Source organism: Notamacropus eugenii, chromosome 1 (genome assembly GCF_028372415.1).
Source record: "Notamacropus eugenii isolate mMacEug1 chromosome 1, mMacEug1.pri_v2, whole genome shotgun sequence".
Taxonomy (NCBI): Eukaryota; Metazoa; Chordata; class Mammalia; order Diprotodontia; family Macropodidae; genus Notamacropus; species Notamacropus eugenii.
The window spans coordinates 172,998,517-173,112,205 of record NC_092872.1 but is presented as its reverse complement, the minus strand read 5'-3'; the positions used below and the strand labels follow the sequence as shown (position 1 = coordinate 173,112,205).

At 37.3% G+C, this 113,689-nt stretch overlaps 1 protein-coding gene across 2 annotated transcripts; it reads right to left on the bottom strand.

Annotated features, from left to right (window-relative positions):
• Positions 1 to 24,787: 24,787 nt before the first annotated feature.
• On the bottom strand, positions 24,788 to 95,343 carry ABHD17C (abhydrolase domain containing 17C, depalmitoylase). Of its 2 annotated transcripts, XM_072619202.1 has the most exons (4): positions 94,647 to 95,343; positions 45,796 to 45,954; positions 31,167 to 31,346; positions 24,788 to 26,327 (listed from the first exon to the last, which is right to left on the bottom strand). In XM_072619202.1, the coding sequence occupies exons 1-4, from the start codon at positions 95,213 to 95,215 to the stop codon at positions 26,108 to 26,110; spliced, it is 1,128 nt and encodes a 375-aa protein (XP_072475303.1). In that variant the 5' UTR covers positions 95,216 to 95,343; the 3' UTR covers positions 24,788 to 26,107. The 2 variants fall into 2 exon arrangements, with proteins under 2 accessions (XP_072475303.1, XP_072475312.1); XM_072619211.1 differs by lacking the exon at positions 45,796 to 45,954 and having other exon boundaries at positions 94,647 to 95,338.
• Positions 95,344 to 113,689: the final 18,346 nt, after the last annotated feature.

Here is a 113,689-nt window from a genome sequence, read left to right as displayed (position 1 = left end):
AGGTGCTTAATAAATGTTAACTGATTGACTGATTCATGGATAAGATGGAGTAATGTGATGACAGTATACCGAGGTAGATTAAGTAGCAGAATGAACTCAAAGAGTAGTCATTATTATAGGTATCAACTTGGATTTCCCTTTAATAAAAACAACTTACATGTACATAGCGCTATAAGATTTTCTCATCAGAGCTGATTCTCTGATTCTAAAGGAATGAGGCTTAGTTCTTGGAGGCTTGGGGGTAATTGGTGCTAGCACTAGGCAGAGATAAGAATTTTTGCCTGTGTAGCTGACCACAACATGCAATCCAGCATCCTGGTCCTAATCTCTACAGAGTAGTACTACTATTCTAAGGATCATGATAATAAATTCCAACAGATGCTATATCAGATTATCAGACTCAAACCCTCAATAGTGTCCACATGGAAAAAGAGATCTATGGAGAGACCAACAAGTCCTAGGCTCTGGATGTAACTGTAATTAGTGGAAAGTGGTAAAGTGTTTTTGAGTGTATGGAATGGATCTGTGTTCCATGGATTCACTTATATATGGAAAGATTTCCTATAAGTTATTGTATATTTTCTTCATTATTTTTCTAATTAAATGAGAATCTTTATTGTACCATTGAAAATATTTTTGATATAGGAAAACAATATGCATTTTGGTGCAAACTAACTTTGTATTTTGCTTTTTTGAATCAACTTTAAATTGGGAGTGTATACATTTTTGATATTACAAGATAATTTGGGGCAGTTAGGTGGTGCAGTGGATAGAGCACCAGTGCAGAAGTCAGGAGGACCTGAGTTCAAATCTCACCTCAGACATTTGACACTCACTAGCTGTGACATTGGGCAAATCACTTAACCCCAATTGCCTCATCGTGGGTCATCTCCAGTCATCCTAATGAATATCTGGTCACTGGATTCAGATGGTTCTGGAGGAGACATGAGGCTGGTGACCTGCACAGCCCTGCCTCACTCAAAACAAAGTCAAATGCAAGTCATGGCATTATTTCTCTGATGGCATGGGCTTCTTTGGCAATGAAGGACGAACACACACAAGATAATTTAGGGTCTACTGAGTACCTGAATAGGTCAAGGCCTCCCAGTGCATCCTGAGCCTTTTTCAGTTATCCTGATGAATATCTGGTCACTGGAACCGCTGGGAGGTGAGGCTGGTGACCTGCACAGCCCTCCCTCATTCAAAACAAAGGTGAGGCTGGTGACCTGCACAGCCCTCCCTCATTCAAAACAAAGTCAAGCGCAAGCCATGTCATCATTCTCTGATGTTATGGTCTTCTTCAAAAATGAAGGATGAACACAGACTAATCCAGCATTTTATTTTTTTTAATTATTTTATTTATTTTTTTAATGTTCTACAATCACTACCATAAAACTTAGATTTTTACCTCACCACCCCTACCCCCCACCACCCCCCTCCCTCCCCAAGATGGCATACAATTCTGTATAGGATCTACATATACTTTCCTATTGAATACATTTTCACTATAGTCATGCTATGTAAACGAACTAAAATAAATGGAAGAAATCATAACAAATCAAAACATCTCACACACACACACACACACACACACACACACATACACAAGCACAAACATGATCTGCTACATTCTGCGAATGAATTCCATAGTTCTTTCTCTGAGTGTGGAAGGCATTTTGCCTTAGAAGACCATTGGGAATTTTTTTTTTTTTTAAGTTCTTGCATAGTTACGAAGTTCCAAGTCTACCAGAAAAAACTCTCACACACTGTGGTCGTTGCTGTGCGCAAAGTTCTCCTGGTTCTGCTCCTTTCACTCAGCATCAGATCATTTAAGTCTTTCCAAGCCTCTCTGAAGTCTTCCTGTTCATCATTTCTTATGGAGCCATAGTACTCCATTACATTCATATACCATAATTTATTCAGCCATTCCCCAATTGATGGGCATCCCCTTGATTTCCAGTTTTTGGCCATGACAAAAAGAGCTGCTATAAATATTTTTGTACATGTGGGACCCTTTCCCATTTTTATGATCTCTTGGGGATAAAGTCCTAGTAGTGATATTGCTGGGTCAAAGGGTATGTACATTTTTGTAGCTCTTTGGGCATAGTTCCAAACCGCTCTCCAGTATGGCTGGATGAGCTCACACCTCCACTAACAATGAATTAGTGTTCCAACCCTCCCACATCCTCTCCAACATTTATCATTTTCCTGTTCTGTCATGTCTGTCAATCTTGGTGTGATGTGGTACCTCAGAGTTGTTTTGATTTACATCTCTCTAATCAAAAGTGATTTAGAGTATTTTTTCATATGATTATAGATATCTTTAATTTCTTCCTCTGAAAATTGCCTGTTCATATCCTTTGACCATTTATCAATTGGGGAACTGACCCAGCATTTTATAGAATTTTGAAGTTGGGAGACGCCATCTAGTTGAATTCCCTCTATAACATACCTAACACATATGATTGGAGATCAATCAATCTCTCCAGTAATAGTCACGGTGTAGGATGGGGTGATGGTGGGAAGTCATTCACATAAATTACCTACCGTTTTGAGTAGCATTTCTAGACAAGAGGTACATGGAGATAGAGAGGGTTCAGCTATTAGAATCAGCTCTAATTTGGAAAAAGATTCGCAATGGAATTCCCAGGAAGCAATAGCATAACATCTGCTAATGATATCAGCTGTAATGTACATATACCTTATGATTCCAATGGCAATATATTAAGTATAATTTAAAATACCATTACCTCTTCACATTTCCTTGGTTTTCTTTTTAAAGGAAACTAGGTGGCACAGTATGTAAAATCTTGGACCTGGAATTAGGAAGATCTATATTTGAATCTTGTCCTAGATCCTTAATAGCTGTGTGAATCTCATTGAGTCACTTAACTTTCTGTATCTTCTTAGTTTCTTCATCTATAAAATGTAAAACCTATCCTCCAGGGTTGTTATGAAGACCAAATGAATTAACATATGTAAGTGCTTTGTAAACCTTAGAGCAATACATAAAGCTAAGTTATTATAATTTTAATAGTAATTGTTATTACTCAAGACTACCAGCATGGCAGAATGGAAAGAGCCCTGTAGTTAGAGCCAAAAGACTTGGGTTCTAGTTACCAGTGACCTATAAGACCTTCTTCACTTCTGCTGGGGATATTTTTTTTTCAACTCTGAAATGTACAAGATAGTTTAGAGATGATCTCTATGATCCCTTTCAACTTTAAAATTACAATTCCATAAAATTAAAATAATTTCAATTACTGAATTTTACAAAAGAGTAGAATCCATTCTTTAAATAGTTTGTTACTACTGCAACGTGAGGGCCAAGGGTAGTATATCTATCGCTTTAGGCCTGCTTTTAGCCTAACATTCAACAACACTTTGCATTCATAACCAATATTCCCATACACGATTTATACATTATAGGACATAATATTTAAAAACAGATTAATTTGTCTACTAAAAGGATAATTAACTTTTCCAACTCTTTTAAATGAAATTGCTGTAATGACTTGCACTCTTCAGAGTCCGATTTAATCCAACAAACATTTAAGTACCTATAATATTCTAGACAGTGGAGGTTCAAAAAAAAAAAAACCAAATAGTCTTTGTCTCCAAGGATTTTCCAGGATTATAACATATAAATGGATAAACATATACATGGATAAAATTAATATAAGTTAATAATAGCTGCAGGGTTTAAGGAAGGCTTCTTGGAAGAATTTGAACCTGAGTTCAGCCTTGAAAGAAAATTCTGAAAGCAGGGTTAAGGAAGGTATGTATTCTAGGGGTGACAGCCTATGCAAAGGCATGCAGGTAAGACACAATTTGTTGAATTTAGGAAAAAGCATTAGTTGAATGAGCACAACTACATGAATTCAAAATAAATTCTTTGGATTTCTGAGATTTTTAGGTAATAACAGTGAAAACATATTTTGTCAGTAATTATACTACAAAAATAACTTGTACTAAAAATCAAATATATTATTATGTAAAAAACACTTTTATAAATGTATATAATTAGAATCTTTTAAGATTGTGTCAGTTTGAAATCTCAAGAAATAGCTATCATCACACCTCTTCTAATCTATGGGTCTATTAATAGTATCCAAACCACTGGTGGTGCATGCACACACAGGCACACAAACGATATATAAGAATACATGTAATTTTCTTCACTGCTGACGATGGGCCACAATCTTATTCTGCTACCAAAAAATGAAGCTGCACTCCCAGAAGTCAGCTCTGCCCAGAACTTCAGGCTGGTTAAGGATGGGCTGAGGGGATGGCTAGCACTGTTTGGGGGACAAAGGGAAATGAATCCTTTTACAAAAATGCCAATCTATGAGACCTTTGAAAATCTCAGAGACCTTTGAAAACACTAATTATTAGCAGCCTTGATAAAGGGGCAGCTAGGTGTCATAATGAGTAGAGTGCCAGGCCTGGATTCAGAAAGACTCAACTTCCTGAGTTCAAATCTGACCTCAGTCACTCACTAGCTATGTGACACTGGGCAAGTCACTTAACCCTATTTGCCTCAGTTTCCTCATCTATAAAACAAGCTGAAGAAGGAAATGGCAAAGAACTCCAGTACCTGCCAAGAAAACCCCAAAAGGGGGTCACAAAGAGTTTGAATGAAAATAAAGATTTCTTTTGGTTTGGGAAGCAACAGGACTGGGTTCATCAGTCATTCCAGATCTTTCTGTTCACATGATCCTTAGTCTAACTAGTCTGCATCAAAGTCTTTATTCATAGACTTGTTTTTACTAATATTTTTATGAGAAGTATTTTGCTATTTGGAAATGCATTGGCCTAAGAGTCAGTCAATCCAAATTCTTTTTCAATCTCTGCCAATTACCAGTCAAGTGACCTTTGGGTTAGTTATCTAATCTCTCATTTTCATCAGCACCTTACGTGTGAGAATCTCTGTAAAGGACATCATGGAAGCCATTCATGACCAGAAAAAGGAATGCGGACCAGTCATGGAACAAAAGTAAGCAATAAGAAATGGACAGACCAGGTTAATATCCATAAAATATTGAAAGAACTAGAGAAATATCTACATCATTGCATAGATGATTCTCTATTTAAGAAGTTTGGATGGATTTGGAAAAGAATAACAAAGCCAACACAGTGTGGATGTGTGGTGATCTACTCCAGTGAAGAGATCATAGAAGCAACAGAATTAGAACTGGAAAGGATCCTAGCCTTCAGATGGCCCATTATACAGATGAGGAAACTGATGCCCAGAGATGTTAAGTGATTCATCCAAAGATCACACAGGTAATATGTGGCAGTCAGAATTTGAACTCAGATCCTGTACTCCAAGTTGTTCATCGTTCTTTCTTCTGCATCATGCTGAATCTCATATAGGAGTACTCATACCAAGAAATATAGTGGCCTGCCATACAGAGCTATGATAAGAATCAAGTGAGGTCATCTATGTGAAAGTGCTACAGAAGCATCAGATCATTTCAGAGGGAATCATCTGGGTTAGCACCCTCCATTTTGCAAATAGGGTGGCCCACAAAGGGAAATGGTTTTGTTCAATGTCATATTTGTTAGAGGCAAAAAAAAAGGATTAGAACCCAGGTGACCTGAAAGTTTTCCACTACTCCACACTTTCTTTCTTAAATTATCAATGATACATGTCTTGTGGAGGGAAAAAAATTTTAAAAGTTTAGAACTACAGAAAGAAGTGGGGCATCTAGGTGCACCATGGATAGAATGCCAGGTATGGAGTCAGGAAGACTCATTGGTCTGAGTCTTCTAGCTGTGTGACCCTGAGCAAATCATTTCACCCTGTTTGCCTCTATTTCCTCATCTAGAAAATGAACAGAAGGAAATGGAAAAGCACTCTGGAATTTCTGCCAAGAAAACCCCAAACTGGACCACAAAGAGTTGAAGAACTGAAAAAACTCAAAACTTAAAAAACTATCATAGTAGATAACTTTGTAAATAGATCTTTGAAAATCATTTTATTGACTTTTATTTTTACACCATATTTCATTCTTGCTACATTTGTCTCTCCCTTACCATTTCCCTCCTTTCCCACATCCCACCTCCTATAAACTCTCCTGTGTAACAAAGAGAAATGATTAAGCAAAATTAATTCAACCTTTGTGAGTGCAACCTTGGGTACCCATAGTCATCTAATTCTTCACTGATCTTGGTCATTATACATTATATAATCTGAGTTCACCTGCCTCTCAGTGTCTTTTTATCCACATTACTATGCTATTTCCTTCCTAGTTCTATTCCCCTTGCTCTGTTTCACTTCATACAAATCTTCCCATGCTTCTCTGAATTCTTTATTCATTTTTTCCTAAAGCATAACATTATCTTACATTCAAATATCATAATTTGTTCAGTCATTACCTAATTAAAGGCACTCATTTGCTTCTAGGCTTTTACTAAGAGAAATTGTCAATATTAATATTTTGGTAGCTATGAGACTTTTCCTTTCTCTCTCTGTTCTTTTTGAATCTCCTTTCTACTTAGATCATCAAGTAGGCCCCTTCAGGCTCCCTCTCCATAGAGCAGACATAACTTGGATGAGCCAAAAAGCATTAATTATAATCCTTACCATTTGCCTAGCCACTGCATCCAAATGTCTTCTGGGCATTACTATTTTATACCCTCCAGATCCCTAGGCCCTATTTGCTGAACTGCTGGTGCAACCTAAGGACCCCTGCACCTAACCATCTGCACTACTGCTGAGCCCTTAGACTTTCAGGTATTTTCATTCAACCTCCAGTTGACCTCTCTTATGTATCTATCCCAATTAGAGTGTTATTTCCTTGAAAACAGGTACTGTCTTAATTTTTTAATTTGTAGCTCTTGTGCTTACCAAAGTGCTTGGCACATAGTAAGCGCTTAATACATATTTTTTCATTCATTCATTCATTCATTCATTCATTCATTCATTCATTCATTCATTCATTCATTCATTCTTGAGGTACGCAACCAAAGGATATGAATAGTTTGGTAACTTTTCTTGAATAATTCCAAATTGTTTTCCTAGCGAGACCAATTCACAGCTCAATCAACAGAGTATTGGTGTGCCTGTCTTTTCAGAGTCCCTCATCATGGACTAATATCTTTTATCATATTTGCCTATTTGAGTGGTAGGAAGTGAAACCCAAAACATGTTCAAATTTATATTTTTCTTATTGTTAGCAATTTGAAGCATTGCTTTGTATGGTTATGGATGATTTATAACACTTGAACATTATTGATTTGTATCTTTTGAATACTTATTTCCTGAGGAACTATACTTAGCTTTGTATATTTATATTAACTCCTCATATATATTGGATATCAGACTTTTAAACTTTAATTTCTTTCTCTTACATTGTTGCTATGGTTAGCATTTCTAATGCTATGCCATAGAATAGTAGAGAAATGGGACACCCTTACTTTTCTACTTACTGCGAAAGCTTCCTGTGTTTCTTCATTGTAAATAATGCTAGCTTTTTATTTTTGATATATACTTTAGATCATATTAAAGAATGACTCACGAATATATCTAAACAAAAATGAGCACTGTTTTTTCCAAAGGATTTTTTTTGGTACATATTGATATAATCATATCAGTTTTGTGAGGGTTTTTATTTACTTTATTTTATCACACACAGAGAAAGGAAAGTGGACACTTATGGGAAATGACCAGCAGTTCAGTTTAGCTAGAGTAAGCCACAGCAGAGATAAAGCTGGAAAGATAGAGTAGAGCCAGATTGTGGAGAGCCTTGTTTGCCAAGGAATACACGTGTTTGAGTGTTACTCAGTACACATTTAAGCAACACTGAAAGGTTCTGAACAGTGGAGTGACATAAGCAGATCAGTAATATATGTTCATAAATATATTTCGTAGACAGGTACAGCAGGCATTTTTGAAGCTTGATTTTTGTAGACCATACTAATCTGCCATTCTCATTTCCCACTTCAATTCTGTACACATCCTCCCCAGTTCAGTACAGAGATATTGTATAGATTGAGATCAAGGATGATTATTCAGTCACTAAGTATTTATGAAGGGCCTACTATGTGCCAGGCATTATCCTAAGCACTGACAATGATAAATTTGAATGAAGAGTTCAAGTATGAAAATGGTACTGTCTATAAACAATTTAGTTTAAAAATTTAGAACCTGGAGTGGAGCCAAGATGGCAGAGTAGAAAGATGCACATACACTAGCTCTTCCCCCACAGCCCATAAAATACCTGTAAAGAAAGACTCTCAACAAATTCTAGAGCAGCAGAAGCCACAGAACAACGGAGTGGAAGAGATTTCTAGCCCAGGGTGACCTGAAAGGTCGACAGGAAAGGTCTGTAGCACAGGATGCAGAGCAGAGCCCAGCCCGGCCTTGGCCACATGGCACCAGGAAGAACAAGACCAAACAGGCTTCAGGGATAGAATCTCCAGCAGCAGCGCAGATCCCTCAATCCACAGGCACTAAAGGTCAGTGAGAGGGTTTTTTCAGCTGGCCAAGAAAAGAGCAGGGTGTCCCCATAGCTCTGGCCTCCTCAGGCTGCAGCAGCAGAGGCAGCAGTGGGCTGGGGCTCCCAAGGCAGGCAGCAGCCTGCATCCACTGTTGAAGGCCTCATGGTAAAGCCCCTGGTGGAATTGAGCCCTGTGTGGTAGCCTTGGCCCCACCTGAGCAGCTGATATTAATCTCACACTGAATGGCTGCCCTGCCCCTGCCTAAAGCCTCTGGGGGAATTGAGCAGCTCATCTCAATCTCAGCCCCCAGTGGTGGCTTGGTGGAACTGGAGACAAGGTGGTTGTGGAGAGGAAACTCTACTAGTCCCAGATTCTGGGCACAAAAGTTTCTGGCTGCTCCCAGACAAGTGTACAGGCTTGATTGTGCCACCTTGGAGGAATTGAGATCTTACAGATCCCCAGAGTATACCCTACTTTTGACAAAGGACCCAAAAGTCAAGTAATTGGTTAGGAAAATGCCCAAAAAAGGGAAAAAAGTAAGACTATAGAAGGTTACTTTCTTGGTGAAAAGATATCTTCTCCTATCCTTTCAGATGAGGAAGAACAATGCTCACCATCAGGGAAAGACATAAAAGTCAAGGCCTCTGTATCCCAGACATCTAAAATAAATATTCAATGGTCTCAGGCCATGGAAGAACGCAAAAAGGACTTTGAAAATCAAGTAAGAGAGGTGGAGGAAAAATTGGGAAGAGAAATGAGAATGATGCAAGAAAATCATGAAAAGTGAGTCAACAGCTTGTTAAAGGAGACCCAAAAAAATGCTGAAGAAAATAACACCTTTAAAAATAGGCTAACTCAATTGGCAAGAGAGGTTCAAAAAGCCAATGAGGAGAAGAATGCTTAGAAAGCAGAATTAGCCAAATGGAAAAGGAGGTTCAAAAGCTCACTGAAGAAAATAGGTCTTTAAAACTTAGAATGGAACAGATGGAGGCTAATGACTTTATGAGAAACCAAGAAATCACAAAGCAAAACCAAAAGAATGAAAAAATGAAAGATAATGTGAAATATCTCATTGGAAAAACAACTGACCTGGAAAATAGATCCAGGAGAGACAATTTAAAAATTATGGGACTACCTGAAAGCTATGATCAAAAAAAGAACCTAGACATCATTTTTCATGAAATTATCAAGGAAAACTGCCTTGATATTCTAGAACCAGAGGGAAAAATAAACACTGATCACCTCCTGAAATAGATCCAAAAAAAAGAAACTCCTAGGAATATTTTAGCCAAATTCCAGAGTTCCCAGGTCAAGGAGAAAACAGCTAGAAAGAAACAATTTCAGTATTGTGGAAATACAATCAGGATAACACAAGATCTAGCAGCATCTACATTAAGGGATCAAAGGACTTGGAATATGATATTTCAGAAGTCAAAGGAACGAGAATTAAAACCAAGAATCACCTACCTAGCAAAACTAAATATAATACATTCAATGAAATAGAGGACTTTCAAGCATTCTTGATGAAAAGACCAGAGCTGAAAAGAAATTTTGACTTTCAAACACAAGAATCAAGAGAAGCGTGAAAAGGTAAACAGGAAAGAGAAATCACAAGGCATTTACTAAAGTTGACCTGTTTACATTCCTACATGGAAAGATAATATTTGTAACTCTTGAAACTTTTCTCAGTATCTGGGTAGTTGGTGGGATTATATACACACACACACACACAAATACACACACACACACAGAGCACAGGGTGAGTTGAATAGGAAGGGATCATATCTAAAAAAATAAAATTAAGGAGTAAGAGGAATATATTGGGAGGAGAAAGGGAGAAATGGAATGGGACAGGTCATCTCTCATAAAAGGGGCAAGAAAAAGACTTTTCAATGGAGGGGAAAAGGGGGAGGTGAAAGGGAAAATATGAAGCCTACTCTCACCACATTTGGCTCAAGGAAGGAATAAAATGCACACTCATTTTGTATCTTGCAATACAGGAAAGTGGGGGAGAGGGGGATAAGCAGGATGGGGGAGATGATGGAAGGGAAGGAAATGGGAGGAGGGAGCAATTAGAAGTCAACACTCTTGGGGAGGGACAAGGTCAAAAGAGAGAATAGAAGTAATGGGGGGCAGAATAGGATGGAGGGAAATACAGTCCGTATTGGCTGTATTATGGCTGTTATGGAAGTCATTTGCAAAACTACACATATATAGCCTATATTGAATTGCTTGCCTTCTCAATGGGGATGGGTGGGGAGGGAGGAAGGAAGAGAAGTTGAAACTCAAAGTTTTAGGAACAATTGTTGAGTATTGTTCTTGCATACCACTGGGAAATAAGAAATACAGGTAATGGGGTATAGAAATTTATCTTGCCCTACAGGACAAAATAGAAGATGGGGATAAGGGAAGGGAGGGATGTTAGAAGGGAGGGTAGATTGGTGGTAGGGGTAGTTAGAATGCTTGGCATTTGGGGGTGGGGGAGGGGAGAAATGGGGAGAAAATTTTGTGGAAATGAATGTTGAAAACTTAAATAAATTTAAAATTTGAAAAAAAGAAGAATATGAGCTCCTTGAGGGCAAAAAAAAAATTAGAACCTTCATTCAAAATTCAGAACTGCTCAATTTATTGCAAGAGAATGAACTGAATGCATGTCTTTCTAATGAGATGATATTTGTTGGGTGTCTTGAGATGTAGCATCTAGGGCCAATTACCTCATCTCTTTATATTCCTGGTATTAAGCACAGCATCAGGCACACAGTAAGCACTTAACAAAAGCTTGTTGACTGCTTCTAAGATCAAATACATGGATCTGAACCTTGTGTGGTCTAGTTACCTTTGTGTAATGGTTAAAGTTACCAACAAGTTCAAAGAGAAACCGTTTGGGGTCTTCAACTTCTATCTCAGTTGCTCATAGATTCTACCAAATTATCTGATGGATCTGAATTGGTCTCTTGTGGCCCATACTGCCATTGGAGATGTCTTGGAGTTCAGAGACATTGCTTTTTGTTACTTCAGCACACATACCTCCCTAGCCATATGCTTTACCTGCTAGTTTGATTATATTAGTTCTGAATAGCCAGGAGGCTGCTCCTTGTGCTCAGAATTTCACCAGTACATTAAAAGGATGTCCTGGACAATATCCCTGGACAATAGAGCCAACTTAGTGTGGTCCACACGCTGAATAGGTAGCATATCCCAAAACACTGCTCTTTGTAGCATCTTCTCCAATCTCAGCACAAAAGCTTCTTTTCTTCCTGTTGGGAGGTACTTCACCTATGTGTCCTCAGCACTCTCTGTACTAGGAAATTGGCTCTCAGGTATCTGCAGATACTCTTGTACTATATCCTCTGCACATTACATTTTTAATAGACATGCCATTTAAAAGCAGACTCCCTAAAGAAAAATAATACCCTTTTTCTCCATATCTGTTCCATGCTTTTTCATAACTGTGGAATAAAGGTGACTCATCTGGTGGGTTTCAGGGACCACTTGAAAAGGACCATAATTTCCCATAATGAGTCTGGCAGGCAAATAGTAAGCACTCTGGTCCTATCTACCTTTAATACATTCTCCAACAGCCCAGTCATCACAGGGTCTTCAGTCTATCTTTCTCTCACCAGGATTATTGTATTTTAGCCCTTATAATATCTCTTCATAGTTAATTAAATAGTTTCTACACAGCTTTACTGCTGTTTCAGATTTTCAGACAGTCCTTGCTTTTTCTTCTTCCTTGTATACCTTAGCCTGAAATCTACATTCCCCAAAGAATTAATATAATGGTATAGTATAGCCTTTACAATAACACCATCTCTAATGTCCATCAGTATTCCTTAAACCAACAATCCTTGGTGAGAATCCAATCCCAATGAGCACCAGTTCTCTAATAACTAAGGAGGCAGGTATACTCAAATAATTCAACAAGGTCACTCAGTAATAAACAATTCATTGACATAATTATTTAAATACCATTCTCTATCAACAACTGCCTGCTCCCTTATTCCCATCACCTTCAATCCACCCCAATGTCCCACTCTAAAGCAAATTACCCGTTTTACTGTGCTCTCTAGAATACATGCTCAGGAGGAAATAAATTTGCTTCCATCTAAAATTCTTTCCTTTTTCAGTCCTTTCATAATCTCTGAGACCTGGCATCCTGATGACACAGTCTCCATGGCCACCATTTCCAGTATTGATTGAATTTTTGTACATTCTGCCAAATCACTGGTCAAGGTGGGACAGTTGGAATATTCCTTGCTCTCCATTTGCACTTCCAGGTCCTTCCTCAACCTACATCACTCAGTAGCCTCTCTTCCTCTGAGGTTCACTCAATCCATATCTCCCACCCAATTAAAATTCTAATAGGTGTTGTCTATCAAATGCCAGGACACCTCCCTTTTATCATTAATGAATTCAGTGCTTGGCTCATAGTATTTCTCTCCTCTCCAATTCCTGCCCTGAAAGTAGGGGACTTCAATATACATATTGATACTCCCTCAAACATATCAATACTCCCTTACCTCCAAGTTCCTAAACTTGCTCATTTCCCATAAACTACCCACCTGACCTCAGCTATACAGAGATGTTCATACCTTTGATCCTGCCATCACCCACAAAAGCTCCATTTCCATGCTGAAGAACTCCCTATCTGATCACAATCTGTTGTCCTTCCAACTATTCCTCTAACTTGCAACTCCAAACCCTGTTCTTCATTCTCATTGCAACTTCCAATATCTCCACTCCTTAATTCTTTCAGAGGACATACCTCTGCACTGGCTACATTCTCCCTTTCCCCATATTAACACTTCAGTGAACTAGTTTAACTGTACAGCATCCTCTCAGATTTGTCCAGCCCTAATCTTTCTCCTGTCCTCCAGTCTCACATCTCCAACTACCTACTGGACATCTTGGACTGTATGTCCTAAAGACATCTTAAACCAACATGTCCAAAACTGAACTCATTTTTCTTTCCCTCTACTTCTTAACTTCTCTGTCACTGTCAAGAATACCACCATCTTCCCAGGCACCTAGGCTCACAACCTAAGTTTCATCTTCAATGCCTCATTCTCTTCCCTATCTAATCTGTTACCAAGACTTGTGGATCTTACATTTATAACATCTCTTTTATATGCCCCCCTCTCATCTCTAACCTGCCACTACACTGGTACAGACCCTCAACACCTCATGCCTGAACAATTTCAATAACCTGCTGGTTGGCACAAGTCTCTCCATTCTAGGCCATCCCCACTCAACTGCCAAAGCAGCTAACTTTATTTAATTTTCCTGAAGCACAGATCTGCTCACATGACTGTTCCTACTCAATAACATCCAGTGGCCCCCTATCACATTCAGGATCAAACACAGAACACTGGAATTCAAAGTCTTCATAATCTTTCTCTCCTACCTTGCCAGTCTTCTTGTACTTCTCACTCCGTCACTTTCTCTGGAATATAGTAACACTGGCCTCCACGCTTTACTCCTTCAAGACAATCCATCTCCAGACTGGGCATTTTCATTGGCTATTTCATGTCTGGAATTCTCTCTTAACCTCTGCCTCCTGGCTTCCCTGACTTCCTTCAAATCTCAATTAAAATCCCACTTTCCACAAAAAGCCTTTCCTAATCTCCTTAATGTTACCATCTTCTTTCTTTGTTGTATATAGTTTGTACATGGTTGTCTGCATGTTGTTTCTTCCATAAGACTGTGAGCTTCTTGAGAGTAGGGACTGTCTTTTGCCTTTGTATCTTCACAGTGCCTTGTCTGCCTGATCTTACACACAATAATCAGTTATCATAGCAAAAAAAAAAAAAAGTGGTGTAGTCAAGAATAGTTCCAATGGGGAAAAGATCTTTACAGCATCCATTAAAGCAAAGAGAATATATAAGAAAAAAATTTTAGATGATCTTTGCTTTGACAGAAGAAAACAGGTTCAACTTGAATGCCCCAAATGGCCTTTAAAACATGAAAAAAAATGTAGAACAATAATTTTTTTAAATCGCAGGGTAAGATCCCACAGGTAACATACCTAAATGTGACATATAGGTTACTAGCATCTGTTCTTCGATCCCTAATTTTATTAAGTCCCTATTTCCCCACTGAATCTCACTAGAGTTATGCATATAAAAGGTGAACATGATACAAAAAAAGGAGAGTGCAATTTATTTAAAATAGAAATGCAAGTTAATTAACAGATAAGCAACATAAATAGCAAAAACTTTGAAACCACAAAACCCCTTCCTTCAGCCTCCAGGTTGTAGACTTCTTTCCCCAACCCCCTTCCCTCTCCTTGTACTTACAGCACAATGAAGGAGCAGCATTGGCAGCTCTACTACTCCCTAGATGAACCCTTTAGTCTCCCTAACACATGAAAGAGAAAACAATCATTGGTGGGTGGTGGTGGGACATCTCAGGGCTCTCCTGCCTGGGTTTTTTTGCACAAACTAGACATCATGAGGATTTTGGCTGCTCTCTCTTACTGGCTCCACATATCTGAGCTGCTCCCCAGTCTTTTCGGGGGGGAGGGGCTAGGGGGAGAACAGTCTTACTCTTCTATCACTTTTACTCAAAGTGCCAACACTATAACTAGCTGCCTCTCTAGGTTAATATGATGAGGGCTAGAAAGGGGGTATAAGACCCCCACAAAGACTGGGGTACCAGGGACAGGTCATCTGGAGAAGAATTCAAGAACTTAAGCATTGTTGAGGTCAAGATAAAGATTACTCTTTTCAGCTGGCAAGAGTTCTTCGGGAACCTGCAACCTTAAAGGGGTACAGGGAAAGTTTATATTGGATATTCTATAGTATCACTTGGACCAAATATGCTAACTAGGCGGTTTGGATTGGGATTAGGGAGTGGTTAAGGAGTGGTCATTTCTTAAAAGAACTTGTACTTTTGGTATCTACTGCATAGGTATTTTACCCAGAATTCATCAGGAAATAGTGCAAGGTGGGGCTGCCTGGAGATGAGGTTTTAGACCTGAACTGTCTAGGCCTGAACCCAACGGTCAGGGCTGATGAGGAAAAACCAGGCTTCTCTCGTTAGTTTCTCATTAGATAAGATTAATGTAAGGAAGTATAGGTATGTTTAAGTCTAGGATGCGTATAATTGGTCAGTGAGTAGTATACGTCATTATGACCCAGTACACAGCCAGTTCAGTACACAGCTGGTTCAAACTAATGAGTTCTAAAGGTGTAGCTGGCACCTATAGCAGGAAGGGAGATAAAGGTTGTTGCTAGGGCAGACTGTCCTTGGGGGAGAAACTGCCTGAGACAGTATTTTGAGGCTAGGAAGAAATGGGATTTTAGAATTGGGGCCCAAGTACATGCACCAAAGCACCCCATCAAATATACACTCTCATGACCTACCCACTTCAGTGAGGGGGGAAATCCCTTAGCTATGGGGGTATTTCTTTCCCTCTCCATGATGCTGGTTCCTTTTTCCTTCTCCTCTCCCCTGGCTACTCTGCCCTTCAATCTTCCAGCTTCTTTTCAGCTTGCTTCCTGTCTGACTTCCTAGAAGACTTTATCAATAGCAACACCAGAAACTTTTACAGAATTCAGGACATGCTAATTTTCAAAGAGCCCATTCTATCGTTCCCATTTGGGGACACAGATAGCTCTCACATTGGCTCTCTGCTCCATAGCTACAAGTACTCTCCTTCACACACTAACTGACAGTTTTGCAAGGGTAGGACACCGGTCACAAGGCTGACTGGACAAGAGAACATAGATGTATATTCAACAGTCCTGGAAAAGCAATTCGAAGTACATGACCTACTGGTACTTATAGTGCGTTAATCTTTAAATAAGAGGCACAGCCTCATAGTGCAAAGAATATTACAAGACAATCTGAATTCTAATTCAAGCTTTGTCATTAAACTCTGCAGCTCCTATTTTAAATGCATACTCCATATGTAGGTATCCCAGACTTTAAATCCTGGCCTACTTACTAGGGCCCTGTCTCTAAGGACATACAAACAAGGGTAAAGGGGTTGGTTACATGCCCTAAGAACCATGTGCTAGAGCTTGGGTACATCCAAAGCTAGCATCAGGCTAACAGGTACTATTAGCAAGCTTCCTGGCCACTTCCAGTATATGGAGGAAAGAGTTTGATTAGAATAGTCATATACAAGTGTTTGACAGCTTTCTATAAAGAGCATTCCTCTTGACAGCCCTGTGAGGTACACTGTGCCAATATTATTATTCTCATTTTACAGATGAGCAAATCATGATGTGAAAAAGTTAAGACCTCAGGGACTATCCAAGAGATGAGGAAAGCAAGACCTAGGTAAGGTAAATGACTTCCCCAAGATCACACAGGTTGTTTCAGAGGTAGGCTTGGAACCTAAGTTATCTGATTCCAAGTCTAGTGATTTTTTCACTCTAACACATGAATAAATGAAGTATGACACACCAACTGAGGACTGATTTAGCAGCCGAGTAAATATAGTCATGGTTCCTGGGGGATCATAGGATTTGGAAGCAAAGGTGACTTCAGAGATTATCTAGGGCAACCTCCTTATGTTACAACTGAAACTGAAACCCACAAGGATTAAGTGACTTGTCTAAGGTCACACAGGAGGAAACTGAATAATGGGAATGAAGGAAAAAGCATTTATTGAGCATTTACAAATGTGCTAAGCTTTCAGGATACAAATAAAACAGAGACACAGTTCTTGTTCTCAAGGAACTTCTACAAGGAAAGCTAACATATATAGGGGAGTGGTAGTCAGAGAAGAGAATTTTAGCCTAAAGAGTCACAAGGAAGGGGAATTGAGATACAAGAAAAGCAACTGACACGAAAGCAGCTAGATGGTGAAGTAGATAGAGAGCCAGTCTAGGAGATAGGAAGACATCTTCCTGAGATGAAATCTGGCCTCAGACACTTCCTAGACTCTGGGCAAGTCACTTAACCTTTGTGCCTCAGTTTCTTCTTCTATAAAATGAGCTGGAGAAGGAAAAGGCAAACCACTCCAGGTTCTCTGCCAAGAAAAACTCAAATGGACTCATGACTGAAAAAAGAGTGAACAAGAAAAATTGATAAGACCTTTCCAGAAATAATGGTAAAACTGATTTGATTACTGAAGCCAGAGCAAGAGGTAGAGGCAAGGGTACATACACATGGACAGGGAAGGCAGATGGTAAGCTGGCCAGGATGATGGGAAGATAAAGTATAGTCTGAAGCCAAGGAGAGATGAACTCCGTGAGCAGTTTTTCACTTAGTTACCAGAGGAAGACAGTGACCTAAAACCTAACTATAATTGGAAGGACTTAGGGGAACCTAAAAAACCAGGTAGCTACTTTGCTTTATTGTCTCCTACCAAGGGCACATTCTAACATCCAACATTCTGTAAACTCTTAGGATTCACTACAGTCAGACAGAATGGCTAATAGCGATATGAATATTATATCAGAGAGCTTGGTTCAAATGCTAACTCTTCCTACTTGGCTGATCACCTGGACTTCACCCATGTCTCTAAAAACATATCTTCCTGCAAGATCAAATCAGCTCAGAAACTCACACCTGCTCAGGATCCCTTTGGGCCTCTCCCTCTCTGATGGAGAGGGGCCCAGAGAAGACACCAAATCATTTGGCACCTGGCTGCCGTGCTCCCCAGGCTGGGTGAGGAAATTCTCTACCAATGACGGTCAGCATTTTCTTGACAACTTAACAGTCTTGACAGAGTTGCCATTTAACTCCATTGTGAGAAAATGTGCTGTAGCTGAATGTGTTGGGAGAAAAACCACCATACAAATAACAGGAAGATGAGGCATGGTCACTGGTCCTTAGGAGGGTTTAAGTGCCAGTAAATAGGTCTGAGGTTTACTAGTTATTTCCAGCCCTCTCCCCTTATTCCACACTCAGACACATCAGTGTACAGTAGTGGGGAGAAATCAAATGTTACTGACCAATACCAAGTGGTGTCCTTACTGCATACTACTATTATAAGATGGGAGGGAGAGATGTATTGGTCTCAGGCAGGTGTGTTCAAGTGGCCTTTTGACTTATTAAACAATGATTTCGGAGCTAACCTCAGACATGTGTACCTTCTCCACTCACTGAATGGTGAGCTCACCTGAACTTGAATAGCTTATGTTTCTAGTCAAAAATCATTCTTATTTATTTACTTGGGTTGTGGGTATCTACAAGTATAAGGCTATTACACAGAGATAATTCCCAGTTTTTTGGCTAGGAGCTTGATGAGGTCAGAACTCCTCAGAGGATAATGATGGCCCCTTGAAGGGACAGTCACCTCATTCTCTTCTTTTGATACTAAAAGCCTTTTTATTTTTTGATAGATAAGCATTGCATTCACTTTTACTTCTGAATGAATTTCACAGTTCTCCCTTAAATTTATGAACAAGAAAAGGAAAAAAAGTATGGTACACTGGAAAACACATTGGATCTAAAAGTTCAAATGATTCATAATCTGAATCACCACCCCTTGTTCGTCACCTACCTTTTGGGGGGGCCTGTTTCCTCATCTGTAAAATGCAGCTGCACTAAACTCTACCTCTAAATCTTAACCTTGTACTAAAGAATTTAAAATATCATTCAGGCATAACCCATCCAGAAAAGGGCTAAGTTCTAAAAGCCAATTTATAGGCCTTGGAACTTTATTTTCCCATTAAAATCATCTTATTATGGTTAGACTCCCATGCTAGTCCTCCAAAATCAGTTTAAATCATAACATTGCTGAATAATCATGAACTGGACAAGTCACATCTTTCTGAACCTGTTTGTTCATGTGAAAATGAGGGGATCGCAATGGACGGTCTCTTTGGTCCTGTGCAGCTGTAATAATCTATTATTCTATAAGATTAATAATAGTAACCTGAGTTCTAGATTTTAGGAAATTTGGGGACTACTGTACATGGTAAAGTAGGAAATAATTTCATTCCTTTTCATGGGCAGATGGCCAGTCCTAGACAATATCTTTAAATATTAAGATGTGTTTTTGGTACCTTTTTCCCTCCTAGTGATTTCCAATACCCTCCTGTGTTCCTAATACCCCATTATAGCAATTTGTCCAATTATTTATTTCCTTTAATACTCTCTCACCTTCCAACTTTCACTCCTTCAGTGACACAGATGTTGGATGGGAATTAGGGGAAGACAAATCTGAGTAGAGTACGATAACATGTAAACGACTTCATACAACCAGAACTTGAAGGTCTTTCTATTCTTAAAGGGAGATACATTCTCTGGGTACATATTACATACCTATCTATCCATCCTCTGAACATATATATGCACCGCCCCCCATTACAATATAAGTTCCTTGAGGGCATGAATTATTTCACTTTTCACTTTGTATCCTCTGTACTTAGCACAGCACCTGGCACACAATAGGAAATTAGTTTAATAGAGACTAATGCACACGTGTGTATATATGTATATATGCATACAGAGAGACAGACAGAGAGAGCAAGAGTGCAAGAGTGCTAGGTGATACAGTGAATAGTGTGCTGGGCCTGGAGTGAGGAAGACCCGAGTTTAACTCTGGTCTGAGACACTTCTTAGCTGTGACCCTGGGCAAATCGCTTAACCTTATTTGCCTCAGTTTCCTCATCTACAAAATGAGTTGGAGAAGAAAATGGCAAACCACGCCAGGATCCTTCCCAATGGGGTCACAAAGAGTTGGACACAACAGGAAATCAGTCAACAACCATATGTCTGTGTGTATACATACACACACACACACATAAAATCCACATATATGAACCCATTTATATATATAAAACACAAGGTAGTTTTTGGAAGGAGCATGATATTTATTGAGGGGATCAGGAAAAGCTTACTGTATAGAGGATAGCTGAATCTTGATAGAAACCATGGAAGTTAAAGGAAGAGATGATGAACACGCACACTGCAGGCACAGGGAACAGCCAGTGTAAAGGCAGTGAGACAGAATACAGAACTCATGTGAGGAACCAACAGGCCAGTGTGATTTGATCATAAAATGCAACAGAAGATTTGAAAAGTTAGGAAGGGTTAAGGCTAGGAAGGTCTTACATGCCAAAGGAATTTGTATTTGAGTTAACAGGAATCAAATGGAACTGATGGGGGGGAGGGGGCAGGGTTGGGAGGGTGATATGGTCAGATTCATGCTTTAGGAGAATCATGTTGGTAGTGTGGAGAAGTGTGAAGACGACCAGTTATGATGCTACTGCAAAAGTCTGGACAAAAGGTGATTAAAGCCAGAATCAGGGTAATGGCTATGTGAATGAAGAAAGGGGTGATAAGTTAGAGAGATGCTCTGGAGGTTAGAAATGACAAGATTTGACAAGTGAATGGATGTGTGGTATAACTGCAGGAAGTCAAGGATGACACCGAGGTTATGAACTTAAGTGAACAGAAGGATGGTGGTGCCCTCAACAGTAATAAGGAAGTTCAGAAGGGTGGGCTGTGAGGTGGGCTGTGAGGTGGGTGGAGATAATGAGTTTTGCCTTGGACACTCTGAGTGTGAGAGGTCTAAGGGTCAGCCAGTTTTCAATGACTAACTGGCAGTTCATGAAGCAGAACTAGAGCTCAGCGGACAGACATGGGCTAGACAAAGACAATTAACCAGAGCTAACAACTCCATAGCTGTTAGAATATTCTTGTTCCAGAATAAAATCTGGGAAAATGGAAATGCATTTAACTATAGTCTGTGACCTGAACTTCTCAACTCAAAAATGTTAGAAAAAAAAATGCTGCTATATCATATTTTACTTTGCTCATTTTTGGAAATTTATACATAGGGTCAGTAGATAGCTAAAAAAGGGAATTAACAGGGGCAGAGCCATAATGGCAGAGTAGAAAGACACACATACACTAGCTCTTCCCCCATAGTCCATAAAATGCCTATAAAGAAAGACTCTCAACAAATTCTAGAGCTGCAGAAGCCACAGAACAATGGAGTGGAGATTTCCAGCTCAGGGTGACCTGAAAGGCCGACAGGAAAGGTCTGTCCCACCAGACACGGAGATCCAGCCCAGCCTTGGCTGCGCACAGCACAACCCTGGGAGTAGGCCTTGAGCAGGCCTTGGGGGCTGAATCCCCAGTAGCAACAGCAGCAGTTCCCAGGACCCTCAATCCATAGTCGCCAAAGATCAGTGAGAGGGTTTTTTCAGTTGGCTGAGAAGGGACCATGGTCTCCCCATAGCTCCGGCCTCACATATCTGTTCTTGGTGAACAAACATCTTCTCCCATCCTTTCAGATGAGGAAGAACAATGCTTACCATCAGAGAAAGACACAAAAGTCAAGGCTTCTGTATCCCAAACATTCAAAATAAATATTCAATGGGCTCAGGCCATGGAAGAGCTCAAAAAGGATTTTGAGAATCAAGTAAGAGAGGTGGAGGAAAAACTGGAAAGAGAAATGAGAGAGATGCAAGAAAATCATGAAAAGTGAGTCAACAACTTGCTGAAGGAGACCCAAAAAAAATGCTAAAGAAAATAACACCTTTAAAAATAGGCTAACTCAATTGGCAAAAGAGGTTCAAAAAGCCAATGAGGAGAAGAATGCTTAGAAAGCAGAATTAGCCAAATGGAAAAGGAGGTTCAAAAGCTCACTGAAGAAAATAGGTCTTTAAAACTTAGAATGGAACAGATGGAGGCTAATGACTTTATGAGAAACCAAGAAATCACACAGCAAAACCAAAAGAATGAAAAAATGGAAGATAATGTGAAATATCTCATTGGAAAAACAACTGACCTGGAAAATAGATCCAGGAGACAATTTAAAAATTATGGGACTATCTGAAAGCCATGATCAAAAAAAGAGCCTAGACATCATCTTTCATGAAATTATCAAGGAAAACTGCCCTGACATTCTGGAACCAGAGGGCAAAATAAACATAGAAAGAATCCACTGATCACCTCCTAAAGATCCAAAAAGAAAAACTCCTAGGAATATTTTAGCCAAATTCCAGAGTTCCCAGATCAAGGAGAAAATACTGCAAGCAACTGCAATATTTTTGTATTGTGGAAATACAATCAGGATAACACAAGATCTAGCAGCATCTACATTAAGGGATCAAAGGGCATGGAATATATTCCAGAAGTCAAAGGAACTAGCATTAAAACCAAGAATCACCTACCCAGCAAAACTGAGTATAATACTACAGGGGAAAAATGGTCTTTCAATGAAATAGAGGACTTTCAAGCATTCTTGATGAAAAGACCAGAGCTGAAAAGAAAATCTGACTTTCAAACACAAGAATCAAGAGAAGCATGAAAAGGTAAACAGGAAAGAGAAATCATAAGGGACTTACTAAAGTTGAACTGTTTGCATTCCTATATGGAAAGATAATATTTGTAACTCTTGAAACTTTTTTCAGTATCTGGGTAGTTGGTGGGATTATATACACATACACATAACACAGACACATACACACACAGAAACAGAGAGCATAGGGTGAGTTGAATAGGAAGGGATCATATCTAAAAAAATAAAATTAAAGGATGAGAGAGGAATATATTGGGAGGAGAAAGGGAGAAATGGAATGGGGCAAATTATCTCTCATAAAAGAGGCAAGAAAAAGACTTCAATGGAGGGAAAAAGGGGGGAGGTAAGAGGGAAAACGTGAAGCTTACTCTCACCACATCTAGCTCAAGGAAGGAATAAAATGCACTCACTTTGGTATTAAAACCTATCTTATAATACAGGAAAGTGGGGGAGAAGGGGATAAGCAGGGTGGGGGGGATGATAGAAGGGAGGGCAATGGGAGGAGGGAGCAATTAGAAGTCAGCACTCTTGGGGAAGGACAAGGTCAAAAGAGAGAATAGAAGAAACGGGGAGCAGGATAGGATAGAGGGAAATATAGTCAGTTTTACACAACATGACTATTATGGAAGTCATTTGCAAAACTACACATATATAGCCTATATTGAATTGCTTGCCTTCCCAGTGGGGATGGGTGGGGAGGGAGGAAGAGAAGTTGGAACTCAAAAGTTTTAGGAACAACTTTTGAGTATTGTTCCTGCACACAACTAGGAAATAAGAAATACAAGTAATGGGGTATAGAAATTTATCTTGCCCTACAGGACAAAAGAGAAGATGGGGATAAGGGAAGGGAAGGATGTTAGAAGGGAGGGCAGATTGGTGGTAGGGGTAATTAGAATGCTCGGCGTTTTGGGGTGGGGGGAGGGGAGAGATGGGGACAAAATTTGGTACTCAAAATTTTGTGGTTTAAATGTTTAAAAATTAAATGTTTTTAATGTTTGAAACTTAAAATAAATAAATTTAAAAACAAAAAACTCCACAAATTAACATAAAAAAAGGGAATTAACAAGAGGGGTGGCATTTGTATTCATAATACAAATTACAGTAAAACAACAGCACTTCAATAAGAGTACCTTCAATTCTTTTTATCCTAAACTTTATTAAGTTTATTAATTCTTCATCCTCTGCCAGTATTTTAGAGATTTAGTGGCTCTGAATTTTTCTTTCACAAGCCAAAAAGTAGGTGAAATGTTTTGAAAAGTAAATATTTTAAATTTTTCTATTAGTTCAGACAAGAATCAGTAGGTTTACCAAAATTTAAAGTCTAACTTTTGGTTGGGTATTTAAAGAAATAAATAGGAATTCACCTTCTGTTCTTTCCTTTCTACTTGGAGATAAAAATGATTTTTTGAGATCTGGTTGTCTAATTATACTATCTATTACTTTCTTTAATTAGAAAGGACCGGCTTAAATTTCTCCCAGTAATTATAGCAGCTAATATGAATTGGTTTTAATTATAGTCCATACTTCTCAGTTTCTATGATCACAAAACACAGTCATGATAAAAACTGTCATTAATTATGGTAATAGTTTCATCAGATCTTGTAAAGAATGCCACCCTTAGTTCATTATTATTAAAGGCCTTTAATAATATGAAATCTCAACATCGTTGAGGACTATTAACCTAATATTTTAAGCTTTTTTTTCTAAACCAGGGGTGTTATAAACATGACCTTACAGGAACAAGAGTTTCCCTCTATTTCTCTTCTAACACAGTTCTCCTAAGAAAGTTAATTTCTACATGTTGAAAACTGACAGTCTAGGGCTGCCCCCAGATTATTACAGACAAGCCTAAGTCACAAAATTGAAGGGAAAAAAACCCAAGAATTGAAATTAACACTGAACTATCTGCTAGGTCCCTTGAGGCTGGCACTTCACTCTTTTTGGGTCAGAGGGCCAGCACAGCCTTATCTTAGATAGTGAAGTCTGAATGCTTCAAATACTTTCTTCAGAAGAAACAGCAAGAAAATAAAATTTGACATATTTTTTCAAGTCCAACAAAATGTGTTCTTACATTGTCCATTGTTTAACTTTTTAAGCAAAGATAAAGGAAAATCACACAAGTCAATATGCTCTGATCCATGCATCCTTTATTCCAGTACAACCACCGTGCTGCATTAAGCAACAGTACACGAAGTGGCAATCAACCCCAATCAATTTTACAACATTCTGAAGCTTGCTTACAGTAGATTTAAGGCCTTTAAATCTGGGGAAAAAAAACACATACAACAACAACAAAAAAAATCCCAACCCCCAACCTATGAGTAGTGTCACAATTTTAAACGTCTTGCATTTCTGATGCATATTCTGTGCCATTCCAGTGTCAAAAACCAAATGACTTCTAAACTAAGATTAGTTTAGTGAAACTTTTAATTACATAAATTCATCAAAACATAAATGTATAATTTATTTTTTGTCTTGGAAATATTATAAAAATTTTAATAGCAAAATAACAGGGATAAAAACATATTAACAAAATGTATTCAATCATTTATAAACAAGAATTTTGCAGTTTGTTGTGGTAACTAGAATTAAATGAAAATTACCAATTAAGAAACTATGCACAATGTAAATTCAAATATGTACAATCCTTTTAAAAAGTCTACAAGGAATGCTTTACAGAAGGAAAGTCTGCTATGGCTCTTTGTCAGACCAATCAGACAATCTGAATATTAAAACTGTTTGCTAGTAATAAATTTACACTTTAAAAAAAACATTTAGTTTCATTATTTTTTTCTTTAAGAATATTCCAGTTATATTTATATAGTTACAGTTGATAAAATATGTTGGTAATAACTCCATCATGTTATTTCTTATGTTTTAGGAAAAAAGGTAATCTTTTGAACTGTTTGCTTGGGGGAAAAGATCAGTACATTAACAGGAATTATTGAGAGAAAACTTCATCCTGATAAACTTTCCAGTTACAATACCACAGCTAAAAAATTCACAAATTAAACACTACTCCCTTAGATCAAAGCCAAGAATCCATTTAGTAAAAGCTGTAGTTAGACAAAAGCAGTATTCCAAATACTGAGAACATTGGATTAAAAAAAAGTCTTGCATGAAAGAATCATAAATCATCAGACATAAGAGAAAACTGACAGTGGGATATTTCATATAGCACTAGAAAAGTGTCCCCATGTTCAGCTACCATTTCACTTTTTCCAAGGTAATGAAGCTGAAAAGTTACAGCTGTTTGTCACATTATGTGCATTACAGACTGATTTCCATATACAAAAGACTGAAATTTCATCAGATATTTGATTAGAATACCCTAAAGATAGGGCATTTCTTCATAGTTATAAAGCCATTACAGCTATCCAGTTTAAAGCGTGTGCAAAAACAGATAATTCTTCCATTCACAGTAAATGAGGTAAAATCAAGTATCCTTCTTCAGGAATTGGGGAGTTCATGAGAGATGAACTGTTTTAGTCTTTCCAGATATTGTGCATAAAGCTCTATGTCATTATGCCCTGCCCCTTCTACCCAGAGGGGTTCTACTGCTCGTGGGCATCGCTCATACATTGCTAGACCATGAGAAAAATCTATTACCTCATCCTCTGTACCATGAATTACCAAAACAGGAGAGGTTACTTTAGATATCTTGTCAATGCTGTAAAAGAGAGGAAAAAAGAAATTAGTTATGCATATATAGAAAATATTTTGGTTTTTGTTGGCAAATTAACAAATACACAAAAGAAATTTCTTTTCTCCTTTGAAAGCTTCTAAAGGTGGTCTTTTCAGAAAAATAAAGTTGAAAAGTGACATCTTGGGTTTATTGACACCAGTATTTATGCAATGTGACTATAAAGTAGTAAGGCCTTTTATATAAACATACATATAACTTGTACATGATTTGCCTATTTTTCCTAATAGTTTATGCAGTATTGAAATTAAATGTTCTTTAAATGTTTGGTAGAATTCACTTGTAAATTCATCTGGGCCTGGAGATATTTTCTTACAGAGTTCACTGATGGCCTGTTCAATTTCTTCTTCTAAAATGGGGTTAAGTATTTTATTTCCTCTTCTATTAATCTGGACAATTCATATTTTGTAAATACTCATCCATTTTACTTAGACTGTCAGGTTTTTTGGCATATAGTTGGGCAACATAGCTCCTAATTGTGGCTTTAATATCCTTTTCACTGGTGATGAATTCACCCTTTTCATTTTTGATACTGAATTTGGCTTCCTTCTTTTTTTCAATCAAATTAACCAAAGATTTATGTATTTTATTGGTTTTCATAAAACCAGCTCTAAATTTTATTTATAAGATCAATGGTTTTCTTTCAATTTTATTAATCTCTCCTTTCATTTTCAGAATTTCTAATTTGGTGTTTAATTGGGGATTTTAAAATGTGTTCTTTACTTAGCTTTTTAAACTGCATGCCCAAATCAATTGATCTGCTTTTTCTCCTTTTTATTCATGTAAGCATTTAGAGATATTAAATTTCCCCTAAATATTGCTTTGGCATAAATTTTGGTATGTTGTCTCATTATTGTCATTCTCTTTGATGAAACTGACTGTTTCTGTGATTTGTTGGTTGACCCACTCATTTTTTTAGTTTCCAATTAATTTTTAATCTTTTTCCATGGCCCTTTATTACATGTAATTTTTATTGCATCATGAACTGAAAAGGATTCATTTAATATTTCTGCCTTTCTACATTTGAATGTGAGGGTTTTTATGCCCTAATATATGGTCAGTACTTGTGTAGGTGCCATGTACCACTGAGACAACGTTATGTTCCTTTTGGTCTCCATTCAGTTTTCTCTAGACATTTATCATATCTAAATTTTCTAAAATAATATTCACCTCCTTAACTTCTTTCTTGTTTATTTTGTGGTGAGATTTATCTAGTTCTGAGAGGAGGAGGTTGAGGTCCCCCATGAGTATAGTTTTGTTATTTCTTCCTGTAACTCACTTAACTGGTTCTCTTTTGGCCTGGAACTCTGAGAGTCTTCCTCTCTCATTCTGATGGGTTTTTTTATTAAAGGGTCCATCCTCTGAGTAACTACTTAAAGAGGCCTATTCACTGAATGGGCTTTATCTCACTCAAAGTAAGAACCTGAAAAGACCTTAGCCTAAATGGGCCAAGGTCTCCCAGTGCATCTTGGGCCATCTCCAGTAGTTCTGATGAATATCTGGACACTGGATCCAGATGGCTCTGGAGGAGAAAATGAGGCCGGTAATCTTGCACATCCCTCGCTCTCTCAAATTAAAGTCAATTGCAAGTCATGTTATCATCTCCCTGATGCCATGGTCCTCTTTGAGAAGGAAAGACAAACACAACATTCAAATGAATGTTGGACCCCTACAATTATTTCGACAATGCTGCCCCTAAAACCCACCAACAAACAAAGACAATTTTAGACTTCCATCTTTGGAACTGCTTTCAATACTAGTTTATAAACCATAGGAAAAAATCATTGCTGATTATAGTCAGGCCTCATTTCAGATCCCTGAGTGTATTAGCAATTCAATGTACCTGATTTATTAGACTTGGCTCCAAATGATTTTTTGGTTGTTTCCAAAAGTAAAAGCCAACTTCAAAAGGTGAAGATTTGCCTCTGCTGAGACAATTCAAAAGAATATGCCACAGGCATCAAAGGCATTTCCAAAAGACATGTTCCAGAAATGATGTGAGGAATGGTAGTGTCATTGAATTAAGTGTATATACCTTTCCAATGGAACGATTTTAATTCTTCTTCATTGGACATTACATTCTTTACAAAACTAGTCTCATTAACCAAATCACACTTTATATAAGTCAAGAACAGAGAATGACTCCCCAACAGGTCCTTCTCCTGCATCATGTGGAGAAAACAAACCTATTACAGTCTGCTGTTTTCCACCTTGGGCCTCTCCAAAGTCACCCAAAAGGGGGTTAAACGGAACCAGCTGTGTAGACAGTATTTACTATGAAAGTATATACTAGAAAGTGGTTGCAAGATGAGTTATATGTTCTAAACATCTACAAAAAACTACTAGGTATCCTTTAGTAACTACTCACCAAAAAAAAAAAAAAATGGTCATTTTTTTAATATAGTACTTTGAGAAATCATAAGAAATTGCCAAAGTTCACTAATCTCCATTAGTTATATTGTCATATAAAAACCAAACTTGCCCTACATTCATATACTACAATTTGGAAAAAGGTTTGCAAAATTTAATTTTATTTCTCGAATTCTCCATTTCTAGAACTGAAGTTCTAGAAATTTTAAGTATTAGAGATATCAATCTATTCATTTCAGAAAGTACTAATTGAGTTTATTCCATGTATCTATGATTGCTGAGTCATGTGGGGTAAGGAATAAACTGTTTAGAGGTCCTGATACAAACTGACATGAAATTGATTTAACTACACATGATTCTAAACCCAAGGAAAATATGAAAATCAATTTAAAAAATTAAAAATAAGTTCTAATTTTAATAAAAATAAATTTTAAATTATCTTTCTAAACAGACTTGAACATTCAGACACATAGATGTATGCACACAGAAAAATGACATAAGGAAAGAATTGGTAATTTAAACATGTTGTCAAGCAAGATTTTAAGTAAAATTTGAAAAGTCAATATGGAAAATAGCGAGATTAAATCTAACTTTAAAAGGTTTGAAGTCTTCCAGCTTTGAAAATTTATGACACTATTAATAAAAGAATTGGCCTATTTTTACTTAACACGGCTAAAAGAAGCAGAAGCTTCTAGTATGAACAGAGGAAAAACTCTTGAAAAACTCTTGAAAAAAGTTAACTGTTTAAATTTAAAGGAATAAGGTTCTTATGAGTCATTACAAAAACAAAACTACTTTTATTTATTACAGTGCCATTTTTAAATTAAATTTTTGAAGGCAGAAAAAAAATTGGTCACTTCATATTTAGGTAGCTAATGACATTTTTCACAAATACTGCATAAAATTTGTGGGTTTTTTTAAAGTAGCTTCTTATTGTGAACCTAACAGCATGTAAGACAATATATAACATCAGCCTCTTATGAGTATTCCCAGCCACATCATCCTGGAGTTAATCTACAGATAACACTGTCATTAAACTTTCATTCAATCCTACTGTAAACTATACAAACATACATACATAATTGAAACTATACATAAGTCAAATTCATCAAAGTTGAAATCCAGAGGTATTGCTATTATATGACTAAAGTAGTCTCAGGCCTATGTAGTCACATACCTAAATAAATGATCTTGCAATATTCTAGTAACTCCTCTCATAATAATAGCGATTAATAAATCAATTAAAAAAACATAAGCTATAGAGTACTGTAAGAGTCCATGGCGCTTTGTTTGTTTTTAAATATAGTACTCTGACATACCAGCTCAATTATTACATCATCTTGAAATAATGGTACTTTAACACTGAAAATTTCCAGAGAGAAAACTCTAGTTAAAAAATGTTAAAATACATCTCTTTATCTAGACAGAGATCATACCACAGTTTTGAATTACATGAAAAGTACTCAACAATTCAAGAAAACTGTTTGGCATCTTAAATTTTAAGATTAATTTATTCACTTCTTTTTCTTCCCATTTGTTGACAATAAGAAGACAGTAAGGTATTTATTTCCCTTGATACAAGATACAGGTTGGCAGCAGCCCTGTGGTTTTAGCTCTGTTCTATAGGGTGGGAAAATACAAACCGTGAGTGTCATGAGCTCTCTGAAATTTAACTTGGCCTGGGATCACCCTGACGTCCAGAGTATTTCTGGACAAACTCCTCACTGGGTCAAGGATTTTGGATGAAACGGTACCTGAAAAATCTACTAGTCAGCAATTCTGATAAAAAATCTAGGAAGAAGCTGAAACAGTTCAAAAGAGGCTTGCACAAATACTAATTATAACAATAGCAAATTTTGATTACATTGTATGCAGCTATTTATCAAGCATCCAATCCTGCAAGGTAAGCATTAGCAGGATTATTATGCCTATTTTACAGATGAGGAAACTGAGTCATAAAGAAGTAAAGTTGCTTGCTTCCAGTCAAATAGTTACGTGGCAAAAAGGGAATTCAAAATTAGGCCTTCTAACAATTATTCCTATCTTCTATTACCATTATTTTATTTAACATTTTGGCTATTCATTGGCATAAATAAGGATGATGCATTTCCTTTTGTATGTGTTGCACTGAATGTACAAACAAATTGGCACTTCACAATTACTGGTGCATATGTACTAAAATAGGTATGATGAATAGTGGGTTGAGTTTTAAAATCTGTACCACTCATTTGGCAAGTAATCATATACTAACACCTTGTCATATAATTTCTATTTATTTCTATTTGAGTTTCTGTCTTTCCAATTAAAATGAAAGATTCTTAGAGCAGAGGCAATATCTTCTACTTCTTTGTGTCCTGCGCAGTGCCTCATACATATCAGGTGCCAAATATTTGTGGGTTAGTATTATTAGTAAATGATTTAAGAATTCGTACCTACCTTGGAAAAGCATCAAAGCAGTATGTTTTCCTGGTGTCAGGAAAAGCCACTCGTAGACCAGACATCAAAGGGGAATGGAGGATTACAGCTGCACATTCATAGCGAGATGCCAGGTCTACTGTAGGGACAGTTCCAATACTTTGACCATACAGGATAATGTTCTCTGGACTTACACCATACCTGAAATTTTTTTTTAAAAGTTTAAGTTAACGTTAAGAAGAACAAAACACACTGTCCCCCTCCACCAAACTCAAAGACATAATCACTTATGCTCACAAACTGCATCACATTCACAAGGCTACATTACCTACTCTCTGGCCATCCGCTGGAGCTAACCCACCACTTTCCCAGTTCTGAAAGCTATTTTTAAATCAGCTTTGCCACTAGAATGGGAGAGCCAATCGACTTCCCTTATCACCTTTTCATCATTGCTATAACTTTCTGGACTAAAGTGTCTCTCTCTCTCTCTCTCTCTCTCTCTCTCTCTCTCTTTCTCTCTGGCCATCGTTACTGTGTGTTGTCTGCCTCTTGCCCTTTTCATTTCTATCTCCAGCAATTAACACAGTGCCTGATAAATACTTAATAAATTATTTGAAAATTCATTTTAATCAACAAGTTTGTAATGTACAGAAACATGGTAGAAACAGGCTTTTAGTTCTATTTCAACTAAAATGGACAGTATGAAACATACTACAAAAATCAGAGACACAATGTCTTTTTTAAGAACTTCTCAGTAAAAGAAATGCATTACCACATTCCACTCATCTCTCCTTTATGTTTTTCAAAATAGTAATAAACATCTCTAATACAAAATAAGGAAAACAGCAAGTCTAATATGCTGCTTTCCAAGGTGGATTTTTAATAAAACACTAATATAACAATCATTTGTTAAGTAAAAGTGAAGTAAAAGTGAAATAGACGCTTTTTTGAAAACAGAAGTCCTGTGTCCTCTTTAACAAATCCCGATCCTTCAATTCTGAGCACATGCTTGTTTGCTCAACTAAACTGCAACTGCCTAAGGAAAGGGACTATGCTATTTATTACTTTGGTACCACCCTAAGACACCTAATGGAGTGATAAGTACAAAGCAGGATGACTTGCCCACTCAATCTGAGGTAGGGAATCCCAATGTCTACCTGAGAACTGTGGGACAACAAGAGATACCCTTGGGTTTTTTGAAGGAAAAGAGATTCAATACTTGTAAAGAGGAAGCAATATCATGTTCTTATATCCCAGAGATAGTGTAGTTGTTGGGCTTCCTATGCTGTGAGATTATAGAAGCTAGGGTTTCCTGCTCATGGCAATGCTATCTCCAGGTCTGGCAAGGGATCACATTCCCTACAAAACTTAAATTTTTTTTTTGCCAATATAAAAGATTTTAGATTCTATCCATATAAATAAGTTAAGTTTTCTGTTTGCATATGATTAGTGCTAATGTAAAATTTTAAGATGAAATGCCCATGCAGTAAAGGTGGACAGAAATTTGACCTCTATCTTAAGAAAAGGATTTTCCTTAGTATCATTCCTAAATAATTCCTCTACCAGCAGTCTCCACAAAATATCTTTCTTGTCAAACCATGAAAATAATTCCAAGATGTTGGAAATGCTTCCTAGACATTATACACTTGCAGGGAACCCTACACAAAATTCAGAAGTCATATTTAGAAGCAAAACTTTAAAAAGGTAGATCTGAAATAAGGCAACATCAACAATTGTTTTCCAAGAACCAGTTCTGTTCCTTTGCTTTACTTGTAATGAACAACTGTTTCACGGTGGCAACACAGGTAACTGCTCAAAAAAAATTATGTCTGTGTAAGCTTGAATAGTTGGACACATTACATTTTTAGTTGTTTTTTTCTACCATCAGAAGTCAAAGGAAGGCTTCACCTATGAGTCATACATACTATAATTTTTTAAAGAAAGTATCAGTGATGCCACTTCCAAATATAACCTGCCTCCCAACACTTCCATTTCAACCTCCCTTCTAACAACAACAAAAAAACCCAGTAAAGCAAAACCTACCATCACATCTAATACTACACCTTTTCATTCCACACCATTGGCCTTTATCCTTTCACTGAAAGGAGGGTGCTGCATCTCTTTAGGACCACACTGGGTCATTATCATTACACAACATCAGGTTTCATTTTGTTGTTCTCATGATTTACACTCCTGCACTCACTCCTTATATATTTTTCCTAGTTCTGCTTACTTTAGCATTGGCCTCCTCTTCCCCAACATCCTCAAAAAAAGGTGGCAAACACTGATTCTATTGGGACAAAGTGATGGGAAGCAGCAGAGGTGGCTAGAGAGGAAATAACTCTTGTGAATGAGGGAAAGGCAATCAGAAACCCAAAGAGGTCCCCCACACTATTCTGGGAGACTGAGGGGGCTTAGTTTTTGGAGTCTGTGCAAAGAATGAAGAGGGAAATCAGAATCAAGCTACTCGAGATATAAAAGAAAGAATAAACCAAGAGGTAAAGGCTGAATATAAACCAACTCTCAATAGGATTTAAAAAGAGAGAAGGAAAAATGAATAAAAATTCTGAGAGTCCAGAACACAACAAACAGATATTGTTCTATAAAAGAAAATGCACCAAATATTCCTGATGAAAATAAAGCTCCATGGATTCTCCAGGGATCATGAAACAACAGAAACTTCAGAAGAGGAAAAACATTTTAAATCAGAGTCCTCAGTGCAAAATTAAAGAAGTCAAAAAGGGTAGAAAAATTAGAAAACACTATGCAGAGAAAATCACATCTGGCACAAAAAAAACCCCAAAAACACAAAGGTAGAAGGAAATCTTGCAGGAGATGCAAAAAGCAACAATTTTAAAAGAACCAGTCAATTGTCTACAATCTAAAACAACTGATGACAGGATGTGAGAAGATTACAAGATCATAGGTCTTCCAGAAGAACATGATAAATCCCTAAACTTGAATATCTTCAGGATGGAATTAATGTAAGTAAATCACCCAGAACTTTTGAATGGAGACAACTAAAATATTGACTGAGTCCACAGATTGTCATTTAAGAAAAAAAAATGCTTAAGAATCCAACGAACTACTTTATTAAATTCCACAATTTCTAAAATATATTCTACAAGCTGCCAAAAGAAGAATCTTTGGCTATGTAGTAAGGTAGGAAGGAGGAAGAAAACAAGATAATGCTTAAGCGCTAATTAAGTTTCAGGTATTCTGATATGCACTGGGGAAATAAACATAAGCAAAACGAGTCTTCACACTAAAAGAGCCTACATTCTCATGGGGGAGACAAGACACAAATGGGTTATGAAGAGCAGAGGGGCTGGGAGTAGGGGAGGAAAGCCTGCCTGGGTCTTCCACAAAAGGTAAGCTCCAGGAAGAACTCATTATTGAAAGAATGGCCTTACAGGGGGCTGGCTATTCAAGGCGAGAAGGCCTAAAGGATAGTTGGAGGATATTGCATTTCCAAGGTCCTAGACCAAGCTAGGATGACAAAGTGGCAGAAGCTTGGTTTTGAAGTCTGAAGGCAGAAGGGAAAGGAGGGCTGTCACATGGAACCTCCAAGAGAAGTTCACTACTGAAAGGGAAAGACAATTTGAGGATCATTCAAACCACAAAACATTAAAGCAATCCAAAATAATGTATCCTATAAAGTTGAATCTAATTATTAATTAAAAATAATAGGACCTTCGACAAACAGAATGAGGCAGTCCTGTGAAAAAATTCAGAGGTGAGAAGAATATTTTGACTTACCAGAGAAATACAAGGAAAATCACAAAATACAATTATCAAGGAAATAAGTGGTATAAATGATTCTCTTGTGTTTACAGACCATTTATAAAAGAGAAGCTGAACTAGGAAGAAGGCATAAACATACATAAAGACCACTGGGGAGAAAAAAGGACCTGACACCCTACAGATTTAAAGGGAATTTAAAGAATGAAAACAAAGGAAGGAAGAAATGTTCTTTAAGTACTCCTTGTACTAAATCCCAAACTCTAAGAAAACCAGTATGTTTTGTAGAAGGGTTAACACAGCAGGAAATGTTACAAATAGGGAGAAGGAAGGTATGGAAGAGGGGCATTAGAGGGGCAGTCCACAGGGATAGTAATTTACAACAAGAGTGATAACTGTGGGGAAGTAAGATAAAACACTGGAGTATTGGGGTAAGGTGAATAGAAGGCTGAGTTTGCCCTTGAAGAGGAAAAAAAAGGGAACCTACAAATAATACTGGAGGAGATTTATGTCTGTTACGGGGATGGGGCCTGTTAATGAATTTTGCCTAGGGAATATTTGAACACTAGGAAACATCTTTTGTAAAAGGTTTGTACCCCCAAGAACAGCATTCTACCCCAGAAAAAGGGATCAATCAATCCATAAACTGCGTTCCAAGCACTGTGCTAAGTGCTAGGGATACAGAAAGAGGCAAATGACAGACCCCTCTCTCAAGGAGTTTACAATCTAATGGGAAACAACATGAAAACAAAGATATACAAAAGCAAGCTACATATAGGATATGTGGAAAATAATTAACAGATGGAAGGCATTAGAATTAAGAGGGGTTGGGAAAGATTTCTAGTAAAAAATAGGATTTTGGCTGGAACCTAAAGGAAGCCAGGAAGTCAGTAGGTAGAGTTGGGAAGGGAAAGCATTCCAGGCATGGAAGACAGCCAGCTGGGAGCTGAGATGCAATGTATTGTTCATAGAACAGGCAGGCAGGAGGTCAATATCACTACATCAAAGAGTACCTGGTAGGGAGTAAGAAGACTGGAAAGGCAGGACAGTGCCAACTTATAAAGGGCTTTGAATTCCAAATAGAGCATGTTGCATTCGCTGCTGGAGGCAATATGGAGCTACTGGGAGTTTACTGAGTAGGGAAGTGACATGTATGAGTCCTCAAGAGCATTACGTATCCATTACGTATCCAGGGAAGAAGGGAGTACATAAAATTAGAGATCAAATAACTTCACCCCAAGAGTGGTGAATGATCATGGTAAGGTTATGTGGGACACATGGTGATACTCACTATACAATACTGCTTCTATTTGATACTGCCTACTTCTTGAATGAAACACAGAAGAAAAAAGGGAAAATGGGGTTGGAGCTACAAATTTAACATGACAAATTAATAGAGAACAATGTTCCAATTTATTATCCCAAAAGTTCTGCTCTCATGAGATATAAAGGGAATAAAAAAGTAACAAATAAAAGTTTGGCTAATGAATTGGAAAACAAAATTTGGAATAGACTAGAAGAAGTGGGAAATAAACCCTTCACAATCTGGCTTTATCTCATGTTACTCTCTTTCACACATACTCTATCTTCCAGTACAAATCACCTGTTCAACCCATATACAGGGACATCTTATTTTCTATCTTTGTTCTTTTGCAGAAGCTGTTCTCCTACTTGGAAACTTTTTCCTCTTTACCTCTGCTTTATAGAACTCCTTGTTCCCTTCAAAACTCAGCTCAAGTGACATATAACTCCTACAGGAAATCTGTCCTCATCCCTACCAGCTGCCAGTGCTCTTACTATGAAAACTATTGTCTATTTTGTTTTCTATGTACGTATTGTTCCTGCCCACTCTCCTTCTCCCTTAACCTTACTCCAAGAAAACACAAGCTCCATAAAGGATAGAATCTGTCACATATTTAGCTGTTTAATAATAAATTCGTGCGAATGAATAGGACAAAGTAAACTAAAATGTCTTGGAATGTAACAAACAGAGAGAGGGTAGTGGCAATATTCTGCACCAAAAAAGAAGAGGAAGGACAGATAAATGAATTAAAAGATACATTAAAATTTTTTAATAAATTTAAGAAACTTGACATAGAGCAGGTAAAAAAAAGGGAAGGAAGTGCTTATGGGAATGAGTAATGGGGATTAATTCTTACATCTAAAGTACTCTAAGCAAACTAATCACAGGGACAAGGTTCTGATTTAAAAGAAGAAAAGGATTAAAAGCCAAATATACAACAAAGAGGGAAATACAAGCCTAATAACCATAAATGTAATTGTGAATAGATTAAATAATCCAATAAAACAAAAGTGACAGAATGGATAAGAAAATAAAACCCAACAATTTGCTGCTTATAAGAAATATGACATGAAACACCTGTGTGACCTTAGGAAAGGCACTCAATATTGCTGAACTTCAGATTCCTCATCTGGAAGAAAAGGGATTAACTCTAGTTTGTTCTAGCTGCAAATCTATGATGCTATTATCAAACAATAAAGAAAACGAAAGGCTGGAATGAATGAAATTTACTGTGCATGGAGTGATTTTTTAAAAAGCAGGGCTTGTAACTGCTTTACCAGCTAAGGAAAAATAAAAATTCACAGTAACACAAAGAGAGAAATTCCATTAAGCTTAAAGAAACCACAGACAATATGCAACATCAATACTAAATGCATATGCAACAAATGGTATTACATGTAAATCAACAAAGGAAGAATCAACTTAATCTTAAAGGCCAACTGTAGTTGACTTTAGGGTTCCTCTTTCAAAAGTGGATAAATCTAAAGAAAGCTAAACAAAAAGAAAATCACAGACCAGAATAAACGTAAAAGTTAGATGTGGAAGACTGATGGTATTTTCTACTAAAGAACATTAAAGAATATACAGCACCACCACATTATACATTCACCAAAATACAAAACAAAACAAAAATCAGATCATGTGACAGGATACAGAGCAATAAAAATCAATGTAAAAAAAGAAGAAACACTAAACATACCTTTTACATGATTAAGATAGTTTTTGACCAAGGGGAACAGGAGAAAAAGATGAAGGTTTAAAGAAAGGCTTAATGACAATCTGTACGATGATTGATCCAAGGCACAGAACAAATGAGTAACTGTGAAAAATAGCAAAATTTGGGGGATGCCAATAAAGCAGTCCTCTGAGGAAAAATATATCTGAAACTATAAATTAACAAAATAAAAAGAAAGCATTCATGAACTACATACACAAAGAAGGAATTACTAAGAAATTTTAAAAGCTCGCTCTTTGAAAACACAAAAATCAATAGAACATTAGCTACCCTGATCAAAAGGAGGAAAATCAAATTAACAAAATAAAAGACGAATAAGATGGCATCAGGACAGATGTGGAATAAAAGTAATTATCATAACCTCAGAGGAATTATGTACTAAACAAAGCTGATTTTATATATATATATATATACACATATACATATATATATAATATACACACACACATGTGAAATGAATAATTACCTAAAAAAATAGAAAACATTGAAATTAACAGAGCATGGAATGTATATTATAAGCAACCTCAGAAAATAAATTTGAACAAGTCACATATAAAAGGGTTAAGAACAAAATTCTCAGTTTAGAAGGATTTCTAGGTGAATTCTATTAAGTGTTCAAAGAGTAGTGAATATATGAGCTACATAAGCCATTCTCAAAAATTAAGAAAACACTGTACTCATAAAAAGAAACAAGAGAGAGTAAAGGAGAGAAAACGTCACCACTAATAAATGTTGGCACAAAAAACTGAACAGAATCCTAGCAAAAATCCTACAGAAACATATCTAAAACATTACTGACCATGACTTAAGCTGGAGGCATGCCATGGATGCCATGAGGGCTCAGCGTCAGGAAAGCTATTCCCTAATAACAGTGATAACAAAAGCCAAGCCCACATGATTATATGGATAGTGATTGGAAAAATACAATTCCATTCATGTTTAAAACCCTATACAGAAGGGCCATAATGTAATGTGATAAAAAACATATATCTAAAAACAAAATCTTACACACCACTTGCAATGGGGAAACTTGAAGTTTTTCCAACAACCACAAGAATAAAGCTCCTTCTTCCCCTTCTTATTTCAGTTTTAAAAATACCAGCAAATAACGATAAAACAAGAAGGTATAAACATTGGCAAAGAGACAAGATTACCTCTATTTGAGGATGATAAAGTTTACTTAGAAAACTCCACAGAATAAGCAAAGAAATTGAGACGACAATTTCAATAAATAGCAGCATACAAAATAAATCTCCAAAAATCATCAGCATCCTAAATGTCAATCAATGAAAGGGAAGTCCCATTTAAAATGCCTGTACAAAATGCATAAAATATCTGAAAGTCAGGCTACCAAGATATACTCAAGACTTACCAAGATACAGCTATAAAACATGATGTTAAAAATGAAGAATGAAGTAAATACTTGGGGGACATTCACTATCATGGCTGAGCCACAACAACAGATTTAGAGCAGTTTCTTAAACTTCTTCCACTCACAACCCTGCAACCCCTTCTCTTGTTTCAGAGTTCAATGGTGTTGTGTGGGCATGAGAGCATGTGAAATGCAAAGTTGCACACATCCTGTATTCAGAACCAAGGCTGCAGTGAAGTTGTGAGATGCCAACAGGGATAAACGCTGCTAGAAACACCTTGGATGTGTTATGTATTTGATTAATTTTTGGTTGTTGTGTGTTCAAAAACCTTTTACTGTTGTCAAATTTTTTGTGATCTCATATGGCACTGCAACTCATAGTTTAAGAAGTGCTAATAGAAGTAATGGGGGACAGGATAGGATGGAGGGAAATATAGTTAGTCTTATACAACACGACTATTATGGAAGTCATTTGCAAAACTACACAGATTTGGCCTATATTGAACTGCTTGCCTTCCAAAGGGAAGGGGTGGGGAGGGAGGGAGGAAGAGAAGTTGGAACTCAAAGTTTTAGGAACAACTGTTGAGTACTGTTCTGGCCACTAGGAAATAAGAAATACAGGTAAAGGGGTATAGAAAGTTATTTGGCCCTACAGAACAAAAGAGAAGATGGAGACAAGGGCAGAGAGGGATGATAGAAGAGAGAGCAGATTGGTGATAGGGGCAATTAGAATGCTTGGTGTTTTGGGGTGGAGGGAGGGGACAAAAGGGGAGAAAATCTGGAACCCAAAATTTTGTGAAAATGAATGTTAAAAGTTAAATAAATAAATAAATTTAAAAAAAAAAAAAAAAAGAAGAAGTGCTGAGCGTACTACCCAGCAAATTAAAGGAGATACTATTAGCATTCAAAAAAACAACCAGAAAATTCATTTAGGTAAACAAAAGGTCTAAAATCTCAGGCAGAAATCTCAAGTAAAGGGCAAATAACATTTCAACACCTCAAATTATATTACTGAACAATAACTATTTAAAAACTGGTGATGATTAAAAAAAACAGAAGTAGAATGAAACAGACTAGATAAACGAGAATCGGAAACAATATGTACCTCCAAGGTATGGAATAGGACAAGGTATTTTTGTGTGTTTTGTTATGATCTGTGATTTCATAAGTGCAGGGAACCCCCACGGAGAAAACCTGCTGTTAATTCATATCAGCAGCTAAGCAGAGTCTTAGAGTTAGCTGTCTTGGAGTTTCGAAAGAACCAGGAGTGACTTGCCCAGATTCACTAAGACAGTATGTGTCAGATGGAACTTGAACCCAGGTCTTTCTAACTTCTAGATCAACTATATCCAGTATACCACATTCTCTCACACTGACTACAACACAGTAGGTACATAATAAATGCTTGCTAAATTGAACTGATTTCAGTATACTTACACAAAAGATGTCAAAACCTTCAGTACGACCAGCTACACAAAAGCCTTTCCTGATTTCTCCATGTATTATCACACTCTTCAGTCTGAAATTACTTTGCATTTACTTTTCTACATGTTATATCCCACCATTCTGCCAACAGAATGTGAAGCTCTTGACAAAAAAACCTATTGCTTTTCCAGGACCTGGTACAGTGTACTGGACATAGGAATTACTTTATCAATGTTTGCTGAATTTTTGTTATATTCACGATATTATTGAGGTGAGAGCTAGTATGAGAAGAAGGGATAGATAGCTGACCTCTAACTGGATGACCTAGGTTTAAGTCCCATCTCTGGACAAACAGCCCACCCTCTTGGTGCCCTGGAGAACTCTCTATAAGTATAAGGTGCCAAGCAGGTAGCAATCCACATTGATGAGAGGATGGAAAGAAAGAAAAGGGAAAAAAGGGTAGAAGGGGGGGAGGAAGGGGGAGACAGAGAGACATATAGAAATGAAATCTCAGGTCCAATTAAAAAAAAAAAAGAACAAAACCTGATTATACTATCCCCCATAAACGATATACTTTGATGTTCCTAATGGCATGCAAGTGAAAAGACATTGGAGTTCTCTGCCAATACAGCACAAAGTCTGACAAGCTCTGTCATAATGAATATGCTTCAAAATGGCTTCATTAAAATTAATCATTATGCAGTGCATATACAATATTTGAAAATTTGTATGTTATTAAATATTGTCAATGTAACTCCACAATTTCCCCAAATACTGTACTGTGTACTGTACTGTACTGTGACTTCTTACTATGAAATAATTATTTTTGCTTTTATAGAACATATTCCCTAACTTTCAATTGCCAAAGTTACTGTAACATACTAGAGAATACAGTACAGTAGAGAGAATGTGGACTTGCAGCCAGGAAGACCTTGGTTCTGACACTTACTAGCTGTGTATACATGGGTGGGTATCACTCAGCCTAAGTTTCAGTTTCATCAGCTGTCAAATGAAGATGCTGGATTGGTGGTCTCTAAAATCCCCTTCAGCTAATGATCATACATAGGTTCATAAGGTCTCCGAGGTGGAAATGTCATCTTAAGGATTATCTACTTCCTACTTTTCCAGTCTTCTTATGCATTCTTTCTTTCCAGGTACTCTATGGTTTTGCCATCCTGGCTTACTTGCCAGGACAAGTGACAATATATCTCCGTGCTTTTGCTCTGGCTGTCACCCATGCCAGGAACACTTCACCTCTGCTTCTTGGAATGTATGGTTTCCTTTAAAACTCAGCTCAAATACCTCTATAAGAAGCCTTTCCTGATCCCTCAAGCTACTAGTGGCCTCCACTCTAAAACTACCTTATATATATTTTTTAATATATTCTCTAGAAACCCCCCCCCACACACACACATACCCCTCTGTCTCTCCTCTCCCCCATTAGAATGTAAGCTCCTTGAGGGCAGGTACTAGCGTGCTTTTGTTTTTGTATCCCTATTGCTTAACACAATGACCAAGAAATAGCAGATGCTTAATAAAATTTTTTAAAGGCAAGGTGCTTTTAATGATTAATCTACTCTAATCCCCTTGGATTTACATCTGATGATACTGAAGCCCAAAAGAGATTGTGACTTTCTCAAGGTCACACAACTGTAAAGTAGCAAAGGTGGAATTTAAGCCCAGGTCCTCTGACTCCAATCCAGTGATCTTCAAATGATTATCAATTGAGATAATACATTTATTTAAAATGTATTTTAAATTTACAAATTTTACAGTGATGTGTAAATATCAATCATCAAACTGTGAATCACTGTTTGGGAGAGAAAAAGAGTAAAATCAGGGCAGGAAGCCAAGGCATTTTCATAATATCACCAGATTTCCCAGTTTGGCTTCAACAATCTTAGTTTCTTTTGATTTGTACCATTCAACACGATTCCAAGGAATTGCACCCAGAGGATCGAATATTTTCCTTTTTAGAAAGAGCTAAACTGTACCTTTTGCCAGATTAGCTCTGTGCCCTGAAAAGGATCCTGATTTCTAAGTCAACTAATAAAGTACCAATAAAACCCAAAAATTTACTTTGTGACTTCATCATTTTATCAGCTTAGCTTACATGTGATAGCCCATAATATCACACAGTTTCTGTATCAATGTAGCACTAAAACAATAACATGCTGAGAAGCATCTAGTGTAGCAGTCAGTCTCGAGATCAAGAAGTACTCGGTTCAAGTTTTTCCATTTCCTACTACCCTTTCCCCCCAACAACAATGTAACACTTACATACATACAAAGACACATGCACACTGTGTGAGCCTATGCAAGTTACTTTACCTCTTAATGCCCCAAACAACTCTGAAATTTTTAACTATGTAACAGCAAATATGCTTAAGGAAGTCTCCCAATGTTGCTTTAGAAAAGTTCAGGACCATTTTTACATGTAGGCAAAATGAGCAGCCATCTACCTGTTAAGATCAGAAGATTGCTAGGGTTGAATTACACCAGAATGATTCTTTCACTGGCCTACTACCCACAATGCCTGAAAATGCATCGTCCCTCGTTGGCAAGAATTAAGTTTGTTACTAGATTGTAAACTAATTCACAAACATACCCAAAAATGTTATTAAATGTTGGCTAAAAACCCTCTTCAAAGAAATGAAAGATAAAGGGATGGCTAAATGACAGGTTCATAATTGGTAACAGAGATGTTCCTCCAAATGGCTATCTTTGGCCTTACTCATCTTTATAGCCCTTCTGAAACCCAGTGGTTCCAAACACAGTTTACAGTAAATAAATACTGGATGAGTAAGTGAACAGAATAACGAATTAAGAGAATAAAGTATAACAGTTACATACTTGTCTGGTCTTGAGCTCATAACATATATTAAACCTCAAGATTTGTGAGTGAAAGGAAATTTAAAGAACAAATATGTGACTTTTGGCGATTACAAAATTTGAAATAAATACCCAAATTGACTACAAAGGACCTATGAAGGAAGATGCTATCTTCATCTAGAGAAGAACTGATAAATAGAAGTGGGTATAGTTTGGTTTTGTATCTATATAAAATATACACACACATATTTGTGTTTAATGGCAGCCATCTCTACAGTGGGAAAAGTTACATGATAACTTCATTATATATTTAAAAGGAAAAGCAAGTTGTACATAATAGATCTGCAATTTCGTGTGGAAAATATTTTTTAAAGTGAATAAATAACCCACACTTAGAAGCCAAAGAACCGTGATGTACAGAATAAGCCAAAAGCTGCGTACCTATGTCAATCAATTAACAAGGAATTATGGAGCAGAGTTTACTCCAACTGTTTCTTAAAAACACACAGACAACTCTCTGTTTTCTATCCACCCTTTTCTATAGCCCTGGTGATGATTAGCAGAGTACTGAGTATACTGTAGTCTCACAATAAATACCTGTTAACTGATTGTCTGATCTCTCCTTCCTGCTCCACTGTAATAGAAAACCAAGGCAAGCAATGTGGACGGCTGTCTGAGTAACGTTTTCCTTTTATCCTCTAACACTGAAATAGAATGTAGAAGGAACCAAGCGGCTAAATCACGAGGACAATGAAGATGAAGGTTGAAATTTTTCCTCCATAGCAAAAAGATTAACATTCCAATTGATTTTCCCTCTTCTTTCAATTTTTCCTTCATTTTATATCATCACTTTTTATCCTCCTCCTCGTTATTTTTTACTATCATCTTTTATCCTATGCTCTGCTTAATATCTTTCTATTATTTTTTCATCCTCCTCTCCTTCTCTCCTTTATTATTGAAATCAAGCATCTATTTTTCACATACCAAACCCTGTTCTCTCTGTACGATGTGTCATGAACAATTTTAACTTTAGCAGGTGTGACATAATGTTGAAAAGCTGGCAAAACAAATTTGTAAATTACTTAAACAACATTCTATAGATTCAAGAGACATATCCTAAATCATGGGAACCAAGATGGAAGTGGAAATTTTGATAAGCTCTCCTACATACATGCAGCAAGCAGGTCGTTCTGTACCCAGTGTTTTCTTGAACTCTTGACTGTCCTATTCAACCTCTATCCTCTCACTTACTAGGCTGGCTGGACCTAAAAAGGGCATTTTACAAAATAACCTCAATAGAGCCATATAAAGTTGGGATTGGTCCATAAAATTACACACTGAAGAAACCAAGTAAGAAAAATTACACTTCAAATAAATCAAGAAAATAATCAATAGTGTGACTACTATAGTAATGCTAATGGTACAGAAACCAAGTCCTATATCCAGACTCCAAATGATCAAATAAATTCTTTTGCCCTCTGAGACCTCAGGCCATATTAGCTATGTGACTGAAGGGGTAGAAATGTAAACTCTGTTCAGAAAGTACAGATAAGTCTCAACTACAAAAAAGTACTCTGTTAGGCAGGACACTTTAATTCAATTCAGCAAACATTTTTAAAGCACTTACTACGGCCAATGCTTTATCCTACATTCTGGAGGGACACAGAATTGTATCTAATTTGTAGAACAAAATCATTTCTCTGCATAACCTCCAAGAATGTGGCCTTTATCACAACTTATACCAGGTATCCCAGTAAATTCCAGCTGGTTGATCAAATCATTCCATCACAGAAAGAATTCCAAAAAAAAAAAAGAAAACGGAATGAAGTAAGTCTCAATTATGACTGGGGAAAAGAATTTTTTAATTCAATAATTGGAAGGAATTTGGGGTAGAAAGATGAATATCTAGACTATGTTACAATAAAATTTTCTAGATAAAAATAATTCAATTTAAAATAACAGACTGGAAAAATATTTGAATACATAAAGCAGATATAAATTTCACCTATGAAATGGATAAAGAATTGTTTAAAAGTCATAGTAGCAATTCAGTTATTAAAAGATAAATGATCAGAAAATAGTATAAGTAATCTTCAAAAAAGGAAATATAAATTCTCAATAATTACTTTTTTAAAATGCTCAACCTCAGTGATAAGCCAAGAGATTAAAATTTAAAACAACTTCCAGATACCACCTCACACCCATCAAACCAGCATAAATAAGTAAAAGCAATGAAACTCACTGCGGCGGGATTGTGGAGAAACAGGTACATTCATTCATTGCTGGTGGAATTTGCAAACTTGTAGAATCTTTTTGGAGAGGAATCTGGCAGTACGCAGTAAAAGTTACAAAAATAATCATACACCCTTTGACCCAATAATTCCATTGATGGTATAATACCCTGAAAGTGTTATCAAAAACAAAAACAAAAAAGAGATATCTGTTCAGACTGTCATAGCAGCATCATAAGTAATTGCAAAAAACTGGAAGCAAACTAAATATCCAACAATGAGGAAATGATCAAATAAATTGTGGTCCATTAATGACGTACTATAATGCAATTAAGACTAACAAATATAAGGAATACAAAGAATTCTGGAAATAACACAAACTAAAAAAGCAGAACTAGGGGAATGGAACATACACTAAGTTCACATGAAAAAAAGTACATGAGAACAAAAGGGTAAAGAATTCTGATGATAAAACTGAGGAAGTGACTGCAATGATAGTTTATGCATTAAAATTAATTTAAATACAAACAATTAAACATCTGTCATCGTGCTCAATGTTAAGTTTCTATCAAACATTCATCAAAATAAGTATAAAATCATAATACTTTAAAAATAATTTAGCCCTTCAAAAACCCCATAAAGAGAAGACACTCCACCATTTTACCTTAAGTGTTCCAACCTCCTATGTTCCTAACTTTTCTCAGGCTACTGCAATTACCTCATGACTCTCAAATTTTGGGGCAAAAGTGCATTTCATGTCTAAACTGATTAATGGGCTCTTGATAGACACATACTCTAGTACCAAAACCACAAAAGGGCACCTAAAATTCAAGGTCCCCCTGAGGATTCTAGAATTCTTCTCAGATAATTTATATAGTATTAACCAGCCTCAAGTCACTGCTGGTGTAATCTATTTTAATTTACTCCTCAAAAGCTTCATATACAATACATGAGAATCCTTCATGAGGAAGTGATCCTTCCTATAACATGGTCTACTCCAGGCTTCAAGGACTCCTTTATCATTCATTGATCAAACTTATTTAGTTTTCTCCAGCAGTTCTTATTAAGAATTCAGATTAGCTCCTACTAATGCTGACAACCACAGCAGCCTGCCAAGAGAAAACTTTTTTTTTCTTTCTCAAATTGATTTAGCCTCAGGAGTAGGGTGGAGAGAAGAGAATTTAGGACAAGGAAAGATGTGAAAGAACAGAGCAATCCATCAAGTATCACTTACTATAAAATGAGGACAAGCACAAAGCAATGTTATGAAACAGTTATGACTGCAATGGTTCCCCAAAACACTTTGCTTATCAAATGTAATCTATAAAAGCACTGCATTATTACTGGTTCCTAGGGGAAGCAGGACATATATAACATATGTATCAGTGTTCTAAAATTCTTTAAATCATCAGGCATTTATTTAGCTCTTATTGTGTGAAGAGAACTGTACCAGGAATTGGGAGGCAGGGACATACAAAAGAAATGAAAAACCAAATTCTTACCCTTAAAGATCTGAAAATACAAAGGTATACAACATGCATGCATAGAAAACATTTTAAGAACATTTGTAAAATAATGTGATTTTAAATGAACATTGTGCAGTTCAGGAAAAAGGATAAGTAGTATACTCCTTATTGAAAAAATCTGGCTTATAATAAAAAGGAAAGAATAAGAAGAGAGGGGTTAAACAGGGTCAGGTAAAAGTTCTCTTGATCTGTGGATTACCTCCCCCCCCAAAAAAGTAGCTTCCCTTCCCTAGTCTTTCTTTTCAAATAAAATCTAATTTAGGTTGGAACTGGAGAAAACACAGACCTGGCAAGGTCATGTTGTACACCATACAGTCATACTATTATCACTGACAAAGCCAGAGTTAGAATCTGCACCTTTTGATCTCTTGACTCCCCTGTTGCTGTTCCTTTCATCAAATCATAAGATGTTAATGATCTAATTGTAATAAAGACTATGTTTTGGTACATTTATCAACTATATAGAAGTGTGTACCAGCAACAGTAGAAGAAACAGTGTAGAATACTTAAAAGACACAGCTACCTTCTTTCAAGCACGCTGAAATATAAAGCAGTCAAATTACCAATGGTATCATTTTGCTTCATAATTTTCGAATCTCTAAGATTGCTACACCATATAAAGCAACCCCACTTGCCTGAGAAATTAGGCAGGTGCTGATTCTAGAGGCCTTGGGGCCAAAGACCCTTATTTATTACCAAAAAATTGACTAGGCATATCTATTGTTAATTTCATGGTATAATCAGATACTGAAAACCATAACCATACTGATATCTAATAATGGCAATAAACTAATAAATGACATTAACTTTAGTAGTTAAAATTTCCATAAGAAACAAGAGAAGAAGATCTTAGATTACATATCAAACACCAATCACCTTTGAGTGATATGGCTTTTAATACAAATCTAAGATTTATGGATATTGATTAACTACTCAAATAAAGTGCCTGCATCTAATAAAATGGTATGACTAATCACAGAACTGACTTTGTTTGTACTTTGATGATATGGAATTATCCATGGAGTGCTGTTGTGACTGAAGAAAACATTCCTCTAAAACATATTATGCTATTGAATGAAAATCTATATAAATCAAATTTCTCTCAGTAACATTATGTAGGCACTGTGGGGGTAGTAATGGCACTCAGTGCAGGATTTGGAGATAGGAAGGACTGGGTTCAAATTCTACCTCAGACACCAGCTGTGTGACCTTGTGCAAGTCAACTAATCTCTCTGTGCCTGAGTTTACTCATCTATTAAATAAAACGGTTATACCTGATGACCTCTGAGGTTCCTTGCAGTTCTAAATATATTATACTATGTTCATGGTATCATAGTACTATTCGAGTATTAAATACATTTGATGATGTCTAAGGTTCTTTGTCATTGATGATTCAGCATTAATTCAGTGAAGTTTTACTCAGTGCACGCTACTTTTTCGGCTGCTATGCTAAATATTCAGGGAGATACAAAGATAAAATTTTAAAGTCCTTAATCTCAAGGAGTTTTCAAAATAGTGAATAAGTAACACAGTACAAGGAGTGACGGACTTGAAGTCAGAAGAACTATGAGAGAAGGTAGAACCCAAAGTTTAAGATTCTTGTCTCAGCAACCTCATTTACGAGACTGATTCTCTAGCTCCTTCAGCTTATCTAGTTGTATGGCAAAACATAGTGGTCAGTCACCCCAATTTAGGATTATGAAGGGAGTAAGTATGGTGCTGTCACAATATGCAGCAGGAGGTAGGGGCCTAGACTTAGTCATCTGAATCAGGACTACACAAACAACTAGCTATAAGTGAGTGACATCCCCAATTTGGCACCCTCAACAAGGCCTAGAATGCTAAAGAGATAGGAGAGATCCTGGCCCTAGATTAATTCCTCAGTTCAAGACTACAATAGGGTATCTTAAGCAAGTGAGGAACACGATCTCACTTCCACTAACCCACCCTGAGAATGCAAGAAAAGAACTTAAACTAGAACTAGAAAAGGAACTATGTTCTGGGATTCCACACTCTGCCAGGTATATGAATCTATACCTTCGTGAATACTACCAAAACTAATGGAGAAGACAGGACTAAATCTCAAACAGGTCTGCTGATTACTCTACTTCAAATAAAGAGCTCATTGTGGCTGCTCGGAAACCTCTACTCCTACTCTTGATTATGCATTAAAGAACAGAAGTGACAGTAACTCTAGCCATTGAAAAACACCAGAAGCATCCAAGGAATAGTATGGAGAGGGTCCTTCACCAACTATTCCAAGTGTAGAGAAGAAAACTACCAATACAATGAAAGAAATATTATGGTTTGAGAACACCCTAAAATTCCAGAATAGCTTTGCAGTAACTAGCAGAACACCAGAAAATAAGAACTCCTAAGAGCACATAGAAGAAATGAAGAGTTGAAGCAAAAAATAAAAAATTAAATTAGTGATCTTAAGAAAAGTGTCAGGAGAATAAACAAGCTTAAAACAGAAAGTGAAAAACTTTATCCAAGTAATAGAAACCCTGATAAAAAGACCAACCCTGCGCTCTCCATCCATACAACTACCACCTAAATTCAGGTCCTTATCACCTCTCACCTAGATTATTCCAACAAGCTCCTATCTATTCTCCCAGCCTCCAGTCTCTCACTACCCTAATCCATCCTAAACAGATCTGGCCATATCACTCCCCTAACTCAAACCAACTCCAGAGACATAATCTCCTCTGTTTAACCTTTAAAACTACAGTGTGGCTCCAGCTCATCTTTCCAAGCTTAAGTGGACATTCCTTTTCATACCTGCCTGCCCTGTTTCTCACTCATAATACTCCATCTCCTCCCGGTGCCTTTGCACTGGCTGCCCTCCACATTACAGAGCTGCTTTCTTCTTTTAAGACACAGCTCAAGTACCATCTTCTGCATGAAGACTTCATGATCCTGAAAAGTGATAGTACCTTCCTTACCAAACTGTCTTGTATTCAACAATTTTATGTGTATAAACTTTATATTCATGCTGTACAGACATTTTATATGTACTCATCTCTCTCATTAGAATAAGCTCTTTCTAAGTAGAGATAGCTTTGCTCTTTGAACTTGTATCTCTAATACAATGACCATCACACAGCAGGCTCTTAAGCTGGCAGTGCAGTGGATAGCATGCTGGGCCTAGAATCAAGAGGACCTGAGTTCAAATTCAGTCTCAGATACTTAATAGCTGTATGACCCTTAGGCAAGTCACTTATCCTCAGTTTGCCTCAGTTTCTTCAACTGTAAAATGGGAATACTAATAACGTCTACTTTGCAAGGTTACTGGGAGAATTAAATGAGGTTTTTATAAAAAGCATTTAGCACAGTGCCTAGAACACAGTAGGCACTATACTGATGCCTATTCCTTTCCCCCTAAATACCTGATAGATTGTTGACTGAAAGTACAATTAGTATGTATATCAATACAATTCTAAAAACTCTTATTATAGAAATGGTAGAAAACAAATAATTTGAGAGTCACTGTTCCTGGTGGAACTATGCCAATGTAAAAATTATCACAGTACCTAAAGCAATATACAGATTCAGTACCATACCACAACTACCAACTACATAAAATAATAACAAAATTTATCAGGAGGGACACTAAGCTAATATTTGAAGAGAAATGATGACAAATATTAGGAATTAAAGTGATCGACCATTTTGGAGTATAGGGTTGCCTATACCAATTTGAATCAAAGTCCTAGTCCCTATTCTCTATCACAAATCACACACACACACACACACACACACACACACACACACATACACACACATATGAAAAACTAGAGAATGGAAGAAAGTACTTCATACAATTATGGCCAGAGGAAGAATACTTAACTAAACAAGGGATAGAAATAACAATAGAAGATAAAACAGAAAATTTCTATTGCATGAAACTGAAAAGCATCTGTGTCAGCAAAATCAATGCAACTTAGATTAAGCAAATTAAGAAAAAATATAATGCAGCAAATAGTTTTGATAAAGGCTAGTTAGCAAAATATACAGAGACTTGATATAAATATATAAAAACAAGGACCATTACCCTAAAATAAAAAGTTAAAAATATGAACAGGCAGTTCTCAACAAAAGAAATACAAGCTTATGAATAAATCAACAGAAGAATGTTCCAAATCACTATGATAAATACAAACTAAAACAGTACTGGGAATTTATTTCATACACATCAAATTTTCAAAAATTACAAAAGATGAAAATGGTATATGCTACAAGTATTATGGGAAGCCAGGCACACTAATGCACTGCTGAAAGAACCATAAACTGGTCCAAAGGAAAACAATTTGGAATTATATTATTTAGTGACTGAAAAAGTCACTAAATTTTACATACCCTACCCTTTAAATCAGCAACAAACTCCCAGGGAAGAATTTTCTACTAGTAAGGCATATATCTCCAAGGAGATCAAAGACAGTAGAAAAGGCCTAATATTTAGAATATTATCTTTTATAGTACCAATGAAAACGAAAAGGAATGACTGGACAAACCGTAATGTATGAATGTAATAGAATATTAATTACACCCAACAAATTGTTAACCTGAAGAATTCAGAGAAACTTGGGACTATCCATATGACTGATATAGAGTAAAACAAGCTGAAGAATTTGTAAAACAATAATGAAAGATTTTGGCACTTTGATCAATGCTGTGAACAACGTCTTAGATTTTAATGGTGAAACATACCTTGAACATTTCTGCAAAGGAGTAGTGGAAATAGGTAAAAATAAGGCATTCATTTTCAGACATGGGCAACATGTTGATGGGTTTTGCTTGACTGTGTTTATTGGTAGATATAGGAGAGAGCATACAGAATGGTTTTTATGAAAGAGGAAATAGGTAAGTCATTATGATTCTCAAGTAGGGAAGTAACATAATCAGATCTATAAATTAGGAAACTTAATCTGTTACTAGTATATGTAGGCTATACTGTAAGACAGATTTAGAAGACACCTGTAATTAATTGTCTAAGCAAGAAACATGAACTAGGGTGACGGTGCGGTTATAGAAAAGAGGGATCTGATGCAAAAATTTTAAAAATCATGGAAACTGCAGTGACATTTGGCATAAGGGGGGGGGTGGAATACCTTTGAGACCAGGTAACTAGGAAAATGATAATGCCAAGAGCAGGAATAAATATCAGAGGGAAGTCAGAGGAACAGGTTTTCAGAGATAACTAATGCTTACTTTTTTAGACACATAAATCTGAAACTCAGGGAAGAGCTAAGCATTAGATACAGATTTGGGAAATACTTGCAAATAGATGACAGTAGAATATGGGCACACTTTAGCAATAAGTGATGCTCACGTAAATAAGATGACATGATTACACAAATTTCAACGAATCACATGTATAAGTAATTTGAGTCAGTAGCAACAAGGAGGAGTTATCAATCAATCAATCTGCATTTAATAAGTGCCTACTATATAGTAGTCCTTATGCTATGCACTGGGGATAAGTGGCCTGTCCTAAAGGAGTTTATGACCTATAAAATATGCTAATGGATTTAAATATAAGCTATGATTATTAGTATTAAAACATATCGGTATAGAATATTTATTTGGAGAGTATTCTTCAAGATGTAAATAGTCATTTCCAAGAGAAACAAATATTGAAAGGCTAGAAAAAGTAACTGCCCCAAGAAGTTACTTGGTAGCTTCCCTTAATCTAATGGAAGACCATATTAAAAGTATTAAGCCTTAGTAAAAAGAACCTTTTCGCTGGTCAGTATGCTTACTCACTCTAAGGGGCAAACAGTGCAACCTATGTTTTAAAAAAGAAGTGTCTCATCCACTGGCTCAGTAAGGTAGCTAGATGTTACAATGAATAAAAACTGTAATAATGGGAATACCTCAGTTCAAATTCTGCCTGACATTAAGTAGCTATGTGACTGGTTGTGTCACTTAATCTCTAGGCCTTAGTTTCTTCATCAGTAAAATGGAATCTTAAGAGCCTACACATCACAGAGTTGTTTATGAGGATGAAATGAAATTATACATGTAAAGCAATTTGCTTTAAAGCATTAGTTATTACTATTCTAGACAGATCAAGAGAAGATAAAGGGAAACGAATTTCAAAATGCTGCCTATTTTTCAATACTGAGACACTGGGAATAGGTGCTTTAGGGGCTATCTAGAAAGGAGATATGGCTTCTGTCCTCAAGGAATTTATAATTTAGTTTGGAAGACACAGAATATCACGCACCAGGTTCAGATCACTAGAAGTCCAAACTGGATAGCGAGGAAGGCAAAGTTATCATTCTAAGGTATACATTAAAAACAAATGAGAAGAATAAAAAAGAAAAAACAGCCAAACACAATGCTATGACTCAAACAAGCGGCAGAATGCATTTGGGAACTTCACTTCTCTGCATCTCTCCCCACACTACAGCACAGATTTCTCCATCATGCCCCAGAAACCTCTTCAACTTTGAAGATGACTTCATACTTGGAATTCAGCTTGCAGCTCCTAATTCTGATTGGACAACTCATCCCAGAACATCTCTTTAAGAAAGGAACCCGGGCCAGACATCTTTCATGTCTCACCAGGCAGCAATCTGAACTTCTCCATTATGCTGTGTGCCAGGTACCTTCTAGCCCTACACTCCCTATCTTTTTAATTTCCTTGTCTGTGTTGTCTTCCCATTACAATGCAAGCTCTTCAGAGGCAGGAACTCTTTCCTTTTGCTTATATTTGTATTCTCAGAGTTTAGCACAGTGCTCAGCACTTAATAAATGCTTGATAAGCATTTGCTGATTAACTGACTGATAGCAACCAGAGAAATGATTACGAACCAGGAATCTATGAGGCTAAGGGGGGGCAAAACAGAAAAAAGGGGTATGGAAATTAGGCAATAGAAAGCAGGAACTCAAACTAAGGGCTACGAACACAAGCAGGGACAGTAGAAAACAATGGGTCAGGGATACAGATGACAAGACAAGGGGATGGGAGTCAAAGACCTAGCAAAGGATATTAGGCAACAAAGGTTTAGAAAAGAGAAAAGGTTCAGTAAAAACACAACATCAAAAGTAAAAAAAACTTGATACTTTACCAAAGTTTGTCTTAAAGAATCTCTATTTATTTCCTATTAAGAAAAAGAAGTAGCCAAAAAAAATGGATAGATTTGAGATCACAAGTGACAGTGCCCAGATGGAGTGGAGAGTAAAGGTTTAGAAATACAGAGTGGTTCCTAAGTATTTTTTTAAAATCTCTATCACTACCTCAGATGCTTTACTCTAATTTAAAATTCAATTTTATTTTCAGTTCCAAATTTTCTTCCTTTCTCCTTACCTGCTGATAAGGCAAGAAAAACAATGCCCATTACAAATTAAGTATAGTCATGTAAAACAAATTTCCACATTAGTCAAGTCCAAAAATACAAAAAAAAGAAAAGAACATATGCTTCAACCTGCACTCTGAGTTATATCTGTTCTCTCTCTGGAGGAGGATAGCATGCTTCATCATGAATCCTTGTGGTTGTTACTATCTCACCAAGTTCTCACCAGGGTGCAGTGGAGGCACAAGAGCAGAGAGAGATAACTGACACTCCTCACCTGCTGTTGTGAACAGAATGAGGGAGCAAGATTAGGGCTTCAAATTATTTCCCAGCAAGAGCTACTTAAACAGCAGGCTGGAGAAGTTTCTGAAGATATCAATGAGACAAAGTGTGTTGCTGTTCAGTCGTACCCTATTTAGAGTTTTCTTGGCAAAAATCCTAGAGTGGTTTGCTATTTCCTTCTCCAGCTCCTTTTGTAGATGAGGAAACTTAACTGAGGTCAACAGGGTGAAGTAATCTGCATAAAGTCACACAGCCAGAGAGTGTCTAAGGCCAGATTTGAATTCACAAAGATGAGTCTTCCTGACTGCAGGCCTGGTACTCCATCTATGGTACCAACCTAGTATATCTCCATATAACTAGTACAGGGTAAAAGTGGAATTTTCACAAAATTCACAAGTTGGCTTTTATTCTGCATCATACTATATTTCACTTTCTTAAATGTATTACAAAAATAGAAAAATGGTATAGCATAGAATAGCCTTCCCATTTTAGAGCAGTGGCTCAAAGATGCTGAATTTATTAAAGAATTTACAATGCTTTGCTGAAAAACAGTATATTCTAATTAAGGTAATCCTTCATTAATTTGCAATAAGCCTTCTCATGTCACATTTTTAGAACAGCATTTTACCTACATTTTAAGTCAGAATGATCAAAACGGATTTTTATTTAAAGTGTTTGGGATCCTCTGAATTGTGACTCAAGTCCAAAAATTCACCAAAGAAAAGAAAACTGAAAGTTAAGTAGATATGTATTTCTTCAACGATCATGGATTGAGTGTCTAATATGTAAAAATCACCTTTGTTAAGGCAATTTACCTTGGTAAAATTTACAAAATACTCAAAGTATAATTTATTCAATTCAGTCTAATGCTAAAGGGAAGAATATAATTTTGTTTTATGACTTTCTTCAAAATCAGATTTATTATGTTAATCAGGATTGTTTTCTGGACTTAGAACATTACCTCTTTTATACCCGATTTAAGCAGCAATATGTGCTTCCAAGATTTGTTTGCAATCATTTGTTTTCTCTCTTACTTTTTAGAGATGCAGTAAAATTCTTTAAAAACAAACTACAATTAACTCTCTTTTAGACCCACTCCAAGTCAAACAGCATTTTCTAATTCTAATTCACTTACGCTAAGACTATAGTCAACATAATTATCCTATGGCAATGAAAATTTGGCATTATCCACACCACCACCAAGAAGCTTTTATTCAGATCTATTACAGTTTTAATTGTACTAAATTACCCCATTTTATTCTTACAACACCCTTGAGAAGTGCTATTATTATCTCCATTTTATAGATGAGAAAACTAAAGGAAAAGCTACTGAGCTGCCCAAGGTCACACAGCTAGTATGCATCTGACATTGGATTTGAACTCAGGTCCTTCTGATTCCAAATCCAGTATTCCATCTTTTGTGCTACCTAGATGCCTCAAAACTAGGTCTCTACAACTATCTTGATGACAAGAAAGAATCGTCATTTTATAGCAATCTAACATCTGAGAAGCATCAACACAATGCTGTCTTATACCATTCCCCTACCCCCTCAAATAATAACTAACTCATTTAAATTTACTAGGTCATTTGTTTTTACCTTCCCTCCATTCACCCAAGGGAATATGTAGTCAAAAGCAAAAACCTAGGTTTAATGTCATAGAAAATACTGTTAATGTGGAAATAGAATTTTTAAAGCAAAGAATTCATCTGTATATTACCTACATATTTTAGATCATTGTGCAGTGATCCAAAGAAGTTACAGCAAAATGGACTTTACCTGCTTTGGGCAGCTAGCTGTCACAGTGGATAGCGAGCCAGGCCTGGAGTCAGAGACTCATCTTCTTGAGTTCAAATCTGGCCTCAGACACTTACTAGCCATGTGGTCCTGGGCAAGTTACTTAAACCTGTTGGCAGCCTCAGTTTCCTCATCTATAAAATGAGCTAGAGAGAGACATATGTCATGCCATTCCAATGTCTTTACCAAGAAAAACCCCAAATAGGATTCACAAAAAGTCAGCCATGATGAAACAACTGAACAAAAAGACTTTTATCTACTTTGGGATTATCTTGCATGCTACTTAGTATATACATTTTGGTTTCCTGGATCACAATCCCATTTCGGCTTCTGCTACACTCATTAGGACTAAAAATTTAAAGACAATAATCAGGAGAACTTTTGGATGGCAAAGTGGCAGCACTATAAACCATTTCAGAGTTCCTGCCCCATGTAGCAATGTGTAGCAAGTATTTATATGAAAAGGAAAGAATGCTTGGAGTGACCTCCTTCTTTCCTCTTTAGGGCTCCAAGTTTGTCCTTCTTTCTTATTTTTCTCTCAGGTTCCACTCTTTTGCACCCACTTTATGCTATGTTTTCTTACCATCACTCATTTCTTCCTCCTGATTCCAATACCTTTGGCTTTCCCTTCTCACCCTTCCAATTAGCATAAAACACCCATGGTAATCATTTGTGAAAAAAATTAATTTATAACAGGTGGCTAATGTAAGCACAGTAAAAACTCAGTCATTTGTAGCAAATGGGAGATTATTATGTAAAAAGTCTGATCACATAATTTTAAAGTAATATTACTTTTAAGTTTCTGCTATAATTATAACTACTTAGTTAGGTCTGTCTTCAGTAGATAATAATAAACTCTAACTATTGATTATATCAAAGGAACAGTTTAAGCATTGTTTACACTGATGCCATATTTTACTTATAAAGCAATATTTTAAAGTCTTCAAATACAGTCTGTTCATTACATCAGTAAATATTTACTTAATCAAGCCTACTTTCTTTCCAGGTATGATACAGGGCAAACATTACTCTAGCCTGTGTCCAATTACTACAAATTTTGAATTAAATCCAAATTCTGTAAGACACCAAGAGTCAGAAGAGACTGAAAATGTTCCACTGTTTCTGTATCTCTGCTGTGATATGTTGCTTTGAAGTACATAGAAAGGAAATCCAGCCTAAGTTATATGTAGCTGGAAAAGGGAAGAATATTTTAATAGGTAAGTAATGTAGTATTATTAAGACAATTGTTTTGACCTTGAGAACCCCCTGAAAGGATCTTGAGGACCTCCCTGAGCCCAAGGCCAGGACCACACTTCAAGCACTGCTTTACCATATAACCAGTTACAAAATTTCTACAATCATATCTCTAGGGTATATTTATTTAAATAATCAAAGACCTCAGGGAAGACTACATTCTTTTTTTGCAGAGAAAAAGAGTGGTAGCCTATGGTCTGGACTGAGAAATGCCTGGCCCTTTTAATCTCCATTCCTATGCTTCAGTTCTTGCCCTGGTCTGTTTATTTTCTTGTGCTTATTCTTCTGTGGTATTAATTTTTCTTTGGTAGTACACACAGTACATTATGTTTTCTAATTTAAATTATTTCAGAAAAAGAAAAACTCAATAAAGGTATATGACAACAATGCTGCATTTCATCTCAATGGAGAGTCTATCCATATCCATAATCTATCCACATAAAAATTAAATGATTTTACTACTGCTAAAATTTCAACAAAGTAGAGCTCCTTGACACATAGCACCAGGAACAACAGCAATGCTACATGCCCAAAGGTGCTTATATTTCAACTTCATATCCAGCCTAGCTCAACAATTACCCACTTCAATATTGCCTTTGTGCTATACTTGTTACTTCCATTTCCTCACCACATTCTTTTTAAAATTCCTACAATCTAATTTTTGTTTCCACCAAAACAGTCTCAAACACCATTTTCTGAGATCTTTAGATACTTCATTCCTTAAACTTGACTGATTCTCAGTATTAACTTTCTCTAATTCTGCAGGATTTCTTAATATTACCTGAGAAATCAATCACTAATTCACTGAAAACTCAAATTCATGTTGCTTTCAACAAGGCCCTGACTATTACCTGATAGTACAATCTTATGAAAGAGCGATAGGTTATCAATGTCGTATTTTTCTATTTTTCCCTATTTTTGGTGCCAAAAACCAGTTATAAAAGCTATGAGTGGAGTTACCTCAATTGAATGCCTTTCTCTCATTTTTAATCTTCTAATTTGCTGCTGATTTTGACCTTTACCCTAATAAGCTGACTGAATGAGGATCAATGGAAGGAGGATTTGGAAATGAGTCCTACACTAGAAATCGTCCGTCTCCTAGTTATTAAAATGCAACCAATTTCACTTTTGCTCAAATAAATCTGTGACCTCATTGATTTGGCTGTTCCCTCCAGAAATGCAGATTATAACCCATCTATACCTTTCCATCTTGTGTGACTCTTATTTAAGTCCTCATCTATGTTTGCCACAGGGGAACTGACCTACAGGGCTAGACATCTTCCTCATTTTCTCCTCATATTGTGACCAGTAGAGTACTCAGGCTGTTTACCTGCTACACTTCAATTCTGCACATGACTGGTTCCTCTTTTTTCCAGTCACACATTTCTTTTATACCAGTTGTTCTTCAAGTTCCTTGTACGTCATATTTTATAACTCACTCTCACCATGCATCTAATTCCCTTTATGCAATATTCATTTTAATTTTTTGGAGACCACAACAGTCATGACTGGAGGTCATAAAACACTGGTAGAATACTGGTATTAAAAAAAAAGTGGGACTTTGTTTCTGTGATCATTAAAGAAGCTTCGCAATTTTCCAAGGCAATCCATTCTACTTTTCTCTTCCTGTTTAATTCTGGTCCCAATGTATCCATTCATATGGTCTCTCGTCAACACTCTCTCTCTCTCTCTCTCTCTCTCTCTCTCTCCTTCTCTCTCTCTCTCTCTCTCCCCCCCCCCCCCCTTTTGGACTCTCCAATGGGTCTCCTCCAAGAAAGTGCTAAGCACTTCTGGTGAGCATATTTCTCCATTTATATTTCATCTGATATTTCTGCTCAGAGGGTTGTTGACAATATTAACTTTGTTGTTAGATGTTTCAGAAATGCTTGAATAATAACCCTGATATATGGATGAGAAACTTTGCCAGGGGAAAAACACCTTTGAAATGACTCTTTACCATACACTGCCCTACAAATCAAATGCTTTTAAAGGCAGGTAAGTGGCACAGTGTGTAGACTGCTGAATCTAGCAGACCTAAGTTCAAATCTAGATTCAGAAAGTTAGCTGGTTATGTGGCCTCAAATCACTTAACCTCTACCTCAGTTTCCTCATAGTAAGATAGGGATAAAAATAACACCTTCCTCCAAGGGTTGCTATGAGGACAAAATGAGATAATATTTGTAAAATACTTTGCAAACCTTTTGTGCTAAATAAATGCTAGCTATTATTATATCACATTCTCTACAGTCAATGATGTGATGGCAAAAATGTAGTCTACCAGTGAAGACTTCCTACTACTTCCTACTAATACTCTCAGTGCATATGCACAGAATTCTCATACATATTTCATATAGATGGGAAAGTGAGCCCATAGGTTGGTAATCTCAGTTATCCTTTTTGGGTATTGGGTAAAGTTTGAGTTTTTGTCCACACTTTGGGTATTTTCTCCCTTCAAATATCTTTGTGAATCAATCACATAATAAGACAATAATTGTGTCACCTCTGGTTTTAACTTTTGCATGCACATTTGACCTAATTCAGCTTTTTTTCCTATCTTTTTTTCTGCTTAGAACAGGGCTTCTCAACCTAAGGTCCACGAACTTAAAAAAAATTTTATAACTTTATTTTAAAGAACTGGTTTGCTTTATAACCCTCTGTACTTTATACATTTAGAAATATTCTAAGAGAATCCCAGGCTTCACTGCACTGCCAAAGGGGTCTACCATGATGCAAAAACAGGCTAAGAACTTCTACTTTAAAGCCATTTCTATTTCCACTATAAGCAGATACAGCATCCAAAAGCAGTGCCTATACAGCCTATCTTTGGTGACAAAAAAAAAAATTGGAATGAAAATCTTTGGTATATTTATCAATTCAGGAATGGCTAAACAAATGACATATACATATAACAGAATATCATTTGTTCTGTAAGAAATGAGGAAAGGGGACAGATTCAGAGAAACTCAGGAATACTTGTATAAATGGATACAGAGGGAAATGAACAGAACCAGGAAAACAATTTATAAATGACAAATGTAATGTAAAGGAAAACAATTCTGAAAAAGCCTTAAGAATGCTGATCAATGTATTAACCAATCTTTGGAAATATGCAAATAAAATGACTAAAATATTCAAATCTTTTGACCCAGAGATTCTATAGCTAGGCATAGTTGTAGAAAAGTCACTGAAAAGAAGAAAATCTTCTTTCCACATATAATGAAATATTTAGCAGCACTTTCTGTGATTGACAAGAACTAGAAACAACGTAGATGTACACTGATTAAGGAACGGTCAGAGAAACTGTGATACGTGAATGTAATAGCATACTATTACGCTGTAAAAAGTGATGAATATGATGAATACAAAGAAATATTCTTAGGCTTACAAAAATTATGCAGAATGAAGAGCAAAGAAAACAATATACACAATGAGTACAGCAACGTAAAGCTAAAGAACTATCACAAAACAACCAAAACTCAGTGCAAAATTAGAACGTAACAAGCATGGCCCAAGAAAGAGATGAGAAGACACTTTCACCTCACTCCTCTGCAGAAATGGAAGGTTCACAGGTGGGAAACATTGTATATGCTTTCAACCTTTTTTAATATATTGATCAGTTTTGCTGTTTTTTTCTCTAAAAAATATTTTTGGTAACATGAGATGTTTCCTTTGGAGGTGGGAAGGAGGATAATATAAGAAACTTTGGTGATATAAAAGCAAAATTTTGTTTCAAATGGTAAGTCTAACTCCAGAAGGCCAATGACAATACACTTCCCAGCTTCTTCAAAGAGACTATGGCCCAGAGATGCAGAATGAGATGCACGTTGTTTCTTTTTCTTTCTTTTTTGAGATACATATTTTCAAACACATATAATGTATGGATTTCTTTTGACTACACTTACTTGTTATTAGAGAGCTTTTATGAGGGAAAAGTGTGAGTAGGGTAACAACGAATTAAGAAAATAAAAGAGTTAAGATCACAGGAGGGCCCAGAGAAGGGCCAAGCTGATAGCATGCACAGAACTACACAGCACACATATGTGGTTTCATGTGTAACCCTCTTTTCTCATTGGTTCTGCTAAAATATTAATGTTTGCTGAATAACAAAAAGGCAATCAAACAAATAGAGGTCATCATGGAGTCACATGAACAAAAGAACTGAGCAAATCTATTCCATTTTTCTTGCTTATTGTTCTCCTTCCATTTTCATTCCTCAAAGTCCTCAGGATGATTATACTTCAACAGGACAATTTTGCATAGCTGGGTCTCTCCAGTTTTCTTTTAAGAGTTTTTTTTTTTAACCCTCCCACTGCTTTTCTTTTATGAGGTAAAACTTCTCAATTGTACATCATCCTCGGTCTTAAGATTTTACAGATGAGTTTATAATTCAAATTGTGCTACCATTAGTCATCATCTCCCTCTGGTTGACAAGTATGCCCAAGTATTCGTAGGCTGACATGCTTTTTAAGTCACTTTTAGTTGCCATGTTTTGGCAACTGATATTTAGATTATGAATTTCAATATGAAATGATCATTACTTATGTATGTGTCATTTCCCTACCCATTAAATATTTTTCTTTACTACTAATAACTTGCTTGAATAAGTCAGAATTGAGTTGCTTCAAATATATATTATGGATCTTTTTCTCATTTTTATTCTTTTACAGGCTTTACATTAATTTTGATCTTTAATAAGTCAGTGATCTGAGTTACTTCTCTGTTGAAATGACAACTTCATTCCTTGTCACATTATTCAGTGCTCATCAGACATACTGGCTACCAATTCTTTTATTGAAAAAATTATTCATGATATATAGTGTAGCACAGAGCCTAGCCTATAGGAGACACTTAATATATGCTAACTGAATGATAAAAGAGGAAGGTTTCCACAAGTACAAATTTTTGGCCCCTCCTCTTTCTTTTCCCTAATTGATATTTTCCTGTTCATCCTACCCATTCCTACCTTAATACCAAGTCACAAGATAGCAAAATACACACGAGTTTAATTTAGGAGGTCTTACCAAGTTCTTTGCAAAATTTCTTTACCTAAAACAGAGGTTGCTATATAAGCTGCAAATATTTCCATGTGATCTTTTTGAAATTACTTATAAGAACAATAAAAAAATAACCAAATCTCCAACTATGCCAGTTCCTTTTTTTCTTTCCAAAAGTGCCTTTGAGTCATTCTGCCGGAAGCTAAGAACTGTCAAGACTGATGCATTTAGTTCTTCTATTCATGTCCATTTGTTGACTGCTGGAAATTTTTTTGAGGGGGCAGGAGTCTTCAATTGTTTCTAGTCATAATTGACTCTCCATGACCACATTTTGGGGTTTTATTGGCAAAGATACTAGAATGGCTTACCATTTCCTCCTCTAGCTCATTTTACAGATGAGGAAAATGAAGTGTCTGAGCTAGATTTGAATTCAGAAATATGAGTCTTCCTGAGTCAGGCCCAGCATTTTATCTACCATGCCACCGAGCTGCTCCAAAAAGAAAAAAAAAAAAAAGGAAGTAGACCAGTTAAGTAGGTAGCAAGAGTAAATGTTACCTAATGAATAGCCTTTATGCTCCATTAGTATCCACATAAAGAAATATTAAGAAAAGTTCCTAACACAGTGGATGGATCCTCTACTGAGGATTTACAAAATAAACAGAACACAGGCTGCACAGTATGAAAAGATTGTTTATGGCCTACACAACTGTGAGGGACTACACACACTGATGATAACACAGATCCACAAAAGTAAGTATATGTAATTTAGAGCAAAACTTAAATACAAATATCTTATTGTTCTTATTCATTATTAACTATTATGATTCCAAACACTCTGCTGCTTCTCCCTATAAAGCTTTAAAAAGAAAATACACAACTCTTCTCATCTTTATAGTACAGCAGATAAAACTGGGTTCTAGCCATAGTATCTATCTCATATGTATGACCTTGGACAAGTAAATATTAGGAAACAAGTAACATAGATAATCATGTTAAAAATGAAAACCATAGGTAGATGCAGAAAATGAAAGGACCTTTGACAAATACAACCATTATTTATGCTAAAAATCTTGTAAGGGCTAGGCACAGAATAGTCATTTTACATATAAAAAAATAAATATTCAAACCAAAAGATAACATTATTTGCTAACAGTTTTCTCATTAATTACAAAGAAATAGCAAAGATGTTCTCTTCTTCCACGCTATCATCAGACAGCTCTAGAATTGCTAGCCATATCAAGATAACAAGAGAAATAAATTAAAGGCATAAATGTTGGCAATGAGAGAAATATCCTTATCTAAAGTACAGTAATATATTTTTACTAATATATAATACTATATATATATATATATATATATATATATAAAATACTAGTATCATACAACATATAACAGATTCAAAGTTGGAAGGGATTCTAGAGGTCACCAAATCCAAACCCCTCATTTCACTGACGAGGAAAATGAGACTGTAATGTGTTGAGTAACTAGCCTAGGGTCACATATCTAGTAAATGACTGAGGCAGGATTTCAACCCGCAATTCCAAGTCCAGTGTTTTAACTATTATACTACACTAATGTTTTCCTTTCAAATTGCCAGAGAATCAGCAAAGAAACTAAACAACACAATAGCTTCAGAATAATATCAGAATAAAGCCAAAAAATTATGCACCTTTCTCTAGAGCAATACAAATGCTAGGAGAAAATAAAGGAATGAGAAATAATATTCAAAATAATTATAAAATACATAAAATATCTAAGCCAATCCACCACTCAAGACTTACATTAATATAATGCCAAGACGCTTCACAGAAATGAAGGAAGACAGAAAATTTCAGGAACAATCACAACTCATGGCTAGGTAATGCTAATACAATAAAAATGATAGTGCCAAAATTAATTTATACTGCTAAATTATTGCAGCAGCCTACTAATGGGCCACCCTGCTTCAAGTATCACTGCTCTAGCCCATCCTACACCCTGTAGCCAAAATAATTCTCTGTGTGTAGAGTAAGTGTGTAGATTTGACCATTATCACTCCTCTTCTCAATCAAATCCAATCAAATCTATTGCCTCAAGGTAAAAACATAAAATCCCTCCTTTAGCTTTTAAAGCCCTAAGAAACAAGGCCCCAACTTGTCTTTCCAGTCCCACTGGACATTATTCCCCCACCTGCTTCTCCCACCTAGCCAAAGTGCCTTTCTCAAGTGACAATTATCTGTACTTTTGCATTGGCAATTACCTGTGCCAAGAATGTATTCCCTCCCCATCTTTGCCTGAGATAGCCTCTCTTCTTTAAAAGTGCAAATTAGACACTCTCATGTACATGAAGCCTTCTCTGATCCCCTGGCTAGGGCCCTCCCTCCCAAACTACCTTGAACTTAACTACTTTGTATGTATGTGTACTCGTTAATTTTATGCTGTATATATTTTATTATGCTGGGTATATCTTATACATATTTATTATCTGCCCCATTTGAATGTAAGCTCACGGCAAGTAGAAATGATGACATTATTTATATTTAACATCACTAATACCTAGTATGGTGTCTGACACAAAGCAGATGCTTAATAAATACTTGTTGAATAGCTGATACTTCATAAAACTGGGCAATATAATAAAAATACATTCAGAAAAACAAATAGTCTAAAAGCTCAAGGGAAAATAATTATGTGGGGGGAAGGGGGAAGATGGGATAGTAAATCTACATTTTATACTATAAAGTAGTAATTATCACCACCGTATGGGATACAGCTACCCTTACTCAAATTAAACTCAAAGGTTTCTCAAGGTAGAAGGTAAAAAGGAATTCATTACAATCTCATGAAAAGGGGCACTTCCCATGGGACCATAGGTGGTGTCCACAAGGGAGTTCACTTGAGCAAGGTGGAGTACAACATTATATAGTCCTTAACACAGAAGCCCACTAGCCTCTCTTCCCATTGTCTGGGAATCCAGGAGTACAGTCTAAGTGCAGGAATCTACCCCAAAGACAAAGAACACGGAAAGGATCGTTGCTCACCAATGAGGGTTTTTGTTACCAAATATGGAACTTTAAAGTAAGAGTGCTGAGGTAGCATAACGGTTGGTGAAGTGGAAAGTGAAGGGGAAAAGGTACACCAGGTCGCTCACAGGAACTTTGGTGATTTTCCTCCATCCTGGAGCATCTATTTGCCTAAGGCAGATACTTAGTTATCTTAGTTTTGGCAGGAAGGGTGGGAGTTCGGGAGGAATTCATGCCTGAGGGGTCTTCACTTAACCTGATTTCACTCACCACTATTTGGAATTGGTTTAAAAAAAAGAAACATAAATCAATGGAATATTTAAGATTAGCAAGAATCAGAAACTATCATCAAACTGAAGAGCTCCATGTTGGACAGATCCAAGAACAATCTACTTGGGAAAGGGCTCTCTATTCAGCAAGAACTGCTAGGATAACACGAAAGCAGTTTGGTAAAAAATAAGTTTACTATATGTTCCAAATGTATACTAAAATATAAAAGGTGACATCATTAAAAGATACAGAAAAATGGTTAGTTATCTTTCACAACTATGGGTAAGAGAATTCTTATTAAACAAGATATAGAGAAATCACAAAAGATAAAATATGGATAATTTTAATTATTTGAATAATCATTCAATTAAAACTTCTAGTCATTCAAGTTTATACTTTCTCTAACCTTGCGCCCATATCAATTTGGATGCCAAGTCCCTTTTATTCTACCTCCCAATCCCACTAGAATCTCTCTCTCCACTCACTGTGAAGAGATGCTCATGAGTATTATGACAGTCTCTTAATTGATCTTTCTGCTTGCAGTCTCTCCCCTTTCTAATCTATCTTCTATACATGTGCAAAGTTGATGTTCCTAAAACTTAAGTCTGACCACATCACCTCTCTAGCCCCACAAAATACTCAGTGGCCCCTAGGATAAAGCAGACTTCTTAGTCTGGCATTTCAAGTCTTCCATAGTCTAATTTACCACTTACTTCTCCAAACTAGCATCATGTAACTCTTCCCCTTCACATACTCTTCATTCCAACAAAATACAAACTATTCTACAAACTCAACATTACATCTCTCATTTCTGTTTCTCCATACAAGCTCTCCTAAAAACCTTGGCATACATTCTCTTTTCACTTCTCCATCTTAGGATCTCTGGCTTCCTACAAGTCTTACTTTAAGCAATACCTCCTGCATGAAGTCCTTCCTTATCCTTATCCTGTTTAATGTTCTCTCCTCATTCAAATCATTTTATATGTACTCATCAATATATGGGTTGTACTACCCCACTAGAAGGTAAGAACTCCTGGAAGGCAAGGGATTTCCTTTTTTGTCTTTCTAGCTCCATTATCATCTACAGTAGAAGTTTAATAAAAATTTATTGAGTTAAATTTCATCACCTGGAGACTGAACTAGATTAACTCTAAAGGCCTTTCCGGTTTTAAAATTCTTTATCTTTAGAGGATTTCAGGACAATAATTCCTCAAGTTTTTACATAATATTTTGGAAATAAAGGCCCCTTGAGGCCCCCCAAAAAAATGTGTCTCTTTTATCACCTCCTAATTCTAATAAAGGTCTTAGGTTTTCTTCTATGTAACAAGGCTGAGCTCTGACAAACTCCTAAATTCATGTATCTTTGCTTTTTCTTCAGGTAAAGAAACAGCAAAGTCACATACCACTTGTCCTTTTCCCATACAAAAGGAATCCCCTAGTCTCTTAAACTTAGTGCTTTACCATTTTAAGCTATTTAAAATTGGTTTTTAATGATTAATTATACTCATTAAAGATTTCCCTTAGTTTTGGCAAGTTATAGAATCAGGCTTTGGATATGAAGTGATGCCAGCTTTAAAAAGAGATAATGTCCCTTTTCCAAGAACGTATTTTAGAAACATTTCAAATATTGTAACTCACACAAATCATCTTGTCCTATAAGATTGTCAATGTTTTTTCATAAATCTACAGTAAGACCACTCTATTTGCTAAAAACTCGTCTGTTTCTTTAGTATTTCATGGATACCAATGTAATACACGAGGCATCCATCTGTGATCCCTCACTAGAAACGCACCATCACACATCTCCTTTTCCATAGACATCCATGATGCCTTTTCTGTCAAAGACTGTCTTTTAAAAGAGATACAAATGTTTCTTCCCCTCATGCTGTAGATCAATTTTACTAAAAACTGCTTTCATCTTCTCACTCAAAAACTAGTGATAGTAGCTCCCTATTTCTGTTTTCTTACTGCCTTTAGCCCTCTTCTTTCTGATTGGGATCATTTGCAGTTTTATCGAATCTCACATTTCCTTCAGAGTCTCTGTGGCTGAGGAATCAATTCTGACTTTTAGGAATCTGCAATCCTCTAGTCCAGCACATGCCCCATATTACCTTTCCTCCCAAAGTGTTTTTGTTGTTGTTGTTGTTTTTCAATCATGTTGGGAGCAAAATCAAGAAAATCCAATAAAGATTGAGATCACTGAGCAGAATGAACAGGATAACTGAAAATGAAAAGAAGGCAAAAGCTAAGAGGAATAAATAAAATGCCCAGACCGTATTACTCAGGAGAACCTACTGGTAAGCATATACTCCCAATGAAGTTAAAGACAGAAAGGTCCTATTTTCACCAACAAGAATTGGAAACAAAGTAAATGCCCACAGATTATGGGGTTGGCTAAATAAATTATGGTATATGAATGTAATAACCAATGAAAACCAATATTAAAAATCAGAATCATGGGAAAACAAATGAATTAATGCAAAGTAAATTAAGCAGAATCAGGAAAACAACATGCATGACTGCAAAAAATAAACAGAAACAGCTGAATAAAATTTAACACTATCTAATTAGAACAACCAAGTTCTCCACAGAAGAATTAGGTGAGGGACCTTTGGAGGTAGAAAATGGCCTCAAATGACAAATCAATGTAGTGGCTGGTTTTATTGAACTGTGTTTTTCCCCCGTCTTCTTCAATCTTTGTACAAACGGTGGCTTTCTGTGAAGAGGAATGATATATAAGAAAACAAACTTGCAGTAACAAAAAAGGACATGACAAACAACAACATAAAAAAAAACAGTTATTCTATGAGAATGAGTATACAAATAATCCCTAATGCTAAATTATACTGGATGTCCCCAAAGTCTTAGTGCAGTTGCATAAAGACAAATGAAACAGCCTCTTCCCTCAAAAAGCTTACATTTTATCTATTATGTATACAAGAGCATATGTAAAATATATACATAGTAACTTTGAGAGGGAGATGCTCTAGCTACAGAGGGGTTCAGGTGAAGACTCATAAAGGAGGTATTGTTTGAGCTAAAATTTGAACGCAAGTAGGGATTTTAAGGGCCAGAGGTGAGGAGGAAATGTACTGACAACTAAAAAGGATCTCAACAGGTAGGTTGGAGGCAAGTTGTAAAGAATTTTAAATGCTAAATAAAGGAGTTTGTATTTAATTCTGGAAGTAATAGGCAGTAGACATGATCAAAATTATGCTTTAGTAACATAACAGCATTTATATAGCACTTTAAAGTTTGTAAAGCACTTTATCTAACTCATTTGATCCTCACAAAAACAACCTTGTGAGGTAGATATTATGATCATCCCCATTTCACAGTTGAAGAGACTCAGACATAAGAGAGGATGTGACTTGCTCCAGTTCACACAAAGCAAATGTCTTCAGGCAAGATTCAAATTGAGGTCTTCCTAACTCCAAGTCCCACACTATCCACTATCACCTAGCTGCTAAAACAGGTATGTGAAACATGGTTTGGAGAAGGTAAGAGACTTTAGGCAAGCAGACAAATTAAAAGGCTACTTACTGCAGTGGTTCAGGCAAACTACTGAGTACGGCTACATCAAGAACATTACATATAATATCAGACGAATTTTATCTCTGGCGGGATTATTAACCTGACAGTTTAGGGGGAATACTGCAGAAACAGCATACTTTTTAGCAAAGCTTTCGAAAAGTCTCTCATGTTAAACTTGTGGACAAGATACAGGTACATAGACTAGATGACAGTACGATCAAGTGGGTTCAGAAGATCTGTTCTTAGCTTTATTTTGTTCAATATTTTGTATGAAAGACTTGGATGAAGCAATAAATAGCATGCTAAGCAAATACGTAGATGGCCCAAAGCTGGAAGAGATATAACACACTGGATGACAAAACTAGAATCCTAAAAGACTTTGACAGTCTGAGATGTGATAGGTATCTTAGAGTACATGAAAGGCTGTCACGTGGAAGAAATGTTTGACTTGTTCTGCTTGGTTCTGGTGGGCTGAAAAAAGAGCAAAGTAATAAGTTAGAAAGAGACATGAGACCAATATAAGGGAAAATTTCTTTCCAATGAAAATTTTTCAAAAGTGGAATGAGCTGCCACAGGAGGTAAGGGGTTCCTCCTCAGTGAAGGTCTTCAAGGAGCTGAGGCCCAGAAAGCTGACGTTATTTGTCCAAGATCATATACGCAAAGCCAAATCTAGGAATTCTTTCACCTGGGGCAAATTCAGTTGGAAATGGAAATGGGAGATGGGAATGAAAGGTGGAATGCAGATGTCAGCCTAACAGCAAATGCAGCTAGCTATCTGGAAAGGAGTAGTCCATTACCAGAGTCTAATTCATGTCCACATGAGGGTGGTGGGGAAGACAGGTACTAGAAAAGCAACACAGCGACAGAACCTGGGAATGAAGGCCTAGAAGCAACCACACTGCGCTGCAGCAATGGACAACACAGATTATAACACAAAATGCAGGAATGTCAGTGACAGCAAGTAGGTCAAATACACCCACCTCAAGGGAAAGCCCCTACTCTTCCACACTACTCAGAGTTATGTAGCTAACTAGCAACTTCTAGAACTTAGTTCTTCAAGTTCCTACTTTCTACTCTCAAGAGTGAGAAAACTCTTCACAGTACAAACTATATAAAGATGAAATTTGGTTTAAATTATAAATACACAACCTCCCATTATTAACAACATGCTTTTTAACACATTCAACAGTCTATTCCAGACTATCCCTGTTTTTTCTAGCTTTATGAGAATGATTCTTTTCTAACTCTACCCTTGATATCATTATTACTTCTTCCAAGTCTATGAGGCATTGAGGATATAAATAGAAAAAAATGAAACTATTTCTCTTTTCAAGCTTACATTCTGAAGAGACAAGCATATATATATGTACATATATACACACATATGTATAAACGTCTCTAGATCCCTAGATATACAGGGTCCTTTTCTCTTTTTACATTTTTAATATCTTTTATTTTTAATTTCCATTTCCAAATCTTTCCCTATCCCTTACCCAGAGAGACATCAAGAACAAAGAATAGAAATCGCAGTTTATAGCAAAACTGAACAACTCACCAACAAAGTGTGACAGTATATGAAATATTCCACACCCATAGTTTCCCACCTTTTCAAAAGGGACATCATTTTCTTATCATTTTTTCCAAAAAGGTCTTTTTCAATTCAATTCCAAGTGTTTATTAACACTTATTCATTTGAAAAAAGTTTCTTGTGGAAGTAATTACAGATTCATAGACTGTTATAGCCTGAAGGGACCACACACAGTCCTATTTAGTTCATCCTTTTCAATTTTACAGAAGAGAAAATTGAGGTCCCAAGAGGTAAAGGGACTTGTTTTCTATGAGTATAACTGAATAAAAATATTAACAACACAAACTCTTTGCTCTTAATAATTATTGTTACCATAGCACAGCAAATACATTCCCTAAATAATTACAAATGACTTAACTGAAGATGGTTTGTTTACATTCCTATGGCTTCACAAACATTAACTTCAATCAACTAAGGTAAACAAGATAAACAAATCAGGAATCAGTTTCCTGAAGTATCTACAAAATTAATCTGAAAAAATATAAAAAATTAATCAATGTCTAAAAATGAACAGCAGGAATCTTCTATGATGAAATCTAGATACATTAGAATTCAATTCAATTTAAAACATGCACTAATATTTCAACCCAACAAACATTATGCACCCAGGTTATTAGCCATGGGACACTGTGTAAGTTCTAAGGATACAAAAATGAAATAAGATGAAATTCTTGGCCCAAGGGAGTTTACAGTAGAATTGGGGAAGAATGAAATACAAATAACTATAATGCAAAAATGTAATAAGAGAAAATATTTTTTTAAAAAACATCAACATTCTTCTAACGATGTAGTATGGCTGTGAGTCATGGAATATACATACATATATATATATATACACATAATATATATACACATACATATATATACATATATACATCCTGTCTCTCCAAACCAATTACAAGCTCTTCCAGGGCAGGAACAAATATCTTCTACTTATCTGTATCATCAGTGCCTTGTGGGTGATCAACACAGATTTGTTGCTGATGATGTTCTGTACTGAAGAATTTCAGAGGTCAGGACTAAGTGACTGATTTGGTATGCCCTGAAATCTGTGTCTCTGTAGTAGAAAGAGTTCAGTAGGCAGCTTCTGCAAACAGGAGAGCTCAAACAGGTTGAAATTGTTGCCAATAGCCCTTCCAGGAGGGAGAAGGAAGGAACTCCTAGCAGCTACAAGGATACAGAAGCTTGAAAGTGAGGCCCTTCCTTCTCTCCAGTAGGGAAGCCCAAAAAAAGTAGTTTTCTTTATGCTCCATGATGCTTTTATAATTAAAAGCAGCAGCAGTTGCTTGGCCCGGAGAATGCCATTAGATGACAGCTGTATTCAATGCAGGATATGGACACCAAACGTATCTCTTTGGTAGCTCAAGTTAAAATGCAAATATTTCTGTTTAGGCTCAGAAGGAGTCACACTACTCTAGGGATTTTGTGCTCGATCTACACATTTATATGCATGACATAATTTCTGGGATGTCTAGTCAGTTCACCGTTAAGCCTGATATAAAGAACTATAGTGTGGAAGTTGTCACCATCCCTTTCCTGTAATCTACCAAAATATCAAAGAGTTATGCATCAAAGAAGGGACATGGTAGAGACATAGCTTCTGCTCCCTTGTCACTGACCATCCTTGAATTGTCATATTTCAGGGATGACAGTTAAAAGCTCTTTGAAATAATTCAAGGAACTATATAAATATATCAGATAAATAAAATATAAAACAGTTCTCAATAAAAATTACTAAAATGAATATTCAAAACTTTCTGCTTTACTAGGATTTAAATGATAAATGTATACTACTTAATAATCAGAAAAATCTGAACTTGAGTAATTTTTTTAAAAAGAGAGATCATTTTAATACTCAGTATTTCTACAGAACAATGTTTTATAGTCAATAAGGATTTTTTAAAAGTACCTATGATATTCCAGGCACTATATCCAGATGCTAGGGCTACAAAGACAAAAAGAAAAACAGTCCTTGCACTCAAAAAGAACTCTATCAGGAGGATACAAATACACACATATGCATATGTATATACATAATAGATACAAAAATCAATACAAGGTGGTTTAAGAAGGGAGGACACTAACTGGGGATACAGAGAAAATCAAGAAAAGCTTTTCATGTAGAAAAGAGTTTGAGTTGTATTTTCACACAAGGGTCCACAATGCAGAGGCAAAAAGGGAATGCATTCCAAACATGGGAAATGGCTATTGCAAAGAATGAAGTAACAGGAAATGGAATTTATAAATGTAATGCATTGGCATCACTAGAAAGTATTAATTAGGTGCTCCCATATCACAGTACTAAACTGGCCTAGGACCTAAAAATCATGTCGATAATGCGAGGAATAAAACCCATGACTCGCTGACGTTATATCACAACTACCTGAGTTAATTTGTCTATTTTTGACTGTAAGTGTTTAAACTACAAGAAAAACTCAATTGCCAAAATTACCAAAAATTCCATCCACAGCAAGATTCACAAATGAAGGAGGAACCATTCAACTATGGCATTTTACTTATATCAGCCTTGTAGCATTTATAATATTCTACTTTGTGTTATCATTATTTATGCAAATAAAATACAAATAAAAATCCATATCTTAACCTTTCTTCCTAAATTTTGTTGGTAGGGACCATGCCTTCTCAACCTTTGTATATTGTACCTCAACACTGTCACACTGCCATATATGTGTATGTACGTATATGTACATATAACACACAATATGTATATTTGGATGTATATATACACACACATATAATATGTATATTACATATACACATATACATATAGTAAGTACTCAACAAATGTGTGATTAAAGAGTCTCCAATAAACAAAATTAACAAATCTGTTTATAAACAAATATAAACTTGTAAGTTGAAAACTTCATATACTTGGACTTTCCGATCTCAGCTCAAAAGTGGAAAAGACTAGAAAGATACTGTCATACAAAGGTAGATCAGAATGCTTGGTCAGTGGTTGTCATCTAAGCCTCAAAAGAGGAAGTATTCATTCATTTATTCAAAAAAGCATTTATTCAGTGCCTATTCTGTGCCAGGAGCTAGGAATATAACTAAAAAAATTATTAACTTCAAGGAACTTATACATACATATACTTATATTGAGGATAAACTGCCTGTAGACATACAGATAAAAAATATATACAGGATTGTTGTTTTACCCTTAAGGACTCCTGTCTCTAAAGGAAATTTTTGTAAGCACTGGAAATTTCAATCAATCAACAAGCATTTTTAAAATATCACCTATGTGTCAGGTGCTGAGAATGCAAGTATAAAAAATGAAACAATATCTATTCACAAGGTGCTTAGTTTTAGGAGGAGAAAACAAGGGCATGCGTAAGGACATACAGCATAAACAAAAAGTGATTAAATATAAAGGAAATACAAAGTAGTTTGGGAATGAAGGACAGAAGCAATTCAGAGGATCAAGACAAAGTTCAATGCAGAAGGCAGCACCTGGGCAGTTTCAAAAAGGAAGAGAACGTTAAAAGGCACAAGTGAGAAGAGAGTGCAGTCAGTGCAAAGCATCAAGATAAGAGTATCATCCAGGAAGAACAAATGGAAGGCCAGTTGGGCTGAATTACAGAGTTCAGGATGGTAAGTAAAGTACAATCGGACTAGAAAGAGAGGTTGGGGTGAGGGGCTAAGTAGAACATTTTATATTTTGAAATACAGGCAACAGGAAACAACTGGAGCCTATTGCATAGGTGTGACACGATCAGATGTGTTCAAGAAAAATGACTTTGGAAGCAGAGTATATGGGGAATTGGAATGGTGAGATATTTAAGGCATGGAGAACAATTAAAAAGCTGTTGCAATCGTTTAAGTGAGAAATGATGAGAACCTAAAGTGAACAGAGAAAGAGGTCAGATGAGAAAAAAATGTTATGAGGGGTAAGAAGACAAGATTTGGCAAATAATGTGGATATACGGAGTGAGGGAGAATGAGGATTTAAGGATAACAGCAAGGTTATAAACGTAGGAGATGGGAAGGATCTTAGACTTCATTATGTATGAGAGAATCCTTCCCCTTCTCTGAAGATATCAAAGACCTACAACTGTCCACTGGGGTGGGAAGGGCAGGGGAATTTGCTTTAAGTCGGTGATATCATGCATATTCTAATCGTCCCTAAGGCAGAGAACAAACTACGTGAATAAATTTTAGGGCAAAACCAGGATTCAATTGCATTGGAACAGATTTCACTCTGCTCTATTGGAAGGGACATCGCTTCAAAGAGAGTTAACTCGGCTTTCTCTTTATCTTGTAAATCTGCCATTGCTTACCCATCACAATAAAGCACAGACAACCATTCAAAATAATGCTCCTCAATTTCCCTTCTGGATTTCAGAAGTTTCAAGAGATGGGGATGATTTAATATTAATAACGTTTAAGTTGGCATGGTAACCGTATAACAGATTTCCTCAGTTCTAAATCCATACTCATTCTTTTTAAGCTATGGTGAAAAAAGCAAATAGAAAATGCACTTCTATTTCAAATAAATTCAGTTATCAAGAAAAAAACAAAAAGCTTGTCTCTCACAGACTCTCGCCAAAATGTCCCTGCATTACTGGGACAACAATCAATTTATTTTATTTCTTACATTACAATTTCATACACTAATTACAGTTTGGCATGCAGTCAGTATAGTTAGCTAAGGAGTCTTCATTTTGTGGCCTTTCAAATAGATTATTTAATATTCGCCTATGTTAATAACTACATTTTAGTGCAGGTGTAGGACACCTTTTTTCATGGAAAAAGTTTTCTCTTAACTACTATAGTACTTGTGAATTACACCAATCAAAGCTTCATGGATTTTAGAGCTAAAAGGTACCTTAGAGATTATCAGGTCTAACCCCTTCATCTTAGATAAGGAAACTGAGGCTCGGTTAAGTTACTTAAGCAAGGTCAGACAGATAGACAGATATGTACTTTCTCCCTAAAGAGATAGTAGGTTTTTAGAGGACAGAGATCATAGTATAATTTTATTTGTTGTTGAGTCATTTTAATCATGGTCCAACTCTCCATGACCCCATTTGGGATTTTCTTGGCAAAGATACCGGAATGGTTTGCCATTTCTTCTCCAGCTCATTTTACAGAGGAGAAAACTGAAGCAAACAGGGTTAAGTGACTTGCCCAGGGTCATATGGTTAGTGTCTGAGACCACATTTGAATTTAGGTCCTCCAGATTCCAGGGCTGGCACTCTAGCCACTATGCCATTTGGCTGCCCTTATAGGGTAATAGTGCTCAATATTTAGCACAGATCTTTAAACAGAGGAGACACTCAAATGCTTATTTTTGATGATTACTATTAAAGATGAAAATGTCACTATAAAGTACTTCTTCAAAGAGAGGTGATGGACTAGAAGAGCAAAATTAGATATTTTGCAATATGGCTGGTGTGTGAATTTAGTTTTGCTTATCTATACATACTTGTAATAATAGAAGGCAATTTATGTGAGGAGAGGAGCTACATGAGGGGAGTGGGTGGGGGAAGGAGCTAAGCATATAGAAAAGAAAGATAATAATGCTGTGAATGTTACAGACATGTTCAGGAGTATCATGAACCAATAGGGCAGTGTTAGTACTATCATGTAAAATTTAATTTGGACTTAATAAAAAAAAAATCTATAGATGATATTCTTGGTTTTATATAAAATTTTCTTTTTCCACCCCAAATTGCCAAATCCAATGCCTTTTCCTCTACTGCCATTCTCCGTGATCTCTATGCACCCTATGATGCTGTTATCATTCAGTCCTCCACACTCCCTTCTTCCTAGTTTTTGCAACACCACTCTCTCCTGGTTCTCCTACATATCTGACTGTTGCTTCTCTGGCACTCTTGCCAGTCCCTCTCTCTGACTGTAGGTGTCTTTTAGCATTCTCTCCTGGACCGTCTTTACTTCTCCCTCTATACTGTCTCACCTGATGATCCCATTAGCTCCCATATGCTCTGTACACTGATGATTCTCAAAGCTACCTTTCCTGCCCCAAACTCTGCTGACCTTCAATCTCTCATCTACAAATGCCTATTGGACATCTCCAACTGGATATGCAGTCGATATCTTAAATTCACTGTGTCTAAAATGGAACTCATGATCTTCCCCCCTAAAACTTCCCCTCCTAACTTCCTATTACTTTAGAAGGCAATACAATCCTCCTAGTTCCTCAGACTTTGTCAAACTTAGGAATCATCCTGGACTCATCACTCTCTTTCACTCCCCATATACAATCTGTTGCCAAAGTCTGTTAATTTCACCTTTGCAACATATATGCTCCCTTCTCTCCCCTGACACTGCTACTGAAGGTCCTCACTGACTCATACCTGGACTACTGCAACAGCCCACTGGTGGGTCTGCCAGCTTCAATCTCTCCCCACTCTAATCCACCCTTCATTCAGCTACTAAACTGATTTTCCTAAAACACCAGTCCAATCATGTCCCCTCCCTGCCAATTCAATATACTCCAGTAGCTTCTTATTGCCTCCAGAATCAAATACAAAATCCTGTCTTTCATTCATAGTCCTTTATAACTTAGCCCCTTCTTACCTTTACAGTCTTCTTAGGCCATAATCCCTGACATCTTCTCTCAAAGGCAGTGACACTGGCTTTCTGGGTGTTCCATGAAAAAGCTACTCCATCCCTCAGCTCCAGGCATTTTCTCTGGCTGCTTCCTATGCCTGAAACACTCTCCCTCCTCCTCTCTGACTACTAACCTCCATGGTTTTCTTTAAATCTCAACTAAAATCCCATTTTTTACTGGAAGCCTTCCCCAACCTAGTTCTAGTGCCTTCTCTCTGCTAATTATTTTACATTTCTGTGTATAGCTTGCTTTGTATAGATTTGTTTACATGTTTCTCCATTAGACATTCACTGAAGCTCAAAGACTGTCTTTTGCTTCTCTCTGTATCCCCAGTATTTAGCACGATATCTTATACATACTAGGTGCTTAATATTTACTGATTTGACATGTAATATTCATGTTTGTTGATGAATATGGATATTTTTCTAACTGAAATCTCATTTTCCTCTTTCCTATCACTATCTTCTCTGAGCTAGTAACAGAAACACCTATCAAAACTCTATAGGAAGCTAGTTACATCTGGCTGATCTTCCTTCCCCTAGAATAAAAGCTATGTAAGATTCAAACTTGAAACCAAATTCAACAAATATTTATTAGGCACCTACTATGCACTGAGAGAGATATGTTTAGATAAGAAATAGTCCCTAGCCTTATGGAGCTTATTATTTATTGGAAGGACATATATAATGAAAAATAATACATGGTAAATACATTAGTGAGGTACAAAGTGCTAAGTTTCAAGAGAAAACCTTTGAATGTGAAGATTAGGGTAAGCTTCCTGGAGAAGGTACTATCTGAGTTTAATTTAATGGAATGAAATTCAAAAGAGGTAAGAGGAAAGAATTCCAGGAATTACACTAGCAAAAGTACAAAAGAAGCAAAATTCAGGGCAAGTACTGTGAAAAACAAGTAACCTAAGATGGTAAAAGGCACAGAGAATCAGTATGGCATATGATTGGAAAAGATGGCATTAGATTATGGGAAATTAAAAAAAAAAAAGGAAATCCAAATGCAACCTTTAAATCATTCTTTATATGCCTTTCTTAAATAAATAGCTATCTTTCATTCTAAGTTATCCTTCAATAAGATATAACGCTGAAAGGAGGAGGATTTTAAAAGATATAGATTCCATTTGACTTTGGCTCTGTTTAGTCTTTTGGTTTTTGGAGGTTCTTTTGTGAACTTGGGTTGGATGGGGATGTGGGAATAGAGCACAGAATGTCAAAGACCCTAAAGGCAATATAAACTCAACCTATATTTAATCTTATCATAGAAAAGCTATGGTATGGTAGAAATAACATTTCCTGGAGTTAGAGAGCCAGTATTTGAATTCTAGGTTCATTATATTAACAACTGTATAATCCCTGCCCAAGTCACTTAACGTTATGAGCCTCAGTTACCTGATCTATAAAATCAAGAGGCTGGACTGATCTCTCTGCAGTTTAGAGGAGGGGAAAGAAAGGGGAAAATAATACAGAATTATTCAGGTCATCAGAGTTTTTACAGGTAAACTTATTGAAAAAAGCCATCATGTGTTCCAGGGATACCACCTCCCACAGTGTTAATGACCTTGGAACTCTTGGCCAGGTAGCAGACCTGTTAAGTTAAACAGACTCTTTGAGAGCCCCTTTTATTTTGTTCTTACTCATTATCTCTTATATTATCGTGATTTGTGTAATCTCCCTTCCCTACTTAATTAAAAATTCCTTGAGACTAGAAGCTGTGTTGAGTCTATCTTAGAGTATAAAAGAAGTTTGCTGAACTACATTAATTCTAAGGTCCCTTCTAGCTATTATCTCAAAAAATGAGGTACTTGTAAAACACTTAGCACAGTGCTTGGCATGTCTTAGCTATAGAAAAATAGTTGTTTCTTCATCTATTTCTAAATCTATGTGATAGGGATCATCTGATGAAACTGATACTGACCAAAAAAAAAAAAGAAAAAGAAAGATTAAATTGGTAGTAAGTTTTAGGATGAAGTGGAGAGGTAGAGACAAGAAACAGAGAAACAAAGTATGCTGTCACAGTAATCCAGGCATAGGATGATCAAGAGATACCAGAGATATTTTAAAGGAAGAAGTTGATAGGTGAAGTGACATCAAGCACACAAAGTGAATGATTTTATAGAGGAGTAAAGGAAAAAAATAAGATAAGTTTTAAATGTGAATGACTAGAAGAATGGTGATTTTATTAACAGAAATAGGAAAAGGAGGAAGGAGAGTCAGTTCACAAGGGTGAATGACTAATTTTAGATGATCACAGAGCATTCAAAGGAACACATCCAGAAGGCATTTAAAAATACAGGGCATTAGAATGGAGGCAAAACTGAAGTAGTTATAATCTCTATTCCATGATCTTTGACCAGTATCACAACTTATCTTTTTGGTTTTTGGTTTGTTTTGTTTTTTTTTAAAACTAAAATCCTTTCTTTGTATGTGTACGGGGAATGAGCCCTGGCTCTAGTTTGTAGACCGAGGCTGAAACCTCCATATCTAAATGCCCACTACGTGTGTGAATTTGGTTTCAGTTTCTTCATTTTTAAAATTATGGAAGTGGATTGAATGACCTTTAAAGTCCTTTCACCTCCAAATCTATGATCTTCTGATCTTCTAATCTAACAATTTATATTGGGAAAAAAAAACTTTCTCCACTCTTAAATCATTGATTTCTACCTACCTTGAATTCAAAGCACAAAATTTCTTCAGAAGATAAACACAGGAACCCTATCTCTTCCTACCATCCATACTGGTATATTTAAAATTTTAATTTCATATTTTATATATAAACAAAATTATTAATTTGGTATTAAAATAAGAAACAAGGTCTCAATATTGTGATATTTATAGCCATACAAAGATAAATTAACATGTGCAGGGCTTTAATGGAACAAGGTACCTAATTTCAAAACAAATATAGAATCTGTTCATCATAGCATTATCCCTATTTAGTTGTGAGAGAATCAAATGGAACAAGCTCTATCCAATGTTCATTTTATTATTATTTCAATTTGGGGGGTTTTAATAGGCAGAATTATAATTAAAGTATAAAAACCTAGCAAGTACCTAAAATTAAAGAATTTTATTCAGCAATTCTCAAAGTAATAAATAAGATTTCACTGTGATTATCTAAAAATCTAAAATGGAGGAACAAAACAAAACGGGATAGCTTTTCTTTTACTGAATTTTCTGACCTTTTTTGGTTTAGAAAGATAGTTCTTTGTAAATGATCTTCAAAGGAGGGTTCTTTTTATGTTAATGATTTGGCAAGTAGCAGCTATTCCTGATAGAATAGTAAAATGACTGGATGTAAGCTCACCATTTAACATTCTGAAATAAATCAAACAATTTTTATCAATAAAGTTTATCACAAAACCTTGAAAATGCAAGATGGGTCTGAGTTAAACAGTATTATGTCAGCTTTTTAATTTTGTTTTAAACAAGGCTATGCCCAAGATTCCTTGGCCAACTTTAAGAAAAGATAGTTGTAACTGCAGCTTTTTGAGGGTAACCCTATTAGTGTAAGGTGACCAGATGTCCTAAATGGGTTTCACCCTCTTGTACCCAGGGGCCATCCACCTCACATTCTATTCTGGATCAAGTTTCTAGCTCTTGTCAGAAATCACCTACATCTTCCCTAAAAAGCTGAGATTAGAAAGCAGGTAAAGAGAGATGACTTGCAAAGTAATTAAAGGTGGTGATTTTTCTTTCTAAAATTGAGAGCTAAGCATTTAAAGTACCAAAGCATAAGTTCACCTAAAATTAGCCCAGTGCTATACAAAAATAGAATAACTGGGGTCCTCAATGGTAAAAGCAAAAATTTCAGAAAGGAGCCCTCTGCCATGAGTAAACTACAAAACAAGTTTTCTCCCCATATTCATTTCCCTGAAACCCCACTAATGAAAGTGTTATTTGTATGGTATTTAAATCTATACAGAAAGAAAAGAGAAGTATTAGGTAGGAATTGCCTCCTTAGATGCTTACTCACTCTTCTTACAACCTTTTACCAACAGAGTTGATCTTCGGCAAATTTGAAAACTTAGCAAATGATCAAATTTTATTTCCCAAATAACCAAGAAGTTGCTTTGCATATTCCTATTAGTATTACCCTTGAGAGAGCTCTGCTTGATCACTGTGAAATGATAGTAAACCCAAAGGCATCATTCTCTAAAGGACTTAGCCCCCACCTGCTTATCAATTCTAGTCCCACACTATCAAATGCAGTTACACAGAAGCCAGCTGTCACAAACCATTTATCAAAGAAAGCATAAGTTATTCTTCTGATCCTTTTCTCTTTCCCCACCTTCTACCTCATTAAGCAGTCTTCCCGTTCCATACCAGTGATCTGAAATATGGCTATTTTACATATTATTTTTGAGATAGTCTCAATTTTCCCTATAGGCTGGAATACAAAGTCTTCTATAGTTTGACTACGTCCATGAAAACTGACCATGAGCAGTGGCAGTATTCTGTAAGCTCTTCTTAAAACTAAAATAAGATACTTCATATATTCCAAAGTCCAAAATATCTTCTACTGTAGCCACATTATTCATGACTTATGGGTTTTTCACAATATGTCTATAAATCATGGAAAGAAGAAGTTCAAATAAATCCAGAAAGATTAAAATATACTATGCATTTATTCACACATCTAAAATCCTATTTCATATTTTTCATTTCCACTGAAAATAAACAGAGGAGTTTAGGAAGTAATGGTATAAATAAGCACATTTAGTTTTTTGTAACTGATCTCCCTTGCTATCTTTGACTCCCTTTCTGGGTGTTTATGACTGCCTCCAGTTTCTCTTTTACTGTTTCTGCTTTTCTCTCTCCCTGCCATTCCCTTCTGCATCCTGTCTCTTCCTCAGTGTCTATGTCATAGAAATCAGACAAGGACTGGAATGCTCCTAATATGCTCATAATGGAAACTCATACAAAAATTAGCAACACATCTTCATATATGTCGTGCTTTTTTCTCCTCTTGGTTTTTATAACAAGCTTCTCACTAGCTGTCCCAATTCTCACTTTTCTCCAAGGAATTAAAAATGTTGAAGCTAAAATAAATTTCTGCCTGCTTTTATTAGTCTTTTCTTCTGTCTTCCATGTTTATCTTTAGTTTCCATTAAACAAGTCTCACACTCAAGCATCACATGCAAAAACTGTACCATCTAAAACTGGAGGAGAAAAAATTGCCCCATTATGTACTTCAATGGAAAGAGCACTGTAACTGAAATCAAAGGACCTGGGTTTAAGTCACTTTACTTCACTGGGCCTCAATTTTTCCATCTGTAATAGGGAGGGGTTAAACCAGATGGTCCTTCTAGGTATACATTCTATGCCCTTTTGGTAACATTGTGATTAATTCTGAACAGGACAAAATTCTTTACTTCTACACACAAACTAAGTGCTAGCACCTAAGAAAAGCTATCCTAAGCAGATTTTTTTTAATGCATTTGAATAGTAATAACAAAATTTGGTTTTACAACATGCTCTGTCTACAAACATATTCCAATACATATAGTTTAAATATATGTAAAAAGTATCATTTATCCTCATAGTTTAGTTATAAGTCAAATCAAATGTAAAATACATCATAACCTTCAGAGCTGTTCCATTCTGCTCACATTCTTAAACATTTCTTTCCACACCAACTTAGTTTCCTTTGTAAATCCACTTGGAAAGAGATCTGGACTAAGGATCCAAAGATCTGGGTACAAGTCTAGGTTCTACTACTTACTAGCTCAGACACTGTGCAAATCCTTTAATCTCCCTAAGCCACAGTTTCCTCATCAATAAGTTGAGGCAAATAATATTTGAACAGTTTTACCTGTGAGGAAAACACAGGTTATTAGAATCAAATAGGATAATATAAAATACTTCGTAATGAAACACAAACGTAGGACATTTTTTCATCTTCATCTCAACTTTATATATCCTCTACTCCTACTCTACCTGTTTTTGTCAACTCCACTCTTAATTTTTTACTCCATCACACTGGTTCAGGCTTCATTTGCCTCCCTTATCAGTCTCTACTTATGACAAGCTAGTTCAATAATATGCTTGCTACCCCCTCAGAATCTCTCAAACACCCCTCTATGCTGACCAACTCCCAAATTCTGTATAGCTTCCCAGTACCTAATATTGCAAGATAAAGTCACAAAAAGGTGCCAATTATAAAGTTACTATAATTTAATGTGCTATAACACCTCTTTTTTAATACTAATATTGATATCAATTAATAGCAATATAACTGAGTTATAGAACACTATATACCTAGAACACAGTGACAAGAGCTTTTTCATTCATTCGTTCAATCATTTGTTCATTCATTTATTCACTACTGTCTCCAAAGAAATGAAACTGAAAATCACCAAGGCAAAGGAGAGGGGGTAGTCATGATGGGTATGAGCTAGTTGCCAACATATTACAAATGAGACATTAGAAAGGAGATAAAAAAGTAAAGGAAGTTACCAAAAAATGTACATACAAAAAAAGATGGAACAGTCAAGTGGTAAGAACAAAAAGCAACCTTTAGACAGTAAATGTACTCCACTCGTAGGCTCGTGATGTCAAGGAATGAGAACTATGCCCAGCAGTATACTGGGCGGACATCCTGTGACAAACTTATGGAAGACATGGACAAGAATAGAACAGAATTGACAAACACAGATGGTTGCAATCTGCATCTGCATCATTTAAGGAAATAGTCATAAAAATGAGATCAAAGATAAATCTGAGTGTTCTAGCATAACATCACCTCTCTATATTTACCTAAAATTTTATAATTACAAAGTACTTTCCCATTCACTATTTAATCTGCTTTTCAATGAGATGAGTATTATTAGACCTATTTACAGTTAAGGAAACTGAAGGTTTTGTGATCACCCCAAGTTATACCACTAGTATATAAGAGCTGAGTCTAGAATTTAGGTCTTCTAGCTATAAATCTACACATATTTCACTGTAACTAGTATGTTAAAGATTCTCAACTGGGCTCCCACTGCTGGTTCTATGTATTCTACAATCCTATTATTCATCTTATAAACTCTGTTAGCATTGTCACAAAGGCTACTTCTAAACCTTATTATTCACTACATACAAAGCACTGTCTTATCCCCTTGGAAGACAAAAAGTTTGGATGAGAGGACCCTTGCCCTCATGGTTGCTTACAGGCAACAACTACTACTATTTTACTGAAGATATACGTCATCATTTCTAAGTTCTCTCAACTTTCCTTCCCTCCACCCCAAAATTTTTCAATCACTACTTTTTCTTTGCTTCAAACTCTGAAGTAGCCCAATGGAAGGAAAAGGACTAAACAACTGTGATATTCAATGTAGGCATTAGATTTCCCCAATAAAGAGAAAAATAAACATAAGATCAGAGAGGAAGAATGGGAAGGGACTTCAGAGATTCTCTATAGCCCAATCTCATCATTTCACAGTTAAAGAAAAGGAGGCTAAAGAAGATCGCCCCATGTTACAAAGGTAGCAAGCCTAAGAGTAGGATTACGCTGACCAAATGAGCTCTGAAGTCATTTCTGGCTCTAAATCTATGATCCCATGCAGTTCTTTGAAGATACCAGAATTGCAACCAAAAAAAAAAAAGTAGGGATACTAGGTAGGTATGTCTTTTTAATGTTCCTCCCTCTAAGCTGGATAACTCCAATAGAAAGATAAGCAAAAAAGGAAAATATAAAATAGAATGAATTGTTGGAAAAACTAGATTTGATTGACCTATGGTTACTTCTAAATGGAAATGTTAAAGAGTAAACATCCCATAGCACCTTTACAAAAAGAAATACATGAAACTCACAAAAGAATATTAAAAGGCAGATAAAATAAACACATCTGTCACAGGCCATAATGCAAAGAAATGAAGGCCCAAAAAGGTAGAGACACCTGAAAAGAAACTAAGTGACAATATACGAATGATTGCTAGGTCAAGAAACAAACCACAGAAACGAACTATGCTAAAGACCACAACTGAACAGTATACCAAAATTTATTGGATGCAGTTAAAACATCCTCAGAGCTAAATCTTTATGTCTTGAAAATTATGATACTGAGGATCACAGTACTAAATATGTAATTAATAAGATCAGAAAATAAAACACATTAGCAACTCTAAAAAAAAATTCTGAAAATCAAATGATTAGGTAAACTCAAAAATTATGACTAGATACCTGGTAAAAGAGCTTTCAGTTTCAAGACTAAAAAAATTGATAAGCCATTAGGCAACCTAATAAAAAAAGCAAAATTAAAATATAAAAATTAAAAAATGAGTATGGCAAATTCACAAAGGGAAGTAAAATGAATTATTTGAAACTATACAATCATACACCAGCAAAACCAAGAATATAAAAGTAATTGATGAGTATTACCAAAAAAATATCTAAAGTAACAAAACAAGAAGTAGATATCCTATCCAATCTCATAAAAATAAATTGAACAAACTATGACTGAAACTATGGGGGGTGGGGAGGAAGGGAGAGGAACCCCAGGCCAAATGGATTTAGAAGTGAATTATATCAAACATTCAAAGAACAATTAATACATGTTACAAAAAATTTTTCAAAAGTAGAGACAAAAGGCACTGTACCAAACTCCTTTCAAGAGGCAAATATGGTCCTGACACTTAAACTAGAGAGAAACAAAGGAGAGAATGAGAAAAATAAACTCATTAAAAAAATATAGATGAAAAAATGTAAATAAGAGTATAAACCTATAGCAACATATTTATAAAAGAATTCACTGCAACTAAGATGGATGCATACCAGGAATATAAGAATAGTTAGGAAAAGAATTAGTATAATTAATCACAAAAATATAAGGAAAAAAATTTCAATAGATGGAAAAGTCTGACAAAAATAAAACATTAATTTACTCATTCAATCATTCATTCTACAACGTTCAACAAGTATCTACTGTGTACCAAACATGATGATAGGAGCTGCAAAGGCAAAGACAAAATGATTAAACTGTCCCGTCCTCAAGGAACTTCATTCCATTCAAAGGTAACAATCTGTAGATAGAAAATTAAATATGAAATAGCTGCAAAATATTTAGTTACAAAAACTAAAATGCTTAATAAGGCAAGGAAGTGCCATTTTTAGTACGAGCAAAAGCATGTGTTTATAACTAATAGCCAATTTTTTTTGCAATGGGAAAACAAGAAAATCTTTCCTTGTACGAACATGGATAGTCTGTTCTGCTCACATTTATGACATAGTTCTAAAAAGGCTAACTATATATCAATATGACAAAAAAATAAGTTAATAAGTTAACATTTATATATCACACACCATGCTAATTACTTCAAATTATTATTTCATTTGATCCTCAAAAAAAATCCTGGGACATGGGTACCAATTATCATCTCCATTTTACAGATGAGGAAACTGCGGCAAACAGTGAAAGTGACTTGCTTGGGTCACAAAGCTATTAGTTGTCTTAAGGTTGAATTTGAACTCAGGTCTCAATGACTCCAGGCCCTGCATTCCATCCACTGTGCCATTTAGCTATCTCAAATTAAAGGTATAAACATCACCAAAAAGAAAGTAAAATTATCTCTATTTGTAGATTACATGATGGTGATCTAAGCAAATCTCAAAGAATGAGTGAAGAAGTTAACTGAGATAATTAATAATGTCATCAAGGTGCTAAAATACAAAGTAAATACATAAAAATCATCAGAATTTCTAAGCAGAACTAACAAAAACTTTGGAATAATCAACAAATTCATTAAGCGCCTCCGTGCAAATCAGGATACAAAGACAAAAATAAGGCAGTCTCTGTCCTAAGAGCTTACATTTTTTTCTCCTAAGGGGATGTTTACAAGTAAGTAAATACTGGGTCTATGCAAAATAACATATAGTGATTTTTTTTAGGGGAGGGTAACAATTTAGGAGAAACCAAAAAAAGCCTTTTCCAAGAAGCCTATTAAGGTGACCCTCCAAGGGAATGAAGGACACCAACAGAGAGAGAAGGTGAGGAAGGTGAACATTTCATGCATGAAGGAGAGCCTGTGCAAAGGCATGGAAAAGGGAGACAAAATGTCACTTTGGGAGAAGAGCAAATAGATGGTTTGGCTTGAGCAAAGAGGGCATGATGGAGAGTAATTTGTTATCAGTCTGTAACACTGGGATAAATTGGCCATCTCCATCAGCAATAGTCCCATATCTCTCCTGTCTTTGGTAGTTAAACTTGAAAAGGAACATCTACCACAATGGCTTCCTCTTCCTTTTCTCACACTTGCTTAATTTTTATAGCCTAGACTTCAGACCTCATCATTCCACAACAAAACTACTCTCTCCAAAAGTACTAACAATCTAATTGTCAAATCTAATGGCTTTTTCTCAATCCTCATTCTTCTTAACCTCTTTGTAGTCCTCCAATGTGGTCAGGCACCCTCTCCTTGAAACTCTCTTCTCTTTAGGTTCTCTTCCTACCTGGCTGACTGTTCCTTCTCAGTCTACTTTGCTGAATATTTATCCAGGTCATACACAATCACCGTGGGTGATCCACAGGGCTCTGTCCTGGGCACTCTTTTCTCTTCATACTGTTTCACTTGATGATCTCATCAGCTCCCATAGATTCAATTATCATCTCTGTGCTAATGATTCTCAAATCTATTTGGCCAGTGCTAACCTCTCTAGTGACCTTCAGTATCACATCTCCAACTGCCTATCAAACATTTCAAACTCAGTGTCAAGGACTCAACATATCCAAAACTGAATTCATCTTCCCTCTTCAAACCCAACCTTCCTCTTAACCTCCCTATAACTATCGAGAGTACCACTATTCTCCCAGTCACCCAGGCTCACAACCTAGATGTCATCCTTGACTCCTCACTCTCTCTCATCCCTCCATCCCCTTCATATCCAATCTCTTGCCAAGACCTGTCCATTTTTACCTTGAAACATCCCTGGCATTCTCTTGTTTCTGTCTTCTGATTCTGCTACCACTTGGTGCAGGGCTACTTCACACCTGGACTATTACACAGCTAGTAAGTGTTGTGAGGTCATATTTGAACTCAGGTCTTCCTGACTCCTGGCTCAGCACTCTCTCCACTAAGCCACCTAGCTGCCCTATGTGCCTGTCACATAGCAAGTACCTTATGAATGTTTATAGACTGACTGAAATACCACACAAGGCACTTATATTTTATGCTAAAGGCAATGGTGAGCCACTGAGGCTGTTTTTGAGCAGAGGAGTGATACGATCAGATCTCTTTAGTCATACCAGTTTGACACCTGTGTAGTAGGAGAACCAAGGAGGAGACATGACATCATCAGATGTCATGAGGGACTGACCAGAATGACAGTGGTATAAGAAAAGGGAAAAGATGAAAGAGATGTTGAGACTGAGGAATAAGGAAGACTTGGCATTTAGAGGGTGAAAGAATATTGGATGAAGGAGAACAAATGCTGATGAATGAATACTTGACTGATTGTTTTCCCCATTCCTTGGCCTTACATCCAATTAGTTCCTAAGTCACACAGATTTCTAATTCCTAAATAATTTTGTATTTATCTCCTACTGCCTCTTCTTACTATCATTGCCCTACTTTAGGCCTGTTACCTAAAACTATATTTTAAAGCTTAATTGGAGTTCAAACATGATTTTTTTCTGTCCTCATTTTATATGGGGTAACTGAGACCCTGAGAGATTAAAAAGTGACCAAAAGTCACAGAGCTAGTTAGAAAAGGATCCAGAACCAGAATCCTGGGCTCCTAATTTCCAAATAAGTACTTTTTCTAAGATACTGTCTTCCAACCTTTTTCCTGGCCTACCAACAACATGGAATGTAGAAAGATGGCATGGTGGATAGAGTGTCAGGCTTGAAATCAGAAAGACTCTTCCTTCTGAGTTCAAATCTGGCCTCAGACACTTACTAGCTGTGTGACCCTGGTCAAGTCACTTATTTAAATAACCCTTTTTGCCTCAGTTCCTCATCTGTGAAATGAGCTGCAAGAGGAAATGGCAAACTACTCCAGCATCTTTGTCAAGATACCCCCCAAATGAGGTCTTGAAGAGTTGGACAAGACTGAACAACAACACCACCACAAGGAGGGGACCAGAAATCACACCTAGAGCAGATCTTAAAACTTTTTCTACTGGAGCCTTTTTCACAGCTTTTGTTGGGCTCCAGTCAGCCTTGCATGGCCTGAGGGCATGCACAGTGCCAAGTGAACATGCTTTCTGTTCAGAACCAAGGGGGCAGGGAAGTTGTGCACATGGGCAAGTGCTGCCAGAACACCTAGGATTCATTATATGTTTGATTGCTAATTAACTTTTGGTTTCTGCGCGTTCAGAAACCTTTTTACTGTTGCGAAATTTTTCGAAAACCCATATGGGCTCTCAACCCACAGTTGAAGAAATGATGATAGAGTACTGTGTCCAGTTATGAGGATTATACTTCAGGAAGCACATTAAGAAGCTAGAGCACATCCAAAAGAAGGCAATGAAGATGATAAAGAAGTCGGGAGCCACTACATAACAAAAACTGGTTGAAGAGACTAGGAATATTTTGCCAAGACTAAGGGAAATGTGATCACTGACTTCATGGGTAGATTGTCATATGGAACAAGATGGACTTGTTTTGCTTCATCTCAGAAGTTAAAACTAGGAACAATGGATGGAAGTTGCAAAGATGCAAATTTCAGGTTGATAAAATGAAAAATTTTTTATCGATAAAAGAGTTGTACAAAAGCAGAAAGAGCTGCTTTAGGAGGGGATGGGTATTCCCCAACAATAAAGTTCTACAAACACTGAACGACTACTTAACATACAGGTGATTCTTGTTCATGTGTGACTTGAACCTACATTATCTCAAAGTACCTCAGAGGTGAAAGAAAATTATGCCAATTTCCTTACTGATCTTACAATCTTATAGTCTCTCCCCTTCCAATACATACAACTGTCAAACTTATTATTACTAATTGATCTGATATATGTATATATATATACATATATCAGACTCAAAGTTTCAAGGGTCCTCAATGTCTATAAAATTAAAATTCCCTAGCCTGGCTTTTAAATTTCTCCATGCTTTGGGTCAACCCACACCTTTACAATCTTATCTTTTGCTACCCATTCCCCTAAATATCTTAAGCTCCAGTTCAACTGCACTAATGGACAGTTCTCAAAGATGTTTTCTAGCTACCATCACTCTTGTCATTTTCTCTGCCCTCCTTATTCTATCTATAAAAATCCTACCCATCTTTCAAGATATAAATCAAATGCCACTTCCTCCATTAAACCTTTTCTCTGATCCACACATCTGGAAGTGCTCTCCTCACTCTGAAATCCTTTAGCACTCTTTCTCCCTTTCTCATAGTACTTACTACTTTACCTTGTATTATATTTACCTGTACACATTTTACATTCCATCTTTTACCCATTGTAGAGTAGATAAGTTCACTGAGGGCAGGATTTGTTGTTTTTTTTTAATCTTTTTATCTCCAGTATTATCTATCTTGAATATAGCAGGCACTTAAGAAACATCTATAAACTTGATTTCTGTTGCATTATAGTTCTTCATGTATTTATCTGAACCCCCTTATTGTACTGTAAGTCCTTAGGCACAGATGGGTACGTTCATCTATGTTATTTCCCCAAAGTGCTAAAGGTACAGGGTACGGTATATACATTAGTGAACATTTTAAAACTGATACCCCTATGCCTTAAATCAAGCTCCATGCCCACTATACCTCCTTTTCTTGACTCTAAATTCATTTCCCTAGAAATTCTACACTGAATTACTTCAATCTCTTTCTACAACTATTCCCTACAAGTGTCTTTATAGTTTATTTGTAACAACTTCCTTGGTCTAAGAGCATTATCTCTAGCTGTAGGGGAAGTAACAATATACATATTCCTACTATTATTTGCAACTAATACTGGTTCTCAGTGGGCTAAATTTCAAACAGCTACTTTTAAAAACTCCAAAGTATATGACTATTGCATGCCATATCATTAATGTGAAATATACATTTAAAATAAAATGAAATATGAAACACTGTGATGAATTATGTTCAATTCAAGTATTGGAGCTTTACAAAATATAGGTTAACACTTTTGTTTTGACTAGTTTTACCACTTAAGCATTAAAATTTGGAAATAAGGTCTAATTCATTTTGTAAAGATTTGGCTTAGTAAATAATTTTATTTACCTAATTCATCCAACAAATAGATTGCCTGTCCTTTGCAAGATGCTATGGGAAACATGACAAAATCCCTGTTTCCAGAGAAGCATTTGATAAGGATGCCATTCTAACTGAGGATGTAAGATATATTTAAATAACTGCAAACAAGGAAATATATTAGGCACTATGGTGGAAGGGAAACAACCCTTGATTTAGAATATAGGATTGCTACTTACCTGTGTGTCTGTGGGCAAGTTAATTCACCTCTCTGACCTGTTTCCCAAATGCTAACAAGATGTTTGACCAGGAGATATACTTTTAAGGTTCCTTCCAAATGCCTAACATTCTGTGACAGTTTGACTCTGACTCCTCAGATCCCAAGGTTTGGATAACCACCATCTTCATACCTTTGCAGAAGCCTTTCTTCTACCTCTAATATACTCTCGCCTAGATATTTGAATTCCCTACCTTCCTACAAAAGTCAGAGAAGGTTTATTCTCATTTGTCTCATGAAGTTTCTGATGCCCTCACCCTCCAAATAACTCTGTATCTACTTGAGATTTATATTCAGTGTTTACTTTCCATGCTGTTTCTGCCCAACTGAATATAAGATACCTGAGAACAGGAACTGTGGCATTTCTGTCTTTGTGTCTTCAGAACCCAGTACAGTGTCTAGCACTACTACTAAATGAAGTAACTTATTAAAAAATGCCATGTGAGTGTCACAGACAATAACCACAAGTAGATTATAACAGTATAATGTATAATCATGTAATGACTTTTGGTTCAGATGATGGGGAATATTTTCTGCAGGAAACAAGATTTCAGTTATGTTGAGGAATAGTTCAGATTACCAATGGCAGAAATGTGAGCAAATAGAGATGGAAAAGTGTAAGGCATATATATGCCAGATGTGTCGTAGCCTAATTTGGTTGAAGTAGAGGGACTGTGTAAGACAGCAATGAAAAATAATACTTGAAAAGTAGGATGGGCCAGATTAACTGGATGGCTGAATAATGCACATGCTGTAAGGATAAGTGAAATGTACATCAAATATATAACCCCTTAAAGAAACCAATGTCTGAGCCCTCTCTGAATCTCCAAGTACTTGATAAATGTTACTTTAAGCAACGAAGTTTATTTGTGATGAAGGATTCCCATAGAAGGGAAAAGACTAAGTATGGGAAATAAAGGGGACCTGTTCAAAGCTTAGAAACCAAGACATGAGTAAAACTGGGCACAAACTTTTGGAAAAGCAACCTTACATCCAAATTGGTGTAAAACTGCAAAATTTTCAATTACTTCACTGTAAATAGCCCTTACTTACATAATGCTTTCAACCATGATCAGGTGTGTCAAGTAGGGAACTACAAACCCTCAATTTATTCAGATAACTTTTTACTACTTGTAGATTGTATCCAACATAGTTCTACGTGATCCAAACACATCTGAATCATTTCAAAAACCCTGTAATCCAAATGATTACATCACCTTCAGGATATAAGGTTCTTCCTTATATCACACTGTCATCAAGAACATGAGTAAGCATCAGATGTTAAATATGAGGGCACACACTTCCTTGTTGAGAAACTATTTCATTTATCCAGGGATGCAAAGGATCTTTCACATATGTCTACACACAGAGAGAACACCAATAACATAGAAATCCTAACAAAACCCAATCTCAAATAAAGGCTGAAAAGCAGGAAGAACACCCTAATTCTGTACTTATATACAATAAAGAGCCCTTTTCACACACACACACACAGTTCAGGGCCCAAAAAGATACCATGTTAATTAATCTTCACCATCCCTGTCTGGCCTGAGGTTGGGTGGAAGATGTATTGCTGATGATGAACCTGGGGCATGAACAGGTAAAGTAACTGATCCCACTTATAGACATGGCCTAGACAAAAAAACAACCACCCAAGTTCCCTGCCAGTTCTAAACACTAGCCAGTGTCTTTTCTCGTTACAATGGGAATGCTACTTGAAGGACACAAGATCCCCCACCCAATAACCTCCGATTCCAACGAGTAAGCTAAGACTACAGTAAAGGTGACAGAATGACTCATCCATCGACCCCATCTCTTGGGCACAGCGGGCTTCGGGGCACCACCGGTGTGCCCACCTTCACCTGAAAGGTCTACTTCAAGGGCACGTTATCACTGGATTGCAAGCTCTCTTTTTTAAGACTGCCCGGAAGGAGAGCAACTTTTTTGGGGGGTGGGGGTGGGGAGAAGTTGGCTGAAGAGCCTTCTCCTAAGAATCAAGCCCAGAGTAATTTAATTCAGACCCACTCTCCAAGCATCCCTCCCTATATTCTGCAGTGCCTCGCCGAGCAGCCCTTACCCTGGGTCCTCGGGACTTGGATCTGCCCAAGAACCCGGGGGGCTTTATTCTAAGGCTGGAGCTGGAGGGGAAAGGTCTGGTCACAATCTGGTCACAGCCCCCTCCCCCGGGCACCTGCAGGGCGGAAGCCAAGGCCCTCTGCCCTCCCCGCCCCTGTCCCCGGGGCAGGGGGCCCCCAGAATCCCGCCGCCCCAGGCCGCGGGGGGCCGCCCGCCGCTCACCGGGTCCGCAGGGCCTGCCAGGCGGCGTCGATGTCGGCGTACAGGTTCTTCTCCGAGGGCTTGCCCGAGCTGACGCCGTAGCCCGAGTAGTCGTACGAGAAGATGTTGCAGTTGATGCGCGAGCCCAGGCCGATGTAGAAGCTGCACATCTGGCCCAGGTCCACGGCGTTGCCGTGCGAGAAGAGCAGCGTGTAGCGGCTGCTGGGCGCGCAGCGCACGAACATGCAGCCCAGCCGGTTGTCGCGGGCCGTGCGCGAGAAGAAGACCTCGACGGCGTCCAGCTCGCGCTGCGAGTACTGCCAGTCCGCCCGCTCGCTCAGGTGCAGGCTGCACGCCCCGGCCGCCTCCTCGGACGCCGGCGCCGGCTGCGGCTGCTGCTGCGGCTGCTGCTGCGGCGCCGGGGCCGGGGGCTGCTCCCCGCGCTGCTCCGGGGCCAGCACGGTGTAGGTGGGCTCGGGCGGCAGGAAGGCCAGCTTGGCGGCGATGCGGCTGGGGCAGGGCGGGCAGCAGAAGAGCCAGCACAGCTCGCCGAGGGAGAAGCCGTTCATCCTGGGGCCTGGCTCGGGCATCGGGACGGACGGCCGCCCGCCAGCCCGCGCGGCGGAGGGGGAGGGGGCGGAGGACAGGGGTGGCTGGAGCCCGGGGGAGGAGGGCGGAGGCGGGGCCCGCCCGCCCGCTGGGCCCGGCCCGGCCCGACCTGCCGCGGCGCGGCGCCGGAGGGAGGTCACCAGCCGCGGCCCCGCGACGGGCGCATGGCGCCGGCGCCTCAGGCCCGGGAGCGGGAGCGGGAGCCGCACACAAAGCTGGCGGAGGCGGCGGCGGCGGCCATGGCCGGCTCGTCTTGGCCCCCCCCACGCACACACTCACTACACGCTCACACACACATTCACACACACACCCCCTTCTCCACGCCGCCGCCGCCGCCACAACTTCCGGGTTAGGCTGCGGCTGCTACAGCATGTTCCCCCCCCCCCCCCGCGGGAGCCCCGGGGCCTGCCCACCTAAGCCGGCGAGACGTGCGGCGGCAGCGGCCCCGACCGGGGGCGGGGTGGGACCCGGCGTCTCGTGGCGGGCCGCGGCCCCGTGCGCCGGCGGGAGCGGGAGCGCGAGCGCGGAGGGCCCGCAGCCTCGTCCCGCAGGAGCCTGCGCGCTGCCCGAGGCATCCTGGGGGATCCGAGCGCGCGCCCCAGACGGACGGGGGGAGGGGAGGGGACGGGTGCGCGCCGTGGTGGGCTCCGCTCGCGCCCCCCCCCCCCCCGCCGCAGGCCTCGAGTGCGGGGCTGCGTAGGCGGCCTGGGGGGAGGGCCGGAGGGGTGCGGGTGCGGGTGCGGGTGGGATGAAGGTGCCGAGGACTACGGGCGCGAACAGGCTTCGTCCGCCCGGACACAAGTCCTGAAAAACTGGACGGGGGAGGGGGGGGCGCGGGCGGAGTGAGGGAGTGAGTGAATGAATGGATGGATGGATGAATGAATGAACGAGTGAGTGAATGAGTGAGTGGATGGGATTGCATCAGGAAGGGGCCCGGTGCGTGGAGCCGGGGCCAAGAGTCTGGAACACGTGGCCTCGGACCCTGCCTAGCAGTGTGACCCCGAGCAAGTCACTTACCCCCAGTCCCCTGGAGAAGAGAATGACAGACCGGCCCAGAATCTGTCCAGAAAACACCGTGGGCAGCATTGGCGCAGAGTCACGAAGGGATGGACAAGACTGAACAACCAGGTGGAAAGAGAGCTTCTAGATCACCTGCTTTTAGATGGGGGAAACTGAGGCCCAGAGAGCTTAACAGCCAAGATTTGGACTCCAGTCAGAATCACAGAGCTGACAGTGACCTGGGAGGTCACAGATCAGTCCCCTCATTTCATCGATGGGGAAACTGAGGCCCAGAGGTCACCAGGGACCAAGCCAGGATTAGAATGTAGGGTCCGAGATATTTTAAGCCAGAAAGTATCTCAGAGGTCGTTTCATTTAACCCCCTCATTTTATAAATGAGGAAAATGAGCTCCAGAGAGGTAAAGACTTGACCAAGGTCATGCAAGTAGTGAATACCCAAGCTGAGATTCAGATTGGGATTTTCCGACCACCACCCCTTCCTTGCCAAAATGGCAGCTCCATTGTACTCTTTATTACTCCATCATCCATAGCTGCGGGATCACAGATTTAGAGCTCCAAGGTCATTAAAAGTCATCGCCTTCAATTTTCCAGTAAAGAATTGAGTCCCAGAGGAAATTTGCCCAGGATCTTGAAAGTAGTATGAGTAGGCCCTGGACCCCAAGTCCAGTACTCTTTGTACTGTTTGAAGTTACCCCCACCCCAAAAGAGTCCAATGTGAAGCCCATGACTGAGCAAGCCAAGTGGCTTCAGATTTCTTTTCAGGATATCCCATTGCCTTTCTGTGAACCCCAAACTTGACCTAACTTCCTCTCCCTAGGACATAACACACTGCCTCTTACTAAATTACAGATACCTCTTAACTAATGTTGGTGGGGGAGAGGGGAAAAAAATGAAATCCTACTTTATGAGAAATTATAAGGGTTGTTTTTTTTCTGTTCAGTCATAGGATTCTGTTTTCAGGTACATGCATTGACATTTAGTATATCCTGATCTGTATAAAAACAAGAGTTTTGCTGTCTATGATGATTTGCCAAATTAAGAATGACATTCTATTCCAAGTCTCAAGTATGGTAATAACTAAGAGTAGTTTACTACAGTATTGTTATCCACCTGCTTTTCTGGGTTTTCTTTTTTGTTGCTAGCATTTCTAAATGTGGTTTTCATTCTTAAACGTAATTTCATAACCTGTGTAATCTGAGCCTGATCTAAATATTAATAGCAGGCTTATACATTTTTTTTAATGTGACTCTCCATGCTTTGAATCTTTCTGTGTTGTTGTTGCCAATATGAGGCCTTCAACAATTCCTTGTTTCATTGAGCTGGCAACCCAGTTCTCTTTGAGGAATTGACAGGAGGCACTGTGCCCAGTTACAAAGTCAGGGCAGTTAGGGACAGTGAAATTGGCAGGATCATCACAGCTTGGGGGGGAAGGGAGAGGAAAGAAAACACAGGTGTCCAAAAAGGAAACTGGCTTTTATGGCTTTGATGATCTAGTTCTGTTGACAGGAAAATACAACCGGAGCCCTTTAAATACAAATTAACTTGCAACTACCATTTGTGATTACCTGAAAAACTTGGGGAAAACAACAACCCAAACCCTACTTCTTCACTAAAACCATAGTATCATAAATTTAAAGCTTCTCCTTTATGATATAGTTCAACCCCTTGATTTTACAAATGAAGAAACTGAGGCCCAGACTGGTTAAACAACTTGCCCAAAATCATGTGTCACTTAAGAAATGCCTTTAAAAATAGAATTAAATTTGGAAGGGACTAAGAGATTATCTTTGCTAGCCCTTTCAACTATGATTAAAGAAAGAAGAGATTAGTTAGAAAGAAAAGAAGTATTTAGGTCTAGTTATAAGAATATTTGTGTATGATAATTTTTTTTGGTCACAGTATTGAACTAATATAATAGTATTGATCTATTTACAAGCATAAATACTTTTAAAAACAATTTAATATACATCACCTAAGTTCCCCACCCTCTTAGAAGACCATCCCATATAATAAAAAGGGGTTTTTTGTTTGTTTTTTAAATCAAGAAAAATTGTATATGTTTTGCCTCCTGTTGGGTTTCTGAAATGTGTCTCTCACATTATGGATGCAACGTGGAATAACAGAAAGGGCATGGAAACAGGAGTGTTGGAGAACTGGGTTCTAATCTTTACTTTGCCATTAGCTATCCATGTGACTGAGCAAATCACTTCAACTCTGTGAGTCTCACTTATCTTGTTGGTCAAATGAAAAAACTGGAGTAAAAGCAACAACCATCTTTTTTCTTTTCAATCCAGCAAGCATTTATTGATTCAACTATGTTCAAAGCACTTGATCTCTGAATTCTTTTCCAGCTCTCACATCTCATGATTCTCTAATAACAAAAACACATTTAAAGTCCTAAATGTTTTCTTGTCTTACATTTGCTTAATAGCAAATACTCTGCATCTGATGTAATAAGGGACTCTCTGTTGTATACCAGTATAAATGGTACAACATTCTGATGTTTGTGACTTCCTGGTACGTTTTTACATTTTTAGTTCACCAACATCTTTATTTAAGTGGATATTATATTTGGAGGTAAAAGAAGGTAACTGTAGATTCTGAGTGTAAATAGAGGAACAACCCAAAGAAGTGAACATCATTTATGTAAAGTACATCTTTGAATATATGACCTTGCAATCCATAATATTAAAAAAAATTATGAAGCCTAATTGGGGAAAAGTTGAAGAATGATTCGATTTCCCCATCTAAACATCATTTCCCACAATTCTAACTCAGTCAGATTTACTACTTTGGTGTCAGTCTTTTCACACTCACCCCACATATACAATCAGGTGCCCAATTTTGTCATTCCTGTCTCCACAACATCCCTCATATACGTGCCCTTTTTTCTACTCATACACTCACCATGCTGGTTCAGCCCCTCATCACCTTTCACCTTAACTATTGAGATAACTTTCTGGTAGCATTCTTCTCCTCAAGCCTCTCCTCACACTAATCCAATCTACCCCAGAGCAGCCAAAATTATTTTCTTAAAGCACAAATCTAACCATGTGACACTCCCTTCCCTCACCTCCATATTCAAATTCCAGTGGCTTTCTATCATCTCTAGGATTAAATGTAAACTCTAATGGTATTTAAAGCTCTTCACAATTTGACCTCTCCCTAATTTTCCAGTTTTCTTAAACATACACTCCCTTCCATGTATCCACAATCCAGGCAAACTGGTCTATTTGCTGTGCCTCACACAGGACACTCCAACTCACTTCCAACTTTTGCTTTAGCTATCTTCCATTCCTGGAATACTCTCTGTCCTCACCTCTGCCTCTTCAAATCCCTGATTTCCTTCAAAACTTGACTCAAGTACTACCTTCTCTATGAAGCCTTTCCTGATCTGCCTAGTCCATTGGTGGGGTGATGAGACCTGGACCCTGAATTTTCCCATACATTCCAGCAACCCTGTCCCTGAATTTTCCCACACACGCCAGTCCCTGGTGGCTTACCTGAGACATCTGACCCATCCTAGCCCAACTAGCTATGTAGTAGTCCTTTCGCTGTGGCTTTCCAACCCAGCCCGGACCCCTTAACTCCTTTCACTGTCTGCACCTGGCCCACCCCAGGCTGTTTACTACTCCTTAGTACCATCCAAATCTTCTCACTATCTTTTTTTGTATAAAAGTATCAGTCTCATCCCTATCAAGGCCCAGATTCACTAGGAAGCTCTCTGATTCCTGTTGGCATTACAATAAACCTCAATACTTTGACTGAAAGAGGGCTTGAGTGCTAGAATTCTTTCCAGGCAGACTTGCCCTCTACTCTTACATTTCCAGGTTCCCAGCAACCCCAAACCCCATCACCATTATGCCTTCCTCTTCCAACTATCTTGTTATTCATTATATATATTCTTGCATATATTTTTCTGTGTGCATGCTGTCTCCTATTATACTATAAATTTTTTGAAGGCAGTTACTGTTTCACTTTTGTCCCTATTTTCAACACATAGCACAATGTTTTGCACATAATAGGTATTGATTAAATGTTTGATGATTACCTGACTGATTCTAGTCTATTCTGGACATGAGTCTCATTAAGAGTAGAAAACTAACTGCTGAAGTGGAAATGATAAAAACCATGAGTAGAAATGCCCCTTCCAATAAGGAAGGAAATGAAATCCAGGCACAGTCCAAGGTTACACCCCGAATTTTGGAAGAGCAAGTGTCAGAGGTCCTAGGAAAGATGAGTAAAATTCCACCAACAAGGGAAGTCCGCCCAAGAAAGATGAAGCTTCTCAAGAATGAAATTGTGATAACACAAAAGAAAAAAATACCAATAAGGAAGTCAAATGGGATACGTTTGAAGCACCATTACGAATGTACCTACCAACTTAAATTTTAAAAAGAAATAAATTGAAAATAGAAACAAGACTGGTAGCAGAGAATTAATATGAGTGTGGCATGGTCATGTAAAAATAATGCCAGGAATGTGAAATCTCAGATTAAGTTGAGGCTGATGAAAGAAGCTAAGGAGAATAAAAAGAGTTCTGCCTTGGGGCTTTTATGTGTGTGTTTTCTTTCTTTTTTAGCTTCATTAGAAGAAAAATAAGGATCAAAGAAGGCTTAGGGCTTCTGCTTAGGATTGATAGGATAATGATAACTGACAATAGAGAGAAGGTAGAACTGCTTATTTTTTATTTTCCTTCTCTTTCCTCTGTCAGGAGAATGACGTTTCCTGAAAATCTCATACACATGTACACACACACACACACACACACACAAATGATGGCTGGTCAATCAAGAAGTATTTGTTTAATATGTGCAAGGAATGGTATTAAGTTCTGGGGGTACAAAGAAAGACAAAAAAAGAGTCCTTGCTCACAAGAAACTCCTGTCTCCAGTACTTAGTACAGTACTGAATACTTAATAATTGCAGGTGACTTTCTATTGTGTGGAGGAAGGTTTAGACTTTGTTTTGTTTGCTTTGTTTGACCCCAAAGGACACAACTAGGAACAATGGATGGAAGTTGAAAAGAAGCAAATTTTAAAAAAACTTTGTGGTTTACAATACTTTTTATATATTCCATTCCATTTCCAATGACAGCACAAAAAAATTAACTCATTTTTTAAAAAATTGAGTTCCAAATTCTTTCACTTCCATCTTAATCCCTTCTTTGAGAAGGCAAACAATTTTATATCAGTTATACAAATGGGGTTGTCTTCTACAGGTATGGATGACCTTTGGCCTTCTACTCTTCCGTCTCTACACTTTCCCTTGCAAGTTCTCAGGGCTTAAACTATGATGTCTTTGCAGATTACTCACACATCCATCTCTCCAGCCCTAACTTCTCCTCTAAATTCTGTCCCTGCATTTGTAATAGTTTGTGGAAAATCTGGATTCATGTACTCAATCTCAAACTTGACTTTCAAACTCAATATGTTCAAAACAAAATTCATCTTACCACCACCGCCCCCTAACCTGTTTATCCCTTTTTTCTGCTGATGGCACCAATTAAACTCAAATCCTCAGTCTCAAATATATTTGACTTTTTCCTTCTTTTCCTCATATCCTATCAGTTGTCAAGTCTTATTAATTGTATCTCAATCAGTTGTATATATCTTATTCCCATCCTTTAGTTTCAGTTTCCACTGATGTCATTCTACTTTGGGTGCTTATTGTCTTTCACTTGGACTACTTCCATAGCTTCCTAATTTATTTTCCTGCCTCCTATCTCTTCTTTTTTAAATTCATTTTGAATCATATCATCCTAATGCGTATGTCTAATCATGCTATTATCCTGCTCAACCCTTCAGAGGCTTCCATGTGCCTGTGGAATAAAATGCATACCCCTTTCAGAACTTCTAACTTCTAACCAGCCTCTAACTCTCCTATTCTTACTTCATGCTGTTTTTCTTTCACATAGTCTAACTCCATCCAAATTACATTGTTTGCTATATCCTCATTTCATTGTTTTTTCCACCCCTGTACATTTGTGGATGCCTTTCATCGTATCTAGAAGCCAGCTTACAAGGTGGTTGAAAGAGTGAGAGGAGAGGAAGTAGAGCCACCTGTTGCGGAGTGTTTTCAAGAAGTTTAGCTGCAAAGGGCAGATGAGATTTGTAGTTAGCAGGCATGAAAGGAACAAATGAGGGTTTTTTCAGGATAGGGAATACCTGGGCATGTTTGTGGGCAGTAGGAAATGAACAACTAGAGAGGGAGAGATTGAAAATAAGTGAAAGAGTGAGGATAGCACAGGGAACTATATTTTGGAAGAAACTGGATGGAATGGCATTGCTTAAACAAGTAGAGGGATTGGTACTGGTAAGAAGTAAAGCCATTCCATTATTTGAAACAGAGGTGAACTAGGAGAAAGTGGCAGAAGGCACCTGAATGATAGAGGAGCAAGAGGGAAAAAGAGGGTGAATTGCTTCATTTTTTCCTGTAGAATATGAAATAAGGTTCTCAGCTCAGAGAGTGGGGGAGGTAGAACCATGGGAAGTTTCTTCTTCTTTCAAGAAACCTAAGCTTGAATCCCTACACTGACACTTACTAGCTGAAACCATGAATGAGCAAGATACTTAATCTCTGTACCTCTTATTCCTCATATGTGCAATCAGGGTTTGTCCAGGCATACCAGAATGCCAAGTTTGGAGGCATCTTGAGGAACCTTGGAGCAGGAGTGCAGGCAGGATGGTGCAGCCAGCTAGCCCAGCAGGAAAACTTAGAGAAGGCAGGGTACCTGAGATTTGAGACCTAGGGGTAGGTTGGGGGAGCAGGGGAGGAAGGTTAGGGGGGAGTTTAGACTTGGAGCTGGGACTGTGCTCAATAGGAATTGTGCTAAACTATGAACTTGATCCCTTTCCCTTCTCTGGCGAATGATTTGGAGGTGGGATGGGGGAGGAAAACAATGCCTCCCAATGTTGGGGGAGTAATTTTGCTTATATTTGATCATATCTATTGAAATAAACATTTCTGTGTAAAAGTTAATCTAACCGTTAGTGGTTAAATAGAAGTAGGAATATAGGAGACATATATATATATATATATATATATATATATATATATATAGGACCCCCTATACTCAGGGTAACATCATCAGTAGGGACTGGAGCCATTAGTGGAGAAACTAGGTACCCCCAATCCCCTTAAGGATAGTAGAGAACCCTAGGGGAGGAGTGCAATGTAACTTATCTGGTTTTCAGGCTGTGGAGGCCAGAGTATTGCATATTACACATGAAAAATTGAAATATACTAGCCATTGCTTACCTCAAGGGATATTGTCATTTTTCCCTCTAATATGTCTTAAGGCAAAGTCTGAGTGGTAATGATTTTTTCAAGCATGTTAAAGTGAGGATTGCAAAGATAGAGTTTGTAAATGTGCTATTTTTTATGCATATGGGTCCTTTTTCTTTGATCTATAGGCCTGGTATAAAAAAGCATTTATTAAGCACTTATTAAGTACCAAGCAATATGCTAAGCTTTGGGGATACAATAAAAGCAAAAATAGTCTCTGAGCTCAAGGTGTTTACATTTTAATGGAGGAGACTCCACAGTAGGGAGGGGTAAACTGGGAGTGAGGGCTTTGAGGAGAATACAGATATCTGTCATCAAGACAAAATGCTACGATTGTCAAATGCTGAACACAAATAAAATAATTCAATTAAAAAAAACAATGCTAGTTGATTTGGTCTTGGTTCATGGTAGAATTGGAGACAGGTGGAGGGAAATAAAGGTTACACACAGTTGGCAAAGAGGCCATGTTTTCAGTGGCTGAAGTTAATGGATCCAGCCTTATCTTACTTGTCTTACCTTCCTGTATTTTATGCTTCAGCCAAACTAGATTTCTTAACATCTTTGGTACATGCTTTTACATTCCCACCTTAATGTTTCCTATGCTCTCTCTCATTCCCTCTTGATAAGGACTTCCTCAAAACACTCAAATAGACATGGACAATCTGAGCCCCAAAGGCCTTTGGTTTTGTACTCTCTCCGCTGAATTTGTGAGAAGTGACAGGAAAGAGGGATCCTCTCCTCACTCTCACCAAGTTCTTCAGGCTCTTCAAGCTCTGCAGTTGTTTTGGACACATCTGGCTTGCAGCTTTGAGACAGAAGATGGATAATGCTACCTCCACTTCATATTGCTGAAGGGAAAATAAGACTCTGGGAAGAAGCAAGCATGAGAAGAGCTAGCAGTCTCTGTCATGTCACGATCCCTGGCTTGGTACCCTAGAGACTTGGGGGAATTTCCCCTAAAGTGAGAGCTGGGATTTTCTCTCAGTTAAACTGGGTTACCTCAATCCCTTCATTCTGTATTGTCTAGTATATATTCTTCTATATGTGCTTTCTCTCATTTTTGTTTTGCTATCCACTTGGATAGTGTTTCTTTGCTATCTGCTATGTATGTTCATTGTGGAACTGGTATTTGATGGGAAGGAAATCAGGCCTTGGATAAAAAAACTTGGGGTCCTTCTTTCCCTATTAATGAAGAGATCAGAAGTTTAACTTGAACCTGAAAATCATATCCCCTAGACCCGGGGCAGGGAACCTTCGACCTTGAGGTCACATGTGGCCTTCTAGGTCTTTGGGTGCAGCCTTTTGAGTGAGTCCAGGTTTTACAGAACAAATCCTTTTATTAAGGGGATTTGTCCTATGAAATTTGGATTCAGTCAAAGGGCCACACTTAAGGATCTAGAGGGCCACATGTGGCCTTGAGGCCACAGGTTGCTCACCGCTGCCCTAAACTAATAATGTTTACAGGGGCAGATAGGTATAGTTCTAGCCTGATACCCTTTTTCTCCCCCACCCCCCACATTTATCTGAGGAGAGCAGAAAGGCCAAGTTTCTGGTCCCAACCTCCTTCTTCCCCTCCTTGAGGGAATTAAAGTTTCCTTTGGAGAAGGATGGGAGAAGAGCCTGAAAATGTCTATTCTGCCTCCCTTTGAGCCACACAACATCCCTATGTTACATTTGGGGGACTGCCTCACTACACAGGTAATCTCATTTATTTGGATGGGAGATTCCAAGCAGATATGACCATTTGTTCTGGGGACATCACATAGCAGTTTGTACCTTTCTAACACATTTAACTCTTTTCCCCATGTCAGTGATCAACAAGCTCACACCTGGTCATGCTTTTCCCATTCCACTGATCTCAAATCCTAGGCTATCATTATTTTGTTAATGAATAATATTCATTAATAGACTGTTCTCTATCCCCACTGCCCACACAATTATTCCCATCCCCTTCAACTCAACACCCTCCAGTGTCTCTAAACCTATTCACTCTTTCCAGTGTGCTCTCTGGATTACTTGCTCTGGAGGAAACAAACTCTTATCTTTCTTCCTTTCCCATTTTTTCTTCTTCTAGAGGCAGTTGGTGGCACAGTACTGAGCCTGGAGTCAGGAAATCCCAAGTTCAAATCTGGCCTCAGACACTCACTAGCCATGTGATCACTGTTTACCTCAATTTCCTCCCTTAAAAAATAGAGGTAATAATAAAACCTCTTTTGCAGGGTTGTGAGGATCAAATGAGATAATATTTGGAAAAATATGTAGCACAGTTTCTGGCACATAATAGATACTATATACGTGTTTATTCCTTTGAGCTCTTACTGAGACCTGGCTCCCTCCTAATGACACAGCCTCCCTGGCCACCATTTCCAACACTGGTTGCATGTTCACTTCTTTCCCTCAACTCATTGGTCAAGGTGGAAGAGTTGAAATGAATACTCCTTGCTTCCCTTGACCACTTCTATTCTCTTCTTTTAATTCTATCCTTTGGGAACTCCTTGGAGTTTCACTCAAATCCATATTTACTAACCAATTAATTCTGGAAGCTGTTGTCTACCAACCTTCAGATCCCTTCCCATCTTTTCCTTAGAGCCTGGCTCACGATCTTTCTTTCCTCCCCAATTCCACCCAGGCTAGGGGACTTCCACAGACATGTTGATACTTCAAACATATCCATCCTACCTGATTTTCCAGTTCCTCAATTTGCTCATTTCTCATGCAGACTCTTTCACCCCCACCTCAGCTATCCACAGAAACAGTCACCAGATTGCTTTCATCTTGCTATCTCCCACAAACACTCCACTTCCATGTTTATGAACACTGAAATTCCCTTATATCATCACAATTGTTCCTCATTCGCCCTCTCCCTTTACCTTCCCATACCAAACCCTACCCTTGGTTCATACCATGACTTTTGATCTCTTGGTTTTTCAGTGCTTTCCCAGGTCATTGACTCTCCACTCTTTTTGCCCCCCATCTTTACCCTTAGTAAACCAGTTCAACTTTTCACCATCCTCTTTTCCTGAGTCCTTTCCCCTTTTTTATGCTATTGCCAATCTTACCCTGCCAAGTTACACCCCTAGATTACTCCTACCATCTTCTGCTTTCATTCTTACTCACATGTTGCTGAATGAAGTCAGAGAAAATCATGAAATGGTGCTGATTGAATCTATTGCAAAATTGTTATGTATTCTCAACTGAACCCTCACTGTAGCCAGGTAATCCTTTTACACCTATATAATTAACTGACTATCCCACTCATCACAGCAGCTTTTCCAAATATTTTCATCCTTTCTCAAATTTCCCATAGCTTCCCCCTATCCCACCCCAGCCAAACACACACACTCACAGCTAAGAATCTTGCATCATATTTCACTGAAAAAATTAAGACCATTTGTGGAGATTCCTCTTTCCCCCTCCACAGCTCATATCTTCCAGATGCTTTCTGACACCTTCTGTCATCTCCTCCTACACCTCTATCTCACATCATAAGGTGGCTCTTCTCCTTGACAAGGCAAATCCTTCTGTGTTGTCAGTGATCTCATTCTATACCATCTTATCCAGCAGACTGACACCTCTATCACCCAACCTCTAACTTATCTTTACTCTCTCTCTATCTATCGGCTGCTACTCTACTGTCCACAAACATGTCCATGTCTCCCCCATTCTCAGAAATCTTCATTTCATTCATCTGTCCCTTTTAGCCATCATTCTATATCTCTCCTCTTTTTTATGGCTAAACTGCATGGAAAGTCTGTCTACAATAGCTGCTTCCACTATCCTCTCATTTTCTTCCTCTCTAGAATCTGACTTCTGATCTCATCATTCAACTAGAACCATTCTCTTCAAAGTTACTAACAAACTTTTAATTACTAAATCTAATTGGCCTTTTTTCAGTCCTTATCTGTCTTGATCTCTCTGTGGCCTTTAACGTCATCAGTCACCTTCTCTTTGATAACTTCTCTCTAGGATTTTGGGACATTATTTTCTCCTGGTTCTCCTCTTACCTATCTGATAACTCCTCAGTATTCTGTGCTAGATCTTCATTCAGATCACATCCACTAACAGTGAATGTCTGCCAGGGCTGTGTCCCAGACCTTCTTTTTCTCTCCTTATATACTATTCCACTTGGTGATCTCATCAGTTCTCATGGATTTTCTTATCATCTCTGTGCTAATGCTTCGCAGATCTATTTATACAGCCCTAACCTCTCTTCTGACCTTCAGTCTCCCATCTCTTACTGTCTATTAGACATTTATCATTCACCTCCTATTTACAAGCCTGTAAATTGCAAAGACCAATGCCAAGTTGCCCAGAAAGTGCTGATTTGCATTGGTAAAGGGCAGGTAGCCCCTACACAAATTAAATGACAAAAAGAGTATAAGCCACTGCTAGGTGCTGGATGCTTGGTATGTTTGCCCTTCTCTAAGTTAACATTCCATGGCAGCTAGGTGGTGCAGTGGATAGAGCACCAGGGCAGGAGTCAGGAGGACCTGAGTTCCAATCTCACCTCAGACACTTGACTCTCACTTAGCTGTGTGACCTTGGGCAGGTCACTTAACCCCAATTGCTTCATCCTGGGTCATCTCCAGTCATCCTGATGAATATCAGATCACTGGATTCAGATGGCTCTGGAGAAGAAGTGAGGCTGGTGACCTGCACAGCCCTCCCTCACTCAAAACAAAGTTAAGTACAAGTCATGTCATTATTTCTCTGATGGCATGATCTTCTTTGGCAACAAAGGACGAACACACACATTAGACATCTTGAACTGAATGGCCATAGATATTTTAATTCAAGATGTCTAAAACTGAATTCGCCTTTCTCTCTAAACCCTCCATTCTTGACTTACCCAAGGTACCAGCACCCTCTCAGTCTCTCAGGCTCACTACCTAAGAGTCATTCCGGACCTCCCACTATAATACAAAATACACAAACATAAAGTGCTCTGTTTGGTATTAAAAGCACTTCATAACCTAGCCCCCTCCTACCTTTGCAGTGTTCTTACAAATTACTCCCCAATGCTGGCCTTCTGTCTCTTCCACAAACAAGACTTTGTTACATCTCTTGGCATTTTCTCTGACTGTACTCCTTGCCCGAACCTCCCTGAATTCCTTTAAGACCTAACTACAGTCCTATCTTTTATTGGAAGCCTTCTCCAACCCCTCTCAATTTTAGTGCCTGCTTTCTGCTATTTATTTCATATTCATCCTGTATGTAACTTGTTTTGTACATATTTGTTTGTTTGTCTCCCTTACTAGACTGTACGTTCCTTGAAGGCAGGGACTGTCTTTCTCATCCCTTTGCATCCATAGAACTTAGCACAGTACCCTGGCATATAGTAAGGACTTAATAAATGTTTATTGACCAATTGTCAAAATTATCTTCCTAAAGGGCAGGTCTGTCCATGCTATGCCCCTACTCAGTAAACTCCAGTGGCCCCCCATCACCTCCAAGATCAAATATAAAATCCTGTTTGGTGTTCAAAACATCATTCATAACATCCCCGCCATCACCTTTTCAGTCTTCTTGCACTCTACACTTTCTGCCTCCATGTACACTGCCATCTCCCAGTACTGGGCATTTTTCACTGGCTTTCCCCCAGGCCTGGAATACTTTCTCTCCTCACCTCCACCCCCTTTCTTTCAAGTCTCATCTAAAAGTCCACTTTCTCCAGGAATTCTTTTCTGATCCCCCTTAATTGTAAGCCCCCTCCTCTTTCAGTTATCTCCAATTTATCCTGTATAGTTCTTTTTGTACACAGTTGTTTACATGTTGTTCCCCCCCCCCCCCCATTAGACTGTGAGCAACTTGAGAGCAGGAACTGTGTTTTTATATTACTTTGAATTCTCAGTGCTTAGCACAATGTCTGGCACATAGTAGGCACTTAAATGTTTATTGAATGACTGGTTAATTATCTTGTGTATTTTCTATTATAGTTGTTTGTGTATTTGTCATATTTCATAGAGTACAGTCCCCATGAAAGGGGATACCTTTGCTTATCTGAACTCTATTTAACATAATCCCTAGAATAATGATTGTAATGAAGGCTGTTAGTATATGTGCATACAGTATTCAACTAATAAATGTGCATTAATGTTGTGGTAAGTGAGATGTTACTATGCATTGTTGAACTATATGAAAAATATCTGGAATCAGTAAACTCATCTGTTACATGAAGGTAAGCAACAAATACAGTTCAGCACATTTTTCAATTCTTGTCTAAAATTGTCCTATTGATATAGCCTGGGCAGCTAGGTGGTACGGTGGGTAGAGCACCAACCCTGGAGTCAGGAAGGTTCTGAGTTCAAATCCAGACTTGGACAGTTACTAGCTGGGTGACCCTGGGCAAGTCACTTAACTCCTGTTGCTCCTAGTTCCTCATCTATAAAATGTGGACATACTGGAGAAGGAAATGGCAAAATCATTCCAGTATCTTTGTCAAGAAAATCCCTTGAACAAAGGTGATAAAAGAGCTAGACATGGCTGAATGGCTGAACAGCAATAACTGATAAAGCCCAAGCTATGGATCTATGAAAGATACATTAACTTTGGGCCATCAGAGTACTACTTAATATCACTAGTCAATAATTTACTAAAGGCTATTCAAGATCCAACCAAGGGTTCAATAGATTTGCAGAAAAATGTAACTTACTACACTGTAACATTGAAAGGATTTAGCTAATTAAGATGTATTTTTTTTTAGATCTGCACAAGTCTAAATAATCAATAGATTATGTCCTTCATAAATTATATATATATATATATATATATCTTTCCTACAGAAAGTACTTACAAAAAAATAATATAATGAAACCCATCTATTCTCTTTCATGAAAATCTGTTTAGCAAATCTCTTTCTCACTGAATTAGTAAATGTTTTATTTGGGACACACATATTACATTTTACAGTTATTTGATAGCCTTTTATCCTTACCTTGTCACTGAAGATGGTGATTAAAGTAATATATGCTGTCATTTCTCATCAAAACCAATGACTGGACCTTGTCATGTACACTGGAGTCTAATAACCCAACCTCTGTCTAATTAGGTTGTCATTTTAAAAGCTTGATAACTTGGTGAAGATTTTCTTACATTTTTGTATGTTACAAATAGCCTCAAATATTAAGTGTAAGTATAGTGAAGGCTCTAGGCTCACTCTTCCAACTCCCACTTAGGAGAAGGGGGGAGAGGGAAAGACTCCCTTTAGGATTACATGGAGGGGTAGACCCAAGAAGTGAGTGGTATCTTTATCAATTGATATCAATTACGCAGCCAAACAATTAGATTTTATAGGCTGGTAGTTACCAAGGTGGTATCATAATTGGTCCATAAGGTGTCCCTACCTCCCCAAACCACGGACACACTTTCCCTCAAGTACATATAGAATACAATGTTAAGTGGACTCAAGCTTCTGGTTTCTCAAAGTTCACAGGGTCATCCTCTGGTAAGGGCAGGGCAGGGAAGAGATAAGAGATCTCTCCTTCCATCCAAAGATTCTTTTTTAGAGACTTGGCTGAAGCTGTTCTACTTCCTGGATAGTTCACCATTTCAATGCCATTTTATGAATTAACTTACTGTTTTTCTCTTATTCCCACAGTCCATGATCGACTTTTTAACCAATTCCAATATACTTACTGTCTAGTATCATTTCATTTCATCAATGACTGGAAACATTTTTTCTCAAAAATTGATTAAAGACTTTTCCTACACCTAGCATAATACCTTTAATTGAGTGTTTTTAGAGAAGTGTTCTCACTTGATAAAGTTATCAGGGTGTAAAGCATCTTGTTAGTGACTTAAAGAACCCAATGGTCTTTTACAATTTGCTAGTGAGGGAAATGCTAACTTCTTGATAAAGATGGCAACCTGTGAATTGCTCAAGTTAGAGAATCAAAACTGCAAGGTATCTTTGAGGTAATCTAATCCAACTTTCTGCTCTGTGCAAGAATTCTACATATAATTCTCCTGCAAGGCTCTACTTTAATACTTGAAGTGACTCTAGGTTCCTAACTCACAAGGCAGTTCATCCTATATTTGGGCAAATTTAATTATTAATAAGTTCTATTAGATCAATCATTGCCTCTCTATACCTCCTGCTCATGGTCCTTTTTCTTCCATCTAATGCTATGCAGAATAAGTTTCATTCCTTTTATGCATAATGACCCTTCTGATATTTGAAGTTAGTCATTATATTCCCACTAATTCATTCTCTATTTCCCCAAGTTTAATATCCCTAGTTCATGCAACTGTTCCTTATATGTTAGTTTTCAGATTATTTAACTTCCTGGTTGCTTTTCTCTAGACTTTCTCCAGTTTGTCAAAGGTCTCCTTAAAAAGTGGCAACCAGAGTTAGATAATCAAGCTACATACTGACTAGCACAGAACACAATAGACTTTTATTTATTTTGACTGGACAAGGTACTTTTGTAAGGAAGGATGGATTTGATCCCTGCCCTTCCCCACCTACATCTCAGTTGAAGTAGTTACAGGATATAATCCTAGATAATGAGGTAGCAGTGAACAAAGTATATGTGATACTAATGACTAAATTTGGTTAATTATTATTTACAGTGGTTCATCAGTACAGAACAAAATACCAGTAATTCTCTACAAAAATACAATGAGAAACAAACCATTAACCCAAAGCAACCTGTTAAGATGAAAATTTTGTAACCTTGTGGAGGGTAGAAATCTAAAGTATGATGTTTTTTTCTGTGCAATTGTAGTACATTATGGGATTAAGGATAATTTGAAAGCAACATTTCAGAGGGGCAGACTTGGACTTGATGAAGGAAAAAATCTTACTATTAATAAAGACACCCAGGGAAGAGATGGTTGCATCTGAGTGACTCTGCTGTTCAAATCCCTAACTCAAGTGTATAGGTACAACTATATCCCAGAAAGATTTTAAAAAGAAAAGGAAAAGAACTCATATAACAAAAGATATTTATAGCAGCTCTTTTTGTACTGGAAAAAAACTGGCGACCATCAATTGGAGAGTAGCAGAACAAATTATACTCTATGAATGTATGAAATATTATATTATACTATGAGAAATGATAAAGTGGGGGATTTCAGAAAAATCTGGTAACATAAATTAATGCAATGAGATGAGCAGAAACAGAAAAATAATTTATTTAATGACAACATTGGAAAAACAAGCAAGTTTGAAAGCCTTAGAATTCTGCTCAACACAATAACCAACCATGATTAGAAGATCCACGATGAAACATGCTGTTTACCTCCTGACAAAGAGGTGAAGTACTCAAAGTGAAAATTGAGAGATATGATTTTGGGATTTGAATTTGTTTTGCTTGACTAGTGTATTTGTTATAATGGTTTTCTTCTTTGTTTCCCAATAAGGAGAAATAGAGAAAATTGAGTTTTATCAATTGGAAAAAATAAATTTAATTTAAAAACAAAAATGATTATAGGTAGTCTTCTAGTACATATATGTGAGAATCTGTTTGTTAATGGATATTTGGGGGATTTATATTATGGTTTCTAAGGAATTTCATCTTTAGAAACTAGTATTGATCCAACTCCATTTCTTCTTCATGATAGCACTTTGTCTCTATTAGGTTGTATTTGTAGAAGGGGAAAATTAATGGTCTGTGATAGAAAGTACATGAATTTGAAATCCATTGTACTATTTTTCAGGGTCAATTTATAGGTTGAGACTCATAAGTCATAGTCTTTTGCTTGAAAAGGTCAAATAATGTCCTTATATCACAGTACCATGATTTTTTTTCTTTTTAGTGACATTAAGAAAATGATTCTCATGAAAGATACGTGATCACTTTCTCACTAAAAGAAGTAACATGGAGATAAATAGGTATACCTTAGAAAACTGTTAGATTTAAAAGATGATATTTAAAAATTCAGGTTCAGATAACCACAGAAATAATCACAATGGCAAAACCCTATAGAAAAGAAAACACTTAGAGCTTATCCTTTCTTAAAGGAATTTATAATTTAGATTATTTTTAAAGACATCATACTGTTAAGGACAAAATAATTATATAGCATTTTAAGATATTAAGTGAGGTACAAACATATTCCCTTCTATTTCAAATCTTGATTGTCACAGTGTGAGTTAAGAAATTTGCTATATAAAGATAATTTGGTTTCACAGCTGAGCCAGATGA

What these genes read in the sequence shown, in the direction of transcription:
- ABHD17C (XM_072619202.1), bottom strand. Translation starts at nt 95,215, where the DNA reads ATGCCCGAGCCAGGCCCCAGGATGAACGGCTTCTCCCTCGGCGAGCTG. An exon ending in TTCTCCACAATCCCGCCGCA is followed by an intron (nt 31,347 to 45,795) that starts GTGAGTTTCATT and finishes AAAAAATTTCAG; the next exon opens with GTATGGTGTAAGTCCAGAGA. An exon ending in TGCTTTGATGCTTTTCCAAG is followed by an intron (nt 26,328 to 31,166) that starts GTAGGTACGAAT and finishes TCTCTTTTACAG; the next exon opens with CATTGACAAGATATCTAAAG.